General features: G+C 38.6%; 3 protein-coding genes and 1 long non-coding RNA gene across 7 annotated transcripts in view; 1 reads left to right on the top strand and 3 right to left on the bottom strand.

Moving 5' to 3' along the window:
• Positions 1-289: 289 nt before the first annotated feature.
• On the bottom strand, positions 290-85569 carry LOC103022712 (oxysterol-binding protein-related protein 10-like). Of its 2 annotated transcripts, none has more exons than XM_049472900.1 (13): positions 85002-85569; positions 53775-53950; positions 48968-49047; positions 47091-47159; positions 43239-43412; positions 30035-30236; positions 17800-17930; positions 12497-12640; positions 11002-11485; positions 7907-8093; positions 4620-4802; positions 3688-3844; positions 290-1547 (listed from the first exon to the last, which is right to left on the bottom strand). In XM_049472900.1, exons 1-13 carry the CDS (start codon positions 85214-85216, stop codon positions 1503-1505), a joined length of 2247 nt encoding a protein of 748 aa, XP_049328857.1. In that variant the 5' UTR covers positions 85217-85569; the 3' UTR covers positions 290-1502. The 2 variants fall into 2 exon arrangements, with proteins under 2 accessions (XP_049328857.1, XP_049328856.1); XM_049472899.1 differs by having other exon boundaries at positions 291-1547; positions 12497-12643.
• Positions 36122-38413, bottom strand: LOC125788945 (uncharacterized). 2 transcript variants are annotated; one of them, XR_007429905.1, is made up of 3 exons: positions 37296-38413; positions 36756-37247; positions 36122-36515 (listed from the first exon to the last, which is right to left on the bottom strand). It is a non-coding gene; the product is annotated as an uncharacterized LOC125788945 (long non-coding RNA). The 2 variants fall into 2 exon arrangements; XR_007429906.1 differs by having other exon boundaries at positions 36124-36515; positions 36756-37799; positions 38112-38158.
• Positions 85570-102326: 16757 nt separating the features above from the next.
• On the top strand, positions 102327-107022 carry LOC103045080 (transmembrane protein 42). Of its 2 annotated transcripts, XR_007429895.1 has the most exons (4): positions 102327-102589; positions 104355-104501; positions 105594-106567; positions 106644-107022. XR_007429895.1 is itself a non-coding variant. In XM_007235759.4 (3 exons), the coding sequence occupies exons 1-3, from the start codon at positions 102413-102415 to the stop codon at positions 105777-105779; spliced, it is 510 nt and encodes a 169-aa protein (XP_007235821.2). In that variant the 5' UTR covers positions 102327-102412; the 3' UTR covers positions 105780-107022. The 2 variants fall into 2 exon arrangements, 1 of the variants encoding a protein (XP_007235821.2); XM_007235759.4 differs by having other exon boundaries at positions 105594-107022.
• A 10015-nt stretch (positions 107023-117037) lies between these two features.
• Positions 117038-121896, bottom strand: part of LOC125788941 (palmitoyltransferase ZDHHC3-like) — a 14895-nt gene continuing 10036 nt past the window's right edge. Inside the window, exons 6-7 of the mRNA XM_049472909.1 lie at positions 120295-120425; positions 117038-119067 (exon numbers count right to left, since the gene is read on the bottom strand). Coding sequence (XP_049328866.1) covers positions 118909-119067; positions 120295-120425 — 290 coding nt within the window. The 3' untranslated portion in view covers positions 117038-118908. The remainder of the gene's footprint in view (positions 119068-120294; positions 120426-121896) is intronic.

Genomic DNA, 121896 nt, shown 5'->3' with positions numbered 1-121896 from the left:
TCATTTTAAGGCTTTTTTGTCATCCTGATACTTTTTGAGATTATCAAACAAACTTTAATATCAGACTAAGAAAGTCTGAGTAAGTATAAAAAGCACTTTCTAAATAAAACTTTTATTTATTAAAGGGAAAAAAAATATCCAACCCAATTAAATAATTTGTTAAAAAAAGTGCTTTTTATATATTTATTCACATTATCTTTGTCTGATAATAGAGGTTGTTTTATCAGTATGACAAAAATGCAAAAACAAAATAAATCTGTAAGGGGGCAAATCCTTTTTCACTGTCCTGTATATATATATATATGATTTCACTATTTATAGGTTTATGTTTGAGTAAAATGGACATTGTTGTTTTATTCTATATTTATTTGCAGAAAATGAGAAATGGCTGAAATAACAAAAAGATACAGAGCTTAGATACTTAAAATAATGGAAAGAAAACAAGTTCATATTCATAAAGTTTTAAGAGTTCAGAAATCAATATTTGGTGGAATAATTCTGGTTTTTAATCACAGTTATAATTTCATGCATCTTGGCATCATGTTCTCCTCCACCAGTCTTACACACTGCTTTTGGATAACTTTATGCTGCTTTACTCCTGGTGCAAAAAATGATTGTGATCATCCATTTTTGTCTGCTAAGACACTTAGTTAAGTGGGCTAAATGACTTATAAAATATTTCTTAAATTCCACTTGTTTTTAGATTATGCACCAGGAAGAAGTATTATTAAATATAAAGTTTTAATATATCAATAACTATCAGTACATTGTGATTAATGTGATTAATGTGAAAGTGAGGCCTCGATGTGAACAAGAGTGCAATGTGACAGAATAAACATAAATACATAAATATGTTTCTCCTGCAGACAATCTAATAAACACTGTACTGTTCATGTAATGATGCTACAGTAAATTCTATCATTTATTTGGTATGAGAAAAAATATATATCGAAATAATATTGAATTATATGAGAACACTGAATTATGCAGAGAATTATGAACAAAAAACAGCAGAATTCTCATTTAAACCCTTACAAAATTAACATTTCCAGGATGTTAACGTGATTTTTTTGTGGTAAAACATCTAGAACATCTAGATCTCCATGTCCTGACGAATAAAAAAAAAGATCACCACGTGGAAAAGCACTGCAGAGACAGTATGAACGGGTAGGTGTGAATGCAAACTGAAGGCTCGGGTGAAAAATAGAGATATTCTACATATCGTATACACTGTTTAATATATAATACTGGTATATAAAATTAGCCTATAACTATAACGTAGTTCTATATCTGTACAGTAAGAGTTTAGGGTCCTGATCTCCACATTAACAGGCAGCAGATATATAATGATATAATGATCCACAGCAGATCTTCTGCCTGGTTCTACTGTTTGGTCCTGACTGTCCACATCCGTCCTGCGTCCCTCCGTCCTCCTGGACCTGAGACTGAGGACAGTGTGGATCTGAGAGTCCAGCTTTTAGAGTCAGAGTCCAGAGGACAGGTCAGTGTGTCTTCCATAAAGGGTTATTGTAGACCCAGCCGTCGCCCTGCAGAGGAATAAACAATTTTTTATCAGTCTTTGCTATCGTAACGACGAGAAAAGTACACCTTGCACAGTCCTGTACTAATTCTTTAACCCTCCTATTATATTTGGGGTCAATTTGACCCCATTCAGTGTCAAATTGTTTGACCCCAGTCTGTAAAAAAATTAAGATTGACACTAGTTTTGTAATAATGTATATTTACTGTCATTTCTTAATTAAAGACAATACATACAAATTAAATGTTTTGAATTATTCACTTTCAATGTCTGTTTTATTAAGGCTGGTTTATTTGCATTAAACATAAGAAATATCAATATTTTACACACATTGGTGTGGTAATAATGTTGAGGTCACAATGACATTCAGTTTTATAATCTTTCTCTTAACGTCCCGTCACTTTAGGCCCTGACCTAACAACACAACACTTATAAAACTTATGTAATACTAATAAAACATTACAACAATGCCAGAAGCGCTGATATTTTTTTAAATAAATATAAAATAACTGGCAAATAAACTTTGTTAACAGGTTTATTTAAATTAAATTATAATCATTTTCTTTTTTATTTACTATTCTGTTTATTGTTGATGTAAAAGTTGGGTTTGTGCTGCTGTGTTGCCAAGATAGCGATGCATGGTGGTGGTGATGGTGGGTTAAAAGATAGCAATAATTAACAAGTACAAATTCTCCCTTCCTTCTACAATACATTACTATTCTTCAAGTGCAGGTTTGTCCCGCAGCAGAATGAGTGTAGAACAGATTTCCCCTAAAGTTCCTTTTATTAGTGTTTATAAATAACGGGTTAATCTACAGTTACAGTAGATACAGAATCACCACCTGGCTCAACTTTTTGTAATTGGTCTAAAAGTCAAAACCGTATAGAAAAGTGTTTCACACTGCAGAAGAACCAAGACTGAACTAAATATTGGTCTTTTGGCCTTTTAACACTATTATTTTATATTATTGCTATGGTTGCTAGGGTTACCTATTTGTGAGGTGTGATTGAGGTTGTTTAAGGTTGGGTAGCTATGATTACCTGTTTGTGAGGTGTGACTGAGGTTAAGTTGCTATGGTTACCTGTTTGTGAGGTTGTGTGATTGGGGTTGGGTTGCTATGGTTACCTCTTTGTGAAGTGTGATTGAGGTTGGGTTGCTATGGTTACCTGTTTGTGGGGTGTGATTAAGGTGTGACTGAGGTTAATTTGCTGTGGTTACCTGTTTGTGGGGTGTGATTGAGGTTAAGTTGCTATGGTTACCTGTTTGTGGGGTGTGATTAAGGTGTGACTGAGGTTAATTTGCTGTGGTTACCTGTTTGTGGGGTGTGATTGAGGTTAAGTTGCTATGGTTACCTGTTTGTGGGGTGTGATTAAGGTGTGACTGAGGTTAATTTGCTGTGGTTACCTGTTTGTGGGGTGTGATTGAGGTTAAGTTGCTATGGTTACCTGTTTGTGAGGTTGTGTGATTTGGGTTAGGTTGCTATGGTTACCTGTTTGTGAAGTATAATTGAGGTTGGGTTGCTATGGTTACCTGTTTGTAAGGTGTGATTGAAGCTGGGTTGCTATGGTTACCTGTTTGTGGGGTGTGATTGAGGTTCAGTTGCTATGGTTACCTGTTTGTGGGGTGTGATTAAGGTGTGATTGAGGTTCAGTTGCTATGGTTACCTGTTTGTGAAGTATAATTGAGGTTGAGTTGCTATGGTTACCTGTTTTTGAGGTATGTTTGAGGTTGGGTTGCTATGGTTACCTGTTTGTTAGGTGTGATTGAGGTTGATTGACGTTGAGTTGCTATGGTTACCTGTTTTTGAGGTGTTATTAAGGTTGTTTGACGTTGAGTTGCTATGGTTACCTGTTTTTGAGGTGTTATTAAGGTTGTTTGAGGTTGGGTTGCTATGGTTACCTGTTTGGTGAAGTATAATTGAGGTTGGGTTGCTATGGTTACCTGTTTGTGAGGTGTGACTGAGGTTGGGTTGCTATGGTTACCTGTTTGTGAGGTGTGATTGAGGTTGAGTTGCTATGGTTACCTGTTTGTAAGGTGTGTTTGAGGTTGGGTTGCTCTGGTTACCTGTTTGTAAGGTATGTTTGAGGTTGAGTTGCTATGGTTACCTGTTTGTAAGGTGTGTTTGAGGTTGGGTTGCTATGGTTACCTGTTTGGTGAAGTGTTTGGGGGTCCAGCAGGGGGAGCTGCTGGTGGTTCTCTGTTTCTCCTCCTCTCGCTGTCCTTCCTCCAGCTGGTGTTTGTGTTCCGTCGCTTCGTCTATATTCCCCTCTTTCAGCGCTCGGGTTACATGCTGCCACAGACGCCTACACACACACACACACACACACAATTAGAATATTATTAAAAAGTTACTTTATTATTTCAGTAATTCAGTTCAAAATATAAAACTCATATATTATATAGATGTATTAAACACAGAGTGGTCTATTTTAAAAGTTTATTTCTTTTATTGTTGATGATTATGGATTACAGCCAATGAAAACCCAAAAATCAGTGTCTCAGAGAATTAGAATATTATATAAGACCAATTGGTATATTTGGAGCAGTGTGGGCAGTGTGCCAAGTCCTGCTGGAAAATGAAATCCGCATCTCTATAAAAGTTGTCAGTATCAGAGGGAAGCTGTAAGATTTTGACTTTAGACTTGATAATAAAACACAGTGGATCAACACCAGCAGATGACAGACATGACTCTCCAAACCATCACTGATTGGTGGAAACTTCACACTAGACCTCGAGCAGTTTGGACTGTGTGTCTCTCCACTCTTCCTCCAGACTCTGCTCCCTTGATTTACTTTAAATGAAATGTAAAATTTACTGATGATCAGTGATGGTTTGGAGAGACATGTCTGTCATCTGCTGGTGTTGATCCACTGTGTTTTATTATCAAGTCTAAAGTCAAAATCTTACAGCACTTCATATCTTACAGCTTCCCTCTGCTACTGACAACTTTTATAGAGATGCGGATTTCATTTTCCAGCAGGACTTGGCACACTGCCCACACTGCAGAAAGTACTAATGAAAGTAGTAATAGATGTGTTAATATTGTGTGTTAAATGTACGCAGTGAACAGAACTGACCTGGACTCGGTGCGGCTCTGTTTCTCTACAGGACGGATCAGCTTCTTAATTACAGGAAGTTTGGACGTCTCGATAACTTTGGTTTCGGCGCTGCTGTAGCTGAACTCCAGCGTCCCGTTCCACTCGCCCTGAGCCTTACACACTATAGTACCACTGGAGTTCTGCTTCACCTCCGCCGTTACCCTACACACACAGATTATACACAAACACACATTACACACACACACACAAAAGCATTATTCACTCAGAATACGCTTAATTATACCCGCTTACTTATCCCTTTATTGGACATTTTATTAGAAACACCTACACTTTCCCTCCAACAGTATCGGAACAGAAAAAGTCAATTCTCTTATTTCTGCTCCAAACTAAAAAAACATTAAAACATATGCGACTAATTCGACTAATCAAAAGAGGAAACTACACAGTTCACAGGATTCAGCAGCTTCTCCGTATGAACCCACACAATTTTCTTGTGAGTAAAAGTATTTTTTATAGTACTTTTTTTAGCTCTATCTGTAGCCTCTTCCAGTTGGTGTTGGTTGGGGTTACTCCCTTCAGTCTCCTCTTTAGCAGGTAAAATGCGTAGCATATGACTTATATAGCCAGTCTATATAAAACTGTCCACTTTTTGCTCCTGATAAATTCAATGTATTTTTGGCAGTGTTGTATCTTGGTTTTATTTTAGTTGTATCTTTCTTTAAAATAAAAGACAAAATACAGATATTTTACTGCTGACATCATTTAAAATAGGTTAATCTTTGTCTCATTAGTAGATAAAACTTTGTCTCTGTACTTCCTGTTCCTCTTTCTAATTAGTGATTTGCATCTACTGAGGAAGCCTCTGTACCGTATTTTTCGGACTATAAGGCGCACTTAAAAACTTTTAATTTTCACAAAAATTGACAGTGCGTCTTATAATACGGTGCGCCTTTTGTATGGATTTTACTCGTCAGGTTGTAAGGAGCAGTAAACACACACTCCGTGCAGCGTTATAGAGAGTTTCAGTGCTATACAGAGTCCAGAGCCGTGCAGCTCCGAGGCTGAGCAGCAATAGCATTAGCTAGATGCTAACCGCTAAGCTAGCTAGCTTATTCACTGAGATCAGTATTATCTAAATTTTACTCGTCAGGTTGTAAGGAGCAGTAAACACACACTCCGTGCAGCGTTATACAGAGTTTCAGTGCTATACAGAGTCCAGAGCCGTGCAGCTCCGAGGCTGAGCAGCAATAGCATTAGCTAGATGCTAACCGCTAAGCTAGCTAGCTTATTCACTGAGATCAGTATTATCTAAATTTTACTCGTCAGGTTGTAAGGAGCAGTAAACACACACTCCGTGCAGCGTTATACAGAGTTTCAGTGCTATACAGAGTCCAGAGCCGTGCAGCTCCGAGGCTGAGCAGCAAATAGCATTAGCTAGCTTATTCACTGTTCAGAGATCAGTATTATCTAAATTTTACCCGTCAGGTGTAAGGAGCAGTAAACACACACTCCGTGCAGAGCCGTGCCGCTCCGAGGCTGGAGCAGCAATAGCATTAGCTAGATGCTAACCGCTTAGCTAGCTAGCTTTTTCACTGTTCAGAGATCAGTATTTTCTAAATTTAGCACTTTTAATACTGCTGGAGCAGTATTATTAGAGTTTGATGCTAATCGCTAAGCGTTCACCGTTCAGAGGTGAGTTATCGGCCTGTAAGTCTGTGCTGCTTTGCCTGGCTAGCATTAGCTCTCAGAGGTGAGTTTTATCAGCCTGTAATCTGCTTGTTTACCGTGTTAAAACAAGCTACGGGGGACGAATCGCTAGCTAATATCTCACTGTCTTACCAGAACACGCAGGATTACTCAGTGTAACGCTGTCGTTTAAGTTTGGGTTAACTTTACTAGTTTAGGTGACTAGCTAGCGTGCTAGCGGATAGCTATGCTAACGCTGGTGCAGCAAGCCTTAGTGGACATCTGGAAATCTAAGCTTACTGTAAATAAACTGAAGCACGTTACTCACCCAAATAAACAGTTTTCAGGAGAGGAATCTGTGTAGATTAATATCCAGCACTCGTTTGACTTTGAAAGAGCTAGATTTATATATACTGAGACGCTCCACCGGCAAGAGACCACCCCCGGTGGGGGAAGGGAAACATGGCGCCACCCCTGTTCACTTTGATATAGGCACCCTTTCTAGTGTCACTTAACGCGCCTTATAATGCGATGCGCCCTATGTATGGAAAAATAGCAGAAAATAGGCGTTCTTTGATAGTGCGTCTTATAATACGGTGCGCCTTATAGTCCGAAAAATACGGTACTTTAGTTCATGGAGTCTTTTTCTGTGAACAGTAGATTGTGATATCTTCACTTCTGCCCTCTGGAGGTTGTTTTAGGGTCTTTCTATACAGCTTTCAAAATATTTCTGTCATTCAGTGCTGTTGTTTTTTTTCTTGGTCTACCTGTTCAACATCGGTTACTTAGTACACCAGTGATGACTTTCTTCTTCAGGATTTTCCATACAGTTGTTCTGGATATGAACAATATTTGTGCTCTAATGGCTCTGATTGATTTTCCATTTCAGCTTCACATTTGCTTGTTTTTCACCCATAAACTTTCATAGCTTTCTGGTTTTTATGTTGGTTACTTTTTTTAACTATAAAAACACAAATCTGAAACTGAAACTGAAACTAAGACTGTTTATTATTTGTTGGAAGCATTAGCCCTTTCAGACCCTGTGTCCATTACAATGGATATGATGGTTTTTAATCAGAATAGACTATTAATGTACTGGAAAAGAAAAAACAGTATTAGAGCTGACAGCAAAGAGGCTAATTAAAAGAGCTCATTTTTAGTAATTGTATTGATTTTAATCACACTTTTTATTATGTTTATTTTAGTGTTTAGAGATGGTTTGTGAACAAAAAGGTCAATATCAAATCTAAAATAATAAAGCTAAGAATAGGCTTCCAATCCAGTCTACAGAATTTTAGTTAATTGGATTTAATGTTTATATAGATTTTAGATTAGAATATTAGTCTTCATTTGTGTTCATTACAGACAGAAAACAACATTATTATGTTTATTTTTTTTTTCTATATTTTTTTCCATCACTGGCACATAATTCAGGTCTGAAATGGTTAATGTATCACACCTGAGAGTCACATGACCCAATACTTTTTCTCATAAGAAAAATGGGTGGGTTCAGACAGAGATCCAGATATACAGTAAATAATAATAGGATTGTTTCACTGTTCTAATACTTTTGGAGGGAAGTCTATTCCATCATTTCTTCCTCCTCCTGTGAGACTCACCTGTGAACTTTTCCTCCGTAGAAAGGTTTGGTGTGGAAGGTGACGGTGGCGGAGTATCCACTCTTCACACAGCTGATGGAGATTTTCCCCCCGAGCTCCACCCAGGGGACGGTGAGGATGGAGCGGGCGTAGGCTGAGGGCAGGGTGAAGACGTACTCTTCATCATGATCCAGGAGACTCAGCACACCTGCACAGCATTTATACACACTCAATTAATATACATTACTTACTAACCTGGTGAAAAATATATATACTCAATATATACTTAATGTACTTCATTAAAACGTATTGAGAAGTGGGTACCACTTTAAAATGAGACTTCCTTTATAAAGGGTTTATAAATGGTTTACAATTAGTTTATTAATGGTTACTAATTAGGTTGTAAATGCCTTAAAAATCATTAATAATCAGTTATAACACATACATAGAAAGGGCAACAATGACCTGTTGTTTGTCAAATAGTGAACCCACAGCCATCTATATTATGGCCTTTCTATGTATGTGTTATAAATGATTATTAATGATTAATGAAGGCCTTTACAAATTAGTAACCATTAATAAACTAATTGTAAACTATTTATAAACCCTTTATAAAGGTAGTCTTATTTTAAAGTGGTAGCGAGAAATGTCTTAATATGCTGTAAATATACTAACAGATGTATTTACGTACCTAAAATATATTAAAAGTACAGTAATATTATGCTTTAATTAAATGTTTGAAAGTAAACTTTGATCATATTTTTTAAAGTACAATATAATGTATTTAAAATAAACAGACTACTTCATGCAATTCAATATATTTCTGAAATACTTATTTAGCAAAGAGTGTTAAAAACAGCTGTTACAGTAGTTCACTTAAATTACAATGTATCGTAACTTTTTTAGAAATAGTAGTAAATTAAATTACTACATTGGTCAAATGTTTCAAACATATATTTAGATATTACATTAATATAACAGTTACAATATATTTCAATGCTCTGTAGTTATAATTAGGAAAATATAAACATAAGTAAATTATAGGACAAAGTGTTAAACAACATTTAAATGTAAAAAAAAAAAATTGTAGTACAGTATATTAAAATATATATTTTTATACCCAACGAATATAGTATACTAGTAAAGAACACCAGCTCTACAGCCAAGAAAGCCCAGCAGCGTCTCTACTTCCTCCGGAAGCTGAGAAAGGCCCGTCTCCCTCCACCCATCCTCACACTCTTCTATAGAGGGACCATTGAGAGCATCCTGAGCAGCTGCATCACTGCCTGGTTTGGGACCTGCACCGTCTCTGACCGCAAGACCCTCCAGCGTATTGTGAGGACAGCTGAGAGGATCATCTGCGTCTCTCTCCCCTCCATCACGGACATTTACACCACCCGCAGCATCCGCAAAGCAACCAGCATTGTGAATGACCCCACTCATCCCTCACACAAACTGTTCTCCCTCCTGCCTTCGGGAAGAAGGTACCTCAGCATCCGGTCCAGCAAGACCAGATTCTGCAACAGCTTCTACCCCCAAGCCATCAGACTCCTTAACTGCAGAGACTGAACTGATGGTTTTTCTGTACATGCACACACACTCTTACCCCACTTACCCCAGAAAATGGAAAGCACTAAAAACCCTACTACCTCACTGGACTCTATTGCACACTGTGTAATAGAGGTAATTACTACCTCACTGGTCTTTTTTGCACACTTTTTGCACACTGCATAATTTGCACACTGTCTTGTTATTTATTATTCTTTGTCTGTATTGTGTTGTATTGTCTGTCTGCACTTTTGTACTGTTGCACTATTGTTCTGTCTACACTGTGTTTATGTGCACCATGGTCCCTGGAGGAACGTTGTTTCGTTTCACTGTGTACTCTGTATATAGCTGAAATCACAATAAAAAACACTTTGACTTTGACTTTGACTTCTCCACCAGAGGGCAGTGTGGAGCTTTCACAGTATGTTTCAGTCAGAGACTATTTTCAGAGCTGAGTTTTCTAAAATCTTCATCGAACAAAGCTTCTCTTTTCAAACCGCTCCTCAAGTTCCCCCTAGATAATACCAATTCTGCTCTAGTCCTATGTAATGTGATGTAAGTTACATAGTAAAGCACAAATCTGAACTACATTGGGTTCCCTGAGAAAGAAGGTCAGCCAGAATCATACAGTATCAGGATGATCCAACAATAAGACCAACTATGGAACCAGTTTCTTCCATTTAAAAACATGACAACCTGTAGGGTTCACTGTAGGACCAACTAGAAGATCACCTGTAGAACTTACCTCTTATTGGAATCTGGTCTGAAAGACTAACTATAGAACCAACTGCAAGACAACCTGTAGGATTAAATATTAAACCAACTATAGAACCATTAGTAGGACCAACTGCAGGACTATCTGTAGGATACACTGTATATTACTGGTGTCTGGTTTGATAGACTAAATATAAAAGCAACGGCAGGACTACCTGTAGGATTAACTATATGCAGTAGCACATGTAGGGGGCATCAGCATATTACTGAGATTGTATCTCCCAAATTCCAAATAAAAATATTCTCTTTTAGAGCATTTATTTACAGAAAATGAGAAATGGTTGAAATAAAAAAAGATGCAGAGCTTTCAGACCTCAAATAATGCAAAGAAAACAAGTTCATATTCATAAAGTTTTAAGAGTTCAGAAATCAATATTTGGTGGAATAACCCTGGTTTTTAATCACAGTTTTTTTCTGTTCTCCTCCACCAGTCTTACACACTGCTTTTGGATAACTTTATGTCTGCACTCCTGGTGCACAAATTTAAGCAGGTTTGGTTTGATGGTTTGTGATCATCCATCTTCCTCTTGATTATATTCCAGAGGTTTTCAATTTGGAAAAATTAAATAAACTCATTGTCTCTTATTTTTTTCCAGAGCTGTATATGTCTAACTATATTATTGTGGTTTGGTCTGAGGGACAACCCATAGAACCATATATAGAAGGATCTAGATGGGCTTCAGACACCTGAGGAGAAGCTCCTCACATATCCACAGTACCAAAGGGTCTCTAATATACAAATCATCACAGAAAAATCTTAAAAACTTCATTAAAACCATTAGAAACAGTCTCACCTTCCCCCACCATGGACACGCCCACAGACATGCCCATGAACTTGCTCTTGGTCCAGATGTGAACGTTCACACACATGGCCCTCTCCCGGCACTCGCAGTAAAACGCCGACACAGGAGGATGATGGGAAACCTGTTCAGCCACGAACCGGACCCGGTAATTCCCTGACCCCGCCCCCGCCGCCTCCCCTGGATCCGTCCCCGGGCTGGAGTCCTGCGTTTGAGTCCTGAGGGGTCGGACTCGGTCCCGGGGAACCTCCCAGGAACAGTGGAACGTCTCCCCCAGGATGGGGTTATACGGCTTCTTGGCCACGGCTCCTTTCCGTCCCTCGTGGAAGGAGGTCAGGTAGTACTCCACGAACCGCACCATGCGCTCCTCCGGCGACGCCCCCATCGACACCGCCAGGAACAGGTCCGGGTGAGCCATGAAGTTAGCGTACATCTCCAGCAGAGAGCGCTTCTCCAGGATAAACGTGGGCAGAACCACCTGAGCAGAGACAAGATACAGACCAGGTGAATCCAGGAAAATTACACACAACTACAGGACTATAAAAACAACTGCAGGACAAACTCTGTATTAGTATGGTCTGGGCTGGAGGACCAAAAGAAGAAGACCATATGAACAACCATCTGATAGACTAATAATAGGCCTGGTTACAGGACCAACTGTAAGGCCACCTATAAGACTAACTGCAGGACTATCACTAGGACCAACTGTAATACCAACTACAGGACTATCTGTTGGACCAATTGTAAGACTAAATGTAGTCTAGACTAAATGTAATCTGTCGGACCAATTGTAAGATTCAAAGATCATTTATAGAACCAAAGTGTAGGACCAACTAAAAGACTAACTGCAGGATTATCACTATAGCCAACTGTAGAACCAACTGCAGGACCAGCTGTAGGACCAAGTGTAAGACTAACTTCAGGACCAACAGTAGGACCAACTATAAGATAAACTGCAGGATTATCACTAGGACCAACTGTAGGACTAACTGCAAGACCAACTGTAGGACCAACTGTAAGATAAACTGCAGGACTATTACTAGGACCAACTGTAGTACAACTGTACAACCAACTGTAAGACTAACTGTAAGACTAACTACAGGACCCATCTGTAGGACAGATTGTAAAACTAACTACAGAACCACCTGGAAGACTTGCTACAGAAGTCTGGTCTGGTAGAGATGTTGCCAACTGTAGGACCAATTACAGGACAAATTGCAGGACAATCTGCAGAACCAACTACAGGACAAATTGCATTGACCATCCTGATATAAACGTTATTAAGAACCATCAGTAAAGCCAACAGTAGAACCATCTGATCAATATATCTATGAGTAACAGACAAAGGAGATAAAACAACTAACGTAATAATATTTGTAATAATTTGTCTGTGTGTTTGTGTGTGTGTGTGTGTGTGTGTGTGTGTGTGTGTGTGTGTATAGTGTGTATAGTGTGTGTGTGTAGTGTGTGTGTGTTTGTGTGTGTGTACCCGTGTGAGGTCCATGCCCAGTTTGAGTTGGGACAGTAGGTGGAGGATGACGCTCCTCTGATCATCCAGAACCCCCAGCTCCTCCTCCACGTTCTCCTCCGTATCCATCACCTCCTCACTGGGAGAGACCAGTTCTACACCTGCCTGCTGCACACACACACACACACACACACACACACACACACACACACACAACTTGCAGTTTCTGAGGCTGGTAACTGATGAACTTATTCTGTGCAACAGAGGAAACTCTTGCTTTTCCTTTTCTGGAGTGCTCCTGATGAGTGCCAGTTTCAACATTATAATGTTTTTTATGGTCTTTTTTGCAGTGACTGCACTTGAGGATACTTTCAAAATACCTTCATTTCTTCTTAAATTCTTTCCTTTACTTAGTTGAGTAGTTGTTGCTTCTCATAACCTGAATTCGAACATTCCTCAAATATTCACTATTCACTGTATACCTGTAACTCTACCTCTTCACTACTTTACTTTAACTGATGCTCTCAAACACTTTATTAAGAGACAAGAAATTCAAGTAATTAACTCTTGATGAGTTCAGCACAGCTGTTAACTGAAAGCCTGAATTCCAGGAGACTCTACCTCATAAAGCTGACTGAGAAAATCCAGCAGAGATGAGTAAAACTGATCATCTAAGCATTACTTATATCTAAGTAATACTAATTTGATTGGACTGTTCTTTATAAACAGTATGTTCCCAAATCAGTGTATATTATCTGTAATTTATTATCTGCAGATTACTGTAATCAGACTCTTTATATCTGTAAAAACACATATCCAGACAGTTCCACTACTGTAGCATCTCAACCCTGTGCTGTAACACCACACACGTCCTCCAGGTGGCGCCCAAACCTCAGATATACAGCTGAGACTACAGAAGACTGTGCTTATTAAACACTACAAATCTAATCACATCTAAATCTGATTATTCAAACCGCAGAGCCTCGTCCTTCATCTGAACCTGAGGAGCGGAGAGAACGTTCTGATCCAGGGAAACACTCTCTCTCTCTCTCTTACAATATAAAACTACACCGAAAACTCTTATACACTTCAATGTACAACTTTAGCACTGAAAGAATAAAGGGTTTTAGAAGGCCATATGGATGGATGGGTAGGTGGATGCATAGATGGATGGTGGATGCCTAATGGATGGATGGACTAATGGTTTCATAAGAAGGCCATATGGATGGATTGATGGGTAGGTGGATGGATGAATGGATAGATGGATGGATGGGCTGAAGGTTTAATAAGAAGGTCAAAAGGATGGATGGATGGATGGATGGATGGGTAGATGGATGGGTAGGTGGATGGATGGGTAAGTGGATGCATAGAGGGATGGATGGAAGGACTGTATTTTTTATGAGAAGGCCTAATGGATGGATGGATGGGTAGGTGGATGGATGAATGGATTGAAGGTTTCATAAGAAGGCCATATGGATGGATTGATGGATGGATGGATGGATGGGTAGGTGGATGGAAGGATAGACGGCTGGATGGATGGATGGATGGATAGACGGATGGATTACATATTTAATATATAGTAAGATAGCTTTTATAGAACCATATTTTAAAAGGTTCTCAAATGTGGCTCTACAGCATCATAATAAATAATCATTTTTTTATTCAGGTTAAAAATCATATTTATTGCAGTGTTTTGGAATTCAGGATCAGCCATAATATTAAAATCATCAAAACAAGTGAATCTTCATTCCAGTGATTTCTGTAATGTCTTGGATTTGCAGTATTTTGAAAATAAGACATTTTATTCTTCCTTAATTTAACTATGCTCCTCACGTAAGGTTTAGAATGACATTTAGAGCATAAAAGCACCAAATATTTGGTAACCGAAATGATTCAACGTTAAAAAACAGGAAAAAAATATGTTCAGTGTTGAGGAGGCAAATTATTTATACAAAACATTTTTTTTAGCAGTGCTGCAGAAAGATCTGGCAGGGAGCCAACAAACGGCAGGTTTAAGTTCATTTTACGCTTTCTGTTTACGCTTAGTTTTCCAGCTAAAAGATACGCGCTGTACAGGACTAGGATAGTAATGCTAGCTAAGCTAACTTAGCTTTAGCTGGCTGCCTTTCTCTGTGTGAAATTCAGTCACAAGTCACTTGAATAGCACTGCTGAGGTAAATCAATGATAAGATTAGCCCTGCTCAAATAAATTAATTGATTTGTAGGTACTGTATGTCTGCTTGAGCGTTTAAGATGTTTAAGATTTAGTTTTAAATGGTATTGTATTTAAATTGTATATTTAAATCGCATTTTCTGCAAAAAGAAAGAAAAAAATATATTTATGCCATTTATGGTATTGAAGGGTTGCATTTTAATAAAAACCTGTATGTTGAAAATAATGTAAAATATATAAATCAAGTTGTTTTTATTATTATTCTATAAAATACCACAGCCCCCCTGACTCTAATGGATTCTATAAATGATGTACTGTTATGGTTATAATGCGTGTAGAGCTGGGTATTGTCGGGTCGGGTCAGCAGCGCTGTTATGACGAGCTATAACAGATTTATGAGCTCTAATTCCACCCGGCTGTAATGAGACTGTCGGGATTCAGACGCCGTTACTGAGAAAAATACCACAGCACTGCACTGACTCACACTACAGATACCTCACACACACACAATACACACACACACACACACTTTATACCCTCACACACCATACATTCACACACACACACTTTATACACACACTCACACAGTATACATTCACACACACCAGTTCAGCCATGTGGGAGCACCATGCGTGACCCAGTAAAACAGCTGGACCTGTTTCACTCAGAGAGACTCTACTGTAGATCACTGAACTCTGTAGAGAGAGAGGATATCAGTGAGTGTGGATAGAGAGAAAGATGGATGAATGAATGGACGGATGGAGGTAGGTAGATATATGCATGCATTAATGTATGTACAAGGTTTTTTTATAAAAGCCAAATGGGCTGAAGGTTTTATAAGAAGGCCGAATGTATGAAAGGATGGGTAGGTGAGTGGATGAATGGACAGATGGATGGATAAGTGGATAAATGAATGGATGAATGGATGGATGGATGGACTGAAGGTATTATGAGAAGGCTGAATGGATGGATGGGTAGGTGGATGTAGGGATTGAAAGTTTGAAAAGAAGGCCAGATGGACGAACGGACGGATGGATGAATGGATAGGTGGATGGATTAATGGATGGATAGGCTGAATGTTTTATGAAAAGGCTGAATGGATGGAAATATGGATGTATGGATAGAGGATGGATAGATGAATGGATGGAGGGACTGAAGGTTTTATGAGAAGGCCGAATAAATGGAATTAAAATTTGAATAGAAAGCCAAATGGACGGATGGATGGACAAACAGATGAATGACTGGACAGATGGATAGGTAGGTGGATGGATGGATGGATGGATGGACTAAAGGTTTTATGAAAAGGCAGAATGGATGGATAGATCGAAGGAAAAAGAGAGGATGGATGGACTGAAGGTTTTATAAGAAGGCCAAATAAATGATTAAATGGATTGAAAGTTTGAATAGAAGGCTAAATGGACAGATGGACGGACAGATGGATGAATGAATGGATAGATCGATGGACTGAGGGATTTATAAAAAGGCCAAATAGATGGATGGGTAGGTGAGCAGATAAATGGACAGACGGATGGATGGATGGATGGATGGATAAGTGGATAAATGAAAGGATGGATGGCCTGACTGTATTATGAGAAGGCAGAATGGATGGATGCGTAGGTGGATGTAGGGATTGAAAGTTTGAAAAGAAGGCCAGATGTACAGACGGACGGATGGATGAATGGATAGATGGATGGGTAGGTAGATGGATGAATGGATGGATAGGCTGAATGTTTTATGAAAAGGCTGAATGGATGGAAATATGGATGTATGGATAGAGGATGGATAGATGGATAGATGAATGGATGGATGGACTGAAGGTTTTATGAGAAGGCCGAATCGATGGAATTAAAAGTTTGAATAGAAAGCCAAATGGACAGATGGATGGACAGACGGATGAATGACTGGACATATGGATAGGTAGGTGGATGCATGGAAAAAAAGAGGATGGATGGGTGGACTGAAGGTTTTATAAGAAGGTCAAATTAATCAATGGATGGATTGACAGTTTGAATAGAAGGCTGAATGGATGGATAGACAGGCAGATGGATGAATGAATGGATGGATAGATGGATGGACTGAGGGATTTATAAAAAGGCCAAATAGATGGAAGTATGTATGGATGGATGGATAGATGAATGGACTAAAGGTTTTATGAAAAGGCCATATGGATGGACGGATGTATAGATGGGTAGGTGAATGGATACATTGGTAGTTTTATGAGAAGGCTGAATGGATAAATGTTTGTTTTGGAAGGTAGCTGTATGAATGTATTGATGTATGTATGGGTTTATTTATAGATGGATGGATGGATGGATGGATCCATGGATGTGTAGACTGAAGTTTTTTTCAGAAGGATGGATGGATAGATGGATGGATGAGGGCTAGTGGAAAAGTGCATGGATGTCCAAATAAATAAAGTAATTAAATTAATAAACAACAAATCAATCAATAAACTATAAAACATAATTGATGTGAGTTTGTTGGAGAGAGTTTCTGTATGAAAGAACAAGAGTCACACACACACACACACACACACACACACACACACACACAGACAGGCTGAGCGCAGTGTGTAGACAGTCAGTGGTGTGACCCGAGTCCTGCGGGACGTCAGTAGGAGGTCTGACCTACTTACAGTGTCTGAGTAAAGAGAGTAAATATACATTTATATTTACACAATATATCATTTTAGTGTGGGATTTTAGGTTTCATGTCTAAATTGGAGCAGCCTGGTGTTCAATCTTCATTAATTGCACATTGCACCAGTAAGAGCAGAGTGTGAAGGTTCAATTAGCAGGGTAAGAGCACAGTTCTGCTCTAAATATTACAATGCACACTATAACATTATGGGGGACATACCAGAGTTCAAAAGAGGACAAATTGTTGGTGCACGTCTTGCTGGAGCATCTGTGACCAAGACAGCAAGTCTTTGTGATGCATCAAGAGCCACGGTATCCAGGGTAATGTCAGCATACCACCAAGAAGTACCAACCACATCCAACAGGATTAACTGTGGACGCTGTAAGAGGAAGCTGTCTGAAAGGGATGTTCGGGTGCTAACCCGGATTAAAACTAGGTGTTTCAGTTTTAATGCCCAACCCCTGTGAGTAAAGTGGGTCTGGGAACAGAACCACCAGAGCCTCAGCGTTACCTCAGCGCAGGGGGCGGGGCCTGTGTTCCTGAGTGACGGCGAGGGCTCTGCTGAGAGCAGGGGGGCCACGCCCCCGTTCCTCACGCACTCCACCGACGGCGTCTTGGGGACGGTCCACACGTGAGATCCATCTACAGAGAGAAGATCATCAGAACATCAGAGCAGATCAGGAACCCTGAACTGATCCTGAACCAGCCTGAAGCTCCTGAACCACAACCAGCACTGAGAAACCATCCACATGTTTAATACATATATATATATTTATATATATATATATTTAAATTAAAGCTATTAGTGATTGGTGGAAAATCAGATTCACAGCACTGGAGCTACAAGGCTAATATACTCTATTCTGAGAATGGAGAAAAGTACTGGAACACCATTGTTTCTTCTGTAATTAAGGGTATTAAAAAGAGTTTATCTTGCTTTTGTTGGAGATATAGCATTAACAATATTCCTATTCTATTGGCAAGAATTCTATTAGAAAGGGTACGTTAGCATAGCTTCATTTTACAGTATATAGATTTGGAAAAAAATAAGAGACCACTTAAAAACCAAATTGAAAACCTCTGGAATATAATCAAGAGGAAGATGGATGATCACAAACCATCAAACCAAACTGAACTGCTTGAATTTTTGCACCAGGAGTAAAGCAGCATAAAGTTATCCAAAAGCAGTGTGTAAGACTGGTGGAGGAGAAGATGATGCCAAGATGCATGAAAAAAACTGTGATTAAAAACAGGGTTATTCCACCAAATATTGATTATTTCTGAACTCTTAAATATTTATGAATATGAACTTGTTTTCTTTACATTATTTGAGGTCTGAAAGCTCTGCATCTTTTTTGTTATTTCAGCCATTTCTCATTTTCTGTAAATAAATGCTCTAAATGAGAATATTTTTATTTGGAATTTGGGAGAAATGTTGTCTGTAGTTTATAGAATAAAACAACAATGTTCATTTTACTCAAATATAAACCTATAAATAGTACAATTCTGAAACTGAAGTGATCTCTCTTCTTTTTTTCCATAATTTACATCAGAAATAAGGAGTTTATATGTAAATATGATTTTTCACACCGTTATTGCTTTAAGAAAAAAAGCCCACAGTGAAAAAACTCAGCCCTGCTGTTTCAGACATTCCAGCAGCTGGAACAGCGCTAGCATCTTCCATAATGCATTAGCCACATTAGCATTTCTGAGCCGCACTGCGAGGCATCCTTCTTAAAGGGGCAACGCTAACCAGCAACGTTAGCTAGCACTAATTTTCCTTTAGCAACAGCACTGCTTGGTTAATTTTCATGGTAAAGTGCTAACTAGCAATGAACATGGCTTTAGTCACGTTAGCTTTGTTTAGCTGGTTAACTTTGTCCTTATAAGAAGGTTTTCCAGAGGTAGAGCTTGGGTATGGTAGCTTCAGGCTGGTCCAGGAGATGGTTAAAACCCACACTAAACTTCTAGCAGAAGCAGATTTTAGAATAGAATGGATTTAAGTAGAATTTTAAGGCCATGAGTAACAGGGGATTATCATCAGCATCATCACCATCACTTAACATCATCATCAGTTTCATCACCATAATCATCATTCAATGAGAAACAATTGCTTCAAGCATCGAATCATAAATACCTTATTTGGGCATTTTATATCTTATTTGCAGACATCCCACCTCTCCAGTGACTACTGTGATTCTCCCGCCATCAAATCATATTTCACATACAATCTCCTGGAAGCTGCTCATGCAATTTTTGATTTTGGAAGCGATCAAGCAAGACTGAATGAGTCTGTGACGCAAGAGGCATCCTGATTGAGCTCTTTGGGCGGGATTTACATTCTGATTGGTCTGTCTTTGTGCTCTCTGGGCGGGATTTAATACATTATACATTGAATGACTGAAGATTTTCAACTTCTGAATGTAAACTCTTAAAAATAAGGATTCTACAAATGGTTTATTGAGCAATGCCTTAGAAGAACCAATAATTCAGTCATGTCAAATTCTGGTTTATGCAAAACCAAATAGGAATTTTTCTTAAGTTTGACCTCCCATTACTCCAAAATGCTAGAGTAAAATCACTTCATACCTATAGCATTAATAGTACAGAAAGACTTCTTCAGGGATTTAATGGTGTGCTTTATTAAAAGTTTGATTGGCTGGTTTTATAGAACTTTAAAATCTGCTTTATGCAAAACCGAATGGATATTTTTTTTATAGGACTCCAAATTCTGATTATAGCAAAATTGAATGGACATTTTTCCTATGTTTGACCTCTCATTACTCCAAAACGCTACAGTACAATCACTTTATACTTATAAGATTAATAGTATATAAGGAATTCTTCAGGAAATTTAATGGTGTGATATTATAACATTTTAATTTGCTGGTTTTATAAAACTCCAGAATCTGCTTTATGTAGTATTTAATGGACATGTTTCCTAAGTTTGACCTCCCATTACTCCAAAATGCTACAGTAAAATCACTTCATACCTATGGCATTAATAGTACAGAAAGACTTCTTCAGGGATTTAATGGTGTGCTTTATTAAAAGTTTGATTGGCTGGTTTTATAGAACTTTAAAATCTGCTTTATGCAAAACCGAATGGATATTTTTTCTAAGTTTGACCTCCCATTAAAACAATTCTACATTACAATCAATAGATATACTTGTAATAAAATTAATACTGCAGAAAGGCTTCTAAAATAATGTAACAGTGTGATTTGATAACAGTTTGATTTGCTGGTTTTATAGGACTCCAAATTCTGATTATAGCAAAATTGAATGGACATTTTTCCTATGTTTGACCTCTCATTACTCCAAAACGCTACAGTACAATCACTTTATACTTATAAGATTAATAGTATATAAGGAATTCTTCAGGAAATTTAATGGTGTGATATTATAACATTTTAATTTGCTGGTTTTATAAAACTCCAGAATCTGCTTTATGTAGTATTTAATGGACATGTTTCCTAAGTTTGACCTCCTATTACTCCAAAATGCTGCAGTAAAATCACTTGATACTTACAAAATTAATACTATAGAAAGGCTTTTTTTTAAGAGTTCTATCGTATTGTTTGATAACAATTTGATTTCCTGTTTTTATAGAATTCTAAAATCCGCTTTATGCAAAACTGAATGGACATTTTTCCTAGGTTTGACCTCCCATTACTCCAAAATGCTACAGTAAAAACACTTTATACTTCTATAATTAATAGTATAGAAAGACTTCTTCAAGAATTTAATGGTATAATTTGATAACAGATTGATTTGCTAGTTTTATTGGACTCCAAAATTTGCTTTATGCAAATCCAAATAGACATTTTTCCTAAGTTTGACCTCCCATTACTCCAAAATGCTACAGTAAAATCACTTTATACCTATAGCATTAATAGAACAGAAAAAACTTCTTCAATACTCTTATGGTGTACTTTAATAGGACTACAAAATCTTGTTTAGGCAAAATTAAATGGATATATTTTGTTTGATTACTCCAAAATGCTACAGTAAAAACACTTTATACTTCTATAATTAATAGTATAGAAAGACTTCTTCAATACTCTTATGGTGTACTTTAATAACAGATTGATTTGCTGGCTTTATAGGACTACAAAATCTTGTTTAGGCAAAATTAAATGGATATATTTTGTTTGATTACTCCAAAATGCTACAGTAAAATGATTTATACTTAAAACCTTAATAGAACAGAAAGACTTCTTTAGGAATTTAATGGTTAAACTTAAATTAAACTGATGGATCTGAGCATTAATAATGGTTTTGGGTTGTTCTGGAAAAACGTAGACAAACCATTCCAAACAATCTGACAGTGAATTAAAGAATCAAGGCAAACAGAAACATCCATCCAGTCATGCAGGAGAAGAGAACAGGCAAAAACACACGGATGCAGATCTGGAGGTGAAGTGTGATTCATAAATTCAGTGAAACATGCAGAGAAGAAATGTTTCCATTACCTGCTTTATAGTTTCCCACTTGGCTAAATGTGCTGGTGGTAAACCCTGCACCCTCCCACTAGCTTTAAACCAGTTTAATCCAATATTACCTCAGATATCTCCAACAGTTCCACTATACACCCCATAATACTCAAGCTTACAGCTGAATGTATAGTGTATTGAGAAGCTGGGTTAATAAATTAAAAGGTTAGAAAATCAACTGGATTTAAGCTATGTATACCCTAATGCCTATTATATAGCAGTTTATTGTATGGTCCCATTATAGACACCTTATAGATGCTTAACTAACATTAAACTGAGCCAAGCCCTAAACCTTAAACCTTAAATCTAACCCTAAACCCTAACCTTAACCAAAAATCAACCCTAAAACCCAGCCCTAAACCAAAACCTTAACCTTAAATCTAACCCTTAACCTTAAATCTAACCCTTAACCCTAACCTTAACCAAAAATCAACCCTAAAACCCAGCCCTAAACCAAAACCTTAACCTTAAATCTAACCCTTAACCTTAAATCTAACCCTTAACCTTAAATCTAACCCTTAACCAAAAATCAACCCTAAAACCCACCCGTAAACCAAAACCTTAAATCTAACCCTTAACCCTAACCTTAACCAAAAATCAACCCTAAAACCCACCCGTAAACCAAAACCTTAAATCTAACCCTTAACCTTAACCTTAACCAAAAATCAACCCACCCAGCCGTAAACCAAAACCTTAACTTTAAATCTAACTCTTAACCTTAAATCTAACCCTTAACCTTAAATCTAACCCTTAACCCTAACCTTAACCAAAAATCAACCCTAAAACCCAGCCCTAAACCGAAACCTTAACCTTTAATCTAACCTTTCACCTTAAATCTAACCCTTAACCCTAACCAAAAATCAACCCTAAAACCCAGCCGTAAACCAAAACCTTAACCTTAAATCTAACCCTTAACCTTAAATATAACCCTTAACCTTAAATCTAACCAAAAATCAACTCTAAAACGCAGCCGTAAACCAAAACCTTAACCTTAAATCTAACCCTTAACCTTAAATCTAACCCTAAACCCTAACTTTAACCAAAAATCAACCCTAAAACCCAGCCTTAAACCTATCCCGAACCTAAACCTTAACCTTAAATCTAACCCTTAACCTTAAATCTAACCCTAAACCCTAACTTTAACCAAAAATCAACCCTAAAACCCAGCCTTAAACCTATCCCGAACCTAAACCTTAACCTTAAATCTAACCCTTAACCTTAAATCTAACCCTAAACCCTAACTTTAACCAAAAATCAACCCTAAAACCCAGCCTTAAACCTATCCCGAACCTAAACCTAACCTTAAATCTAACCCTTAACCTTAAATCTAACCCTTAATCCTAACCTTAACCAAAAATCAACCCTAAAACCCAGCCCTAAACCAAAATCTTAACCTTAAATCTAACCCTAAACCTTACCCTAAAATGGTATCACTTTAAAATAAGACTACCTTAATAAAGGGTTTATAAATGGTTACCAAATAATTTATTCATGGTTACTAATTAGGTTGTAAATGCCTTTAAAATTATTAATAATCAGTTATAACACATATGTAGAAAGGGCAACAATGACCCAACAGTAAACCTACAGCCATCTATATTGTTGCTCTTTCTACGTATGTGTTATAACTGATTATTAATGATTTTTTAAGGCATTTACAACTTAATTAGTAACCATTAATTAATAAACTAATTGTAAACCATTTATAAATCCTTTATAAAGGTAGTCTTATTTTTAATTTAATGTTAATATTACAGTAAGGATTAGAATTGGGTGCAAGGTTACACATAATTGATATTTATTTATTTTCACCTTAGAGATCCGTTAGACATACTGTTGAATGTTAGTTGAGCATTTATGAGACATCTATAATGGACCATCCAAATATAGTAAATTTGGGAAATAGGTGTAAAAGTCTTCAGCCCACTCAACTGCTGCTAGGGTTGATATTAGCCACCATTGTGTCCAAAAATCCATTTTTACAGCCAATGAAATTTGCATTTTATGATATATATAAAGGTACTCCTTGACTATGATGCCCAAATTCCCCTCAGAATATCAATATTCGGATTATTCTACTTCGTTTTCTTCTGTTGTTCTTGGCATGCTGCTATTATTTCAGGCATTGGTAGAATTTCTGGCATCACTTTACTCAGACGGTCCATTATGAATGCCTCATAGGTGCTCATCTAACATTTAACTGAATGTCTATTCTATTATTAAATGCAACCGAACTCTCATCTGAATGTAAATGATCCTTAGAAGGGCATCAAGTGGTCCAGGGGGCTAAATGCTGTCACTATGTTTAGGAGATTGCTGGTTCGAGTTGAGTTAGAGTTAGGGTTTAGGTTAAACTACTAAACTGACTTTAAGCTGAATGAGAGTTGAGCAACTAAAAGGTATCAAGGCAACAATGGACCATCCAAGCAAAGTATTGTTACCGAATTTTTCACACGTTTCATTGGAAATGTCTATACTTATACCAATCAAAAAACACACGATTTAAAACTTTAGTCAAATATAGAATTACTAGCTAATTACAGTACAGGCCAAAAGTTTGGACACACCTTCTCATTCGCTGCGTTTTCTTTATTTTCATGATTATTTACATTGTAGATTCTCACTGAAGCATCAAAACTATGAATGAACACATGTGGAGTTTTATGTACTTAATAAAAAATGAGCTGAACCTCCACAGTCACCGGACCTGAGAACCCAATCCAGATGGTTTAGGGTGAGCTGGAGCACAGAGTGAAGAAAGCAAAGAGCCAACAAGTGCTAATAAACACCTCTGGGAACTCCTTCCTTCCTTCAAGACTGTTGGAAAACTTTCATTTCAGGTGGCCACCTCTTGAAGCTCATTGAGAGAATGATGCCAAGAGTGTGCAAAGCAATAATCAGAGCAAAGGGGGGCTATTTTGAAGAAACTAGAATATACTTTTTTTTTAGTTATTTCACTTTTAAGTTAAGTATAAAACTCCACATGTGTTCATTCATAGTTTTGATGCTTCAGTGAGAATCTACAATGTAAATAGTCATGAAAATAAAGAAAACACATTGAAAAAGAGAAGGTGTGTCCATACTGTATGTACAGTAGCTGTTAGTTAGCTTGCAATACTACAGACTCAAAGTAACATTTAGGAAGCTAATGTGTAGCACTGAACTCTATAAACCTGTGCAAGAACTGTGTGAGTGTGTGAAATTATATTATATTAATTAGCAGATCTTCTGCTGTCCAGCCAATCAGCCCCCAGTTAAGAGTCTGAATGCTGTGGGTGTGGGAGCTCAGCTAAACCCTCACAGTTCAGGAAACTGACTGAGGAAGGAAACGTTCCATTAAATCAGAAAACTAATTACATTCATCAGCAATACGGCAGCCTGTAACCTCAGCTCTGACCTTATTACAGATTATATCTGTTTTATCTCCGTCTGAATCTTCACTCGGCCTCGGCACAGAGCGAGACCGAGACGAGACGAGACGAGACAGGGAGATTCCCCCGGAGAGTCCCGCCTCTGAGTCTGAACGGGTCACTTAACTTCCTGAACGCTGGACGAACCACAGAGCTCACTGCAGAAATATCTAGAGAACTGCAAGGCTTTTTGAAGAAAACCACCACAAGTTGTGCCAACTAGAAACCTTTAGTTCAGATCATTCATTTTTCATATGTATAAAAACAGACATATATACATAGACTCCGTATAGCCTGCCGGCTGCTACGCTATGCAGAGTCTATGTATATATATATATATATATATATATATATATATGTCTATGTCATTATCAGTACAGTAATGGTGGCGCTCGGAGCTGAAGCTAGCACTATAGGATGTAAAGAGTGGTTTTAATAAGCTTCTTCTTCACTTTTTAAGTCATTAATGCCTCGTTTTAAATGTCAGGGCTCTCCGGATTCTAGTAAGGAGGTGTGGAGCTACTTTGAGCTGGATAACGGTGTAAAAAGTGATTTATCAGGGTAAATTATGTGTCGAAACATCAGTGTAGATTTATTCCTAAACTCTGACACTATTTTAACGGCGCGTGTGCAAGGTGTGAAAATAGACTTTTAATAGGGTGTAAGATAGCAATAAGCTCTGCAACGCACCTTGCACAGGGTGTACAATAGGGCCCTATATCTCACAACTTAAAATTTCACTTTATGTTTTTAGTTGGCCTAATTTAAGTTCTAAAAATGTGTATTATGAGTCCATCTGACTATCCTTTAGGATCAACTAAAAAAAGTAAGTTGTTTCAATCACAGGTTTAACATTAATCAAACTCATGTAGTTTATTGCAACACTATATTTACCGTACATTTAAGTTTAAGCAACTGGGAACTCTAAATTTATGACTGTTACATATCTGTATTTATTATTAGTCATATAAGATTACAGTAATATAAATGTAAGCAGCTGGATCCAGTCAGTATTTAGTCTATATACTCTCAGAAACACAAATTACAACTATAGTAACTTGTTCTTACAGTCTACAACACTGAGACCAGACTATAGTTAACTATTATAAAACATATGCATCATATATGAATCACATGAACATTACAGAGTATTATAGAGCGCCCCCTACTCTTCCTGTAGTGTATTACAGTCTGTTAGAATGAGCGTGTGGATCATCAGAACATCATAGAGCATTATAGAGCGGACCCTACTCTTCCTGTAGTGTATTACAGTCTGTCAGAATGAGCGTGTGAATCATATGTACATTATAGAGCATTATAGAGGGCCCCCTATGCTTTCTGTAGTGTAATACAGTCTGTTAGAACATTATAGAGCATTATAGAGCGCCACCTACACTTCCTGTAGTGAATTACAGTCTGTCAGAATGAGCGTGTTGTGGATCATATGAACATTATAGAGCATTATAGAGCACCCCAACACTTTCTGTAGTGTATTACAGTCTGTCAGAATGAGTGTGTGGGTCATATGAACATCATAGAGCATTATATAGCGCCTGCTACGCTTCCTGTAGTGTATTACAGTCTGTCAGAATGAGTGTGTGAATCATATGTACATTATAGCGTATTATAGAGCATTATAGAGCGCCCCTACTCATCCTGTAGTGTATTACAGTCTGTCAGAATGAGCGTGTTGTGGATCATATGAACATTATAGAGCATTATAGAGCGCCCCCTACGCTTCCTGTAGTGTATTACAGTCTGTCAGAATGAGCGTGTTGTGGATCATATGAACATTATAGAGCATTATAGAGCGCCCCCTACGCTTCCTGTAGTGTATTACAGTCTGTCAGAATGAGCGTGTTGTGGATCATATAAACATTATAGAGCATTATAGAGTGCCCCCTATGCTTCCTGTAGTGTATTACAGTTTTTCAGAATGAGCGTGTTGTGGATCATATGAACATTATAAAGAACTATAGAGCACCCCCTACGCTTCCTGTAGTGTATTACACTCTGTCAGAATAAGCGTGCTGTGGATCATATGAACATTATAGAGCATTATAGAGCATTATAGAGCGCCCCTACACTTCCTGTAGTGTATTACAGTCTGTCAGAATGAGCGTGTGGATCATATGAACATTATAGAGCATTATAGAGCGCCCCCTACACTTCCTGTTGTGTATTACTCTCAGTCAGAATGAGCATGGGGATCATATGAACAATATAGAGCATTATAGTGCATTATAGAGCTTCCCCCTCCGCTTCCTGTAGTGTATTACAGTCTATTAGAATGAGCGTGTTGTGGATCATATGAACATTATAGAGTATTATAGAGCGCCCCCTACACTTCCTGTAGTGCATTACAGTCTGTTAGAATGAGTGTGTTGTGGATCACATTATAGAGCATTATACAGCGCCCACTATGCTTCCTGTTGTGTATTAGAGTCTGTAAGAATGAGCGTATGAATCATATGAACACTATAAAGAATTATAGAGCATTATAGAGCACCCCCTACGCTTCCTGTAGTTTATTAGAGTCTGTAAAAATGAGCGTATGAATCATATGAACATTCTAAAGAATTATAGAGCATTATAGAGCGCCCTCTACACTTCCTGTAGTTTATTAGAGTCTGTAAAAATGAGCGTATGAATCATATGAACATTCTAAAGAATTATAGAGCATTATAGAGCGCCCTCTACACTTCCTGTAGTGTATTACAGTCTGTCAGAATGAGCCTGCGAAAGAAATGAACATTTTATTAGTGTAAATTTAAGTTTTTAGATATAAGTCATTTGCCATTAAAGCTTTTCAGTAACAATTAAAGTATCTTTTGTAACGCATGCATGAATAACAGGTTAAAAGGAGTTAAGAAAGCCACTTTTAAAGCCAGGTTTAAATTTGAGATGTTTTATTGGATAATTTTTTCTATGTCGATAACAGGAAATGAGCAGGCACCACTGTGTGTTCTTTGGCATGTGGAAACTCCAGCACTGGAAACCAAGTGCAGCAGATTAATGTACTCACACACACACACACACACACTCTAAACACACACACACACAGCTGACATGCACTGACAGGCTGTGAGATATTTAGCCCTTTAGTCACACAGTGCTGAGTAAAAATGATACAATATGGCAGACGACACAAATAAAACAATACAGTAGACTGAAAACACACTCACAGATGGGTAAAATACAACAGTAACACAAACGACAGTAAAAATACCCAACAGAAACAACATGTAGGGGGTGTACAGATGCATCCAATCACAGTGATGCATCAGTCTGAGGGTGGAAATTCAACTGCATCGATTTTCGTACCAAAATCAATCTGTCATTTGCAGTTAATTTCATTTAATTTCATTCAGTATATACTCAGCCAAAACGCTCTGCAGCCTACAGAACAGCACTGATTTATTATTCTATTATACTATTTAATATATATTTTTTCTTTTCTCAATAAAAAACAATACATGCATTTGCAGTATTGTAGGCATGTTGGAGAGTTCTGTACATTATTAAATATATTATGTATAAAATAATCCTGATTTGTATTAAAATACTTAAGATTAACTAAAAACATGAACTTTCATGTTGCACTGAATCAATTCCTAAATAACTGTACAGACAGTAACACTTCATTATATTTAAGCCCTGTAGCTTGATTTAGGGTCAGTGTCAGTGTGTCTTTGCTATCGTAAAGACGGGAAAAGTACACCTTGCTCAGCTCGAAATTGTAAAGCAAAAGTAATGTATTAATTCTCTTAATTAATCGTGGGTGTGTTTAATTTTTAATGTGAAAATTGGGTTTGTGCTGCTGTGTGTTCATGTGTGTGTACTAAGTGGGGGGTTACGCATGGCCCATGCCTTTGTCTGTCTTTCGCCATTTAGAGAGATATTATCGGCCTGTAGCCTGGTGCTAACCCCGGTTGGCACTGCTGAAGCGGCATTAGCATTAGCCGCTAACCATGCTAATCTCTAACTCTTTCACTGTTCAGAGGTGAGGTTTATCAGCCTGTAGCCTCCTGATAACCTTGGCTAGCACTGCTGGAGCAGCATTAGCTGCTAACCGTGCTAAGCGCTAGCTCTTTTGCCGTTCAGAGGTAAGTACTATCAGCTTGTAGCCTGCTGCTAACCCTGGCTAGCACAGCTTGAGCAGTACTAGCATTAGCCGCTAACCACTCAGTGACGAGGCCTGCTGAATTAGAAAGGGAACATGAAAACACCCCTGTTCCGTACTAGTGTTGCACAGTGCGCCTTAAAATCCGATGTTCCTTATAGTAGTGATACGAGGAACACTAACAGCTTAGCGATATGAGCAGAACATCCCAAAATAAAAGTAATACTAAATGTAGTAATAATAATTATCAGGTTCATATCTGACTATTGATGTATTAAGGCCAAAAAATGGCGTTATAATGCCCCGCCCACACTGAAGTGTTACTGCAACACAATACAAAAACCTAACATTTGGATAGTGGATTTAGTGCATTTAATGTATATTTTAAGATGATTTTAAAATTTCAATATTTAAAAAAATCATATATTGTATGATTTCCTGCAGAACTGGAATCAGATACACTAATTCTGGAGATTCACACCCTGAAAAACATGCAACAAACATCAAAAAACAAACGGACGAACGAAAGAAAGAAAGAAAGAAAGAAAGAACAACCCCTTCAGCAACACTTGTTGCACATGTTGAGTTGCACGGGGCCCGTGATGTACGGGCAGGGGCCACAGTCTATCTCACCCAGGCCCTTCTCAGCCTCGCAATCAGGGCTGAGCGAGGGCCCCTGGGGGCCCAGAGTCTTTACAGGGTCCGTGTCGGACTCACCAGAGGTGGAGTTATGGGCGTGGCTGTGGGCGTGGCTGTGCTGCAGTATGCTCAGGCACTCCCCCAGGCAGCTGAGGGTGGCGGCTGAAGTGGCTTTGAGCAGCAGGAGGTCCTGATCCAGACAGGACACCGAGCCTCTGCGGGGTAAACCGTCTATAGACTGCACCAGGGTCTTCTGACGGGCCTCGGCCTGGGACATCACCTGCAGAGAGAGAGATAGAGAGATTTATCTGGTGGGAACAACATGTTAAAAGACTCAATGCTGTAACACATTGGAGGCTGGATGCAAATGAAAGTTACGTTCATTTTTCGATGTCTTAAAAACAAACAAAGAACCACCAATTAGGGCCCTATTTGCAGCTGGATTTAGGGCGTGCAAAAGACATGTACTAATTGACTTAATTAATCATTAATCAATTAATTTTGGGCATAACGTAAAATAAACCAATCAGTGTGCCAATGCAGGTTTTAAATTGACAGGGAAAAACACAGAGGCGGGGATCAAACGCAAAGCACAACCGAGAACATAGGATGCAAACTGGGAAACAGGAAACACCTGGGGAAGGAAACGAGGGGACAGGGTAACAAATGGGACAGGTGGGAACACCAAAGAACAGAGGACAGGAGCACATGGAACCAAAAAACGAAAAACATAAGACACATAAGGCACAGGCTGGGGTGTGACAACTACAACCCCCATACAGTGGCTTGCAAAAGTATTCAGCCCCCTTTACTCTGAAACCCCTAAATAAAATCAATCAGTGCAATCAATCGGCTTCAGAAGTCTTAACTTAATTATTTAATAGAGTTAATGCAGCTGTGTGTAATTTAGTCTCAGTATAAATACAGCTGTTCTGTGAAGACCTCAGTGGTTTGTTAGTGAACACTAGTGAGCAAACAGCATCATGAAGACCAAAGAACTTACCAGACAGATCAGAGATAAAGTTGTGGAGAAGAAGATTAAAGCAGGGTTAGATTATAAAAACACATCCCAAGCAGCTCTGTTCCATCAATTCATCATCCAAAAAACAATGAACCTAAAAAAAATATTCTACAACTGTTTCTACAAACCTACCAATAAGACATGGCCATGATCCAGACAAACTGAGAGACCTAGCAAGAAGAGCACTGCTCAGAGAAGTAGCCAAGAGACCCATGGTCACTCTGGAGGAGCTGCAGAGATCCATAGCTCAGGTGGATCAGGAGAATCTACAGTCCACAAGACAACTATAAGTCCTGCTCTCCACAAATCTGATCTTTATGGAAGAGCGTCAAGAAGAAAACCATTGTTGAAAGAAAGACGTAAGAAGTGCTGTTTGCAGTTTGTAGTTCTGTGGTCAGATCAGACCAAAGTTACATTTTTCAGCCTAAATGCAAAGCACTATGTATGGCGGGAAAGTAACACTTCTCATCACCCTGAACACACCCTGATCCCCACTACACTGTGAAACATGGTGGTGGCAGCATCATGCTGTGAGGATATGCTTTTCTTCAGCAGGGACAGATTTAGGAAGCTGGTCAGAGTTGATGATGGAGGGAAGATGGATGGAGATAAATAAATACAGCACAATCCTGGAAGAAGAAAAGCTGTTGGAGGCTGTAAAAGACTTGAGATCTTCCAGCAAGACGATGACCCTAAACATACAGCTAAACAGAGCTACAGTGGAATGATTTAATGATTTAGATTAAAGAATATTCATGTGTTAGAATGATCCAGTCTTAAATCTCATTGATCTTCTGTGGAGAGAAATGAAAACTGCTGTTCACAGACCAACACTCTCCATCCAACCTGACTGATCTTCAGCTGATTTATAAAGAAGAATGAGGAAAAATCTATAAAATCTATAGATGATCAAAGCTGGTAGAGACAAACCCCAAAGCACTTACAGCTATAATAATAAATTGATACAGGAGTGAACTTCTCAGACTTTAATTTAATTACATTTTTGACAATTATGTGCTATTTTGTGTTGGTCTATCACTTAAAATATTAATAAAATACATTTAAGTTTGTGGAATTAAGGTGACAAAATGTGCAACAATTAACGGGGTATGAATACTTTTAAAAGCCACTGTAACTCCATAATTCACCTGGCCTTGCCATGAGCACAATGGCACAGTGTTCACTCATTTCCAAGCCTGACACATGCTGCTGTCCCGTGACTTTTGACAAGCCTTAATGTAAACTAAAGGGTCCAAAAGTATTGGGACACCTGCTTATTCAAAAGGTTTCTACTCAAATCAAGGGTATTGAAAGAGTTTAACTGTCTTTAATTTACAGAAAAGACTGCATGGAATAGATTTCAGAGCATAGCTCTGAGGATTTGATTGAATTAGGTTCTAATTAAAGCTCTATATAAAACAGCAAACACGGATATCCAGCAAAATTAATGAATTAATATATTTAATATTTTAATAAATGTAACCTAGTTATAAGAAACGACTATAAAGCGAACATTTAGCTTTATCGTAAAATTAACTCTAAAATGTTGAAAAACTAATGAGCAGCGCAAGATGTGAGAGCGTGGCGGCAATGTGCTTTAATGTTTTTCAAATATAAAACATATAAAAGTCATTTTCAGTTAAATAATAGCGAAGTGAAATAAAATACATTTATGTTCAGTCGAAGAGCTTCTCTCTTTTAATTTTTTATTTGAGAGAGAATATGAGCGAATGAGTGAGAATAATTATCTGTTAAAATTCTCAAACAGCAAAATTTGTATATCTATTATATTAAGCTACAATTATTAAGTCCATGTACTGAACATAAATTTAAATCCTTATAACTGTCAGAAATAAATATAACTATTAATAAATTATAGTTACCGTGCAGATTTTTAAGTATATTATATTTTATAGTTAAATGCTGAAGGCTCTGGGAGAAGTGTTTCCTGACTGTTGACTGTTGTCAGGGTTTTAATCAGACAGTTGTGCACCTGTTTCATGCCACCAAGACAGAAACTCACCAGAAATGTACCTGCACATACTTTACTTCCAGACCACCACGTCCATCAGCGTTAATATATGACTGAAGTCCATGTGTGCGCAATGCATGAAAACAAACTGTTGATGAGGTGTAAGATAGCAATGAGCATCGAAATGCGTCTTTCACAGACACACACCTGCTGTCTGCATGCAGATTCAGTCGTGACTCTAAAGCCTGAACTAAACATTTAATTACAGCTAAAACTTCATCAGTACATTCAGATCTACTACCGTATACACACACACACACTCTCACACACACACACACACTCACACACACTCACACACTCATGCCTTTCATCTGTGAGAGTGCTGCTTCTGTGTCACCACAAATACACCCTGATGTATGAGTCACCAGGGTAAAGGTAGAGACTGTGGTGAGTGTGTGTGTGTGTGTGTGTGTGTGTGTAGTCACCGAGGGGCTGGTCACAGTGTGCTCTGTTGTCTGAGAGCTGAAAGTGTGACGAGCTCCTCAAAAACTGATATTTCATTATTTAAAGCTGCTTTTGTGGCTAAATAAACAAGTTTAAAGGAACAGACTTTATCTTTATATATCAGATTAATCAGGTCTTAATATTACAATTAATCATTTTAAATCAACCAAACCATCACTGATCATCAGTAAATTTTACATTTCATTTTAAAAATCAAGGGAGCAGAGTCTGGAGGAAGAGTGGAGAGACACACAGTCCGAACTGCTCGAGGTCTAGTGTGAAGTTTCCACCAATCAGTGATGGTTTGGAGAGTCATGTCTGTCATCTGCTGGTGTTGATCCACTGTGTTTTATTATCAAGTCTAAAGTCAGTGCAGTTTTGTTTTCCCACAAAATCTTACAGCACTTCATATCTTACAGCTTCCCTCTGATCAGGATTTTATTTTCCAGCAGGACTTGGCACACTGCCCACACTGCCAAAAGTACCAATTGGTCTTTTATAATATTCTAATTTTCTGAGAGACTGATTTTTGGGCTTTAATAAAATAAATAAATCCTTAAAACAGATCACTCTGTGTTTAATTCATCTATATAATATATGAGTTTCATATTTTAACTGAATTACTGAAATAAAGTAACTTTACAATGATATTCTAATTTTTTGAGATCCACTAATAGTACCAGAAATCATCTCAAACCTTTGGGTATCCTTCACATTACAGATGCTGGGAATATTTCCCTCCAGATGTTGAATATCTTCATCTCCAAACAAAGATACACAAAGATTCAAGGTGAAGATACTCAAATTATCAGTTTCTCAGGGGGACGTCTGTGAAAAAAAATATTTCTCACTTCTACTCAATGATAAAACTCCTGCATCCGGACTGCAAGTGAGTTTTTAGGCTTTTTCTCTCGATCATATAACATCACAGCGTTCAGTAGCTCCTCCATTTCCACTCACTGTTGCGTTTTTAACGTGGATCTCTGTGGAAACCACGGTAAGCCCGAAGTGTAATTACGGTGCGCGGCAGTGGACAAATAGCTGTTTTATTAAATGCGAAGAGAAGAAACTCAGAGATGTGCGTCCGGACGGGACTAAAATTACCGGAGGACCACGATTACAGGAATTCAGAGAAAAACAGTAGATAATTTAGCCTGTCATTTTTTATCTCAGAGGAGATCTGAGAAAAACACGTACATGATCGTTGTGGACGGGAATAAAATCACAGAGGATAAAAAAAACATAAAAGAGAAAATGACCCCAGAACCCCCTGAGATAATAATCCTATCCGGTTAGGGCTTAAGTTCCTCCAGAGTACCCCATCTATTTTACAGAATCAGTGAGTACTCTACAGAAATACATTGTACTCTATTTTATATTGTACAGTATGTACAGTGTCCTCGGTTTGCTGGATATCTTTTCAAAACTGGGTGTATCTTCATCTTAAAGAAAATTGTATATTGTCATTGTATATATTTGTCATAAGAGGCTGGGTAGCTTCATTTTGAAACAAAGACATTGTGAATATACCCATCATCTTAGTATCTTCATTCTAATATAGGGGGTAATTTCATCTTGACTTGATTAAGGACCATTGTCGAAATTTGATTGATATCTTCATCCTGAATTTCTTGGTGTCCTCATCTCAGGTATTCATTGCTATCTTACACTCTGTCAACAGTCTATTTTTATTCTTTTCACCCACGCCATTGAAACAGCGTCAGAGTTTGGGAATATATCTACACTGATGGGTGTGGTATTCTGGAAATGAGGTGTGTTCAGGTACATTTCTGGGTAACACTTTACTTGGATGGTCCATTTTACGGTCTTGTTGATGCTCAACTGTCATTCAGCTAACACTGAATTGAATGTCCATTAAATTTAACTTAACCCTATGTTGAATGTAAAAGATTCAAAATAGAACCTAACCCTAAACCTAACCCTAACCCTAATCAACCATAAAATCTAACCCTACACCTAACCCTAACCTTAACCCTTAATCAACCACAAAATCTAACCCTAAACCTAAGCCTAACCTTAACCCTTAATCAACCCTAAAATCAAACCCTGCACCTAACCCTAACCTTAACCCTTAATCAACCCTAAAATCCAACCCTACACCTAACCCTAACCTTAACCCTTAATCAACTCTAAAATCAAACCCTACACCTAACCCTAACCTTAACCCTTAATCAACCATAAAATCTAACCCTAACCTTAAACCTTAATCAACCCTAAAATCAAACCCTACACCTAACCCTAACCTTAACCATTAATCAACCCTAAAATCTAACCCTACACCTAACCCTAACCTTAACACTTAATCAACCCTAAAATCAAACCCTACACCTAACCCTAACCTTAACCCTTAATCAACCCTAAAATCAAACCCTACACCTAACCCTAACCTTAACCCTTAATCAACCATAAAATCTAACCCTAACCTTAACCCTTAATCAACCCTAAAATCAAACCCTACACCTAACCCTAACCTTAACCATTAATCAACCCTAAAATCTAACCCTACACCTAACCCTAAACTTAACCCTTAATCAACCTTAAAATCAAACCCTACACCTAACCCTAAACTTAACCCTTAATCAACCCTAAAATCAAACCCTACACCTAACCCTAACCTTAACCCTTAATCAACCATAAAATCTAACCCTAACCTTAACCCTTAATCAACCCTAAAATCAAACCCTACACCTAACCTTAACCATTAATCAACAATAAAATCTAACCCTACACCTAACCCTAACCTTAACCCTTAATCAACCATAAAATCTAACCCTAACCTTAACCCTTAATCAACCCTAAAATCAAACCCTACACCTAACCCTAACCTTAACCATTAATCAACCCTAAAATCTAACCCTACACCTAACCCTAACCTTAACCCTTAATCAACTCTAAAATCTAACCCTAACCTTAACCCTTAATCAACCCTAAAATCTAACCCTACACCTAACCCTAACCTTAACCCTTAATCAACCATAAAATCTAACCCTACACCTAACCCTAACCTTAACCCTTAATCAACCATAAAATCTAACCCTAACCTTAACCCTTAATCAACCCTAAAATCTAACCCTACACCTAACCCTAACCTTAACCTTTAATCAACCATAAAATCTAACCCTACACCTAACCCTAACCTTAACCCTTAATCAACCACAAAATCTAACCCTAAACCTAACCCTAACCTTAACCCTTAATCAACCACAAAATCTAACCCTACACCTAACCCTAACCTTAACCCTTAATCAACCCTAAAATCTAACCCTACACCTAACCCTAACCTTAACCCTTAATCAACCATAAAATCTAACCCTAACCTTAACCCTTAATCAACCCTAAAATCTAACCCTACACCTAACCCTAACCTTAACCCTTAATCAACCATAAAATCTAACCCTACACCTAACCCTAACCTTAACCTTTAATCAACCATAAAATCTAACCCTAACCTTAACCCTTAATCAACCCTAAAATCTAACCCTACACCTAACCCTAACCTTAACCCTTAATCAACCCTAAAATCTAACCCTACACCTAACCCTAACCTTAACCCTTAATCAACCATAAAATCTAACCCTACACCTAACCCTAACCTTTACCCTTAATCAACCATAAAATCTAACCCTAACCTTAACCCTTAATCAACCCTAAAATCTAACCCTACACCTAACCCTAACCTTAACCCTTAATCAACCCTAAAATCTAACCCTACACCTAACCCTAACCTTAACCTTTAATCAACCATAAAATCTAACCCTACACCTAACCCTAACCTTAACCCTTAATCAACCCTAAAATCTAACCCTACACCTAACCCTAACCTTAACCTTTAATCAACCATAAAATCTAACCCTACACCTAACCCTAACCTTAACCCTTAATCAACCACAAAATCTAACCCTAAACCTAACCCTAACCTTAACCCTTAATCAACCACAAAATCTAACCCTACACCTAACCCTAACCTTAACCCTTAATCAACCCTAAAATCTAACCCTACACCTAACCCTAACCTTAACCCTTAATCAACCATAAAATCTAACCCTAACCTTAACCCTTAATCAACCCTAAAATCTAACCCTACACCTAACCCTAACCTTAACCCTTAATCAACCATAAAATCTAACCCTACACCTAACCCTAACCTTAACCTTTAATCAACCATAAAATCTAACCCTAACCTTAACCCTTAATCAACCCTAAAATCTAACCCTACACCTAACCCTAACCTTAACCCTTAATCAACCCTAAAATCTAACCCTACACCTAACCCTAACCTTAACCCTTAATCAACCATAAAATCTAACCCTACACCTAACCCTAACCTTTACCCTTAATCAACCATAAAATCTAACCCTAACCTTAACCCTTAATCAACCCTAAAATCTAACCCTACACCTAACCCTAACCTTAACCCTTAATCAACCCTAAAATCTAACCCTACACCTAACCCTAACCTTAACCTTTAATCAACCATAAAATCTAACCCTACACCTAACCCTAACCTTAACCCTTAATCAACCATAAAATCTAACCCTAACCTTAACCCTTAATCAACCCTAAAATCAAACCCTACACCTAACCCTAACCTTAACCATTAATCAACCCTAAAATCTAACCCTACACCTAACCCTAACCTTAACCCTTAATCAACTCTAAAATCTAACCCTACACCTAACCCTAACCTTAACCCTTAATCAACCATAAAATCTAACCCTAACCTTAACCCTTAATCAACCCTAAAATCAAACCCTACACCTAACCCTAACCTTAACCCTTAATCAACCATAAAATCTAACCCTACACCTAACCCTAACCTTAACCCTTAATCAACCACAAAATCTAACCCTAAACCTAACCCTAACCTTAACCCTTAATCAACCATAAAATCTAACCCTACACCTAACCCTAACCTTAACCCTTAATCAACCACAAAATCTAACCCTAAACCTAACCCTAACCTTAACCCTTAATCAACCATAAAATCTAACCCTTCACCTATCCCTAACCATAACCTTAACCTAAGCTTAAAATCTAACCCTACACCTAACCCTAACCATAACCTTAACCTAAGCTTAAAATCTAACCCTAAACCCAATCCTAAAATATTAAGATAAGCGTTTGGATTAGAGTTGAATGTAGGGTTACATTCACTAGAGAATCATTTACTTTCACCTTTTAGTTCATTTGCATTTAATAGACATGTAGTTGAATGTTAGTTGAATGTCAGTTGTGCATCAAAGAGGCCATCAAATGGACCATCCTATTAAATTGTTACCCATTTCTGGAGTTTTGTTATATCTATCTTAGTAACAGAAAACACAGGAGCTCCACTGACTGATTTAAACCCTGACAACAGTCCTCAAACACACACACTGCAGAGCGCAAACCCAACTTTTAATTCAACAATAAACAGAATAAAGAATAAAATAACATTACTGTTCTCTTAAATGAGCTGCTGGCGAACCTTCACAGCGTCAACCAGCAGCTCAGTTTCCTCTGCTGAGAAGCGTAAAAGCGCTGCGCTGTTAAGATACGAACATGCCAAAGTCAGAGCTCACCTGACTCTTAAAGGGAATGATGAGCAACTGACACACTGATTGGTTTATTTCATGTTTCGCCCAAAATTAACCACACCCATGAATAATTAAGAGAATAAGTACATGACTTTTGGGTGTTTTGAGCTGTGCAAGATGTATTTTTTTGTGCCCTCATGATACCAAAGACACAACGACACGCCCCTAAATCAAGCTGTAGGACACGCAATTGACCGGTGCGCTATAGATCACTAAAACAGGGCTCTAGGAATCTTAGTCTCAGGGTGTTTGGTAGCTTTTTTAGTTTATCTTCATCTCCAGGTTTTCAGTAACCAGTATCTCCAGATGCTGAGCATTTTTATCTCTCTGTGCAGGAAATCAAATCTTCCTACATACTTTATTTCTTTATTTTTATACAGAATCTGAAACTTGCTTTTTCATTTTGAAGCTATGCACCGTACTAAGTGCACTCTTGTGCATGAAATAATGATTTAATAATGATTTGATGCCTTTTGGCCGTGTAACAAGTGTGCAATTATTTTAGTCTTAGCTGTGGAGGAACATATTCCTACATGGGTCTTCCAAAAAATAAAGATATTAAACCCTCTGATACTGAACAAGCTGTGAAAATAAACGGATTAAAATCTAAGAACCTATTGTAAGATTCTCTGGGCTGAGAGTTTGAGAGATTTAGAGTTAGACTGAGAGAGTGTAGGTATGTAGGTTGTGCTATACTGGATGTATAATAGAGTTATGTAATGTAACCCACTGTGAGGAAAGTAGGTGAAATGTAACTGATCTGATATCCCACTGTTCTGAGCTCTGCAATAAAAACAGGCCAGGTAATCAGATACAACACTACCAGCAGTCTGGAGATTCATCTTTTGAGGCATTTTGTTAATAATATTCATTATTTTATGAGGATAATCCACACTCTATACAGTGGTGTGAAAAAAATATTTGCTCCCTTACAGATTTATTTTGATTTTTCATCTTTGTCATACTTACATTTTTCAAATTATCAAACAAATTTAAGTATCAGACAAAATAGATGGAAGCAGGAGTTCTGCTGTTCACCAGAAAATCCTGGAAAATATGTTCGTGACCTCAAGCTCAGGCATACTTGGATTCTGCAGCAGGACAATGACCCAAAGCACACAAACAAAAGTTCACCTCTGAATGGATTAATAAACTAAATGAAGGGTCTAGTTAAAGTCTAATGTGGATGATCTTAAACAGGATGTTCTTGTGTCTGAATTAAAGATCTCATTCCATCGTTTTTAAATACATTTTAAACAGTCTAGTTGTGTCTCTAGTATGATCTATCATTTTTTGTGAAAAAAAGGGCTTAGGTGTTTCTATTTAGCCCTGCTTTAGTTCACTGGATTAGTGGTCTCTGAAGACAGACAGGATTTCAGCTCTTACTTATGAATATTCATACATGCAAATATATCGCCTCTGATTGGCTAACATCACTGCAGCAGAGAGCGCATACCTGCAACAGTCAGTTTAACAGTTGTTAGGTTTAGAGGGCAAACACTTTTTTTACACAAAAAAATATATTTCTTCATTTTAAAAGTGCTTTTTATCTTTTACTCAGGTTATATTTGTCTGATTTTAAAGTTAGTTTGATCATTGTAAAAATATCATTATGACAAAAAAGCAAAAATAAAAGAGATCTGTAGGGGGGCAAATAATTTTGCATGCCACTGTTTATAATTGCGAGACTTTGCGTTCTATAAATCCAGAGTCAAAACAGTATTTAAAACAGGGGAAAAAACTAAAGCTGTCACGCCCTTGCTCTGTTTCCCTGTGTTTCTGCATCTCCCAGTGTGTTCCTCAGTTATTTTCCATTCACCTGTGTGTAATTTGTAGCTCCGCCATCTAGCCCCAGGTGTTTCTACTTCCCGTGTGTGTTCTTGTCTATTTATAGCCCTGTGTTTCAGTCTGTATTTGTCGGTCTTTGCACCTTCCCATGTTGTTTGTTTATCCGTGTTTTTCTCTAGTTATTTCCTCGTTACTTAGTTATTTGTCCAGTCTGTTTATCCTTGTTTATTTCTAGTTTGTTTCCTTGTTTGCTTTCCTAGTCCTGTTTAGTTTATTTCCTGTCTAGTTAAGTTCATCCTTGTCTTTCCTGTTTGTTTATGTTACCTTTATCTCTCATTTGTTCCTTGTTTGTTTGTTTGTTCATTTGTTATTGAATAAATCCAGTTTGTCTTACCCGCTCTTACGTCCGCCTCCCGTCTGCGTTCCGTTACAAAGCCCAGCTATTTTGAGCTCACTAATAGTAAAGTAATAGTTTTACACTTCGTAAGTCAAGTTGCACGTTTTTAAATCAGTTTTCGAGGCTAAAAGTGCATTACATTACATTTAGTGGACACTTTTATTTATTTTTTTTAATAATGATGTACACTTAGCAATAGAGGACATAAAAGTTCAATACTTCTATCTAGTACTATCTAGTACTCCATGGTTCCCTATGGGAATATTCCATTCTACATTTCTACCTTACACCACTGCTAGCACTTAACAATAAACTGGGTTCTAAATACCCTACAGAACCCTTTAGTACTCTACGGTAGCCCATCCATTCTACAGAATCAGAGATGACTGATTTGTGTGGTGCTCTACGGTACTGCATAGTAACCTACAGTAATACAGTAATAATATTTTAGGGTACTCTACAGTACCCCAAGTACTTACAGAATCAGAGCGTGCAATGAGGTACCCAGTATCTACAGTATCTAACTGATCTGTGTATTACCTTACAACCTGACTGATAAAATTAATAGAAAAACTTGGTTTTCATGCTGATCAAATATCAAAATACAAAAGGAATCAGATAATCCTCCACGTATCCAGTTTTTCCTTCGTTTTTTATGGATTTTACTCCTCACAGCATGACTGTACAGAAGCTCTAAAGCTCTGAGCATCTTCTGGCTGCTGTATCCTAATCCCATACAGGTTTATAAAGAAATCCGGACGCTGGACGACGGCTGACAGAAATACTGCTGCAGATCCACAACAAAGTCTGTCCTAAAAAACCTCCATAAACAGACAGGAAGCAGCAGCACCCCCTCAGCCCGACCCACACTCAACACAGCTTAAGGTGTCAGTCTCATCAAAACACACCTGAACACAGCTTACCTAACGCCAGAAACAGAAACCCGTAAGCCTACCTTCATTTCACACTCTTAAAGAGTATTCTGAGAAGACGTTCATGGTGAATCTTTCACACAGATTCTGAAATATGTTCCACTAAAACATATTTCAGTTCTGGAAAAACTCCAGAACTCACTCGACTTCTGCATCATTTTTTTTATTCATTTAAAAAAAATGTCCAGTTGTGTCTCTAGTATGAATGAATAGCATGTGAGCTTTTTTGGTTTTTTTTGTGAAAAAAAGTGCTCCGGTGATCCGGTATAACACTGCTTTAGTCCTGTGGAGGAGTGGACGAGGAGAAACGATAGGATTTCGGCTCTTGCTCATGAATATTCATACATGCAAACATATCGCCTCTGATTGGCTAACAGCACTGCGACACCAGGAGGCAGCGAGACGAAAAACAGTTAGAAACGTTTAAAAAAAAGAAAAGAAATAAAGACATTTCTACACTAATAACAGTCTTTACAATGTCATATGTCAATGTCATATGCAGTTCAGCCACTGATCTAGTCTTAGAGTCTCTGTAAAACACCAAATCCACCGGAGATCCTATTTAAACCTATAGTTACTCACACACAGAGGTGGGTAGTCCAGGTGGATTTTTACTTTTAACTAGTGTAAACAGAACTGATCTAAACATCTAAACACCTAAATACCTATCTGAATTGTACTTGGCTGGTGGTGTTTTTCCTCCATAGACTAATTCTAACCATTTGTTTCTTAGCTCTGAATTACTGGGTAAAGTATATAAACACTGATGTGTTATTCGCACAAATAACACAGGAATGAACTGCATGCTGTTCCTAGCACTGTTAGCTCCTATCTGACGAGACGGCGTCGATGCCGAGCCGAGGTGGGCGGAGCCATGAATACTAATTCACGGGTTGATGTAGACACGGTGCTTTTCCTGATCGACTCGTTTTTCAGATTATTTTATTTTACTAGCTGCTGCAGACAATGAGGAAGAGGAAGAGTTTCATGTGCAACATCATAAACAACTCAGAGAGACCTTTAACTTCCAGCAGTGTGTGTATAGGTGTGTGTGTATAGGTGTGTACTGACCTCTTTAACCTCCAGCAGTGTGTGTGGGTAGGGGGCTTTGCTGCGGCGGGCGGCGGCGGGGGATTTGTGGTGGGTGTGGGTGATGGTGATGATGTTACTCGGAGCAGCAGAATGGTGTCTCTGAACTCCAGGAGACGAAGAAGAGGAGAGAAGAGAGAAACTACACACTCGCCCCTGAGAAAGCGAGAGAAAAAGAGAGAGAGAGAGAGAGAGAGAGATTTTAATTTAAGCTCAGTGTAACAGAATCTTTACCCACTAGAGGGCGCACTAGCCAGTTTTAAAATGGCAAAACTTTTATTAATTTAATGAAAACAAGCCCCATTTCCACAAACAGGGTTGCCAGCTATGGAACACACCAAAAGCAATAGCAGGTGACCACAATGTTCTGTGGCCTCAACATCCTTCTAACAAAAAAAAAACAACAACTCCATGATCAGAGATGGAGTAAAAACACCAGTAAATAAATTAAATGCAAAAATATTTAATAGGTGGAAACAGCTTGGAGCCTAGATGGACTACAAGACGCACACAGAGCTCATCATTTTCTCCTGAACAGTTTCAGCACTTAAGAGTCATAATGGAAATAAATGAATTATAGTTATGGTTGTGCATTGCAAATCAACCATGTAGCAACACCATAGCAACCACCACAGACACCATAGACACACATTAGCAACCACCTAGCAATACTTTAGCAACCACCTAGCAACCATTTAGAAACTACATAGCAACCAACACGGATACTATAGCAGCATCATAACAACTACCTAGCAACCATTTAGCAACCACCTAGCAACCACTTAGAAACTACATAGCAAGCAACACAGATACAATCCCAACACCATAGCAACCACCTAGCATCCACTTAGAAACTACACAGCAATCAACACAAATACCACAGAAACACCTTAGTAACCACTTAGCAACAACCTCAGACACCATTGCAACACCATAGCAACCACCTAGCAACCTCTTAGCAATACCATTTATCACAACCAGAACTTGTACTGAGGGACATTATAAAGTGATTTTATCCTGATGGTCTGCAGGAAAGACCCATCCTAAAGAGTCCTCTCCTCAGAACTGGTGCTCCTCTGCTGACTGGGCAGGATCTCCTCTCGTGCCCGCGGGCACAGCGTGGCGAGGTCTGCATTAGGAAGAGTCCTGCAGTGAGAGTGGGCAGAGATAACAGACTGTTCAGGCGCTAGGCAACCAGAACTCTGCTGGCCAACAGGACGGAGACGAAACCGAGCCACCAGGAAACGGCATCTCCAGGCAACAGGAGCAGCACCCTGATGACAAGGTGATCTGAACACCATCAGGAGATACGGAGTCTGTGATATAAAGCTGATTAACAGATTTATACACAGAGTTTCACAACTTTTTTTGGAAAAGGAAAACTTAAAAGAACTGAGAGGAACCAAGAATCAAAGGGAGAACCTCCTAAGAGGCACAAAGGCAACAGGAACATGTCTTAGCAAAGGCTAAGATGTTCTTTATTAAAACAACCAATGATCTCTGAGCTCATCCTCTGACCTGATACACTGTAAAAAAAAATAACTTAAAATTGTTCTCCTTAATGTGATTTTAAGTCAGCTAAGCAAAAAAAATATTGAATTAAATATATTAAAATGCCTCAACTAATATTTTTAAGCTTCTTCTTAAAAGTTGTTCTGATTAAATAAACTCTTTTGGCTAAATGAACAAATTGTAGCTGAACTCTAGTTTGACTCTTTAAGTTGATCACAGTCTACTGAGCAATTCTGCAGGTTTTTTTTTTCCCTGATGTTGGTCATGTATTTGAATATTGGGCGTGTCCTCCCACCTCTTACTCACCTTCAGTGTGTAGTCATTCCTTACAGGCTGCTATAGTTGTGTGTTGCTGAGTACATATTACAGATTATATTATTCCTTTCCAATGGAAAACACTCCATTTTTGTGGATTTTTAGTTTACTACATAATTTGAACAGACAAACTGTCCCTTACACTGTGGCAAAGTTTATTGATAAATGAACCAATAGAAATACTTCAAAACGACCTGAAATGAATTCTTTTCGCATCGACTTCCATTGAAAGTTTAGAAGTTTTTTTTCTGTAAAGGTTTTATCCTTTAAAGTTGCTGTTTTGGAGATACTTGGACTTTTCAATGGACATATGCGAAGATATGCTGCCTGGGTTCAATACATCAAGCGTATGTGACTGATAATAAATACAGATATGTAACAGCCATAAAAAATATAGTGATTTCCCACTATGTGAGTTTGATTGACACTAAATAATTATACATGAGCAGAACGTACAATACACATTTTATAGAACTTAAATTTGGCAAGTCATACAGCGTGAACAGCTAAAAATAAACATCAGATTTGGTAAAAACAAACCAGATTTAGGCTATTTTTACCTGCTGTGTGAATCCTTGAAGAAACTTTTGAACAAACAGTGCTATGTGTAGATCAGTCCGCTGCCACTGTATCTAAATTAAATCCAGTGTGCTGTAAGACCCTGGAGTCAGGTTTCCAGGTATGAAGGTCAGTTCAGACGTTATTCAGACGTTTAGTTTAATGGGGAGCCGGACCAGGCGTATGGAGGCCACTCTGGCCGAGGCTCGGGTTTCAGGTTAACGATAGTGCTACTTTAAGGCTGAGCAGCTGGAGTGAAGCGTGGAGTGCAGCTTAAACACAGAGCAGGTCATTATAAAGGGATTATCTGAGAGCACTTTTCACTCTCAAAAACCAGACGACGCTCCTGCTGTATCTCCATCACCTCTGAATTGTTTGCATTAGCATTAGCTGCTAATCGGTGAGTATTATCGGCCTGTAGTCTGCTCCTAACCCCGGCTAGCACTGCTGGAGCGGCATTAGCATTAGCTGCTAACCATGCTAAAGAGTGCTAGCTCTTTTGCTATTTAGAGGATACAAAACATATGGTAGTAAAATTGTAGTAAATATTGTAGTAAAAAGTGTTTGACAGACGGAGACAGTTTAGAGCCCAGAAGGACTACAAGACAGATACAAAGCTGCTGCTTTTCTACTGAACAGGTTAGCACTGAGCTTCAGCTAAGCCTAGCTAATGTTAGCTAGCTAAGATTAATAAAGAATATTTTCTAAATGGGAAAAAACCCAGCTTATTGTGTACCAATTGGGCAATCAAATAATTAAAATGTTTATGAGCAGATCTCATCTCGTAAAACATCTGATGACTGAATGTTTTATGGCTTCTTCTATGGTTTGGACAAGTTTGGGTAAATGTGGTCTTCTATTATTGTTATTTAAATAATCGTTAGTAAATTACAATTTCGTTTAACCTAACAAGAAAATTCCTTTAAAACATGCCTGTACCCAAACTTTTGATGGGTAGAGTGTCTGATATTTCAACAGTGTATGGCTGAGTCACACACACATACACACACACACACACACACACACACACACACACACACACATAACTGGCAACCTGTGATTAGTGAGGCATACACAGTTATTACAGCACCGTGACAATAAAGGCCTGCTGCCCTCAGGGCACAATGAACAAACACACACTCACACACAACATGCACACACACACAAACACACACACACACATACACAACACACACACATCAACAGAAATAATTAAACCCAATAAATCTTCATTAACTCAACAAAAACAAGAATTAATGGCATTAAAACTCACAGACACGTTATTTTATCTGCAGAATTAACCTAATGCTCAATTACCAGCCATCAGACAACACACACACACACACATACACAAAACAAAAACACACACACACACACACATACACACACTGACCATAAGGGCTGACCTCATCGACAAACATCCATTAGTCTGCTGTGTGTTTTAAATACCTGTGTGTCCAGGTTACTGGTGGACCGATCCACACACAGATGTTCATCAGAGTCCTTCAGTTTCTTTACCTACAAAAAGAACAAACAAAATGTGTATTTGGGTTTAGTATTCTAATGTTATATAGAGTTAACTACAGGTAGACACTAACTCTCACTGATCACTGACTTTATTAATGTTTATTTGGGTTTAGTATTCTAATGTTATATAGAGTTAATTATAGGTAGATACTCTCACTGATCACTGACTTTATTAATGTTTATTTGGGTTTAGTATTCTAATGTTATATAGAGTTAACTACAGGTAGACACTCTCACTGATCACTGACTTTATTGTTAATGTTTATTTGGGTTTAGTATTCAAATGTTATATAGAGTTAATTACAGGTAGACACTCTCACTGAACACTGACTTTATTAATGTTTATTTGGGATTAGTATTCTAATGTTATATAGAGTTAATTACAGGTAGACACTCTCACTGATCACTGACTTTATTAATGTTTATTTGGGATTAGTATTCTAATGTTATATAGAGTTAATTACAGGTAGACACTCTCACTGATCACTGACTTTATTAATGTTTATTTCAGTTTAGTATTCTAATGTTATATAGAGTTAATTACAGGTAGATACTCTCACTGATCACTGACTTTATTCTTTATGTTTATTTGGGTTTAGTATTCTAATGTTATATAGAGTTAATTACAGGTAGACACTCTCACTGATCACTGACTTTATTAATGTTTATTTGGGTTTAGTATTCTGTTATAATGTTATATAGAGTTAATTACGGGTAGATACTCTCACTGATCACTGACTTTATTAATGTTTATTTGTGTTTAGTATTCTAATGTTATATAGAGTTAATTACAGGTAGACACTCTCACTGATCACTGAGTTTATTAATGTTTATTTGGGTTTAGTATTCTAATGTTATATAGAGTTAATTACAGGTAGACACTCTCACTGATCACTGAGTTTATTAATGTTTATTTGGGTTTAGTGTTCTAATGTTATATAGAGTTAATTACAGGTAGACACTCTCACTGATCACTGACTTTATTAATGTGTATTTGGGTTTAGTATTCTAATGTTATATAGAGTTAATTACAGGTAGACACTCTCACTGATCACTGAGTTTATTAATTTGTATTTGGGTTTAGTATTCTAATGTTATATAGAGTTAATTACAGGTAGACACTCTCACTGATCACTGAGTTTATTAATGTTTATTTGGGTTTAGTGTTCTAATGTTATATAGAGTTAATTACAGGTAGACACTCCCACTGATCACTGAGTTTATTAATGTTTATTTCAGTTTAGTATTCTAATGTTATATAGAGTTAATTACAGGTAGACACTAACTCTCACTGATCACTGAGTTTATTAATGTTTATTTGGGTTTAGTATTCTAATGTTATATAGAGTTAACTACAGGTAGACACTCTCACTGATCATTGACTTTATTAATGTTTATTTGGGATTAGTATTCTAATGTTATATAGAGTTAATTACAGGTAGACACTCTCACTGATCACTGAGTTTATTAATGTGTATTTGGGTTTAGTATTCTAATGTTATATAGCGTTAATTACAGGTAGACACTCCCACTGATCACTGAGTTTATTAATGTTTATTTCAGTTTAGTATTCAAATGTTATATAGAGTTAATTACAGGTAGATACTCTCACTGATCACTGACTCTATTAATGTTTATTTGGGCTTAGTATTCTAATGTAATATAGAGTTAATTACAGGTATTGTGGGCGGAGCTGCGTGTGGTCTGTTGGTAATAATGTTTATCAGTCATTTCTGTTTCAGATGACATTTAAAAGTAAAAAAGCACTGTTATAAAAGCTTATCAGCACTAAAACACACCTTGGCACTGGAGTCTGAGAGGCGTCTGGCGCAGGCCTGAAGCTGAGAGATCCACATTTGCTGCTCTTTACCATCACCCGCTAAAGAGAGAGAGAGAGAAAGAGAGAGAGAGAGAGAGAGAGAGAGAGAGAAAAGGAGAAAAAACATTATTTTAGAGTGAAAGGATAATAATAAATGTAAATGAAAGGAGGTTCTAGTTCTCTGTTAGTTTCTCTATTCTGGATATAAGATGAGATTGAGACGGTTGGGTACGGAGCTTCTACAGGTTCCACAGATGTTGCTACAGCTGGACCTGTAGATCCTGTAGCTCTACACTCGTAGGTTGAAGCTGAAGATTTCACATATCCCTGAGATCACTGTAAGTGTTCCTCCTATCACTACTAGGGGTGACTGACTGTCACTGTATGAGAAGATCCTCAGATCATTAATCACTACTGCAGTTTACACTGTGAACTCTTTAGTCCATGTCAAAGGCAGGATTGAAGAGCATCAACACGAGAACACCATACTCAAACCTGAACATCATCAGATCCCAAACAGAACCTGGATTTGTTGCTAAAGACGATATGATTACAGTTTCTAGAGGTCCAGGATTCTTGTTCTTGTTCACAAAAACAACTAGTTAGTGGTCAATTCTTTAAAACAACCATCCTGTTTATATCAGTTCAATGATGACACTGGCGGTTCTAGGGGTGGGGCCACAGTAGCATTGGCCCAAGCTGAAATCTGATTGGCCCTGAAGTGCCCCTGTCCTGTCAATCATATGCCCTTTTCATGAGAGCATTGATCAGATTATACTGTAGGTCGCGCTAATGAGATGGAATTGGAATGCCCAGTGTTATTAAAGTGTAACTAACCCCTCTTGATTTTTGCTTCACCCTCAGTTCAAACAAGGGGGGCAGTATTATTGATTAAGTGATTTGCATATTGTGATTCATGATCATTCTCGCATTAGCATAAGCTAATGTCGCCCAAGTGTTCCGGTAAGCATTATTAATGCGGTACTGTTAAAAATGAACGTTTAGTCGACAATAAAATTTGTAGTCGTCAAATTTAAATACTCGATATTGTTGATTATATCAACTAATCATTGCAGCCCTAGTTAGCAGCAGGCTACAGGCCGATAATACTCACCTCTGAATGGCGAAAGAGCTAGCGTTTAGCATGGTTAGCGGCTTATGCTAATACTGCTCCAGCCTAAGTGCTGGAGAACTAAACTGAAACTCCTGTATAACTCTGTACTTCAGTGGAGTATCTTTACTGCTCCTTAATACCTGACTGATAGAATTCATACATAAGGAGCACTGGATTATAAGGAGCACAGATGATTTTTGGGAATATTAAAGAATTTTAGAAGCACCTTATAGTGTAAAAAATATGGTATCACCTAATCTGCCTGAGATATAACTGCATGCTGAGTTCTGAAGCAAGCCGGGGTGCATTTATATTAAAACTGAACTTTATTAAGTTTAAAATGAAAAGAGTAAATTAGGATATTTGGCTTTTTTCACTGAAATACGGATATTTTTACAATATAAAGCTGATGTAAGAGCCGGTTGACTCAGTTTGGCTTCTTTTCAGGCTTTTCTCTCTTCACACAGCTGACGTCACGCTGCATTCATCAGCATGAAGTGTGGTATCTACTCAGTAAAGCGTAACGCACTCGAAAACAGAACAAAACCAGCGTCTCCGCATAGCTCCATCCTGACCCCGCCTAATCTACCCCAGCCCAGAATGCAGCTTCAGTACCGTTTACACCTGCGTTCACATAATTACCCATAATCACCCTGCAGTCACGCTCAGAGCAGCTGTCATTAGCAGCCATACGACTCTAATAAACATGAGAATAGAGCACTAATGTAAAACACCAGCACTGAAATTAATATTAAACAGCTGAACCTGTTCACTCAGCCTGTAGAACTGAGCCTGATATGTAAATAAGGCCCAGTCAGAGAACCAATCACAACCTGACGCAGGTGTTCAATCCATTCATTAAATAATGAGAAATAAATAAATATATATCAAATAAATGTCCATAAAAGTCCATCCAAATCAATTTATACAAAAGTTTGGACTCACCTGAAGAAAAACATTATTTTACATTCTTCAAAGTAGCACCTCTTACTCAAATGACAGCTTTGAACATCTCTGCATTTTCTTAGTCAGCGTTATGCTCTTGAATGTTCTACTTTGATCTCTAAAGGTCTTTGATTTCTACTTTGATCTCTAATGGTCCCTGAAATGTTATATTTTGATTTCTAATGGTCTCTACAATGTTCTATTTTGATATCTAATGATCTCAAGAATGTACTTTTATCTCTAATGATCTCTAGGACGTTCTACTTTGATTTCTAATACTCTCTAGAATGTTCTACTTTGATCTCTTAGTATCTCTAGAATGTTCTGCTTTGATCTTTACTGGTCTCTAGAATGTGTTGACATTAAAACACTTACTTATTATGTTCCTTATTTAGGGTTGTTGTAATATCATTTGTAGAATGCTCTATAATCTACTTTGATATCTAATGGTCTCTAGAATGTTTTCCTTTGATCTCTAATGGTCTCTTGAATGTTTTCCTTTGATCTCTAATGGTCTCTATAATGTTCTATTTTAATCCCAAATGATCTATTGAATGCTCTACTTGGATCTGTAATGATCTCTAGAATGCTCTACTTTGATCTCTAATGATCTCTAGAATGATTTATACTGATCTCTAATGATCTCTAGAATGTTCTTCTTTGATCTCTAATGATCTCTGTAATGTTCTATTTTAATCCCCAATGTTCTCTAGTATGTTCCACTTTTATCTGTAATGATCTTTAGAACGTTCTACTTTGATCTCAAATGATCTCTAGAATGTCCTATATTGATCTCCAGTGGTCTCTAGAATGTTTTACTTTGACATCTAATGATCTCTACAATGTTATACTTTGATCTGTAATGATCTTTAGAATGTTCTATATTGAGATCTAAGAATCTCTAAAATGTTATACTTTGATCTCTAACTATCTCCAGAATGTGCTACTTGGATCTCTAATCGTCCCTAAAATGTTCTATACTTTGATATATAATGTTCTTTAGAATTTTTTTTTATCTCTAATGATATTCAGAACAATCTATTTTGATCTCTAATGGTCTCTAGAAAGTTCTCTTTTTGAAATCACAGTATTATTATTATTATTTTCCTTATTTAGGGTAGTAATAGTAGAGTCTATATATAAATATATATTTATTTGTATTACAGTGTGTATCTCCGTTTGTATTTAAGCCTAAACTATAAGTTATGAGTCACATAAGCAGTTACTGCAATAAAGTGAAATAAATTCCCTGTTAATATCCTTAATTTCAGAAAGAGCAGGTGTCCGTATACTAACGGACAGGCAGGCTGGTAGGTTTCACAGGTTCTAATTCAAATGGTTTCACTCAATAAGCTAAATAAAGCTAAATAAAAAGCTGGGTTTACTCATGAGTGACTAACTGATTTAGCTTTTTTTCCCTGGCTGTGTGTGTTACGCTCTGTAGTGTGTGTTACGCTCTGTAGTGTGTGTTATAGAGGAGCATATGGAGCAGCAGGCTGAGGAGCAGACTGAGGAAATCTGCTTCCATCCACATTTATCTCTAACCAGAGAAAACAAACCATTTATTTCATCAACAGATCCACAGCCCTGTCCAGCAGATTCCCCCTCTACTGCATCAGCACTGCACAACACCTTCTTCATATACATTCATTGAATATTTGGAGAACATTCATTGAATGTTCTCCAAAGGTAACCAACGGTATCTAGAATGCTCTTCTTTGAATGTGCAGCAAATTAAGTGCATAAATATGAACTGCAAATACAGTAAATAGTAAAACAAATGCAAAGTAGACTGTGTATGATATGATTTGGCACATCCCTACTTTAGTGTATACAGAAATCATATTTTCCAGTCAAGTTTCCAAATATTCTATTTTGATCTTTAATGATCTCTAGAATATTCTACTTTAATCTTCAGTGGTCTCTAGAATGCTCTGCTTTGATCTCTAATAGTCTCTAGAATGCTCTGCTTTGATCTCTAATAGTCTCTAGAATGCTCTGCTTTGATCTCTAATAGTCTCTAGAATGCTCTGCTTTGATCTCTAATAGTCTCTAGAATGCTCTGCTTTGATCTCTAATAGTCTCTAGAATGCTCTGCTTTGATCTCTAATAGTCTCTAGAATGCTCTGCTTTGATCTCTAATAGTCTCTAGAATGCTCTGCTTTGATCTCTAATAGTCTCTAGAATGCTCTGCTTTGATCTCTAATAGTCTCTAGAACGCTCTGCTTTGATCTCTAATAGTCTCTAGAATGCTCTGCTTTGATCTCTACTAGTGTGCACAATGTTCTACATCGATTTTTGAAATCTTCTCGAAAGATCTGGAGAATGTTCTATTCTCTCAGATTGCCTCTAGAATGTTCTCTGATTGTCTCTAAATTGTTTTTTCTAGGTTATCCAATGGTCTTGAGAATGGCCAGTTTCTAGAATGTTTTTGGTGGTCAGGTTTTTTTCAGTCTCCAGACATATTTTCCAGTCTCAAGAATACTATATTATACTATATATATACTTTACAAAAACACTATACTATAACAGTCTCTAGAATGCTCTGCATTGATCTCTAATAGTCTCTAGAATGTTCTACTTTGATTGGAAAATGTTTTATTATCTCAACTCGTCCCTAGAATGTTCTTAGATGGTCTTTAGAATGTTCTTCTAAGGGTCTCAAATGCTCTCTAGAATGACCAGTTTCTAATACATTCTCTGATGGTAATGTCAGGGCAATAATTACCTCTGAGTTTGAAAAGCTCCCCATTGGCCGAGCTGACGATGAACATGTGGGGAGCCTCGTCACTTGGGGTAACCGATGCACCAATCAAAGGAAGGCTGCCACGAGGCTTTTGACTCCGCCCCTGTTCACTCACAAAATACTGCAGCTGACTTAGCTCTGGATCCAACACAAAGTACCTACAGAAAAACACAGAGAAACAGAAGCATTCAGATAAGAAATATAAAAAATTCTGCTCCAGTGCTGGTGTGGTGCTGGTTAACCAAAATATTGATGTTCAAAAATCACCAAATGCTGGTTGATGATGATGTAGTGCTTGTTGACCAACATATTTATGTTCCAAATCCAATAAATGCTGGTGTGTGCTGGTTTACCAACATATTCAGACATAAAAACCCAACAATTGCTGCTCTGGTGCTAATATGGGGCTGATTTACCAACATACCCCATGTTTACTACTCCAAAAAAGGATGGTTTATGCCAGGGTAGAGCTGGATAACCAACATATTTATGCTCCACAACATATTCAGACCTAAAACCAAACAAATGCTGGTCTGGTGCTAGTATACTAACATATCCATGTTGAAAACCCAACAAATGCTGGTCTGGTGCTAGTTTACCAACATATCCATGTTTAAAACCCAACACATGCTGGTCTGGTTCTGGTTGACCCAACCTATTTAGACCTAAAAGCCAACAATGGCTGCTCTGGTGTTGATATGGGGCTGATTAACCAACATATTTCTGTTTACAACCAAAACAATTATGGTTTATGCCAGTGTAGTGCTGGATAACCAATATATTTAAGTTCCAAACCCAATAAATGCTGGGCTAGTTGGCCAACATATTCAGGCACAAAAATCCAAAGCATGCTTGTCTGTTGATGGTGTGGTGTTAAATAACCAATTTAATTATGTTCTAAACTCAAAAAATGATGATCTGGTTAGTTGACAAACATATTAAGACCTAAAGCTCAACAATTACTGCTCTAGTGCTGATACGGGGCTGATTATCCAACATATTCCTGTTTACAACCCAACAAATGATGGTATATGCCATTGTAGTGCTGGAAAACAAACATATTTATGTTGGTTTGGAGCTGGTTGACCAACATATTTAGATTCAAAACCCAACAATTGCTAGCTTGGTTCTGTTGAGGTGTTATTTGACCACCGTATTCATGTTTAAACCCAACAAATGCTGCTCTGACGCTGGTGTAAACCTGGTAAACCAACATATTTATGTGCAAAACCTAATAAATGCTGGTTTATGTTGGACTGGATCTGGTTACAAGACAAATCCTCATTTATTTCTTTAATTTCTACTGAATGTTCATCACTGAGCCAGTCGTGCTGAAGCTCTGAAGATTAAACACCATTCATTTCCACACCTCCAGCAGGCAGATTATTCATCTGTAAGAACACAGGAAGTGAATAAACGTGAATACGCTGCTCCACTCAGGACAAATACAGAGTAGCACCTCATTACCAAACACAACCAGCATGTTAACCCATTCAGACCCGTGGCCCAGCCCAGAGCTAATCGCTAGCAGCCAGCGCTAGTGGGCGTAATTTAGAGCAGGATCGATGGATCGGCTGCAGGAAATTAAAGCATGTGGGATGAGCTAGCATGAAATCAGCGGTGATTAATGAAGCTCTCAGAGAGCGAAATATTCAATTTCCATGGCGGGTCGGAGTGTGGAGTGGGTAACTAATGAGCTGGGAGGTGGAGGATGCTGTGGAGCGCTAGATAACTTTCAGAAATGAAGTCAGAAACTGGAATAATCAATGATTACCAATGTTTTATTAATGTTTAATTCATTTACAACAGACAGGAATGATACTCGGTCCTAATAGGAGTGTATATGGGTGCTAAAACACTCAACTGGGTCAACATCTAAACACTGAAATTGGTTATAAATTTTTAATTCTCTTTTGACTATTTCTTAAAGGGTGGGCGATATCACAATATTTCAGAGTGTTTGCACAGTAATAAGGATGCAACGGTTCTCTGTATTTTATGGAACCGTTTGGTTCGGCCTGTTCGGTTCGATACACCCGGATGTACCGCGGTATTTCGGTGCCGCACTAACGGAACGAACTAACGCTCTGGTACTGAATGGCCAGGGGGAGGGGCTGCTGAGCCCCTTATTTGTTACTTAAGGTTTTAATAGTTTTGAATGTTTCATTATAGTTTAATTTTATTTTGCTTTCACCTTTTCTCGTTCTAATTCAGTTTAGTTTTAATTGGTTTTTAGAGTTAGTTTTCTAGTTTTTATAAATTATAAATAAATTGTCATGGTGGGGACGGAATACACACACTCGCGGAACCAGTTTAGAGATTTTTATTAAAACAGAGTTAGGAACAGGGTGCGTCTGATACAAAAAAAAAAACAGATAATGCCAGCAAACAAAAACCAAGAGGATAAGACCATACCAGAAACAGGAGACAGTCCAGAGTTCATACATGGGGAAGCCAGTATCAGAGATAATCCAAAAATCAGAAACGTAAACAGTCCAGTAAATACACGAGAATCCACAGTAGAGGCAAAGGCAAAAATTGGTGTCGAAAAAAACAAAAAAGTAAGGTCATACATAAAATACAATCACAGAAAATAACGCTTTGTAAAGTAGATGAAACCAGGCAATACGCAGCACAGGTGTGTGCGTGGACTGTCCTTATACTGCGCGAAATTAGAATTCAGGACTTCCTGGAGGAAGCAGGTGAGGTGTCACGTGATCGGGTGTGTGTGATGTCAGGGGGTGGTGCGTTCTGGGTAGTGTAGTTGTCTAACGGAAAACCTCCGTTGGAGTTAAGTGTGGAAGGAACAGAAGCGCCTACAGCACCAGACGTGACATGAATTAACAAACACAAAAACGAAGGGTATTCTATCAGTAATTTCAATTCGTTTGAGTTAGTTTTATAAACTCTCAGTACAGTTCCAGTTAGTTATCTTTTTTTTTATTACTGTTTTTATTAGTTTCAGTTAACGATAATGTTTTTTTTTTTACTTTCAGTTTTCGTTATTTTGTTCATTTTCGTTATTGATAATACTTGGTTACTTGGTTATATTGTGATTATCACGCCAGAGCTTTATATAAAATAAAAATAGCATTAAAAACAGATGACTGATCTGACCCAAGATTTCCCACAGGGGGCAGAGAATCTAAGCTCTAATATTGATATATATCAAAACCGAACCGATACTGTGGCTCAAGAACCTCACTCTACCTCTTTCTACATCTATCTATCTATCTCGCTATACCTCTCTCTCTCGTTTCTCTCTCTCTCTCTCTCTCTGTTATTCTCTCTCTCTCTCTCTTTCAGTGTCTCTCTCTCATTTCTCTCTTTCTCTGTTATTCTCTCTCTCTCTCTCTGTCTGTTATTCTCTCTCTCTCTCTCTCTCTTTCAGTGTCTCTCTCTCATTTCTCTCTTTCTCTGTTATTCTCTCTCTCTCTCTCTCTCTCTCTCTCTGTTATTCTCTCTCTCTCTCTCTCTTTCAGTGTCTCTCTCTCATTTCTCTCTTTCTCTGTTATTCTCTCTCTCTCTCTCTCTCTCTCTGTCTGTTATTCTCTCTCTCTCTCTCTTTCAGTGTCTCTCTCTCATTTCTCTCTTTCTCTGTTATTCTCTCTCTCTCTCTCTCTCTGTTATTCTCTCTCTCTCTCTCTCTCTCTCTCTCTCTCTCTCTGTCAGCAGATCAGTGGAGTTTTATCCTGATCGCTGGGAAAACTGTATTGACAAGAACAACTGCTTACAAACACAGCTGTCAATAATCCCCCCCCCCACACACACACACACACACACACCACACACACACACACTTAAACACACACACACACACACACACTTTAACACACACACACACACACTCGGGGGATGTTTTGTGAGGGCTGTGTGCTGTAAGATCGATATGTATGACAGTGACACTGGCTGTAGATCCTCTGAGCTCCTATAACGTACCTCAGATATCTCAGGTAGATATGTAAATGATTACAGGTGTGTCCTGATTACACTGGGTTTTACCACCAGAGAGCGTGAATGGGCTTGATTAAAAGGCTCTGAGAGCGGTTGTGTTTGTGGTGAAAATGTGCTGTTCAGCTTTTCAGGTGCAGTTTAACCAGATTTATCACCCAGGTAATTATTACTACGGCTGTTAACTAAACCTAATCTCTGCTGCTGCTCCATGTTAAACTGTTTCACAATAGACGTTGTATGTGCAGCGTTCACTGCTCACATCCAGGTGGATCCACAGCGAATCCCATTATTCTTGTTGTATTTACCTTATTGCTCCAGCGACAGACAGCTCTGTCCAATAAGAGAAGAGAATGTGCTCACATGGTTTATTGGTGCACATTTTGGTGTGTTTAGGTTTATGCCTGCATGAAAACAAACCAAACTGAAGCAGATATGCTCCAATTAAACAAAATCATCAACTGATTCAGACCAGAGAAACCAACTACAGGTGTAAAAAATGCCTTAAAACTGCCAAAAACTGCCCTAAAAAATAAGAGACTACTTAAAAAATATATTTTTTATTTACCTTATTAGAAAACCTGGATGGATGATCACAAGCCTTCAAACCAAACTGAACTGCTTGAATTTTTGCACCAGGAGTAAAGCAGCATAAAGTTATCCAAAAGCAGTGTGTAAGACTGGTGGAGGAGAACATGATGCCAAGATGCATGAAAAAAACTGTGATTAAAAACCACCAGGGTTATTCCACCAAGTATTGATTTCTGAACTCTTAAAACTTTATGAATATGAACTTGTTTTCTTTGCATTATTTGAGGTCTGAAAGCTCTGCATCTTTTTTGTTATTTCAGTCATTTCTCATTTTCTGTAAATAAATGCTCTAAATGACGATATTTTTATTTGTAATTTGGGAGAAATGTTGTCTGTAGTTTATAGAATAAAACAACAATGTTCATTTTACTCAAACATAACCCCATAAATAGCAAAATCAGAGAAACTGATTCAGAAAGGATATATTCTTTCGCTACAATGAGTGCAGAGTCAAGTAGAGATTTACATGTATACAATTTATGTGATGCTCTCTTGCCCAGAGCGACCTACAAGGTTATTCCATTATAGTTTTATTACAGAGGTGGGTCAATGTAGTGTTAGAAGTCCAGCCCAAAGACTCTTTGGTGTATTACAGCATCCAGTTACCCAGAACGAGAATTTAGGATGAGCTGGAGCTTCACAGTGTGGAAGAATACCAGCAACTATTGTTCAGCACCTCCAGGAACTCCTTCAATTCGGCTGAACCTCCATCACATCCACATTCACCACTGATCCCCAAAATCCTGCTCATCACTCAATCAGCCTGTTCACTAATCAATACCACACAGAGCTCTGCTGATCAATCACCTTCTCCTCAGAGGAACAGCTCACTAAATTTTATCTACTACACTCTTCCTCATCCTCCTCCTCAAAGCTTCACCATCTTCAGAGTTTCAACATCTATAGGGAGATTTAGATCCAAACCAATTCGATACAGTGACTCGTAGGGCCGCATGATATATCGTTTAAGCATTGTCATCGTGATGTGCGCATGCTCAATAGTCACATCGCAGGACGCGTGATGTCACTTAAGGCAATTAAATCAAATAGGTCATGTTGCAGTGGTTTGATTCTTGACAGAAGAAGTAGATACACAGCGCTGTCTCTGTGTCTGTTTGAGTGACAGGCTGCTGCTGCCTGAAAACACGAGGTAACCGCACGCATGGCCTCCATCCACATGGTTGGGCACGTGCTCGTAAACGTGAGCATGTGTGGAAAGCTGTGCACCTCAGTCCAGCACAGTTTTGCAGTGCAGATATTTCCAGTTACAGCTGAATTTAGGCTTTTAATCCCAGAAAATCAAACGCTCTTATTTACCTTTTAAAAAGCCATTTAAATGCCTGATTAAAGAGCTGATTACTGTTGTTTTGCTGTGGGTTTTCCTCGGGTTTTGAGTTGAGACTCAGCGTTGACTCAGCTCTTGATTGGTCCAGACACGAGACAGTGCTCGGGTGAAGGTGGGGCTGGTGACGTCATGGGCCCTGCATTGTTTAATAATGCAATATATATAGCCGAAAAAAGAAAATTTCTGACATAAAATTTTTCCAATATTGTGCAGCTCTAGTGTTTTGGGCTCGATTCTGATCCAGGTTTTCTTTTATTGGTTCGGCCGTGTAATGAAGAGTTTATATGGATGAGCAGCTCCATCCAAAACCTCACATCACCAAACACAATAAAAATGCAATGCAAAGGGTCGAATTCAGTGGTGTAAAGAACATCACCACTGGACTATAGTGACTAATCATTCTTCTCTATCTGGCAATCTGATGGATGAGTCTGTGATTGGTTGTTGCCAGAAGAATAGTACTTCTCTGGCTACATTCTTCCAAGAGTATAAAGTTTGGTAGAGGGGGGATCATTATAACTATTATAATTATTATGTTTGGGGCTGTTTTCTTTTTCAAAAGTTGGGTTTGACCCCTCAGTTCTAGTGAAAGAAACTCTTAATGCTTCAGTAAACCAAGAGATTTTCGATGATTTCAAGCTCAAGTTTGGGGACGACCACTTCCTGTTTCACAGACCTTTAAACTTCCTGTAGCTTCAGATAAGATCAAGAACAGTAGAGAGAACAGAGTAGAGAGACTCCATCCAAAGCTCACTAAACATCACTAAACACAATGCAGTGCAATGCAGACCAGCACAGGATACTTTTATAGACAATATGGTGTATTTTAACGTTCCTTTCTTTTCCTTGTGGAGGAGATTAAAGGGTTAAACTCATGCTGTAATATAGAGAGAGAGGAGGATGGGAAGTGATGGGAGGTGATGGGGGGTAATGGATGTCTTCTGGGCAGCAACAGAAGCTTTATTCATAGAACAGAAAGCGTCCGTCAGCAAAAAAACCCCATTTACTGCTGCCCTTTGACACACCACTAAAACACCAGTGTGTGTGTGTGTGTCACAGTGACCAGTACTGTACTCCTGAATTCTCTGATCTCAGTCATTTTTACAGCTTAGATCTTATGATCACTCTACAATATATTGCCTATAAAGGTACCCAGCACTGGTCTGCATTGCTGTGTTTGGAGATGTGAGGTTTGGAAGGATTTGAGCTCCATTCCATGAGTTTCTCTACTCTCTACTGTTCCTGATCTGAATCTGAAGCTACATGAAGTTTGAAGGTGTGTAGAACAGGAAGGGATCGTCCCCAAACTCGAGCTTCAAATTGTCCAAAATCTCTTGCTTTTTTCTGAAGCAATAAGAATTCCTTTCACTAGAACTAAGAGGTCGAGCCCAACTCCTAAAAAAAGAACAGCCTCAAACCATAATAATTATAATGATCCCCCCTCTACCAAACTTTATACACTTTGGAGAATGCAGTCAGAGTACCATTCTCCTGGCAACAACCAATCACAGACTCTTCCATCATATTCACAGACAGAGCAGCATGATTCGTCACTAGAGTCCATTGGTGATGTTCTTAACACCACTGCATTTGATGTTTGGATGGATTTGAGCTGCTCATTCATGTAAACTCTCTCTATTCCATGAGTCTCTCTACTCTCTACTCTTTCTGATGTAATCTAAAGCTACATGCAGTTTGGAGGTCTGTAAACAGGAAGTGGTCGTCCCCAAACTTGAGCTTGAATTTGTCCAAAATTTATTCGTTTGCTGAAACATTAAGAGTTTATTTTAGTAGAACTAAGCGTCCAAACCCAACTCCTAAAAAAACAGCCCCATTCCATAATAATTATAATGATCCCCCCTCTACCAAACGTTTTACTCTTGGGACAATGTAGTCAGAGAAGTAGCATTCTCCTGGCAACAACCAATCACAGACTTGTCCATCAGATTTCCAGAAGGAGAAGCATGATTCATCTCTAGAGTCCATTGGTGATGCTCTTAACACAACTGCATTTGATGTTTTGCATTGCATTTTTATTGTGTTTGCTGATGTTTAGTGAGGTTTGGATTGAATTGAGCTGCTCATTCATTTAAACTCTCTCCATTCCATGAGTTTCTCTATGCTCCACTGTTCTTGATCTAATCTGAAGCTACAGGAAGTTTGGAGGTCTGTAGAACAGAAAGGTATGTGCTTGAGCTTGAAATTGTCCAATTTCAATACAATATTTGGTTTATTTTAGTAGAACTAAGGATCCAAACCCAACTCCTGAAAAAAAACAGCCCCAAACCCTAATAATTATAATGATCCCCCCTCTACCAAACTTTATATACTTGGGAGAATGCAGTCAGAAAAGTACCATTCTCCTGGCAACAACCAATCACAGACTCGTCCATCAGATTGCCAGAAGGAGAAGCATGATGTTGTTAGGATGGATTTGGTGTAGTAATGGATGACCAATGTTCCAAATCTGACTTGGTCAACAGATTTTTCCTGTATGACATCCGAAGACCAAGGTGGTGAAACGAACTTCCACTGGGTATCAGAACAGCAGAGTCACTCGCAGTCTTCAAACGCCGACTGAAGACTTTCAACGAGTTCCTAAACTAATCCTAAAGTTCTCCTTCCACTAAAATCCTCTTGTTCTTGTTGTCTGTGAAATACAGTGGGTCTCTCTGAGTTGTTTATGATGCTGCACATGAAACTCTTCCTCAACCTCTTCCTCATTGTCTGCAGCAGCTAGTAAAAGAAATATTCAGAAAAACGAGTCGATCAGGAAAAGCACCGTATCTACATCAACCCGTAAATTAGTATTCATGACCCTGCCCACCTCGGCTCGGGACCGCCCACAGGCAGAGCTGAAGCAGGGCGGCGACACCCTCTCGTCAGATAGGAGCTAAATAACAGAGCTAAAAACAGCATGCAGTTCATTCCTGTGTTATTTGTGCGAATAACACATCAGTGTTTATATACTTTACCCAGTAATTCAGAGCTAAGAAACAAATGGGTTAGAATTAGTCTATGGAGGAAAAACACCAGCAGCCAAGTACAATAGAGATATGTAGGAGTTTAGATGTTTAGAACAGTTCTGTTTACACTAATTAACTTTCTGGACCTGGATTACCCACCTCTGTGTGTAACTACAGGTTTAAATAGGATCTCCGGTGGATTTGGTGTTTTACAGAGACTCTAAGACTGGGTCAGTAGCTGAACTGCACTTAGCAGGGCATTATTACACATGTTGTAAAGTAACATATAACATTGCAAAGACTGTTATTAGTGTAAAAATATCTAGCTATGGATATTTTGAAGTAAACAACATGCAGTTGTAAGTCGCTGTGGATAAGGGAGTCTGCTAAATACCGTAAATGTAAATGTAAAACAGGTGGATAAAACACAGGGTTGTTATTTCCTCCACTGTAGTTGAAAGTTTATCCAAACATGAGCTTTAAAACACTTCTAAGATTATTGGCTTAATTTGTTGTTGTTGTTTTATCTGTTTCAGGCTGTATTTCCAGCAGCAGCAACACTTCAGTCAGGCAGGTAATCAGAGCGGGAGTCTGAGAAAACGTCATTCTGACACCATGAATCCCACGCCTCTCACTCCTCTAACACCCATAAATAACCTGCTTTCAACTCAAACACTTTTCCCTACAGAAAACACAGCTCAGAAACTGCTACTGCAGCCAGACCCCAAAATCACTCCAGCACTGACGCTAACGCTATGAAAAGTTAAGAAAATAATCAAAAAATAAGTTTAAGAAATGGAGGTCATTCAATCCAAAAGGAAGAATTTTAAAGAACTTTGAAAGTATCCTCAAAGGCAGTCAGAAAAAAAGACCATCCAAAAACGTTATGATGGTGAAACTGGCATTCATCAGGAATTCACATTCCAAAAGATTTCCATACCTATTGAGTTGTAATTCCTACAAACACCTGAACACATTTGGTGTCATATTGAGTGAGTCAAAGGCTCAAGACACCCTTTTGTTTCTGAAACGAAACAATGACGAAACTGGCACTCATCAGGATTACCTCTTGAAAGAAAGAGCGAGATCGGACAATCCAAAAGTCAATTTTGATAACTTTAAAAGTATTCTCAAGTGCAGTCACAAAAAGTCCATCAAAAACATTATGATGGTGAAACTGGCACTCATCAGGAAAGGAAAAGCAAGTGTTTCCTCTGTTGCACAGGACAAGTTCATCAGAATTACCAGCCTCAGAAACTACTGACTGGTACTATATAATTTTAATTAATTTCAATAATAATGCAATTTCCTTTTGCTAAATAAATTAAATGTTACTTATGATTAATATTGAGACATTGGAATTACATTGGGGAGACATTGGGAATCCCAAAAATAATAAAACATAATATATAGCTCTGGAAAAATGTTTTGTTATTTATAGGTTTATATTTGAGTAAAATGAACATTGTTGTTTTATTCTATAAACTACAGACAACATTTCTCCCAAATTCTAAATAAAAATATTTTCATTTAGAGCATTTATTTACAGAAAATGAGAAATGACTGAAATAACAAAAAAAGATGCAGAGCTTTTAGACCTCAAATAATGCAAAGAAAACAACAAGTTCATATTCATAAAGTTTTAAGAGTTCAGAAATCAATATTTGGTGGAATAATCCTGGTTTTTAATCACAATATTTTTTATAATGCATCTTGGCATCATGTTCTCCTCCACCAGTCTTACACACTGCTTTTGAATAACTTTATGCTGCTTTACTCCTGGTGTAAAAATTCAAGCAGTTCAGTTTGGTCATCATACACCATCAGAAATGTCTTATTAAACCAGGTATACATTTATATATTAATAAATATAGAATAACAACAGAACAGAACAGCCACTATGGTAATTACACACTGCATTACAGTCTATAATGGGTGACTAGTAGCGTCCATTAGCCACATTAGCATTTTCTGTCAAGCTGCTACTTTAAGCCTCATTAAAGAGCTGACACAACAACGCACCATGCTAATGAGTAGCGGTGAATACATTATCAGAGCCGGCTGAAGGTAAAACACTGTACCAACAGCCCTGACCCTGCTGAGTTAAAATTCTACTCTCTCTCTCAGACTCCAGCTGCTGATGGAGAAATAGCATGATCTACTGTACTCTCTCTCTCTCTCTCTCTCTCAGACTCCGGCTGCTGATGGAGAAATAGCATGATCTACTGTACTCTCTCTCTCTCTCTCTCTCTCTCTCTCTCTCAGACTCCAGCTGCTGATGGAGAAACAGCATGATCTACTGTACTCTCTCTCTCTCTCTCTCTCAGACTCCAGCTGCTGATGGAGAAATAGCATGATCTACTGTACTCTCTCTCTCTCTCTCTCTCAGACTCCGGTTGCTGATGGAGAAATAGCATGATCTACTGTACTCTCTCTCTCTCTCTCTCTCTCTCAGACTCCGGCTGCTGATGGAGAAACAGCATGATCTACTGTACTCTCTCTCTCTCTCTCTCAGACTCTAGCTGCTGATGGAGAAATAGCATGACCTACTGTACTCTCTCTCTCTCTCTCTCTCTCTCTCTCAGACTCCGGCTGCTGATGGAGAGGTAGCATGACAAATTTACAATATCCCACTATATTACCATGTAGTTTCACTTTGTTCAGTTTTATGGTCATTTTCAAAAATGTTAAAAATTGCTAGTAGCTTGTCTCAGTAGCTACTTTGGAAGCTAGCTAACTTTCATGTTCCACCTTAAATGGTGCAATAGACGGCAGAGGCTGCAGTATTTAGGGTGGAATGGGAAAATAAAATAAAATTAAAGCTAATAAAAGCTAATTTTAGCTCTCCACCAGAGAGTAATTTAGGAATTGGCAATAATCATTAATTTCTGCAATACCTGCCCCCATTCTAAAGACAAAAAGTATTAAAATAAGCCCTAAAGTTAACTAGTGAATCAGCAGCAGGTAGGTTGCTGAACTTTAGCGCTCCACTGCTATAACTCTATTTCTGTATCGGGTTTTTGAAGGGTTTCCAAATACTTACACTCAAAAACAAGGGCTAGCGAAACAAAAAAGAGCTAGGCCAAAAATGTAATTAGATGTTAGCGCCCCTACTGGGTTGGCACGCTAATATAGGCATTATATATGACCGTTTTTGCATTTTTTTTGTACACAGAGAAATGTATGTTATATTATACTTATATTATAAGTAGAGTGTGCCATATCGTATTGTACGCAATATCACCAACATTTTTGAAAATTGTATACAATATTATACCCTGAAATATGGTACCATATCACCCACCCCTAATTATCACATCAGGGTTCTACTTTTTTACTGTTTTTAGCAAAAAGAAAAATTCACACTGTTCTCATTTCCTATTAAATATCTACTAGAGACAGATTATATCTGTCCAGTATCATGGATACATGGAGATATTAGGAGTGCATTATTAGGGGTGTGCCATATCATATCATATGCAATAATATATATATTTTTTCCTGATAATTTAGTGTTTTGTCATATCGCCAAGAGTATAGTTATCGCAAAAATACCATGAAATATTGTGATATTATTTTAGGGCCATATCGCCCACCTCTAACTATAAGGCCTGAGTTGCGCTAAAACCGAGAATGACACTGAGAATGTTCTAGCAGGAAGTTTGTCTGCTCTTCACGGTTCAGACTGTCACTGTTTGAGATGGAGCTGAAGTTTTGACAGTGTGAATGCCCACGCTTCCCTGCCCACCTCCCAGCCTGAAAACCCGCACTAAAATAATGACTCACACACAAAAACCTCCCAACAAAGAGAACATCAACACCGTCTGAGAGTCTGAAAATAACCCAGATAACAGCTCCATCCCCCCAGACCCCGCCCACCCCCGCTCAGAGCCCCGGCGTCTGCTCTCTCTCCTGCTTCAGCTTCGTTAGCTTCATTATTCACAAACCCAGACTCAGAGAGTCAAACCATCCATCTTGTGTTTACATCACACAACCGCAGCGTCCAAATCCCAACAGACTGCTGTATTACACTCCGTCTGACGCCCACCGGCTCCGCGCCCCCTGTAGAGTCTAACTACTGACTCTCAACAGACAACGCTAGCGTTAGCATTAGCTTACCACTGAGCAGACTGAGCAGAATGAAATACAACGACTAAAGAGCACAAAAATAAGAATTTAAAGGATGAAACACTATATGAAGAAAAGTAATAGGACACTTAACTCATTCACACCCAGTTTCTGGGCTAAATTTCACTAAATCTGGCCCAAATCTGGGTTAAATCTAGTTCAGATTCTAGCACAAATGTTTGGCACAGTTTAATATGGGAATCTACATGTGCCAACATCCCAGTTGCAGAGTATAATATGGGGATTGGCCTTAGATATACAGTATGCCATCACCCTGGTTGCTGAGTATAATATAGGTATCGACCCGAGCCTTATGTGCCAATGCCCCGACTGCTTTTTACAGTATGGGAATCGATCTGAGCCACATGTGCATCACCCCGGTTGATGAGTATACTATGGGAATCAATCTGAGTCACATGGGTCAACACCCTCTGTTGCCAAGTATAATATGTAAATCGGCCAGAGCCACATATGCCAACACCCTGGTTCCTGAGTATAATGTAGGAATCAGCCTGAGCCACATGTGCCTATACCCAGTTGCAGTGTGTAATATGGAAATTGGCCAGAGCCACATATGCCAATACCCGGGTTCAGAGAATAAAATATCAGAATCGGCTTCAGGCTCATGTGCCTACACCCCTGTTGCCAAGTATGATATGGGAATCGGCACAAGCCGCATCTGCCAGTATAATATGGGAATAGATTTTAGACACATATGCCAAGGCCCTGGTTGTAGAGTATAATATGGGAATCAGCACAAGTCGCATCTGCCCAACAACCTGGTTGCTGAGTTTAATAAAGAAATCCACCCAAGCCTCATGTGCCAACACCCGGTTGCAAAGTGTAATATAGGAATCGGCCTGAGCCACTTGTACCAACAACCAGGTTGCTGAGTATAGTATGGGAACTGGCCCAAGCTGCTTGTGCCAACACCCCGGTTGCTAAGTATACTATGGGAATCGGCACAAGCCGCAACTGCCAACACCCCGGTTGCCGAGTATAATACTGTATGGTAATCACCCCGCAAAACTTTTGCCAACACTCCAGTTGCTGAGTATACTATGGGAATTGGCCTGAGCCTCATATGCCAACATCCCGCTTAGTGAGTTTACTATGGGAATCCACCTGAGCCTGAACCACTGCTGCAGAGTATAACATAGGAATTGGGCCACAACACTTTTGCCATCACTCTGGTTGCCAGGTATAAAACACATTCAGCCATACATTATGTCAGCTTGGGTCAATTTTTCATGTTACCTGGATAGCTTCTTCTGAAAACAAGGCTATTAAAAAGTGTTTAATCTGCTTTTGTTGGTGTAACTTTCTCTATTGTCCAGAAAAGACTTTCTACTATATTTGGATATGACTGCATTCAGCCACAAAGCAGATTTAGAGTAAAATCAGGATGATGGATGGTAAACTCCAACTCATCCCCAACTCCCACACAGTACTGAATGGAGCTCCATCATTTCATCATTAAGCTCTGATTTACCAAACCAGCTGCTGATATGAGAAGTATAAATAATACTAGACTCCATGAGGAGAGATCTAAACAAGCCATTTTCATTCAGATTTTCTCAGGGGACTAAAACTTTTAAAGCTCTGTTTATAGTAAACCATTAATAGTCATGTGAATCTGCAGCTGGAAAGTAGGGCTTCTGTGTGGATACAGGTGCAGGGATCTCAGAGAGTTAGATAAGCACAGGGCTGTGTCCCAATTCTCTCCAGCTCTAACTCGAAGTGTAATCAGTCACTGGAGCTGCAGAGATTAATATATAGATACAGCCGTCTTATTATCTCAGTCATATACAATTTAACATCTCACTATTAAACGAAGTTAAATAATCCACTTAATATTAGATGCCAACACCCCGGTTGCCAAGTATATAGGAATCGAATTGAGCTGCTTGTTGGGAATTGACCTGTGTCGCTTGTGCCAACACCCCGGTTGCTGAGTATAATATGAGAATTGACCTGAGGCACTTGTTCCAACACCCTGGTTGCCAAGTATAATATGGGAACTGACCTAAGTCACTTGTTCCAACACCCCGGTTGCTGAGTATAGTATTGGAATTGACCTGAGGCACTTGTTCCAACACCCTGGTTGCCAAGTATAATATGGGAACTGACCTGTGTCGCTTGTGTCAACACCCCAGTTGCCAAGTATAATATGGGAATTGACCTGAGTCACTTGTGCCAACACCCAGGTTGTTGAGTATAGTATGGGAATTGATCTGTGTCGCTTGTGTCAACACCCGGGTTGCCAAGTATAATATAGGAATCGGCTTGAGCTGCTTGTTCCAACACCCTGGTTGCTGAGTATAATATAAGAATTGGCCTTATTAGAGCAGCATCCACTTCTCTACTGAACTCTAATGGACCATCACACAATGGAAATACAGTGTATTGTGTTCAGACCAATCAGTATTCATGATCTTTTTCGTAAGAAATTGATGCCATGAGGTCTTGATCAAGGACAAAAAGATAATCTTAAAAGAACACCTTCGAAATCTCAGAGCAACATATGTTGCATTCAAGACCACATCAAAAACAAAGCAAAACTAATGCTAAAATATATCACCTGAAACTCTTCATTAATTGGTATTATCAGTGCTAAAACATCTTTTTAAATGTTGTGAGAAGGAATGGCAGCATTAGAAAGTGGAAAATGCTGACTTATCATCCAAACTTTGGTTAAATATGTTGGATAAACCTGAAATATTTTTGGTTAATACTGATAAAAAGTTTTTTTTTTAAAGAGGAGAAGAAAAAGAGACTGTAAGGGCGAATTGGAACACGCCCGATCAGTCCTCCTGCATTACACAAGAACACAAACATCTCACCCACTCTGAGTAACGACTGTCTGCCCCAATAAATGGGCAAAAGGTGAATATTTAACTTTGAGACGTTTCCAGTGTACTTTAGACCCAGACGTCCTACTAAAACATAATAAACAGCAGAGGAACGAGGAAGAGCTGATCTGAGAACTGATCAGACAGACTGATCTTCCTCTGCTCTGCTGAGACAAACAATCTAATAACACTAATAGGTCCAATCAATACTCCACTCCACTGATAAAATCAGCCCAGATTACAGACACGCATTAATCAGCAACAGATAAAACACAGCGCTGAAAATATTCCACTATCTCATTCATAATTAACATTATAAACATATTTCACAGCAGTTTAGACCACCAATTCAGCACAGTTTAAAACCATCAATTAAACCTATACAGCAGTTTAGCCCCTCCCATTCAGCCTATACAGCAGTTTAGCCCCTCCCATTCAGCCTATACAGCAGTTTAGCCCCTCCCATTCAGCCTATACAGCAGTTTAACCCCTCCCATTCAACCTATACAGCAGTTTAGCCCCTCCCATTTAGCCTATACAGCAGTTTAACCCCTCCCATTTAGCCTATACAGCAGTTTAACCCCTCCCATTTAGCCTATACAGCAGTTTAACCCCTCCCATTTAGCCTATACATCAGTTTAGCCGCTCCCATTTAGCCTATACAGCAGTTTAACCCCTCCCATTCAGACTATACAGCAGTTTAACCCCTCCCATTCAGCCTATACAGCAGTTTAGCCCCTCCCATTCAACCTATACAGCAGTTTAACCCCTCCCATTCAGCCTATACAGCAGCTTAACCCCTCCCATTCAGTCCATATAGCAGTTTAACCCCTCCCATTCAGCCTATACAGCAGTTTAACCCCTCCCATTCAGACTATACAGCAGTTTAACCCCTCCCATTCAGACTATACAGCAGTTTAACCCCTCCCATTCAGCCTATACAGCAGTTTAACCCCTCCCATTCAGCCTATACAGCAGTTTAACCCCTCCCATTCAGTCCATATAGCAGTTTAACCCCTCCCATTCAGCCTATACAGCAGTTTAACCCCTCCCATTCAGTCCATATAGCAGCTTAACCCCTCCCATTCAGCCTATACAGCAGTTTAACCCCTCCCTTTCAGTCCATATAGCAGTTTAACCCCTCCCATTCAGCCTATACAGCAGTATAAAAGCAGAGTGGGTCAGTACTGCAGACAGACATTTGGTTTATCAGGTTTCAGACAGACGGCTTCAGTCTGGCTCTCCGTTAAGAGGCAGAAACACAACCTGAGGTCAGAAACGAGTTGAACAGCGGCGGAGAGAGTAAACACAGAGGAAGAGGAGGAAGAGGATGATCCTGAAATAAAGCATCTTTACTCTGCCCTGATTCACTGTTAAACATAATTTAACATGATTTAAACTGTTATATTATCAATACAAAAGATGAAGCACTTTAGATTCCAAATAAAAACACTGGGATTTACTTTTAACCATTAATATCTTCCCGTATGAGGAAATTTTAAACTCACTGTATATATTCTGATTAGGTCAGGGCAAAATTCGTTAATGGTTTTGTTAACTAGCAGTGTTTGGTTTTGGTTGGGTTGGATTGTTCTAGGTTGGGTTGGGTTGAACTGGTTTGGTTTGGGTTGGATTGTTCTAGGTTGGTTTGGTCTGGATTGTTCTAGGTTGAGTTTGGTTAAATTGGTTTGGTTTGTGTTAGGTTAAATTAGTTTGGGTTGGATTGATTTGGTTGAATTGGCTTGGTTTGGATTGGGCATCAGGTTGGTTGTTTGGATTAGGCATGCCATTTTAGAGTGTTTCCCTTTGGCTTGGTTTGGATTGGGTTGAATTAGTTTATGTTGAATCAGGTTGGTTGGTTTGATCAGGTTTGTTAACTTAGAGTGTTTCCCCCCTTGGCTTGGTTTGAGTTGGGTTGGGTTTGGTTAGTTTGGTTTGGTTTAGTGTGGGTTGGGTTGAGTTGAACTGGTTTGGTTTGGTTTGGGATAGATCAGGTTGGTTGGTTGGATCAGGTTTGTTAACTTAGAGTGTTTCCCCCCTTGGCATGGTTTGGTTTGGGTTGGGTTGTACTAGGTTGGGTTGGGTTAAATTGGTTTGTTTTGGGTTGGATTGGTTTGGTTTGGGTTGGTATGGTTTGGACTGGATTGGTTTGGTTTAGGTTAAGTTGAATTGGGTTGGGTTAAATTACATTGGTTTGGGTAGGATGACTGAGGTTGGGTTAGATTGGTTTGGTTTATGTTGGATTGGTTTGGGTTGGATTGGAATAGTTTGGGTTGGGTTGGTTTGGTTTGGATTGGATTGTATTTGGTTACATTCATTTGGCTTGGATTGTTTTGGCTTGGGTTACATTGGTTTGGATTCAGTCTGGTACAGTAAACTGTGGCAATGAAGTAAATTTAGACAAATGATTCTGATCATTACAATTCTGTCAATAAATAATATCATGATGCAGCTACATCCTTCAATATCTAACTCCTGATGTGATCAAGCCATCACCTCAGGTAACCAGCCCTGAGTGCCCCTGGACTCTAAGCTCAGGGGTCGTAATGACCTTATAAGGCATTATAATGCCTTATAAGGTCATTACGACCCCTGAGCTTAGCTTATAATGCCTCAATGGACCCCAATAGCAACCTGTGATGAAGCCATAGTGACACATCCCACCCGGCAGCTGTGTGTCACACAGATGCTCTGTTTAAACAGCAGAGAGAATCAGATTAGATCAGATTTCACACCGATTTTCACCCAGTTCACCACTTCCAACTAATTTACCCTCAGTCTGATCGGATTTTCCAGTTCAGGAGCTCCGTCTGAAGCAATCTGCCAGCGCTGATGATCTGCTGGCGTGAAATAAAGAAACGAGCCACTCATTTTAACACTCTAACTGAAAATGTACTTATTTTACCATCCACAGCTTTTATAGACCTGGCACTGTGTGTACACCCCCGCTTATTACATACGCACATATGCACACACAACAGCACAAACCCAGACTTTACATTTACATCAATAATTAAGTAAAGAAAAAAATACTTTAAAAAGAAATGAAGGTCAGTCAATCCGAAAAGAAGAATTTCAAGAATTTAGACCATCAAAAATGTTATGATGGTGAAACTGCCACTCATCAGGTCCGCCCCAGAAAAGAAAGAGCAAGAGTATCCTCTGTTGTACAGAATAAGTGGTAACACTTTCTATGAATGTCATCTTTATTAGATGCTATAACCACATTCACAACATATCAATATGCATTCATAAGGCATTATAAACATGGCTATAAATGTTTATAAAAACGCATAACCCATTATAGCCATGTTTGTTGAGCCTTATGACCTGTGATTATAATACATTATAAGCTGTGCTTATAATATATATGTTAAAATAGTATGTCTCTATTATTAATAATCTAGTCCTACAATGAAAGTCTGGCACTTTACTTAGAGCGCACAAAGACCTGTTATAATACATTATAATTGACTATAATTAATATTATAGGGACTGAGTTTTTTGGTATTGATGTATAACATGTTATAAACACAGCTATTAATGCATTATAATCACAGTTCATGATGCATAATAAACATGGCTATAATGAATTATAAATTTTTATAAATATATATAGTCATGTTTATAATGCCTTATGAATGCATTATAATGCGTTATGAGTATGTCTATAGAGTCTTATAAAGATGACATTCAAAGAAAGTGTTATTCAAAGAAACCACAAGTTAACAAACAGCTCCCCAGATAAGAGCATCTAAAAGCTTCTTCACAGAGTATTTTGGTTGGTTTAACAGCCACTATAAACCTATAAAAAGAGGAAATTGTGTAAATCTGAATTTAGCAAACTACTTTTCCTTTAAGCAAGAGGTGCATCTAGTTACTCCATCAAGCTTCTCAGAAACAACACACACACACACACACACACACATCACAAACACTAACACACACACACTCTCACACTTCCTCTTAACACATCCAGTCAGTCAGTTCTGATGACAGGAGCTCTCAGTAAGGGCAGAGCCGTCAGAGCTGATCTGTGTCTCGGGTTTCTGGTTTAAGTGTCGACCCGTCTCACAGTCCGGCTCAGTCTTCTGCTTCAGTGTTCTGGTTCTGGTTCTGGTTCTGTCTGAGGAGAACGAGCGCTCTGCTGTAGACTACAGACAAAACTAACTACTTAACATGAGTGTACACGTTTTCAAGCTATAAAGACCGAATTCAGCAAGGTCACACTGCTCTATTGACCACCTTAGTAACCACCTAGAATCACCATATCTACCATCTTGGACACATTAGCGATCACTTAGCGACACCACAGAAACAACCAATTATATCGTAGCATACCATACCATAACACAATAAGAACCACCTTGGACATGTTAGCTACCACTTAGCAACCCCTTAGCAACCACCTAGAAACCACTTAGCATCACCATAGCTATAAAGCTACAAAGATCAAATTTGACAAGGTATTGGTTAAAAAGTTTGGGGGACAACTGCACTATTGACCAAATATTTTTGTATTTCAGTGTCAAGCAACACCTTAGCATCACCGTAGCTACTACCTTGGACACATGAGCTACAACTTAGCAAAACCAATACAACAACCAGTCATATCCTAACAACACCATAGCAATCACCTTGGACATGTTAGCTACCACTTAGCAATACCATAGCCACAACCAATCATACAATAGCAACACAATAAGAACCCCCTGGGACACGTTAGCTACCACTTAGCAACACCATAGCAACATCCAAGTAGGGTGACCAGATTCCAATTCAACAGATGTGGGACAAAGACTATTTTTGTGTGGGACAATGTGGGACACCAATGCATCGAGGCAGTCGAAACAAATAAAAAATGTGTGTAGCCTATATGTATGTATGTATGTGTGTATATATATATTATATATATATATATATATATATATATATATATATATATATATATATATATATAAATATATATATATATATATATATATATATATATATATATATATATATATATATATATATATATGAAGAGTTTGGTTCCAAAACGCTATAAATCCATTTTTATCAATTTGAGTAAAAAAGGGTTTTCTTTAGCAAGAAAGTGGTAGGCTGAAAACACCGTTTTCTGTTTCAAACTATCAAATACCATACTAAGGTTAAAATAACACAAAAAAATCAAATCAAGATTTTAATATTTAAAGATTTATTTTGAAAAATAATTCGTTTTTTCGCAAAACGCAATAAATCCATGCCAAGTTTTTTTTTTTCAAAATGTCTTATATATCCTTTGGCATCAATATATATATATTTTACTAATTATGTGCAAAATACAATACTAAATAACAGTAAATTGTACATCTGAATATAATAGTTTAACCATTGGGCCTAAAAACACAAATTTTAAAACATTTCTTTTCAAAAAAGTGCAAAATTTCATTAATGAACAAGACATTAACACTATAAAATCCCCAAAATCACGTTACATTAATGTGCTGTAGTGTAGTGTAGTGTAGTGTAGTGTGGTGTAGTATAGTGTGTGTGTGTGTGTGTGTGTTTGTGTGAACTGCAGATGACAGCGGGCATTTCCCCCCTCCTGAATGCCTCATTTTCTTTACCTTTTCTCGTACAGGAGACTCTTTTGATGGCTTTCTCTTTTTTTTCAATAACTGCTTCACGAACAGGCTCCTCTATACCATCAAAACCGCTCATTTTCGCGGACTTTGAGAGTGAAAAACGAAACTGAAAGTAGGCTACACGAAATACCGGCACGCTCAACAGCGCCCGTGTTTACATAAGATAGCTCGTGGAATGCTGCCCTGTGATTGGATGAGTGGAGATGTGGCGTTCTGCGGGAAAACAAGACTGGCGTTTATCGCGTTTTGGAAAAAAAGAGAGAAAACAGGGCAGCACGCCCCCTGCTGACAGCCTTCACTGCTTTCCCCACACAGCCGTTTAATAAATGCCAGATTACAAAACACGCATTTTAAAACTGGAGTCTGATTGCCACTAATGCGGGACAGCGTCTCAATTTGCGGGACGCATGAAAAGTAATGAAATTGCGTGACTGTCCCGCACAAAGCGGGACATCTGGTCACCCTACATCCAAGCAATCCATAGCGACACAATAACAACCACCTTGGACATGTTAGCTACCACTTAGCAACACCATAGCAACAACCAGGCACATCATAGCTAAATCATACCAACCATATAGCAACACCTTAGCAACCACTTATTTACAACTTAGCCTCACCATTGCTATAAAGCTATATAGACCAAATTTGGTCTATAAGGGCATAGAACCAGCTACTGGTCAAAAGTTTGGGGCTCTATACTCAACACTGCTCGTTTGAAAAAAAACATATTCGTATTTCACCATCAAGCAACAACTTAGCAACACCATAGAATCCACCTTGGACACATTAGCTACCACTTAGTCTACACCATAGCAACAACCAGGCATACTATCGCAACACATTAAGAACCACCTTGTACACGTTAGCTACCACTTAGCAACACCATAGCAACAACCAGGCACATCATAGCAACACAACAGCAATCGCATAGCAACACAACAGCAACCACCTAGAAACCACCTAGCATCACAATAGCTATTAAGCTATAAAGACCAAATTTAGCAAGATCATAGAACCAGCTACTGGTCAAAAGTTTGGTGGACACTGCTCTATTGACCAAACATATTTGTATTACACCATAAAGCAACACCTTAGCAACCACCTAGCAACACCTTAGCAACCAAACAGCAACAGCTTAGCATCCCCATACCTACAACCTTGGATAGATTATCTACCACTTAGCAACAACCATACTGGTTATATAGTTTGGGGGACACCACTCTACTGACCAAACATATTTGTATTTTACTATCAAGCAACACCTTAGCAAAGACCTAGCAACACCTTAGCAACCACCTACCAACAACTTAGCATCACCATAGCTTCCACCTTGGATGATGCGCAGAATTAGGTGTCTTAGCCAAGGACTCTTTGGTAGTTAATTAATGCAGAGTAGTTTGAGTTTAAATGCCCAGGCTGGGAATTGAACCGTGGCCTTATTCAAATTTGTGGGCGTGGTTAATCAATGTTCCAGAGCTTGTCTGAGGAAACCTTCTCCAGAACATCTACCAGAACCACCCTCACCTCCCCACGGGGAGAGCAGTAGTAGTATTCACGCCAGCAGAACAGCAGAGGCAGGAGGAACTGGGCCACGCTACGCTAATAACAGCGCTAGCCCAAGGACACGGATTTCTGTGAGTGCGTTCTGCTCACACACACACACTCGCGGCTGCTCTTACACACACTCACACACACACTCGCGTCTGGCTGAGCAGCTCTGTTATGGGGTCAGCGGGTTGGCTTCCTGTTTCTTCAGCCCAGGAGAAAAGGAAACAAAAGGCAGGGAAAGCGAATCCCAGCGAATTTACAGAGCAGAAAAGATTTTAGCCTGATCTCACTGTTAGCACAGCGCTCATGCTAACACCACAATCTCCACTTCCTCCAGCCATGGCATGAGTCCAGCTCACTGAAGCACAGGTAATCTCGGCATGTTGGGCCAACAAACATATACACATATATCCAGCAGACCTCGGGCAGGTGGTCCACCAATCACTTACAGGAGCTAATTAGCTAGCATGAAGCTAACTGCATGATTAAACCAATACATAACTGTGGAAAATAAAGACATTGCAGTTCTGTTTGTTGAATTTCTACATAGAAATGAAGCCAATATTGATGAATTTGCAACCAGAATCAATGAAATAGAGACCAGAGGTGGAGCCAGACTGGTCGGTTTGCTGTTTAAACCAGGCATGAATGTGATTGTGTGTCTCAGCCTGCCTTCATTGAGTTTACAGCCTTTCACACTACATGACTGATTCATTGGAACTCAGACACGGGGATTTTCTGATAAATAGATCATTATAACGGGGAAAACTTAAACAATAACGGAAATATTCGTATTAAATAAAAATAAATAAATAAATAATAAAATACAAGCTATACAACATTATTGTAAACACAAATACATAAGTGCTATGCATCTCATTATTCCACAAAGCAATATGACAGCCTATTATTATACTACTGTACATCAATATTTACATTATACTAAAATTTAGATAAATAACCATATACTGCTTTTTTTTAATGCTCAAAAACACCTTACTGTGACTCTGCCAACTGCCGACTTTCTGAATACGGTAAAAATATTCAGTATTCAGCACTAGAACTCAGACAAGAGGGTTTTCTCACAAACAGATAATTATATAAGAGAAAAAAAAGACAAATAAAACTACAAATAAATAAAAATAATAAATAAATAAGTAATGACATAGACTACACGAGATTACTTTAAATGTTAATACATGCGTGCTGTCCATCTCCTTATTCCACAAATCCATATAACAATTCGATTTTTCATGTTAAAAATAATAAAAAATAATAAATAAATAATAAATTAGTCTAGAGTTTGTCACGCCGCCTCGTTCTCCTTCCACATTACCGGACTCCATTTCCCAGAATCCTGTTGATTATGACACCAACAGTATCCGTTCTACTTCACCCAATCACATTTCGCTCCGACGCTCTGATTCACCGGTGTTCTGAGTTAGTTCCGGTTCATACCCATCTAGCTCCGGTATTTAAGTCTGCAGTATGTAAACAAACACCGCGAGGTATTGTTAACTTATGTTGCATACTAAGCGTTATCCTATTGTTTCTCGTTTTGGCTTTATGGTTACGACTCTCTTTTTGGATTATTGGTTTATGTCTTTTGTCTTGCCCTTATTGGATTTATTGCATGGTTGTACTGATACGCGGTTACGAACTCGGACTGTACTTTCGACTACGTCTTTGGTTTTCGGTGAGATCTTTGTTTGCCTGGCTTTACTGTTTTCTGTTATACTGCCTGTTAATAAACCTGTTTGCTTATTTTACTCGGCTTGCGTCACTCCTCACTACCTGGCGTTACAGAGTTCAGATAATTAATTACAGGCTCACAAATTACGATCACGATTCTTTCACCTGGCTGCTCTTCAGAAACACTTTACATCACCAGAAAAAACACCAGAACTAAACACACGCGAGAACTAGTGATGCCAAACCAGAGAATCTCTAAAGAGGAGAATACGCACTTAAAGTGAGTCCAACATGAACATGTTCATATGAAGCCAAAACTGAGCAAAATCAGAATTTTTAAATGTCTGATCAGTTTTATACTGAAATATGTATTTATGTCCTCAACACAGAACTATATCAAATGTTTCAGAACCACAGACATAATTTTTCATAATTTATAAGCCTTTTAAACATGCTCTACCTGTATCTCAGCTCAGGATCAGCTCACTAATCAACCAATCAGCTCACAGTAGCAGTAATGCTGCTAGAGCTTTACAGAGTAAAACCTGTTTTCTGTGGATAAACTGAAATATACGGGACACTTTCTTTGCTTTTTTTTACTAAAATACATTATTTTACTTTCTAAAATTAAGCAAATACTCAAAACAAGTAATTCATTTTTAGTTATTTAAAGTTTTTAGCTTTTAGCTTCATTCACCCCATTTATAGAGCACTCACTCGCTCAACTTTTACAGAGATGTGGATTTCATTATCCAGCAGGACTTGGCACACTGCCCACACTGCTCACAGTTATCTGAGACACTGATTTTTGGGTTTTCATTGGCTGTAAGCCATGAAACCCATCAAAAATAAAAGAAATAAATTCTTAAAATAGAGACTCTGTGTGTTTAAAACATCTATTTAATATATGAGTTTCGCATTTTTGTGAACTGAATTACTGAAATAAAGCAACTTTTTTAAATTAGATTCTAATTTTTTGAGATGCACTATTATAAATAATCTAGAATACTGTAGTTTTTTTTTTTACAATTGTTACAGTATCGCAAAACAAATATCACAATACTGAAGCTTCCTGATATTTTCCTACACCCACAGCTAAAGTGAGATGAGTTTTTCAGGAGATAATAATGGATTGCTCTTCTCCGTCCAAGTCAGTCGGCCAGCCTGAGCCTCGCTGAGCAGCTCTTACTCCACTAAATCAGGGCGGAGGGGAAACGGCTGCATTAGGGAGCTGATGGAGCATCACCGGACATCATAACCACAGTCCGGAGACGTTCACGCCTCATCAAACCAGCATCTGTAAACAGCTAATAACTTACAGACCTGTAACTGGAGGAGTCTGAGTGTAGAAAAACAATATAAAGCTCTGAAAAAAATATTAAAAACTCTTAAAAATTATGAGTTTCTTTGATTTTACCAAATTAAAAAACCTCTGGAATATAATCAAGAGGAAGATGGATGATTACAAGCCAGGAGTAAAGCAGCATAAAATTATACAAAAGCAGTGTGTAAGACTGGTGGAGGAGAACATGATGCCAAGATGCATGAAAAAAAAATGTGATTAAAAACCAACCAGAGTTATTCCACCAAATATTGATTATTTCTGAACTCTTAAAACTTTATGAATATGAACTTGTTTTCTTTGCATTATTTGAGGTCTGAAAGCTCTGCATCTTTTTTTTTTTGTTATTTCAGCCATTTCTCATTTTCTGTAAATAAATGCTCTAAATGAGAATATTTTTATTTGTAATTTGGGAGAAATGTTGTCTGTAGTTTATAGAATAAAACAACAATGTTCATTTTACTCAAACATAAACCTATAAATAGCAAAATCAGAGAAACTGATTCAGAAACTGAAGTGGCCTCTTAATATTTTACAGAGCTGTGTATCCAATAACTATACATATTTACGTAAGTATTTAGACACTTTAAGGAGCCAGGTTTTAAGTTCTACACTCACAGTACAATGACATACATGCCAAATGTCATAGGACACCAGCCAATTCAAGCCAGACACTGCCGGTCACCATCATAACCTTTGTGTTGCATTGTCTTTAGGTGTGGATGACGTGGCTCTATAATAATATAACAATTTACATTTTAGGGTATCATATATTTCACACTATAAGATGCACTTAAAATCCTTTATTTTCCCCAAAAATCATCAGAGCTCCTTATAATCCGGTGCTCCTTATGTATGAATTCTATCAGTCAGGTATTAAGGAGCAGTAAAGACACTCCACTGAAGTACAGAGTTATACAGGAGTTTCAGTTTAGTTCTCCAGCACTGAGACTGGAGCAGCATTAGCATTAGCTGCTAACCATGCTAAGCGCTAGCTTTTTTGCTACTCAGAGGTGAGTATTATCGGACCTCAGCTAGCACTGCTGGAGCAGCATTAGCATTAGCCGCTAACCACGCTAAGCACTAGCTCTTTCTCCTTTCAAAGCTGAGTATTATCAGCCTGTAGCCTGCTGCTAACCCCAGCTAGCACTGCTGGAGCAGCATTAGCATTAGCTGCTAACTACGCTAAGCACTAGCTCGTTCTCCATTCAGAGACCAGTATACGGTATGTTTGTCATAACAATGTTCTTGGCGATATGACAAAACACAGAAACATATTTATTTAAAAAGAATATACAACTGCAGCAAAATAATTATCAGTGCTATTTTTCTTAAGAATGTAATATTTTCAAACATTACGTAGAAGCAAATAAAATCTGTAAACTTTTGTCTATTTTAGCAAACAACCATGACATAACGCTGATTTTGTATGTAATAACAATAATAACACATTTAATAATGCAACTCAAAAAGAGTAATTTATGAAAGCTTATGGCGATATTATTCTGCATTATACCTAGTGAACTTGCCATGAGCATGTTAGCCTGCCCACTACACGCAACCAAAGCTAGTGTTTCCTCCGTGTCTATGTTACCTTCTGGCTCTCTTGCTTCAGTTATATTCAGATCTTGATTCTCTGTGTTGATACTGAAACGCATTTCTGTAAAACGCTTTAATACAGTAAATAAATTGGACTTAATTTGATTTGATTAATCAGTGTTCAACCTCACTTTCAAGATAATATCTCACTACTTATGCAGGTTATTATGATTAGTTTACATACTGCTGTCCCATGACTTTTGGCATGTCAATATATATATTTGTGTAAGGGGGGTGTAACGCCCCCCAGCACTAGGTTGGATGAGTTTGAGGCTGAATGCAATCAAACCCTCCTCACAGCAATGTTCCAACACCTGTTACTGCAGGAAAAGAGGATAAATTACCAGATAATACCGGTGATTTCTGGGGGAATATTGAAACAGCTGGTGTTTTAATGTAATAATTGATAAATCAGCACAGGAAATGTTTTAAATACATAAAAACGCTTTATTTAAACCTGTAACTCCAGAGCCGATCCTCACAGTCAGTCTGATTGTGAAGCCAAAACTCCCCATAAACACACTGCAGCACACTGCCAGAGCACAGCTGGCCATAATACAGGAAACGTGTCTCCACTGCATAACTCAGTGGAGGCGCAATTTAACCCTTTTTATATGTTTTATATGTGAACTTCCTTACAAAGCAAATAATCACACAGGGTGTGTTTAATCACTGTATACTGCATTAAACAGGTGCACACTGAATATTCATCAATATTCTGGTTTGTTTAACACTGTTTTGTTCAGTACATAATTTCAAATGACTTTAGTATTAATCTACAATACAAAAAAATAATGAAAAAACACAGAATTAAAGGCATTATTCAGCGACTAAAATAATTTGACCAAAAATGCCAAAATAAGTAGAAAGATTAAATAATTGATACAGAACAATGCTGTGTTTTGTTGGTATGTCTGCTAAGATATTAAAAGTATTTATATTTAGACTATTTAAATTATTCAGTGGTGCTAATTGTGGCTTCATGTGCAATATAGTGGATTTGGAATGTAAACTGGATATTTATATTTAAGCAAAAAAAGATGCTATTGTTAAAAAAATAATAAGGTTTGAAAAAAAAACATATTTCACATTCAGTTTTAATTTTCTTATTTACATGCCTAGCAGTAAGCAGCAATGTATACATATACTATATACAGTACCAGTCAAACAAGTGGACAAACCTTAAATTCAGTGTTTTTCATTATTTTAAAATGTTCTGTGTTGTAGATTTTAATACTAAAGTCATCAAACTATAAAGAAAAACATGTAATTGTTTATTAAACAAAAAAATGTTAAAACAAACCAGAATATGTTTTATATTTGACATTCTTCAAAGTAGCTCCTCTTGCTTAGATTAGTCAGTTTTATGAGGTAGAGTCTCCTGGAATTCAGGCTTTCAGTTAACAGCTGTGCTGAACTCATCAAGAGTTAATTACTTGAATTTCTTGTCTCTTAATAAAGTGTTTGAGAGCATCAGTTAAAGTAAAGTAGTGAAGAGGTAGAGTTACAGGTATACAGTGAATAGTGAATATTTGAGTAATGTTCGAATCCAGGTTATGAGAAACAAGAAATACTGAAATACTCAACTAAATAAAGAACAAAAATGACTTTAAGAAACAAATGAAGAATTTCAAGAACTTTGAAAGTATCCTTAAGTGCAGTAACCACAAAAAATACCATCAAAAATGTTATAATGGTGAAACTGGCACTCATCAGGACCGCCTCAGGAAAGAAAGAGCAAGAGTTTCCTCTGTTGGAAAAGATAAGTTCGTGAGGATGAGTTACCAGCCTCAGAAACCACAAGTTAACAGCTCCTCAGATAAGAGCACCTAAATACTTCTATACAGAGTATTATGGTTTGTGTATAAACTTTTTTTACTGGTACTTTATATACAGTATAAAGTAAAATGGAAAAATGCATTTCCTCATGAAGACAAATACTGTCATTGTTGCACAGCATAAGCATGCTCCCTTCCAGGAATTTGATAAGCTGTGGTCACCATGGTATGATAAAAATGACAAAAATTATGGTTTATTGTCAAAAATGTATTATCTGAGCTTTTCTAGACATGCTCACAGTGGTGTTTATTACTAAATTAAGAACACAAAAATACTCCATCGTTTTTTTTTAACCAGAATGACCTTTGTGTTTGGACCATAAACCCATGTCATAAGTAGAGCACAGGGCAGAGAAATGTGTGAGGTTACTCGGCCACATGCTACTATCATTTCAAATGTGGGAGATTCTTATGTGTTCTATAGATAGAGCACAGTGGAAAAGTGTTAACTGAAAAAATGCAGAATTCTGCAGCACACTGACCACACTGATTAAACTCATAAGATGGAAATCTGACCCAAAAACATTCTTCATAAATTACAACACGGCAGTGTCTTCAGTATAAATTTAGTGTGGACAAACACGAGGCAGCAACCAGCAAGCATTTTACAAGTACTGGTGTTAGGGATTGTGGTGGTGTTGGTATTATAAATGGTATTATAGGTGGTACTAAGACGGTCATAGTTGTTAGTGTTAGTGTTATAGGTGTTACAGGTGGTGTTGGTGGTATTATAGGTGGTGTTATAGGTGGTACTGCTGGTGTTCTATGTATTATATATGGTGTTATAGGTAGTAGTGTTGGAGCTGTACGTGTTCTAGGTTGCATGGTGGCATTATAGCTGTTCTACGTGGTGTTATAGATGGTAGTAATAAGTGGTATTGTTTGTATTGTAGGTGTTATAAGTGGTGTCATAGGCAGTAGTGTTGGTGTTATAGGTGTTTTAAATGTTACAAGTAGTTTAGTTGGTGTTATATGTGGTACTGTTGGTGTTCTATGTGTTGCATGTGGTGTTCTAGGAGGTAGTCTTGGAGTTATAAGTGGTGGTATGGGGTATTGTGGTATATAGACATTGTATATGGTATTATAGGTGGTAGTGTTGGTGTTATGGTGGCATTACAGCTGGTCCATATGGTATTATAGGTAATCTATATGGTATTACAGGTGGTACTGTTGGTGTTGTAAGTGTTCTAGGTGATACGATGGTATTTAGGAGGTCTATATAGCATTATAGGCGGTACTGCTGGTGTTCTAGGTGGTAGTGGTGGTGTGGTAAGTGTGGTACCTGTTCTGTCAGCCCTGCAGAAGGTTGGTGTTGTAAGTGTTGTAAGTGGTATAGGTGGTCTATATGATATTATAGGTTGTCTATATGGTATTACAGGCCGTAGTGCTGGTGTTGTAGGTGGTGTTGGTACTTGTTCTGCCAGCCCTGCAGAAGGTTGGTGTTGTAGGTAGTGTTATAGGTGGTAGTGTTGGTGTTGTAAGTGTTCGAGTTGATATGGTGGTATAGGTGGTCTAAATGGTATTATATGTGGCCAACATGGTATAATAGGTGGTAGTGCTGGTTGTACCTGTTTTGCCAGCCCTGCAGCAGGTTAGTGTTGTAGGTAGTGTTATAGGTGGTAGTGTTGGTGTTGTAAGTGTTCGAGTTGATATGGTGGTATAGGTGGTCTAAATGGTATTATAGGTGGTCAACATGATATAATAGGTGGTAGTGCTGGTTGTACCTGTTCTGCCAGCCCTGCAGCAGGTTGGTGTATTTGCTCAGAACTCCCTCCAGCTGGGCTTTACTGCGCCTCCCCATCGAGCCCTGGCTCGGAGAACCGCAGCCGGAACCGGAGCCGGAGCTGGACCCGGATCCCGGGGCAGAACCCTGCGCGGACCGACCCGTCCTGCGCGCCCAGCTCGCCTTATCCAGGCCCGCGTGCAGCGTCTTCTCCATGGCGCGCGTGCGGAGGACTCGAGGCTTTATCTGCGGGCGTGGGTCAGTTCCATCAGAACCAGCGGAACCAGCGGACCCATCTCCGGTCCAGAAGAGCTTCTATCTGTCTGATCCTCCTCCCTCCATCCTCCTGTTCTTTCTCCTCCTCCTCGGCCTTATACGCGCCGCGGCCGCGCTCGCGCTGATCCCGTGGTGCCCGTGCTCGCGTCGCGTGCTCCGGTGGGCAGTGGCATGGCACGAGCGCGGGGTGTTTACACTGCAGCGGTGGGTGGATCTCTCTGTCTCTCTCTCTCGCGCGCGCTGAGTGAGTCTTCTCCTCTAGGAAGACACACGCACGCGCACAGGCGCGCGCACACGCACACTCCTCCTTCCCTCCAGCAGCTCCAACAAGCTGAAGCACCGCCCACCACTTAGCCCAGCCCAGCCCGGCACGCGCAGCGCGCGCCCCGCGCCCCCCTTTACCATCCACCCTCTATCCGCAGCCCAAACCCGCGCGAGGGCTTCTACGTGGCGCGCGCGTGCATTTCCATCCTCCTACCGTGTTGTGACGTCACATACGAGGAGTTTCAAAGCATGCATGCATGTCTCTCTAAAGCAGCAGCTTCACATTAACTATAGAGATCCTTCTGTATGATTCAGTGTCCTGTAGGAGCATTTTGTAGGTGCTTTAGGTGCTCCTACAGTGTCTTGTAGGTGCTTCATTCTTCATTAAATTCTGATACAATATAAAGATCAACTATCAGATTCACATTATGAAGAAAAGTGGAAAACAGGCACGTGCACATGGATTTACAGTGCCTACAGGTTTCAGATGGTCTCAGATTGTCTTTGAAGATCATTTAATAGATACTTGCTGATCTAAAATCTAAGATCTATTGGACTAGACTAACCCATTTGGTTCAGTTTAATTGGTTGAGCAGCTTCTAGACAACCAACAAGCTCGGTCAATGTTTGATGAATAGATAGATGGATGGACTAAAGGTAGGTAGGTGGATAGGTTGGTTTTAATGGGAATCACTGTAAACTGATTTTATTCAAAGTAACTTTGCAGCATTTCTATTGGTCCATTCTTCATTAAATTTAATATAAAGATCAGGCCAAATGGATGGACAGATGTATGTATGAATGGATGGATGGATAGACTGAAGATTTTATGAGAAGGTCAAATGGACAGACGGATGGATGGATGGACTGAAGGTTTTATGAGAAGGCCGAATGAACGGACCGATGGATGGATGGACTAAAGGCAGAATGGACAGACCGACAGATTTCCAATAGATGGATGTATCAATGTATGGATGGAGTGAAGGTTTTATGAGAAGGTCAAACGATCTATGGCTAAATCCGCTCTGCTGATTCTAGATCTGTGTGCGGGGTCATTTGTGCTGGTTCGAGGTAAATGGACTGAGTCTGGTCAGAATCTGCTCTACTGATTCTATAAATCTGTTTATGGGCTGGATCTGTTGTGATAATTCTGGATATATAGGCTTGGACTGATCTACTGATTTCAGAGTTTCTACTGAGTTTTCAGCTCCTTTGGTCTAAGTATAATCTCAGGCTCTATTATCATGGTCTCACAGTAAGTAATAAAGTCACTAAAGGCCTGCAGGCTCCTCATCCTTCATCCTGACTAACTCGGTCTGTCTGCCCGTCTATCACTCCATCCTCAGAAACAGACAGACACAATATTATATTTCTTTAATGATGGTCTCGGAGGCCATTTACAGTAAAGCTGCAGCTTCAGTCAGACCACTGTCCAAAAACTGAATTAAATTGGGCTGAAAAATCCATCCTCAGATCCATTACAGCAGAGCCTGATGCAGAGTGCTGATCCTGAGCTCCTGCATCTCAATACCCTGAAAAAAACCGAGGAGTTTTTATAGTCCGAATGGAAAGTTTGGAGAGAATAACTTCAGCTTCCATTCATCATCCAGAGTTAGCGTGAAGGATCTACGTGAACACAGCAAATGCTTCTCCCAATCTGTTTAAGTGTTGGCTGGAGATGCAGCCGCCTGGTCCATCAGAGACAGTTATTACCGTGAAAAATTTCACTTGTCAAGTTTAGAACAATCCTGGCAGGATGAAAAAAGAGTGAATCGATCAACTCCATCCAAGCAAAGTCCCGATTTAAACCCCATTAAAACAACAAAGCAACAAAAACACATCACAAACTAGAGATTCCACTGAGACTGAGGGCAGGAGTGCAACATAACCCATAAAAAGCTGAGGAACGTGTGGTATATCTGTATATCTGTGTGATATCAAATAAATATACATTCCCTATATACAAATACACTAATACAGGGGTATACAGTATATACCTTACCTTTCACAACTGGAAGCTTAAACAATTCCTAAGATCCACAGCCCACACGAAAATCTACCAATCAACCATTCTGTTTGTGGCATCCTGCGGGTATCGTCATATTGGCAGCATCTTGTGAAAAGCATCCTGTGGGCAGCATCTTATGAACAGCATTTTGTGGGCAGCAGTCTTTTTGGCAGCATCCTATGGGCAGCATCCTGGAAACAGTGTCCTGTGGGCAGCATCCTTTTGGCAGTGTCCTGTAGGCAGTGTACAGCTTTCTGTGGGGAGTGTCCAGTCACCAGCACCCTGTTATCAGCAGTCTATGGGGAACAAATTCCCTATTAATAACCTTGGTTTAAGAGGATGCTGTACTGATGAAGTTGTTGGTAGATTGATCCTGACTGTGGATTTGGATGTTCTGGTCCTGACTCAGCTCTTTGCAGACAGATTGTTTTTTTATATAAAAAATTGTTCAAGAATTAAATTTTGTCTCAGATTAGAGAAACATCTTTAAATCCAGTGCCTGAGAGATGAGGTGGAGCTGCAGAGGCACAGTGTTAAAGATGTCCTTGAGTTTATGGATTGTATCTGTGAAGGCCTTGTACAGTCAGTGTAAAACATCATCCAGATACCGTGACCTCAGGACCCGGTGGTACAGATTCAGCCGGTGTAATTTATTACAGCAGGGATATAAAATGCAGTTCAGAAGTAACCGGACACTGAGATCACAGGGCTTCTTAGCATTATTATTGGACAACCCTGGAAATATTATAGTCATTGGTCAAGTACTTGGCACCATTAATGCTCTTGTGGCTGAATGCAATCAAAGTCTCACAGCAATGTTCCAAAAGCAGGATAATCTCTTTTTAATACCCTTGATTTTATAAGAAACAATGAATGAGCAGCTGTCCCAATGCTTTTCTTCATGTAGTGTATCTTCTGCAAGATAAAGAGTTTGGTTGTTAAGATAAGTTAAGATATTCAATTCATTGATTCTATTGTTGCTGACAGAAACTACATGATCGATAGGGTGAAACATTCATCAAATAACAGAAATATTCCAATCACTTTGTCAATAAAGCTTGGTGATCCATATTATGTATCAATAAAGAAAAGTCTGAATGCAATCACATCCTCACAGGGACTTGGGACTTGACTTGACACTTGAGTGCCAAGACTTGGGCTGTGGCTCTAAACTTGAGTTCCAAGATGTTTGACTTGGAACTGGAAATCAAGACTGGACTTTGGATACTTTGAGAAGACCTGGAATTTGAGTGCCAAGGCTTGGGACTTGAGTGCCAAGGCTTGGGACTTGAGTGCCAAGACTTGGGATTTGGCTCTGGACTTGAGTGCTAAGACTTGCGACTGGACATGGGACTGGAGTACCAACACTTGGGACTTGGCTCTAGATTTGAGTACCGATACCTAGGACTTGGTTCTGGATTTGAGTGCTAAGACTTGGGACTTGGCTCTGGCCTTGAGTGCCCAGACTTGGGACAAGACTTGAGTCTCAAGCCTTTGGATTTAGGACTGGAATAAAACTGGAGTGCCAAGACTTGGGACTTGAGTTCTAAGACATGGGACTTGTCTTGGTACTGGAGTGCCATTGCTACAGACTTAATTGTTAAGTGCAACCTAGTGACTTGTTCCCACATCTGCTTTGGAGCATCAAAACCCATTTTGAATGTTTATTTTTACCTACATATTTTACAAAATCTTTGTCTAGGTAAATGTAAAAATTAAAAGTGTTTTTTTTGACTAAGGGAACCTGTTGTTCTCAGCTGACCTGCATCCATCCTCCTCCATAACCACAGTCCAGTCCTCCTCAAGGCCGAGGCTGGGGTCTGTTGCCTAAGCAAGAGATAAACCTGCTTCTGACGTCAAATAAACAGTTAAACACACACACGAATACACACACACACACACACACACACAAACAATTGTCTCATCCATTAAGGCAGTGGTCTGCTACTGTTAGATCGATGTGCAACCGGCACTGACTGGTCCAGCTCCATCTCACTCACTCACACACACACACACACACACGCACACACTCACACAAAGAGATCTGCTTTCACAGAGCACCGATTACCAGCAGAGAGAGAGAGAGAGATTTCCATAATAAGGACTCAGTGAAGGGTAAACCAAATCAGCAACCACAGACCTGTGTCTGTAAATCTGCAGCACATTTAATATTCATTATTCATAATCAATACAAATATTACCTCGATCAATATAAATGAACATAAACACAGTAAAAACACAGGTCTGGGTTCTGCCTGGACAGTATGGATTTGTTCTTATACTCTTTATATACTACTTATATATGTATACAATTAAATGGAGGCTCTAGTTCCCTGTTGGTTCCTCTATGCTGGATATAAGATGCGATTGAGAGGGTTGGGTATGAAGGTTCTACAGGTTCTGTATGGATCCTGCAGCACATTTACCAACAGGTGTTGCTACAGCTGGGCCTGTAGATCCTGTAGCTCTACACTCGTAGGTTGAAGCTGAAGCTGCTGAGTCCCAGCTGCTCCATAAATGCTGAATGGTGATAAATCTGGAGACGGGCAGGACGAGGAGGTGCTACAATCTGGTGGAGACGTTTCTGTATTCCTGGGAAACCATTGTTGTGTCTGGGTGAGGATTATCCTGCTGAAAAATGCTGCTATCAGTTGGAAGTTCTGCATGAGAGGCAGCAACACATGTATCTGCAGGATGTTCTGCACACATCACTGAGATCACTGTTAGTGTTCCTCCTATCACTACTAGGAGTGACTGACTGTCACTGTATGAGATGATCCTCAGATCATTAATCACTCCTGCAGTTTACACTGTGAACTCTTCAGTCCACGTCAAAGGCAGGATTGAAGAGAATCACCAAGAGAACTCCATACTCAAACCTGAACATCATCAGATCCCAAACAGAACCCGGATTCATTGCTAAAGATAATTTTTCTAGTTTGTAGCAGTCCTGGTCCTAGATGACCTAGATGGTGGTAAATTCATCAAAATGACCATCTTTATTCTCCCAGTCCAATGATTGATGCCCTCCTCTCAAAATCTGTCAACAGCAAAATGTCTTTGAGTGCATTGTAGAGGCATGTCTAGCAGTCAACAAGCTCTCACTAGGAGGTACACTACCCAACAGTAAAAACGTCTGAGAGCCTTTTTAGGGGGGAGCATATTTACACCCTCTTCTGGCCAGATCCAGTGTATAATCAAAACACAGCTCTAATCATTTATACTATATAGATTATATCTCTTCCTATAAATTAGAATGTTAAAATGTTGCCATTTATACAGAGTTAAAGTGTTATATTGTTGCTCTCCAATGAAACAAGTAGTTCAATTTTTTAAACATTTTAAATTTTCTACATAATTTTTTACATAACACAAAATTTCTTGATGAATAGACCAACAGAAATGAACTCCAAAAATGACCTGAAATAAATTATTTTTACATTGACTTCTATTGAAAGTTAAGAATGTTTTATCTCACTCTTTTAAAGTTGCTGTTTTTGAGGTAGATGTTTTTCATTGGACCGCAAGTGCATACAGTACCAGTCAAAAGTTTGGACACAATATAAATGAATAGTGAAGTGATCCAGACTATGAAGGGACACATAAGGAATCATGTAGTAACTTAAAAGCGTTAAACAAACCAAAATACTCTGTGAAGAAGCATTTAGATCTGGGGAGCTTGATTGGCTGGTAACTTTGATGAACTTATCCTGTACAACAGATGAAACTCTCGGTCCTGATGAGTGCCAGTTTCATCATCATAATATTTTTAATGGTCTTTGCAACTACACATTTTCTTTACTTAGTTGAGTATTTCTTGCTTCTCATAATCTGGATTAGAACATTACTCAACCTCTACCTCTTCACAGCTTTACAACTGATGCTCTCAAACACATTTAAGAGGCAAGAAATTCAAGTAATTAACTATTGATGAGTTCAGCACAGCTGTTAACTGAAAGCCTGAATTCCAGGAGACTCTACCTCATAAAGCTGACTGAGAAAATCCAGCAGAGATGTGTAAAACTGTGTATTAGAGTGGTCAGTAAGCTCAGTGTTGAGGATCTGTATAAGGTAAAGGTACCAATGGGCTCTGGCCCCTCCCCCACATCTCGTCTCTCTTTCTCTGAGACATGCTGACCCGTCCGACCCGTTCTTCCGCTGCTGTCGGTTCTGATTTAAGTGCAGTGTTCTGCCTCCGTCTGTCCGGCAGCGCTGAGCTCATCAGCTCCACAGCCTTAAATCTACCCTCAGACCCACAGCCATCAGCACAATGCTAACTAACTGCAGCCTCAACCTTCACCAGGCTTTTCAGGAATTCCTGAATTAATTCTTAACTATTAGCATGGAGCTGCTGATGTTCTAGCAAAGCAAACCTCACACAGGGTTCTTCCTGAACCCTTAGAACCCTTCAGGATTCCTCACAGTACATTTACATTTGCTTTGACTTTTAGAAGCGTCTTTACTCTCAAGCGTCATAAAGGATTCCTTAAAAACATTTACATTAAGTTTTACTTTTATAAATAAATATCATTCCTGAAATTCCTGAATTTATCATGGTTGTTTTTTTCCTAAAACCTTCACATTATTCTACTTTTTGTGGTTTTCTAATCGAAATAATAATTGACAAATGTAGTTGACTTTTCAGGCTGTTGAAGGTGTGGAATATGGAGCTAGACAAGTGTTTCTTTCCTTTAGTTAAACTCTCAGTTAAATTCAGTAACTCTAATTAAAATATTCTCATATAAAAAGCATCAAAACTAACTAACTGAGATAGTATAACAGAGCAACAAAAAGTACACTAATATTACTGCCTCCCTTCCAAAAATTACAGGGAAGTACCAGCACATTTGTAATCATGATTTTAAGCACAAATAATCACAGAATATTGTTTTCATTAATACAATTATGGTAACACTTTACTTGGATGGTCCATTTGATGGCCTCTTTGATGCTCAACTGACATTCAACTAACCTTCAACTACATGTCTATTAAATGCAAATGAACTAAAAGGTAAAAGTAAATGATTCTCTATTGAATGTAACCCTACATTCAACTCTAATCCAAACGCAGAGTTTAGGGTTCGATTTTAAGCATAGGTTAAGGTTAGGGTTAGGTGTAGGGTTTGATTTTATGGTTGATTAAGGGTTAAGGTTATGGTTAGGGTTAGGTGTAGGGTTAGATTTTAGGGTTGATTAAGGGTTAAGGTTAGGGTTAGGTGTAGGGTTAGATTTTAGGGTTAATTAAGGGTTAAGGTTAGGGTTAGGTGTAGGGTTTGATTTTATGGTTGATTAAGGGTTAAGGTTATGGTTAGGGTTAGGTGTAGGGTTTGATTTTAGGGTTAATTAAGGGTTAAGGTTAGGGTTAGGTGTAGGGTTAGATTTTGTGGTTGATTAAGGGTTAAGGTTAGGGTTGGGTGTAGGGTTAGATTTTGTGGTTGATTAAGGGTTAAGGTTAGGGTTGGGTGTAGGGTTAGATTTTATGGTTGATTAAGGGTTAAGGTTAGGGTTAGGTTTAGGGTTAGATTTTATGGTTGATTAAGGGTTAAGGTTAGGGTTGGGTGTAGGGTTAGATTTTAGGGTTGATTAAGGGTTAAGGTTAGGGTTGGGTGTAGGGTTAGATTTTATGGTTGATTAAGGGTTAAGGTTAGGGTTAGGTTTAGGGTTAGATTTTAGGGTTGATTAAGGGTTAAGGTTAGGGTTAGGTGTAGGGTTAGATTTTATGGTTGATTAAGGGTTAAGGTTAGGGTTGGGTGTAGGGTTAGATTTTATGGATGATTAAGGGTTAAGGTTAGGGTTGGGTGTAGGGTTAGATTTTAGGGTAGATTAAGGGTTAAGGTTAGGGTTGGGTGTAGGGTTTAATTTTAGGGTTGATTAAGGGTTAAGGTTAGGGTTAGGTGTAGGGTTAGATTTTATGGTTGATTAAGGGTTAAGGTTAGGGTTAGGTGTAAGGTTAGATTTTATGGTTGATTAAGGGTTAAGGTTAGGGTTAGGTTTAGGGTTAGATTTTAGGGTAGATTAAGGGTTAAGGTTAGGGTTGGGTGTAGGGTTAGGTTCTATTTTGAATCATTTACATTCAACATAGGGTTAAGTTAAATTTAATGGACATTCAATTCAGTGTTAGTTGAATGTCAGTTAAGCATAAAATGGACCATCCAAGTAAAGTGTTACCAAAATTATTTTTTGTGATGATTTTATTTACATTTAAATACCCATTATTAAAGGAAAGATTTGATTAGTGTCAATTAAATCTGTTGTGATTAATCAGACTGATTTGTTTTAATTAAAAGACACCACTAATTTCAATATGTAATTGTTAAATTAATTAAGATTAAAATATTATTTTTTCCATTCATGTCTCTGGAAACACTTCCCTAGACTGGATTAAATCTCATAACTAACTCTCCCTACACCCCAAGCTCACTAGCTCCAGTATTAATTTGAGTTTTCATCAAACTATTGCTTTGATATGTCTAAAATAAAATCATGAAAATTAAGCTTTAATACTATTTACAGCCCTTAAAGAGCACATACTGTCTTTACTCTTTTCTGTAGCATATAGAATATTGTGTAGATTACTGTACACTCATTTTAAACCTGTGTCCTTCAGACCCGTCACGCTCCAGCAGGAGATTTGTTGTAGCTTCAGGCTAATGTTAATGTAGCGGCGGGTGCATTAAGTATGCTGTAGGCTGAGTGTAAACGCCGTGTCTCTGAATATTCCATACGTTTTATCACTCAGATCACTCCAGCGCTGAGCTGTTAATGCAGGCTGCTTACAGTTATTTATCGACGTGTATTATTTATTTATTGTATACGCTGATTATAATAACGGCTGCAGTCAGCGGATCCTGCTTGCCTTCATTGATCCAGTAACTCAGGATAACCTAGGGCTGTACTACACACATTTCTCTATGGGTTACTGCTATAGATTAATAAATATTTTCATAAATACTGTAAATACTGTACATACAGCTGTTTCTATTAATGCAGTTGAATTAGAATTTGTTGTATTTACCATAAAAATCATATAAAGAATAAAAAAACAAATTCCTCTTTTGATTTTAGGTATTAATTTAGTAAATATAAAAATTAACTATACAAAACATGAACCGGTCAAACTCGGGCAGCTTTACCTCATTTGTTACAAGGTTTCTACAAGGTTTCTTTTACATGGTTCATTTTCTCAGTCCTGTTACCAAACCTCATGTTACATTTAAAAAGCATGTTTAAAAGCAAGTCCACTAATTCCTTTGCTTTTCTCTCAAGAAAGGCTTTATTTTAAAGAAATGGTTGACTGCATGTTCTAATAATTGATATTTACGACAAAAAAAAATCACTCCTTTTACTGGAACTCACTCTTGTTACTTTTTATATGTATTTTAGCATAGAATTAGCAAAAACATAAAAAGTAGCTAAATGGCAGCTATGCTAATAGTGTGAGGACACTGAAAACACTGTAATCAAAATTTACAAATAGGATCTAAGAATTAATTTATGTACCAGGACAGAGATGCATCTATATAAACATCTATGAATATGTAGATAGATAGCTAGCTAACACTTTTTTGTTCACTTCAACTGCCTATGCATTCCACCATTACCAATATAACTTCAATATGAATCTACAATGTAGAAAATAATACAAATTGAGAATAAAAACATTAAATGAGAAAAAGATTGTCCAAATTTTAGACTGGTACTGTATGTATTGGATAAATGTACTAAATCTGGCACCATTTCTCTCTCTCTCTCTGTCTGTATGTGATGTTCTTTTGATGTTTTGCTGATGTTTTGACGTGTTTTGACAGGACAGAGCTGTTGTTCGCCCACGCCAGTCCCTCAGAGCCACTTAAACACCACAACGCTGCTCTTCTGACCCAAATACACCATCAGTGACCATCATATCCACTATATTCAGCCCTGAAGCAGCAGAGACCCTCAGAATACACCCCCTGCCCAAACCTGTACACGAGTTAAAACAAATTAAAAGAAAATGTATGAAAGAAGTAGACTGCAGGCAATTTTTACCATCCTGCTCTTCTCGATCCAATGATCTGTCAACTTTGCAAAATGTCTTTTAGTGCACCGTAGAGGCATGACTAATAGTCAACAATCTCTCACCAGGAGGTGCACTACCCAAAAAGTAGACCCAGAGAAGTTTTTTAAAAGGTAGATAAAGCAATTTACACACTCTTGTTGAAAGACAGTGCATAATTCAATTTTTAGTATATTCACAGCAACCCACACAGATACCACAGCAACCCACACAGATACCTCAGAAACTCGGGCAGAGCAGATACCACAGAAACCATGCAGATACCACATCAACCCATACAGATACCACAGCAACCCACACAAATACCTCAGAAACTCGTGCAGAGCAGATACCACAGAAACCATGCAGATACCACAGCATCCAATGCAGAGCAGATACCACAGCAACCCATACAGAGCAGATACCACAGTAACCCATGCAGAGCAGATACCACAGCAACTCATACAGATACCACAGCAACTAATGCAGAGCAGATGCCACAGACACCATGCAAAGCAAAAACCCATGCAGATACCACAGCTCCCCATGCAGATACCACAGGAACCCATGCAGAGCAGATACCACAGCAACCCATGCAGATATCAAAGTAACCCATGCAAACACCACAGCAAACCATGCAGAGCAGATACCACAGCAACCCATGCAGACACCACAGCCACCCATGCAGAGCAGATACCACAGCAACCCATGCAGACACCATAGCCACCCATGCAGAGCAGATACCACAGAAACCCATGCAGATACCACAGCAACCCTTACAGATACCACAGCAACTCATGCAGAGTAGATACCACAGAAATCATGCAAAGCAGAACCCCACAGCAACCTGTGCAGATACCACAGCAACCCATTCAGATACCACAGTCAGTGAGTTTTTCAGTATAGAAATTGGTAGCTTGCTCTTATGGCCTTCAATACTGTGGCTATACAGTTAAACATTATTTAAACTCCTTATGAATAAACTCTCAAACCTGTAGCTCTGAACTCAAGATGAAGACTCTAACTTAACTTAACTCTAACTTAGAGATTAAACTCAAACAATCTAATAATTTCACACTTTCCTACACTTTCCTATACATGCAGATTATTAAATTATTCAATCATCCAGCATTCGCCGTGCAGAACTGGGCATTTCATAGCAGTGTGATGGAGCTGGACTGTGCAGTTCTAGTGAAGTTCAGTCAGTAAGGAGGATTGGATCTCTTCTGGAAGTTAAAGTTCAAAGAAATAAGATCAGGAGATGATTATCAGAAGCAGCACTTCAGCAGTTATCTCCTGAAACCTCCTCTGATCCGGGGTCACGACCTCATGTACCTCTCAGACCAAACATGCCCATTAGTCCCTCTCAGACCCGGTGCTGCGTTTAACAGCCGGCCCAATCTGAAATCTCCAGCCTGTACGTTAAAGGTTATCTCTGTAATGAGCAAAACCAGAACACACCTCTATCAGCACAGCTTTAATGAGGAGGAGGCAGAGAGCATGCTGGGAGATGTAGTCCGTGACAGCAAGGCTGGAGATGGACGAAGTTTCGGGATGTTTTAAATGGTTAAATGAGACTTCCATCCATTGTTAGTCCAGAGGAGGGTAATTGGGTTCTTCTATCAGTGTGAGGAGAACAAGAACTTCATGAACTTTTAAATGTGTGGCTTTTAACTTTTTACTCTACAGTAGCTCGGAAATACATATAATTAGAATAAATATAAATCAGGGACATTAAAGAGGACATATTATGCAAAACTTTCTGTGTGCTTTTGTAGTTCCACTTTGGTAATTTCCCCTTGAAACACTCCAAATACCAAAAAAATCCATCCATCCGTTTTCTTTGAATAAGCTGAAAGAATTTGGTGTCAGAAATCTCCTCCTTTATTGTTATGTCACAATAAGGAAACCTGTATAAAAACACCCTGGCTCCACCCCTCATCTGTCAACCCTCACCAGAGCTCCACCGTCTAGATCAGTTGAAGAAACACCATTTGAGTAGTCAGCAGGATAAGCCAGCAAGCAGACTTTGTCTGAGGGAGGGATCTGTACCTACTGTCTGTTGCAGTCAGCAGATAGGAAGTTAGGCATGAACTAGCTTGTTTGCGTTTTGCCATTTAGCAAAAGCTAATGCTAACGTGTGTTAAACGCCCAGTGTAAACATAGGGCGTGGCCTGCAACAACATATTATTTGCATAAAAGTGACAGAGCCCTTAAACAGCTCATTCTAAAAGAGACTGAAACAGGTAGGAATTGAGCTGGTGAGATTTTTATCTCTCTTTATGTGAGAGAGATTTTGTTCTTTTGTGTAAAGATTCTCATGAACATGTTTTGTACAGACCATAGACCTATTCTAACCAGTGTAAAAAGAGATATAATATGTTCCCTTTTAAAATGGTCAGTTTCGCAATCTTCTGGTGGCTTTAGAAGTGCTTCTCAACTGCAATACTGTTGTTCTAGAATTCTTACTGTGGTTCTGTATTTCTCATTCCATTTCTCACGTTTCGCTACTCACTTTAAAATGATCATTGTGGTTCACAATGTCTCACTATAACTAGAGATAAGTCACTATGGTTCTATATATATCATTGAAGTTCTAGAATGTCCATAGTGACTTTAAAATGATCATTGAGGTTTAAGATTGATCAGATAATTAGTTATTTAATTTTGACTGATATTCTAGAATTCTTGCAGTGACCTAAGAAAGGTACTAGAATACTCATAGCAGTTTTAGAATCTTACAGTGGCCTTAGAATGTTGTAGAATACTCAGATATTCTAGAAGTCTCATGGTGGTCTAGAAAGGGTCTAAAATACTCATAGCAGTTGAAGAATTCCCACAGCGACCTTAGAAAGGTTCTAGGATACTCAGATCAATTAAAGACTTCTCACAGTAACTAGAACTGGGGTTCTAGAATTTTCAAAGTGACTAAAGCTGGTGCTCTAGAATTCTCACTGTGACCTTAGAAAGGTTCTAGAATACTCACAGCAGTTTTAGAATCTCACAGTGGCCTTAAAAAGGGTCCAGAATGCTCATAGCAATTCTATCTCACAGCGACCTTATAAAGGTTCTAGAATACTTATAGCAATTCTAAAATTCTTACAGTGACCTTAGAAAGGTTCTAGAATACTCACAGCCATTCTAGAATTTTCATAGTAACTAAACCTGAGGCTGGAGCTCTAGAATTCTTACTGTGATCTTAGAAAGGTTCTAGAATGCTCACAGTATTTCAGGAAATCTCACAGCAACATTAGAAAAGGTTCTAGAATACTTAAAGCAATTCTAAAATCGACCTTAGAAAGGGTCCAGAATGATCATAGCAAACGTAGAGTTCTCACAGCGACCTTAGAAAGGTTCTAGAATTCTCACAGTAACCAAACCTGGTGTTCTAGAATTCTCAGAGTGACTAAAGCTGGAGCTCTAGAATTCTTACTGTGACCTTAAAAAGGTTCTAAAATATTCACAGCCATTCTAGAATTCTCACAGTGACTAGAGCTGGGGTTAAAAAGGGATCTAGAATACTTATAGAAATTCTTAGAATTCTTCCTTGGAAAGGTTCTTAAATACTCACAGCAGTTCTAGAATTCTGGCAGTAACTTTAACTAGATCATGGATGATTGGTGTAAGGATTTGATTGCAGGTCTTTGTTTTAGTTGTGGGATCTGGCCTGGTGATGCTGAATTGATTAGAGGCAGATGTACAGTATTAGTATAGTAGAGTATAGTGTAGTATTAGAGGATGTGTAGTAGAGTTTAGAAGTAACTGTGCAGTAAGAACAGCAGCACCACCTGGTGGTGTGAATGTGTTAAATAACAATTAAATGCTATAACAGAAATAGCTGGATCCTAAAAATATTCAATTAGAAATGTTTTTACTTTAAAACCATGAAACACCAAGTATTCCATCCCAGTGCTGTTTTACACCCACAGCTCCAATAAATCCTAATATTTTAATTTATATTATAGATAAGGGACCTGCCCTGGAGACATGCATACAGTTGGCAAATAGGAGACTGATATTAGGTAGGAATAAATATGGATGAGAATCAGTTTCTCTGATTTTGCTATTTATAGGTTTATGTTTGAGTAAAATGAACATTGTTGTTTTATTCTATAAACTACAGACAACATTTCTCCCAAATTACAAATAAAAATATTCTCATTTAGAGCATTTATTCACAGAAAATGAGAAATGTCTGAAATAACAAAAAAGATGCAGAGCTTTCAGACCTTAAATAATGCAAAGAAAACAAGTTCATATTCATAAAGAGATTTTAAGAGTTCAGAAATCAATATTTGGTGGAATAACCCTGGTTTTTAATCACAGTTTTTTTCATGCATCTTGGCATCATGTTCTCCTCCACCAGTCTTACACACTGCTTTTGGATAACTTTATGCTGCTTTACTCCTGGTGCAAAAATTCAAGCAGTTCAGTTTGGTGGTTTGATGGTTTGTGATCATCCATCTTCCTCTTGATTATATTATAGAGGTTTTCAATTTGGTAAAATCAAAGAAACTCATCATTTTTATTCTCCCTCTTCTCTTTCTCTCTCTCCCTCTCCCTCTCTCTCTCTCTGTAGTATCTGGTTAGTATTGATCTGGGATCAAGAGTAAATGAGAGGAATTAGATCAGTCACTTTATTACAGCTCAGATTCACCCCGAGCTCCAGACCTGCTCTCCATCATCAGCCCGGCTCCATTTAACATCCCTCTCTTTATTTATTATCAATATTTATCAGTTTAATTCTGATCAGAACTGCACGTTCTGTAATTCACCCTGATCCCTATTTAAAAATATGACATCATTCTCATTTGCATATACGCAGCAGTGTATGACGAATGCTCTGAATCAGGCTCTGGAAACTACAGCTCCCAGGATGCAACACGGCAGCAAAGGTTCTCCTGCACAATGACGTAGTACATAAAAACGCGTCATTCTTCCTGCACCCGTATCCAGACAAAGCCCCGCCCCCTGCCCTGGAATCGCCTGGTAGTGTCCCGCTATGATTGGGTATGTTCCATTTTGTTCCTGTTCCCTATGTTCCCTCGCTCACTTCTCCTTGTTGTCTAGGACAAGGTCACAGAAATTCTGTTTAGATTAGGAAATTAGCTGATTAGTAAATTAATAAAGGTTAAGGCTGTAGGTTAATCATGGCCATTCATAATTATTACAAAAATGTATTTAACGTTATAGATACAATATATATTTTTTCCACTTAGCCCATCTAAAACTCCAGTAAATACCAGTTTAATAGTTTGATCAGTTTAGTAGGTTTAGAATTGTCTTTAAAAAAAGACTTTTTTTTGTATTTTTTTACATCAGTACTAAAAATCAAACAATACGGCTTCAGATTTCCCCTTGTGGCTCAACACAGTTCCCACTGTTATTCTGGCTTTCTTACAGCAGGTCAAGAATCTAAAAAATGTCATTTATATCATGGTATTTTTCAAGATACTGACGGTTTCAAAATTACACAATATATGAAGAAATCAGACTTAATTAGCAGAACTTAAAATGAGAAACACCAACAACTTTAAGACAGCTTCCTTTACAAAACTAAGCATTTAAAATAGTTCCATATACACTATAATACTCAATGTTTAAGTATTCAATAAATATTTCTAAAATGCTTTGTAGCACAAGCAAGACACAAGTTGAATATTTATTTATAATATGATATTCTTGAAGCCATTAGAGGCTTTACACTATTAAAGTATATAGTTACAGCTCTTTACGTTTTTATGCACCTCATATCCAGTGTTTAAGGGAGTTTTATTTCCTGTACTGTATAAATGATTTAGCACCCAGGACTGATTCTGAGCTTGTATGGATTGAAAAACACTAATACAGGGAGGAGCAGCAGCAGGAGCTCCTCAGATAAAGTTCCCAGGCAGGACTAATTCAAACCATGGTTATAAAATCTTTGTTGTTAGAGTAGTAGATTATTTACTGCAGTTCTTTGATTTTAGGAAATTCTGAATTTTTTAAATTCTCACAATTCTTCGCCATATTTTTTGCTGCAAATATACAATTCTCACTATGGCTTTGGAATTATTGTTGTGGATCTTAATATTTGTTATTAATTTTACAAATCACTCTTTTCTGCCAATGTGGAACAGACTCTGTTTTGGTTTGCACATCTAATTTGAACTGTTTGGCTGCAACAAAGGTTTTTCAGGAACTTGTAAAGTTGCGCCGGCTGCTAAGCCAGGAGGCAGGCTATGCGGAATCTATGTATATATATATATATATATATGTCTATGTCATTATCAGTACAGTGATGGTGGTGCTCGGAGCTGAACCTTGTGTAAACAGGGATTTTTAATAAGCTTCTTGTGCACTTTTTAAGTTATAAAACCCTCGTTTTAAATGTCAGGGCTCTCCAGATTCTAGTAAGGAGGTGTGAGCTACCTTAAGCTGGACAACGGTGTGAAAAGTGATTTAACGTTTTAAGTCACCCAGTCTAAAGAGTGTTTGGACAAAAATTTCTGGATCTCGGAACGCTGTGGGAGAACGGAGGTGAGCTATTCATCCTTTATTCTCCTTTAAAATGGTTAAGTAAAACCCAAATCAAACCCTGATCCAGTCTAGGGATAAATACCGTGGGCGAGTGATCAAGGGGTCATCAGCAGTCGGAATGAAACGGACCCCACAAATTGCCAATAGCCTGCGGGTACGTTTGAGGAGGCAGCCAATCGCATCACAGGAGGGCGGGGCGTGCCGGAATACGGGTATGAAGTGAAAGCCTCGCCATTAGGCTGGTGACCGCGCCGCTGGAGGACCGGACCGGGCGGCGGTGGAGCATGAATCCGCGGCGGCGCTGAGCAGCATGTTCCCCGGTGTGGTGTACGCCCTGCTGGCGGGGTTCCTGGGCGCCGTGGCCTCGTCCTCCGCTAAGCTGTCTCTGGGCACCGACTACCTGAAGGGCGTGTGTGAGACCGGGCTGCGGAGCTGGGGCGAGCAGCGGCGCTTCCGCCAGGGCAACGAGACCACCGCCTGCGACTGGGTACGAACCGAACCCGCGGAACCAGCAGAATCAAAAGAACCTGCAGAACCAGCACCGCATTAACCCGGGGTTTACTTTCATTTTACATCAGCGGCGCAGAACCGTTATCAGTTCAGTCAGGACAACCGTTATTCCAGTTACACTGACCGTTAGTTCAGTTTAAATAACCGTTGGTCCAGGTTAATGAAAATTAAAAATTCAAATTCAGTTACTTCAGCAAAATATAACCGTTTTTTCAGTCAAGACAACCGTTATTTCAGTTACACTGACCATTATTTTAGTTTAAATGACCGTCGGTCCTGGTTGAACATAAATCGCATTTAAAATTGAAATCCAGTTACTTCAGCAAAACATAATCGTTATTTTAGTCTCGTTAACCGTTGTTTCAGTTACACTGACCGTTATTTCAGCTTAAATGCCCATTGGTCCAGGTTGAAGAGAATCAAATGTCAAATCCAGTTACTTCAGCAAACATCAACCGTTATTTAAGTTAGACAGACCGTTATTTTAGTTTAAATGAACGTTGGTCCAGGTTGAATAGAATTCAAAATTCAAATTTAGTCACTTCAGCAAAATATAACCCTTGTTTCAGTTAAGTCAACCCTTCTGTAAGTAACACTAACCGTTATTTAATTTTAAATGACCGTTGGATCAGGTAAAATAGTTGCAAATTAGTAAAAAAAAAAATGTAATTCCGTTACTTCAGGAAAGTATAACCATTATTTCAGTTACACTGATCGTTATTTCAGTTTAAATGACCATTGGGTCAGGTTGAACTGAATTAGAATTTTGTGTAATTTAGTTACATTAGCAATACATAACTGTTAGTTCAGGTTAAATTACCTAAATTCTAATTTAGTTACTTCAGCAAAATATAACCGTTAGTTTAGTTTAGTTACACTGACCATTGGATTAGTTTAAAAACTGCTATTTAAATTCAAATTCAAATTAAGTTATTTCAGTTGAGAGAACTCTTATTCTGCTTATAATTTATTTAAAAAAATGATAAAACTGTCATAAAATAAGAAGTTAGCTAGTTCTGGTATAACAGCCTTAATAACAGTCAGAAATTAGCATGACTTCACTGGAAAAAAGCTGATATGTAAATGTAAAAACTATATCTAATTTCAGTTATGAAATAGCTGTAATTGCAGTTTTAAAAATTGCTAATCCATTTGCAATTCAATTTTTAAACCAGTGTATCTGTTTAAATAAATGTTACTATAGTTTTACGAAAAGGGTTCAGTTAAAATTAAAATACTTTAGTTTAAAATAATTTTTCGTTTCTTTTGCTTATAATTTATTTGAAATTTAGTTTTGTTACTGTATAATAATATTGGTATTGTAGTTTAAAAGCAGTTGTTAGTAAATTTTTGAAAAATATTTTTATAATAATCGTTACTTCAGTGTAAAACACAGCTTCTACATCAGGAGAAAACGTTAGCAGTGGCTGTGTTCCCACTGTTCTGAGCTGGTGCTGTTCTGTCACACTGTGCTGTTAGGCTAATTAAGGCTGCCCTTATTGGCTACTATTTAAAATATTAATAATAATACAGCTAATAATAATCCTGTCATTATTCCTACACCTAATTTCTGCTCTTAAAATACGCTAACCCGGTTAGCCTGCTGGGATTTATCTGCTGGGAGGAGATGATGATGATGATGAAGATGATGATGGTGTAAAATGACCTTCAGGAGATGAAGCCCGTGGTTGGTGGGCCTGTGTGGGTAATGATTAGAGTGTGTGTGTGTGTGTGTGTAACAGCTGCACATCCCCCTGCGCTTGCTGTGTGGTGGGCTGCTGTTCACCTGTAATGCTGTGATGTGGACGTTCCTGTCGAAGGCCCTCAGGTACTCCTCTTCCTCCACCCGCACCACTGTGACCACCACCGCCTCCAACTTCATCTCCTCCGTGAGTACCGACCACCCACCGGACACTTTATTAGAAACACATGCACCATATTAACACTCGTCTACATTCACACACACACACATGAACTTATAAATCCATAGGTTTTAAAGGAGAACTCTGGTGTAAAATGAGGTTTTATTGTAGCAAAACAAAAAGTTCTTATCTTTGATGATCAGCACACCTCCGTTCTCCCACAGCGTTCAGAGATCCAGAAATGTTAACAATTTATCCAACAAACACCCTTCAGACTGGGAGATACGGTGCATAATTTCCCCTGATAAATCACTTTTTACACCGTTATCCAGCTCAGTTAAGATATCTCTTTTTTGCTTACAATTTGCTTCAAAACAAATTTAAATATCAGTTTAAAATTATTAGCTATAAACTAGATGTAATTTTTTTTATTTTAAAAATAACTATTTAAATTTAAACCAGTGTATCTGTTTTTTAATTAACTGTTATTTCACTTAAAACAGCTACTAATTCTGTTTAATGCCACAAATTCATTTAAAATAAAATATATTTTAGTTTAAAATACTCACTGGCCACTTTATTAGAAACACCTACACTATATTGCCGAAAGTCTACCTTCACATATACCCTTTACATCTATAACAGCTTCTGCTCTTCTGGGAAGGCTTTCCACAAGGTTCAGGAGTGTGTTTATGGGAAATGTATTTGACCATTCTTTCAGAAGAGCATTTGGAATGTTGGAATAGAAAGTCCAAAATCTTTTGGTATTTTAAGGCATTAAGACTTCCTTTCACTGGAACCAAGGGGCCGAGCCCAACTCCCAACTCAACATAATAATGATCCCCCCTCTACCAAACTTTACATTTACACGCAGAAGTGTAATTTCTCACTCAAAAGAGTAGTGAGTTTCAGCACCTGTGGCCACAAAAGGGAATTCAGTCATTTGGATGGGTGAGTGAATACTTTTGGAAATATTGCGCATCCACTCAGTGGCCACTTTATTGGAAACACCTACTTAAATACAGTATCATATTGTGCATCAATTCACTGGTGTATTATAAACCCCTGGGCTTCTGTTTGACTGGACTGTGTGTGCTTTTGTACCTGTTTTATGATCAGGCATTCCTCGGGCAGCTGATTTTTGGGGACAGTCACATCGCCCTCTGGTGGGTGGGCATCTCCCTCACACTGTCTGGACTCCTGGTGCTACACCGAGCGTCCCCCAGCGAGACGTCGCACGAGGACGAGATAAAAAGGACGAGCGAGACGGCGAGAGGACCGGAGAGAGCCGAGAAACCGGCGTGATGATCGACGGAAACAGTAGCCCAGAGTGGAGGACGGTAATGCACTGAACTGACTCGATGTGTTCATCATCGCTGACGGAATAAAACGTAAAAGTAGCTTTAACTTTCAAGTTTTACAAAAAAAAGTATCCAGTACTTTGTGAAACTTAAACACACTGTAAATAACAACTACAAATTTCAAATTACCGGTACGCAATAATGAAAAGTAACATCATTAAGAGGTATATGATGTTTTGAGCGACAGCGATGATATAATTATTAAATATATTACATCAGCACAGTTATACCATTATAAAATCACAAAAACATAACTCTGCAAAAGGCTTTTAATTTGAAATGAGGGATGCAAGATGTGAAGAAGATTAAACTAGCTTTTAAAACGTTTAACAAGTTCTACACATGTAGAAGAACATTTACAGTTTAATGTAAACCCATTGATGCACGCAAGAGCTTCATGACTCTGAGCACTGTTCAACTGCTTAATACAACACAGCACCCCCTGCTGCTTTCTGACAGCACTACATTAAATCAAAGTAAAGCCACAATCGATCACGTGAATAAAATATAAAAAGAGAATGATGGCCAGTCTTTTGCTAAACAAGCTATTTTAAGGCTACGTTATCTCGTATTCTGCTAACGTTACTTACTATCCTATCATTGTGCAGCTCGTACATATATTTTATCTGGAAAACATCCTGATTAAATAGAGTAAACACAACATTACATTTTATTCACGTGAGTATAGCGTAAAAATGAACTTGAACATGTTGTTTGTCATGTTTCCCTACTGTCTTTCAACAGGGGATGCCTATACTGTATGAGCAAATATATTCAGTGCACTCTGGTCCACGTTTAGCACCTGTAGGAAACAAAATCAAGAATACACTCGTTTGGCAAATTATCAAATAATCGACGATTAGCTGACATTATCAATTGCGCATTTAAATGTAATTATGGGTCTGTTTTAGTCACAGTCTAGTCTGTTTAATTGCAGTACTTATTGCAGCTATATATAGCTGGAAAATTTGAATTTGTTCAGTATAAAAGATTGTTTGACCAAAATTTAAGTTGCTAATCAGTTCTATCAAAGTTATATTGCAATATATGTTGTTTAGTTGACCATTACAGATGCATTTATCTAAAAAAAAAATAAAGCAAGACTTCTTAAAACTCTTCCAAGAGTAAACTAAATTTCTAAAACTGTGCAAAACTAACTTAAACTGTGTTGATGTAATAATATAAATAATGTACATATTTAAACCGAGTCAATTCAGTGCATCACCTCTTTTTTCAGAGCTGGTAAATTAATATAAACTCTATATTTCCTGAGCAAATATATCACACACAGACACGGCAGCCTGGCATTACTGAACCATTCTAGTAGGATACAGAAGACTGAACCAGTCTATATATATATATATGGGCATTTACAGAGATTACAGCTCCTGTACTCATTCTGATTAAACATAACCATGAGAGAACCCATAGAGTACCCTCAAATACCAGGTTCCACATATATAGGAGCATAATCTGGATTGGGAACCGTTTGAATCTGAACTAATAATCAGTATTATTTCATAAACACTCACTGATTCCTATAAAACCCAAACATGTGAGTGTCCTGTAGAACCAAAGAGTTTACCTGTAGTGTTTTCTGGTTTTTTTTATAGAACAGAACCGAAAAGAACCAAAGTTCTGTTCAGTTTAAACATCATACAGTGGATCTCTATTAGAGGAAAATGAGTAAAGTTACTTAAATGCAAGGAAAAGATTTAATAGACCTTTTTAAACCTGCTAATATCAATAGCTCTCGACTATCTCATCACTTCCTTCCCCAGCCTGGCCCACATCACTGTGAGCAACCGTGGGCTCAGGATACGGCATTATGCAATAAACACCACAGCAACCACCGTAATCACACAGACACGCCGCCCCGACAACCACCGTAATCACACAGACACGCCGTCTCAACAACCACCGTAATCACACAGACACACCACCCCGACAACCACCGTAATCACACAGACACGCCACCCCGACAACCACCGTAATCACACAGACACGCCGCCCCGACAACCACCATAATCACACAGACACACCACCCCAACAACCACCGTAATCACACAGACACGCCGCCCCGACAACCACCATAAGCCGTCTCAACAACCACCGTAATCACACAGACACACCACCCCGACAACCACCGTAATCACACAGACACGCCACCCCGACAACCACCGTAATCACACAGACACACCACCCCGACAACGACCGTAATCACACAGACACACCACCCCGACAACCACCATAATCACACAGACACACCACCCCGACAACGACCGTAATCACACAGACACACCACCCCGACAACCACCATAATCACACAGACACACCACCCCGACAACGACCGTAATCACACAGACACACCACCCCGACAACCACCATAATCACACAGACACGCCGCCCCGACAACCACCATAATCACACAGACACGCCGTCTCAACAACCACCGTAATCACACAGACACACCACCCCGACAACCACCGTAATCACACAGACACGCCACCCCGACAACCACCGTAATCACACAGACACGCCGCCCCGACAACCACCATAATCACACAGACACACCACCCCAACAACCACCGTAATCACACAGACACGCCGCCCCGACAACCACCATAAGCCGTCTCAACAACCACCGTAATCACACAGACACACCACCCCGACAACCACCGTAATCACACAGACACGCCACCCCGACAACCACCGTAATCACACAGACACACCACCCCGACAACGACCGTAATCACACAGACACGCCGCCCCGACAACCACTGTAATCACACAGACACACCACCCCAACAACCACCGTAATCACACAGACACACCACCCCAACAACCACCGTAATCACACAGACACGCTGCCCCGACAACCACTGTAATCACACAGACACGCCGTCTCAACAACCACAGTAATCACACAGACACACCACCCCAACAACCACCGTAATCACACAGACACACCACCCCAACAACCACCGTAATCACACAGACACGCCGCCCCGACAACCACTGTAATCACACAGACACGCCGTCTCAACAACCACAGTAATCACACAGACACACCACCCCAACAACCACCGTAATCACACAGACACACCACCCCAACAACCACCGTAATCACACAGACACGCCGCCCCGACAACCACCGTAATCACACAGACACACCACCCCAACAACCACCGTAATCACACAGACACACCACCCCAACAACCACCGTAATCACACAGACACACCACCCCAACAACCGCCGTAATCACACAGACACGCTGCCCCGACAACCACCATAAGCCGTCTCAACAACCACCGTAATCACACAGACACACCACCCCGACAACCACCGTAATCACACAGACACGCCACCCCGACAACCACCGTAATCACACAGACACACCACCCCGACAACCACTGTAATCACACAGACACACCACCCCGACAACGACCGTAATCACACAGACACACCACCCCGACAACCACCGTAATCACACAGACACACCACCCCGACAACCACCGTAATCACACAGACACACCACCCCGACAACCACCGTAATCACACAGACACACCACCCCAACAACCGCCGTAATCACACAGACACACCACCCCAACAACCACCGTAATCACACAGACACTCTTCCGCGTTGTGGGTTTAATAAATTCTTTAATAAATTAAACAGCACATTGTTTATTAATGACGCGACGCGATTGGACGAAACACACGTCCTGTAGCATCACGGATTCAGACGTCCGAGTTCAAGTGCCGGAACAAAGACCAATGTTTAAAGCGATAGTTTGGCGAAAAATCAGATTTTGTCCAAATTTGCCCAAATATGTCTGAAGTTGGATACTTTAGTTTTACACTGATGCTATGAGGCTAATGATGCTAACTATCTTAAGTAATTAAAGCCTATACTGGGTGTGCTGTGAGGTTTAGTTACACTAAAAAACATTCCTCTGCACTGATAGATTAGCGCTAAAGCTAACGTCGTCTTCAACAACCTCACTACAGTACCGACACATCTGCTTCACCAGAGCTTCAGAACCCAGGTAACCTCCATAGAATGGTGAGAGCAGAGAATGTACATTTAGCTCCTTCATCCACAGATGCAGCGTTAGCCAACGCTAAGTTAGCCAATGTATGGTCTCCTAATTTCCACCTATTGCTCTGTTTCCTTTCTTTTTCTGCCGAAAGAGTCATAAAACATTATTTTAGTATCTCTAATAATGTTGTAAATCTGTGCATTAAAAAAATGCGTGGAGTGTTCACCTAATTTCCGTAGTGCTATGGCTATTTTTCTTCATTTTTTATTATTGTACACTCTTTAGGGAGCCTAAATCGAAGGGAACAAGGGTGTCGCTATGTTTTCCTACCTAATCAGAGTACGGATGCCCACACAGGACACATGCGATATCATTAAACACCACTAGGGGGCGCTGGATCCCATAGGCACAGTGCAGAAATGCTAAGCTATGTTTCCAGTAGACGGCGCAGGCAAAATATTGACGCGGTTCCATAAATAAATAATAAGTCCAGCAATTCAAAAATACTCATTATTACACACATTATCAGCCCTTAAAATCAGGGTAAGAGTTGTAATTGTTTCAATAAAAGCTTAATTGTATATATTTTCTAGTTAATATAAGCAATTTTAAGCTGAATGTAAGGTGGCTGGAAATAGGGGACCCTTGTAATTCCGCAGGTCTTGCTGCTAAGAGGCGCCTAAGTAACTAAAACTGTCATTTTTAAAAAACACATTTTTTTAAAACTCAAACTAGTGCTAAATGTTAATCTACACAGATTTCTCGCCTGAAAACTGTTTATTTGGGTAAGTAAATTCTAATATTTTTAATTAAATGGCCGATAATAGAGCCCGCCACGCTAGGTAAATTAGCGATCTAGGCTAATATAGGCTGTTGGAATGCAGGGTTAGCATAGCTACTTCAGACTGCATTTACATTAAATACAATACGATCAGAAACCATTGCATGGTATACTTTCTAAATGTCTGGTGATTTAGCAATGCAATTAGCATCATGCTAATTTTGGTATCAATGGGCTTCTATTGCTTATTAGCAACATTAGCATCATAGCTTCAGACACCAAACTACAGACTACACTTGAGCTAAGAGTACAAATCGTTTTTGGACCAAACTATTGCTTTAACTTCACGCACTTCCTGTGAATCTCCAGTGCTTCCTGTATCCAGTGTGCGTTTCTCTGTTCGGATAATAAAGAGAATTAACGCTTTTCTCGGACTAATAAACGTACTGGATTGACTGACTGCATGCTGTACACCATTAATCAGTCCATCCGCACGGTACGCTAGTCCAAGAAATCACACGCTGGCCACCCAATCCAAAGTCGTTCTGCTGAATTTCTTCGTCGTCCCGAACAATGTGAGCGTCAGTGTAGCGTGGAGGAGCTCTGAGTGGACGGACCGGTGCTTTAGCTCCTCCCCTTCTTCTCAATATTCAGTACCGAGTCTAATACACTCTCCTGTGAGCCGTCACTGTTAGCGTAGCGATAAGTCAGTGTTACGACATGTTACCACGTCATCATAAACCGTTATGTTCTCGTTCTCACGTTACTCACATCATACTTATCAATCATACCACTGTCTGTTACATTATCGTACATTAACGTTAATCAACATGTGTACTCACTGTGTGTTTAAACGTTAGATAAGAGACACAGCTAACGGCATTAAACTGTAGAAGGTAGGACGAGTAGCGTAGCACTTAGCGTAATTTTTGCCTCTCTCTAATTTATCGTGCAAGTTCTTCGGACCAAATGTGCAGCAATAAACACGACACAAGCTCTTCGGCAAGACCTTTGACACTGGAAATGTAGCTCCGCCCCCAGCATCTACAAATGACCAATGTACAACAAACGGTGAAGCTGCGACCCATAGCCGATTCTGCAGTCGAGGTTGGCTACAATATGTAAAACACCTATTCCGAAGTGAGGATGGTTTCAAGGACGCAGCTGATGTATCCTTCCAAGTGTTTGGATAGCCCCAAATCTTTGTGCGCACACAACACGAAAGAAAAGACAAATATTAGCATTATAATACTGAACAAAAAGTAGCAAAAAAAAGCACCAGAAAAAATCCAGAGCAGAGTTTGTTTGAAAATGTTTGTTTTCCAAAAAATCAATAATTTTTATGAATACAAAAAAAACGGAAAAACCAATGTACACAGCCAATATGTCAACTCTGGTTAAATGTGTTTTTTTTTTTTTTCATTCATCTAGAATATTACAAAATATTTAATATAATTACCATAATTAAATTGCCATGTCTGAATATTGTTAAAAGCGGGAAAATAATACTGCTTTTTAAATGCGTGTATGTACATTTTTTGTCAGGGATGCACTAAATATTTTTGTCTAAAGAGCCAATCATTTAAACCAAACAATGACGCTTTTTTAAGAGTGTAATTAATTTGGGAACCAGCTGGAATAAAAGAAAAATGGATTAAAATAATTTTGAAAAACAGGATAAAAATGCATTTACCCTATTTCATTTATCCAGTGGAAAAAAAGTGAAATTTTGTTAAATTAAAAAAAATTATTTATATATATATTTGGTCAATATATCGTCTGATCACCACAAGCCTCGTTATACATAAGCCTGACCAATAGGCTTCTGACAACAAGTCTTCATAGGGCTATCCTACATAGCCACGCCCCAATTAGGGCTCCGCCCACAATCGACTGCAGCCTAGGCTTTGGAACACAACTTCTGTTTAGGTCTGGGGATGTTCTTCATCAATAAACATAATAAAAATCACATAAATAAATTAACTGTTACTCTTCATCACCCTCATCCCTACAGAGAGAGAGAGAGAGAGAGAGAGAGAGAGAGGTGTAGAAAGAGTAGAAACTGTATTTCTGTTAAACCTGTAGCATTGTTTTCTTCACCATGTGTGTACATCTGTTTATATTTATTTATATATTTATTTATATTGTATTTATACATTATTTATGTATTTATTTCTGTATGCGCTCACTCTTGTAAAAGTGTAAATATGTATGTTTTTATGATAGACAGTAATAGAACACTGTAAACCCATAATATATAACTATAATGCAACATATCAATGCCTGAATAAACCTCGCCTGAGGAACGATGATGATGTGTGATGATGTATTCTTTCTGATTATCTCAGGTTGACCTCACAGCTCTCCAAAACACACGTTTATCACGAGAACACACCAGAACTAATCACACGAGAACTAGTGATGCCAAACCAGAGAATCTCTATAGAGGAGAATACGCACTTAAAGTGAGTCCAACATGTGAAGTTAAAATCAGAGTTTATAAATGTCTGATCAGTTTTATACTGAAATATATACTTATGCCCTTTAACACAGAACTATATCAAATGTTTCAGTACTGCAGGCATGACTTTTATCATTCTAAACTCCAGTTATAAACCTTTTAAACTAGGTGCTTTACCTGTATCTCTAGGATCAGCTCACAAATCAACCAATCAGCTCACAGTAGCAGTAATGCTAGAGCTTTACAGTGTAAAACCTGTTTTATTTCGATAAACTGAAATATACAGACACGCTTTTTTAAAATACATTATTATACTTTCTAAAATGAAAGAAATACTCAGAACAGGTAAAAATCATATTCAATTTGATTAATATAGCGCTTTTTACAACAAAAGTTGCCACAAACCAGCTTTACACTGTCAGCGATTAAAAACATAAAAGATCATATAGTGTGAACCTGACATTACACTGTATCAAATTCCGAGAGTTTTTGCAGATCAGTGTTTTTGATTGGTGTTTGATTGCTCTCGCAATAAAGCATTACATTCCTGGGATGTCTTAATGTCTTAAATATAACCAGACTGTTTTCAATAGGGCATCCCATAATGCATTGTGTTCTACAGCTTAATGACTGAATATCATTAAAATTGATATTCACTGTATGAATTTACTAAATAAAAAAAAAGCAATTGGCTACAGGGTTGAACTAAATCACATTTTTGTAGTTGTACAAAAACAATAATATATAATCATATACACAGTATGTTTAGAATTGTTATAACATAATTTAAAGAACATTCAGAGTCACATTATGTCCAAAACTGAAAAATACAGATATTCTTCTCATAATAAGCAGAATATCAGAGATCACACACTGAGCAAAGAGCAAAGTCATGGATATTGGAACTGAACCAGATTCTCTCTGCTGCTACAAAGTAGAAAATCAATATTTGGAAGCGAGTACTTGGAGTTTTGATGTTGAAGCTCAGGCACTTTTATAATGTATAACATAAGAGGCTGTTCAGTTTTTAAATATCAGATAAATGTAGAAATAAATAGATAATGAATAATAATAAATAGTGTTTTAAAGGGGCACTAAACCCCCTGATTTTAGATGAGTCCACCTTCATCTCAAATTGCTCAGAAAAATGCTAAATAAAAATGGGAGAGGTAGTTTGGGAGGGGGACTGGGTGATATATGGGTTTAGGGGCGGGGCAGGAGAGTGACTTTTGTCACATCCCATAGAAAGTGGGATATATAATGGAGGAGAACTGTAGATTAGTCCACCTTCAGCTCAAATTTGAAAATGCTAAAAAAAAAATAATAATAAAAAAAAAATAGGAGGGTTAGTTTTGAGAGAGGCACTAGGTGATGTATGGGTTTAGGGGCGGGGCAGAAGGGGAAATTACCACAGTAAAAACCTTTTCTAAAGGTTAGGAAATGTTTATAAAGATTTTAAGCAGGAATTATATGTTTAATTACTTATTAAACAAATTTTAGCTATCAAAAAATATATATGGTTAGGGTTTAGTACCCTTTTAAGACAAAAAATTGACTAAATATACACTGACATGCCACAGAAGCTAGCTACTGTGTCCCGTGACTTTTGTCACATCCCATAGAAAGTGATATATATATATATATATATATATATATTGGAGGAGGAAAACTTTAGATTAGTCCAACTTCAGCTCATATTTGAAAATGCTACAAAAAAAATAATAATAATAGAAAGGGTAGTTTTTAGGGAAGGCACTAGGTGATGTATGGGTTTAGGGGCGGGGCAGAATGGGAAATTACCACAATAAAACCCTATTCTAAAGGTTAGGAAATGTTTATAAAGATTTTAAGCAGGAATTATATGTTTAATGACTTATTAAACAAATTTCAGCTATTAAAATAAATATATGGTTAGGGTTTAGTACCCTTTTAAGACAAAATTTTGACTAAATATACACTGACATGCCACAGAAGCTAGCTACTGTGTCCCGTAACTTTTGTCACAACCCATAGAAAGTGGGATATATAATAGAGGAGGAAATCTGTTGATGAAGGAATGTAAAATACATGAAACACAACTTCAGAAATATAACACCCTATCCATAATCTCAAACAAATCAGAATGACTATTAAAATATTATAATAAATCAGTGTAAATTCAGCACTGTATGCTGATGCTGATGAGAGTGTGTGTTCTGTATTATAGGAGTCTAGAGCAGATTCTGGGTCAGCTCTCCCCCCCGGAGAAATCTGACCCACAATCCTCTTCTGGCCTGAGCCGGGTGGTGTGTAATTAATCTACAACCCTGAGTTAATTTCTACTCAAAACAAACACTAAGCATAAGCTGTTCATTCTACAGATCTGAAAACATCTACAGATGTTAGTCACCACCCATCCTTCTGTACAGAACACAGAACAATCAAACACAGAACCTGCTGCTGAGGACGGGAAGATGAATGGAGATAAAAGACTTGAGACCTTCCAGCAAGACGATGACCCGAGAATGTGTTAGAATGACCCAGTCAAAAACATGCATCATTTCTGGTCCAATTGTGCACACTTTTGTGTTGGTGTATCACTTAGAATCTCAAAAAAACTACATAATTTTGTGAAAAAAATTATCAGTTTCTCTGATTTTGCTATTTATAGGTATACATTTGAGTAAAATGAACATTGTTGTTTTATTCTATAAACTACAGACAACATTTCTCCCAAATTCCAAATAAAAATATTCTCATTTAGAGCATTTATTTACAGAAAATGAGAAATGGTCAAAATAATGAAAAAGCTACAGAGCTTTCAAACCTCAAATAATGCAAAGAAAACAAGTTCATATTCATAAAGTTTTAAGAGTTCAGAAATAATCAATATTTGGTGGAATAACCCTGGTGGTTTTTAATCACAGTTTTTTCATGCATCTTGGCATCATGTTCTCCTCCACCAGTCTTACACACTGCTTTTGGGTGACCGCTTGAATTTTTTTGCGCCAGACGTGGCATAAGGTCAGCCAAAAGCAGTGTGTAAGACTGGTGGAGGAGAATATGATGATGAATCAGGGTTATTGCACCAAATATTGATTATTTCTGAACTCTTATAACTTTATGAATATGAACTTTCTTGTTTTCTTTGCATTATTTGAGGTCTGAAAGCTCTGCATCTTTTTTTTTGTTATTTCAGTCATTTCTCATTTTCTGTAAATAAATGCTCTAAATGACAATATTTCTATTTGGAATTTGGGAGAAATGTTGTCTGTAGTTTATAGAATAAAACAACAATGTTCATTTTACTCAAACATAAACCTATAAATAGCAAAATCAGAGAAACTGATTCAGAAACTGAAGTGATCTCTTAATTTTTTTTTTCAGAACTTTCGAAATACAGGGGTTGGACAATGAAACTGAAACACCTGTCTTCATTTTAGTGTGGGATTTTAGGTTTCATGTCTAAATTGGAGCAGCCTGGTGTTCAATCTTCATTAATTGCACATTATTGCAGCAGTAAGAGCAGAGTGTGAAGGTTCAATTAGCAGAGTAAGAGCACAGTTCTGCTCTAAATATTGCAATGCACACAACATTATGGGGGACATACCAGAGTTCAAAAGAGGACAAATTGTTGGTGGAGCATCTGTGACCAAGACAGCAAGTCTTTGTGATGCATCAAGAGCCACAGTATCCAGGGTAATGTCAGCATACCACCAAGAAGCACCAACCACATCCAACAGGATTAACTGTGGACGCTGTAAGAGGAAGCTGTCTGAAAGGGATGTTCGGGTGCTAACCCGGATTGTATCCAAAAAACATAAAACCACGGCTGATCAAATCACGGCAGAATTCAATGTGCACCTCAACTCTCCTGTTTCCACCAGGACGTTTTTAACGTTTATAAGACTACAAAGCAAAGAATCACTCAACACCTTTTATTTTATAAGGAGTGTTTAGTTCAGGCTGGTAAATCATCATCGAGAGTTATCATCATCAACAATAACACACAGATGGTCCAGGATTGTAGACTGAGTGCAAAAACACAGCAGAAACATCACGTCCGTTAATGTTTCAGAGGAGTGTGTGTGAGGTTGTCCTTTTCTGATTGTTTAACCAGGAGTTTCCTGTGAGGTTCAGAAGCTGGTGATGTTCAGGATCTGTCTCAGTACTGATGGATTTTACTGGAGGATTCTTCAGTATAGTAGATTGGGGAGACAAAACCCAAAAATACTCATCTGAAGTTGATTGTATAAAGTTAACCACTGTTTTTTCACCGTTTGAGAAAGTTTTACATCATGTTTGTCCATCGTCTGAATTAAAAATGTGAAGTAGAAACACTGTGCAAGGCTTCAGTTCAGGTCCAGGTCCATGCTGGTTAAAGACCCTCATTAAAAAAAAACACAAAAACTTATTTATAGAGTTATAATAAAGATAAAAAAGCAAGAAAAGCAAAAAATAAAGCAAGAAATTAACAAAAAAAGAAGGCAAACTGCAGCATGTCAACACTTTGACTAATCTCATCCCAGTTCAGCCATATGGTGCGCCCCATTTCCTGCTGGAGTCCTGAGGCGGTTCTCGTGGTGAACCAACAACCCAATTGATTCTCATAAACCAAGAGAAGACAAAGAGAAAGATTTTGGCAAAAGAAGATGTAAAACAGCGGAGCGTCTTCAGCGTTCTGTTCACCAACCAAAGCCTGGCTCAGTCTGATCTAGATTAAGGCGCATTCACTCACAAGCTATACACTCTTAAACATGCTAGGCGTTAGCTTAAAAGCTAATCTACGAGTGCGGGAGCCACCGTAGCTTTAAAACCAATCCATTTATCTCAATCAGGAAGTTCTGGTGTTGGTATTTCCTCCACTAAATGAATAGTAAGAGTAGACGCATGAACGTTTGGTTGAATATACTGTTAAATGCAGCTCTTCAACCACAGACGCAGCTCCCGCTCTCGTTGTGGAAGGCGGTGGATGGAAGTTAAAACTTCTCCTCTTCTTCTAATTACTGCGACTGGGGTTGTATCTCTGTATATACAGCTCTGGGAAAAAATAAGAAACCACCTAAAAATGAGTTTCTTTGATTTTAATAAATGTAAAACCTCTGGAATATAATCAAGAGGAAGATGGATGATCACAAACCATCAAACCACCAAACTGAACTGCTTGAATTTTTGCACCAGGAGTAAAGCAGCATAAAGTTATCCAAAAGCAGTGTGTAAGACTGGTGGAGGAGAACATGATGCCAAGATGCATGAAAAAAAATGTGACTTAAAACCAGGGTTATTCAACCAAATATTGATTATTTCTGAACTCTTAAAACTTTATGAATATGATCTTGTTATTTCAGTCATTTCTCATTTTCTGTAAATAAATGCTCTAAATGAGAATATTTTTATTTGGAATTTGGGAGAAATGTTGTCTGTAGTTTATAGAATAAAACAACAATGTTCATTTTACTCAAACATAAACCTATAAATAGCAAAATCAGAGAAACTGATTCAGAAACTAAAGTGATCTCTTCATTTTTTCTGGAGCTCAGGGCTTTGGTGTGAACAGAAATAAGCGTAATAAAGAGAAAAATAGAAATAATACGTAAACATCAAACAGGCACAGCCACCGGAACTAAGAGCAGCGAGAGAAATACAGCGTAAATAATAATAAAAGCCAAGCACCGAAAGAGTCCGTATCCCCCGCCGAGTCCACGCAGCACGGATTATTAAATCACAGGTAAAATAATAAAGAGTGGAGTGATCATCAGACTGTCTCCCAGTGACTCTGCGTCCAATCAGGAGGCAGGATTCCCGGGTCAGACCACGTACTGGTAGACCTCGGCCTTGCCGTGGTCCGGCGTGGAGAAGGGGCTGAGCCAGGCTATAGAGAAGGGATGACCGAACACCACCCTCATATTCATCCACCTCGACTTCTTCGCCCACCTCCTCTCCTCCTTCTTCAGCTGCTCGATACCCTGAAACAACAAGACATACACGATGCATTAGGTCTGATAACTGGAATATAAGTTACCGGCGCATTGGAGGCACTAGTAAGGAACAGTGGTGTCGCCATGTTTCCCTCCTAATTCAGCAGGTCTCTACAGAAAACTGTTTATTTGGGTGAGTAAAGCATTTCGGTTTATTTACAGTAAGATTAGATTTCCAGATTTCCACTAAGGCTAGGTGCAGCAACATTAGCATTAGCAGCTAAATGCAAGTCGTAGCTGTGGTTAGCACTAGTAAATGCTGCCCAACATCGCTACACTGAGTAACCCAGAGTGTTCAGGTAACCCAGGGTGGTATCAGCTAGTGGTTTGTCTCATGTAGCTTGTTTTAACTCGATAAACATGCAGACTACAGTTCGATATACTCACCTCTGAACGACGAAAGAGCTAGCGCTTAGCACTGCAGATAGCAGCTAATGCTAATACAGCTCCAGCAGTGCTATCCAGGGTTAGCAGCAAGCTACAGGCTAATAATAATACACAAGTCTGAACAGCAAAAGAGAGACTATATAATTTGCACTTAAAATCTTTAAATGTTTCCAAAAATCGCTAGTGCTCCTAATGTATGTTCTCCAGCACTAAGGCTGGGTGCAGCAGCATTAGCATTAGCATTAGCCGCTAACCACAGCGCTAGCTCTTTCACTGTTCAGAGGTGAGTATATTAGACTGTAGTCTGTGGCATGTTTACTGTGTTAAAATAAGCTAAAGACAATACGACAAATAAGACAAAGTGCTAGCTAATATCGCCCTGGGTTACTGAAACACTCAGGGTTCCTCAGTGTAGCGTTATCGGGCAGCATTTACGCCCTGCTAGCACTGCGGTTAGCGGCTAATGCTAATGCTGCTGCACCCAGCCTTAGTGCTGGAGAAACTTTACTTAAAACTCACTGGAAATCGAAGCTTTAACTGTAAATAATTGGAAACGTTTTTCTCACCCAAATAAACAGTTTTCAGGAGAGAAATCTGTGTAGATTAACATCCAGCACTCGTTTAACTTTAAACGTTTTTTTTTTTTTTTTAATTACAGTTGTGTTTATTTAGATGCTTCCCACACCTTCCCTGTTAAAGGGAAACATGGCGACACCCTTGCTCACTTCAATGTAGGCATCCTAACTAGTGTCGCTTAACGCGTTTTTAAATCAGGTGCGCCTTATAATCCTCATATGGTAAATGAATGAACCCTAGGAAATAACTTACGGTCTCATCAGTACAGATTGAATGGACCTGTGTTCCGAACATCACGGCGGTGAAGATGAGGAAGAGGAGGCCCTCAAAGCACAGGAGGATGAGGAGGATGACGGTCGCTGGAGGAGAGAAGGAGCTGCACTCTGGAGAACAGAGGGATGGAGGGATGGATGGAGGAGAAACAGGAGGAAGAGTGGGTTACGGCGGGTTACGTTGGGTTACACTATTAAAAATAAAGGTGCTGTTTAAAAATTGTTTAGTTAAAATCGATTCAATAACTTTTAACTCAATTTCCAGCACCTTCATTTTTAAGAGTGTAACAGAGAGGCTCATAATCCAGCCAATGAGGAATCCACAACCAGTCCTCATTTACATACAGAGGTGTCTTACTGCGTTTTCTATGTAGTTGGTTTCTATGTTCCGGATCAGTTGATGAGTTTGTTTATCTGTTTGGTTTGGCGACAGACCCCCCAACACACCAGGAGGGTAAAGAAGACTAGCACACGCCCCCTCCGACACATGTGAGGTCAGACTCCGCCTCTTTTTGAGCTGCTGCTGATGCGACTCGGTTCCGATACATTGGCTCACAGACACCTTGTTCTGCAGACATCACCCTTTAGCAGCTTCACAGTCCGTTTTAAGCCATTAGAGTTTTACATTACATATACAGTACATACCAATTACTACTAATACTACATCTCTGTGAGTGTTTTGGATCATTTGAAGGTGACAATTAGGTTTGTTTATTTGATTTAATACATTTTTCTACTTTTAGGACTGATTAAATTTTAACTCACAATTCCCAAAAAGTTGACATTCACCTGACTGTACTGTTAACAAGGTTCCATTATTTGTACTAACATGCTTAAAGAGTAATGGGGCCCTATTTTAACTTTAGTCTTTATGCGAACTGTCAATTATGCACCTTTTAGCTTGATTTAGGAGCGTTTCAGTGTGTCTTTGCTATCATAACGACGGGAAAAGTACACCTTGCACAGCTTGAAAGGTTCAAAAGCCATGTACTAATTCCCTTAATTAATCATGGGTGTGTTTAATTTTGGGTGTAACGTGAAATACACCAATCAGAGTGTCTCATGCTCATCATTCTCTTTAAGAGTAGATCAGGTGAGCTCTGACTTTGGTGGATTGCTATTTTAACGGTGCAGCTACCTGGACGTGTCCAACAAACTCTTCTCTGCAGAGGAAACTGAGCTGCTGGTTGACGCTGTGAAGGAGCTCCAGCAGCTCATTTACGGGAACAGCAATGTTATTTTATTTACTATTCTGTTTATTGTTGATGTAACATCTGACTGTTGGCGTCTGTCTAGGTTGTATTCAGTCAGTGGAGCTCCTGTGTTTTCTGTTACCAAGATAAACAAGCAAAACTCCAGAAATGTACCTGAACACACCTCATTTCCAGAACACCACGCCCATCAGTGTAGATATATTCAGAAGATCTGCTGCTGTTTAAACCAGGCAGGAGGAAGGAGTGAAAATAGGCTGATGGTGGGGTATAAGATAGCAATGAGCATTGCACGTTCATTAGGCGATTTCTAAAAAAAAGTTAAATGAAATTAACTTTACACTCTGCAGTGTATGGGGATGTGGGGATGC

The sequence above is a fragment of the Astyanax mexicanus genome, unplaced genomic scaffold, assembly GCF_023375975.1.
Source record: "Astyanax mexicanus isolate ESR-SI-001 unplaced genomic scaffold, AstMex3_surface scaffold_31, whole genome shotgun sequence".
Lineage (NCBI taxonomy): Eukaryota > Metazoa > Chordata > Actinopteri > Characiformes > Acestrorhamphidae > Astyanax > Astyanax mexicanus.
This window is presented reverse-complemented; position numbering and strand designations above follow the sequence as displayed.

Bases quoted from the DNA above. Each gene is read 5' to 3' on its own strand.
- LOC103045080 (XM_007235759.4), top strand. From the start codon at position 102,413: ATGTTCCCCGGTGTGGTGTACGCCCTGCTGGCGGGGTTCCTGGGCGCC. The intron at 102,590-104,354 runs GTACGAACCGAA...TGTGTGTAACAG, and splicing joins AGACCACCGCCTGCGACTGG to CTGCACATCCCCCTGCGCTT. The intron at 104,502-105,593 runs GTGAGTACCGAC...TTTTATGATCAG, and splicing joins CCTCCAACTTCATCTCCTCC to GCATTCCTCGGGCAGCTGAT.
- LOC103022712 (XM_049472899.1), bottom strand. From the start codon at position 85,216: ATGGAGAAGACGCTGCACGCGGGCCTGGATAAGGCGAGCTGGGCGCGC. The intron at 30,237-43,238 runs GTCAGTACACAC...CTCTCTCTGCAG, and splicing joins CACTGCTGGAGGTTAAAGAG to GTGATGTCCCAGGCCGAGGC. The intron at 3,845-4,619 runs GTCAGTTCTGTT...GTGTGTGTGTAG, and splicing joins CAGAGCCGCACCGAGTCCAG to GCGTCTGTGGCAGCATGTAA.